This window comes from Cyrtonyx montezumae, unplaced genomic scaffold (assembly GCF_038088225.1).
Source record: "Cyrtonyx montezumae isolate F1298 unplaced genomic scaffold, pur_monq_1.0 scaffold_3, whole genome shotgun sequence".
NCBI classification, from domain to species: Eukaryota; Metazoa; Chordata; class Aves; order Galliformes; family Odontophoridae; genus Cyrtonyx; species Cyrtonyx montezumae.
Window position 1 is genome coordinate 157,547,898 of NW_027072034.1, and position 144,179 is coordinate 157,692,076.

The 144,179-nt window shown below is 41.7% G+C and overlaps 1 protein-coding gene across 2 annotated transcripts; it reads left to right on the top strand.

Moving 5' to 3' along the window:
* Positions 1–9,047: 9,047 nt before the first annotated feature.
* Positions 9,048–102,472, top strand: SFMBT2 (Scm like with four mbt domains 2). 2 transcript variants are annotated; one of them, XM_065743777.1, is made up of 20 exons: positions 9,049–9,354; positions 15,080–15,174; positions 18,470–18,710; positions 44,675–44,763; positions 47,421–47,667; positions 54,318–54,415; positions 66,431–66,532; positions 67,105–67,252; positions 72,164–72,246; positions 74,967–75,093; positions 80,730–80,843; positions 82,097–82,139; positions 82,291–82,361; positions 83,376–83,515; positions 88,886–88,995; positions 96,279–96,454; positions 97,571–97,743; positions 99,953–100,201; positions 100,336–100,464; positions 102,255–102,472. In XM_065743777.1, the coding sequence occupies exons 1-20, from the start codon at positions 9,249–9,251 to the stop codon at positions 102,393–102,395; spliced, it is 2,682 nt and encodes an 893-aa protein (XP_065599849.1). In that variant the 5' UTR covers positions 9,049–9,248; the 3' UTR covers positions 102,396–102,472. The 2 variants fall into 2 exon arrangements, with proteins under 2 accessions (XP_065599850.1, XP_065599849.1); XM_065743778.1 differs by lacking the exon at positions 66,431–66,532 and having other exon boundaries at positions 9,048–9,354.
* The last annotated feature ends 41,707 nt before the right edge of the window (positions 102,473–144,179 follow it).

The following is a 144,179-nucleotide window of genomic DNA, read 5'->3' on the forward strand; positions in this document are numbered from 1 at the left end:
ATCTAAAAGCTATTTAAATAGATACAGCAAAGAGCCATCAGGCAACTAGTAGATTGTAAGCCACGAGGAAATACATCTTTACTGATTTTAGGGTAACAGGATAATAGATGCATTGGAAGCAAGCTGGTATAGTTTTGTTTATATATTGAGAAAATACAGATATTCAACAGATGTTCTAAAGGTTTTCGCAGAGGTGGAGTGTAACACAGCTCTAAGACCATCTGTAGAAGACAGTGCATAGCTGTGATTATGAGTGATAATTGGCTGGACAGACAGCTGATGTTTTAATGAAACATTTATTGGAACTTTATGCTAGTGTTACTAGACATAGAATAAACATTGCAAGTGTCAACTCCTTAGTCTGAGGATACTTTTCCCAACCACGGCTTGGGCTACACCAAGTGTGCTGCTGATCCATTCCATACACATATGTATTTTGAGTTCCCTTTTCAGGCCTGTTTGCAGCCATCAAGATGCTAGTGCAGTAGGAGAGTGCAAGGGAGTGTGGTGGTACCTTGAAGAGGAACAGCCCATGGCAGAGAAGGTGCTGTCTTATCTCTTCAGGGGGTTTTTGCTTGCTAAATTAACGTTGATGTGGGAAGAGGGAGTCTCAAGGTGGTGGTGGCTGAAGGACTTGGCTGGTCCCTGCTTGTGTCCAGGTGGCAAAGGGTTTGAGAAAGCACTGGGAATTGAGTCACGTAGCCAAAATGTAGAGAAGGAGCTGGAAGCATGTTTCTGAAGCTGCGCAGAGAATCATAGAAGTATTAAGGCTGGAAAAGACCACTAGGATAAACTAGTCCTATAAACAAGCCATCATCACTATGTCCACTAAACCATGTCCCTCAATGCTACCTCTGTCCTCTTTGTGAGAAGGTTACATGGGAAGCAGAGGGTCTGTGTTTCAGGTGGCCTGAAAGTGATGGAGATGTTGGAATTTATTACTGTGTGTGTTGACAGTGCAGAAGGTGTCATTAATCTGTGCTGAAAATAGAGCATTGCTGCTGTTATTAACAGTAATGCTATTTGCGAAGTAGCAAAGAAAGAGTGGTCAGACCCTGGAACAGACTGCCCAGGGAGGTGGTGGAGTCACAGTCCCTGGAGGTGTCCAAGAAATGTTTACATGTAGTACTAAGGGACGTGGTTTAGGGAGGAAATATTTGGTGGTAGGTGGGTGAGTAGAATAGGTGATCTTGGAGGTCTTTTTCAACCTTGGTGGTGCTGTGATTTGATGAAACAGTGAGTTTGTTGTATTGCTGTAACGTGCAGGTCCTTGGAAGCAGTTATTTTAGGATGAGAGTGGCTTGTCAGTACCTTGTCAGTATTTAAATCTCATTGTTTCATACTGTTGATCTTTGCATGGTAGTCACCTCTGATGAAATCACTCAAATCCATCCTACGAGTTTTCTGCCAGAAGATTTATGTTTGATTTGTTTTCTGTATGTTACATATCACTCAGGGTTAAAAATGTTGGGGCTGTGGTGCGGGGGGTTGAGGAGATGCGAGCAGAAGATTTGCTGATGTTTAAAAACTCACAAAAAAAAAAGTTTATTTTGAGATTGGCCTCTCGCAAATAAAGCCTTCTAGAGAGGGTTTGGAAAGCATGTTCACAGTTACTCCACTTCTGTGAATCAGAAACGTTTGTTCTAAAATTAAATAGTAATAAAAAGGCATACAACAAACCCCAAACGAAGCGGTTCTTGACAACTGATCAAGAGAGATCTGAGTAGGTGTGAAGCTTAAAAAAGGCATGTGCAGAATCCTTGCTATTTTTACTTGCAGTCATGATTCTTGCCTTTGTGATTAATGCTCTTAACATCTCTGGGCAACTTGTGTGAGGAGCTTGTAATTGCTTGGGCAAAGTCCTGAGATCCAGTCTGAGTAAAAACTATGGGGAAGGTTTGTGTTTGTTCCTCTTTTTCTTAGAGAAGAGGGCTGCAGTTTGCCCTGTAAATGTGACTTGCAGGACTCCAGGTTATAATGTCTGGTGGAATTTGATTCTGGATAGATTTTGGCAGGGTCTGCTTTCTGCAGTTTTTCATACAAAGTGTTGGAGTCAGGTGGCAGATGTTTCTTGGATTCCAGTTTGTGTCTTGTTGTGGTTTTCTTTGGAAAATGGCTCTGACTTCAGCAAGGCACTGCAGTGTAAAAGGCAGAGCTCACTGCCCTCGGTGATGGGAGCTGGGGCTGGTAGGAGATTTCAGAGATGAGCCCTAAATTTAGTCCATGAAAATAGTGTGTTGTGTGACTTGGCTGATCCATCCCTTTGTGAAGGGCAGAGTTGTGCCAAATGAGAAATATTGTGATGGTAAACAGCTGTGAGCATTCAAGTTGCTCATCTAAAAGGCTTCCTTGTTTCAGGCAAGCTACTAAAAGGGACAGAAAGATAGCTGACTGTCTTCTTCCCTACACTTGTTTTTTTTTTTTTACCTGTTGTAAAGGATGTTGGGAATATCAGTTGTCTTTTTCAGGGCACTTATTCAGCTTAATCTGAAACAAGCCATGTTCCCAAGGACCCACTGAACACCACTGGCTTTAAGAATGTGTGGAATTGCACACCATGGGGGGGGAATAAATTAGTGAGTCAGGGAGAAGATGACAACTCCCCAGCAGGTGACAGAGCACCTCCAAGTGACAAAGGTGAATGCATGGCAGCCAGCCTCTCCCTGTACTGGCACCTTACGCTGACATTAGGATCCATACAAAGAGGGTGTAAAATATTGGTGCTGTGGCAGGAGGGGATTTTGTGGCTGCTTGGAATGAGCATAAATAATGCAAGCACAGTGCAGGGAGAGGCAGATGCACAACTTTCTGGCTGTTGATGGCAGAGCAGTGGGATAGTTTGAGGACAGACCCTGTTGTCAACACCTTAAGTTGGGATGCTCCCCGCTAGAGTCTTAAGTGGAAAAATTTAATCTCAGGAATGGGGTGAGGCGTTGGCACAGGCTGCCCAGGGAAGTGGTGAAGCCAGTGTCCCTGCAGGTGTTCAAGAACAGGGTGGATGTAAGGCTGAGGAATGTGGTTAGGGGGCATGGTGGGGATGGGTTGGACTAGGCAGTCTTAATGGTTTTACCCAACTTTAATGATTCTGTGATCATTTTACAGGTTTGATCTATGGTGCAGTCCATGGCAGGGGTTTGCTTTAAGTCTTCTCTGTATCCTTAGTCTGCACTTGAGTGTAGGACAGCGAAGAGTAGGATGAGTATGTAAGCCAGACATTTGTGTGCTTGTCTGTCATCCTTTTTTTTTTCTCTTTTCTTTCTTGCCTAATACTGCAGGGCTTTTCACTGTAAACAACTTACTCGCTCTAATTAGGTTTATTTTACTTTCTGTTGCCTTATCTCACTGCTGTTTATCTTCGTGTGTATCCTGGACTCGGTGTAGTGCTGGGTGGAGAGGATGAGAAAATTGCTTTGTGAAACAGGTCTGTCTCTGTTGGCTTAAAAGTGTTGAGGTATTTGGCACCAGGGCAAGCAGAAAGGAGTGCAGCAACCTGCTGAGTTACAGAAGGCAGTCACCTCCTCACCTAATCCCTTTTCACAGGGGCAGGTTTTCCTCTGTACTGGGATGTTCTTCTGGACAGGTCAGCATCGTGACCTCTCCAGACAGGGACATTTTATGTCCTTCCCACATTCATTAGATTCATTACAAGTGGTTTTCTTCCTTGTACTCAAATCAGATGTCCCTTCCTGCAGTTTAATGGAAACCTTCCTGTTCTATCTGAAAAAAAACCCCAACCATGGAAAACAGGTTATTTTCATTCTCATTTCAGCTGTTTTTTTTAAATGTATTTGAATACTGTGAACTCTGGGTTAGTTGGGATTTGTTTCTTCTACTCCAGAGTACAAATGCACTGTCACAGCACTGTTCAACACAGTGAGTTGCCCCTAATAAAATCCTGTGGGGTATTCAATATGAAGGAGAAATTGTCACTTGGTATAAATGGAAATATTTGGTGAGGGAACCCCTCAAATAAATCAATAAAGGGACAGGAATTGGGCAGAAATGATCCTTAAAAGGATTCCAACTGATACTTTGTCTGAGAAGGGAGACAGGCTCTTTCTCTAGGAGGTGAAAGCTGTTGCTTGATGTGCTCAATAGCCTTTCTGCACAAGCCTCCGTTTGCATTGTGCAGATGCTCAGGGGGTGTAAATATTGTGGCAGGCTGCCACTATCCGTCCTTCATGAAGTATGGTTTTATTTAGGAACCTCTGCCTGAAGGAGCAGCCTTTCATCTCAGCCACAGCTTCAGTTCTGAGCATCCTCACGTTAAATAAGATGGGTGATGTGCAGCACTGCCTGCCAGCTAGCTTTTTGGGGAAGCTGAAGACTGCATTTACTGCCTCGTGTCACCTGCGTGCTCTTGGGATGGTCTCGGTGTGTTGAAAAATGTCCCCTGCATTTTTTAAAGTGAAGGCTGGAGATTTGGACTGCTAGACCTGAGAGAAAAGTGCTGTTGACTTGACCTGAGTTGTGAAAAGTAGAGGTTGTGTGTTGTGGTTTCCAGAGGGGTTACTGGAAGTCTAGCATTTACTGGGGCTGCAATCCACTGGAACGTGCACATCCCCACACTAAAGGCAATGAGGGCAACCAGAAGGGCCACAGGAGTGTTCGAACAGATACCCAGCGAGGAGTGAATCCCAAAGAAGAAGATGCTTTGGAGAGGAATCTTTTAGGGCAGGAGATAAAATTGCTTCCCGTACCTGTGACTGTTCAGTGATGACTGGTTGTGTATTGTGATGAGAAGATGCCTTGTTGGGTCACCTGAGTGGGGCGAGCCCAATTCAAGGTCAGTTTTGAAATGTCTGAACTGAGAGGCTCTGCATCAAATGCTGCAGGTTTCCTAATGGTTCATGCCAGTGGATCTGGTCTCAGTTCTTATTCAAACTAGTTTTCTTGATTGCTTTGCAGTGGATTTTTCACTTGTAGCCTGCAAAAAGCTTGAAGGAAAAAGCAAAGGCTGCATGAAATTATAGAATTGTTTGGAGTTGGAAGGGACCCTTAAAGGTCATCTAGTCCAACTCCCCTGCAATGAACAAGAGCATCTACAACTCTGTCAGTTTGTTCAGAGCCCTGTCCAGCCTGACTTTGAATGTCTCCAGGAACAGGGCATCCACCGTCTCTCTGGGCAGCCTGTTCCATTGCTTCATTGCCCTGTTGTAGAAAAACCTTCTTCCTTATATCCAATCTAAATCCTTATATCCAATCTCAATCTCCTGTGTTAGTTTGAAATTGCATCCCATTGTCCAATCATGACTGGTGCTGCTAAAATGTCTGAAATGACACGTGATGGTGCCTAGCTTTGAGGGGTCGTTCACTAGCAGTTATTTTGGATCTACCCTATATTCCACTTTCACCAACATGACTGGGAAAGGAGATGCAGATTCCTTAAATTCTCATGTACCTAGGGGTGAAGTCAGTATTACTTAATATTGGAGGCAGGAGCCAGATCCTTGGGTAAACAGTGGCATTTTTACTTTTCCACCATTCAGGCCTCAGCAGTACTTTGACATAACTGATGTACATAAATCATCCAGGTAAGGAGTTTTAGGGATATGGGATCCTTTTGGCATCCTTTGTTCTAATAGCCTGCCTTTTTAGCATGTCAGTCCCTAGTAATTAACCTTACTTTGAAAGAAGTTCAGTTTTTAAGGAGTCACGCCAAGGAGTCACCCTAGGGTGCTGGATTTTTGTGTGCGTGAAGTATTTCTCCCTGCAGGGGCTTCTTCCAAGGGAATAAAAAAGAGGGAGGAGCATACAGGAGATAAGTTTAGAATGGTGTGACAAAGCCAAAGCAGTCAGTTACTCAAAGAGCCAATATTGGTAGAGATGACAAGGCAGCATGCTTGAGATAATGATGCAGCTAAGACTGACAGCCATGGGAAGAAGCAAATAAAAAGAGATTCTTTTTTTTTATATTGGCTGTCTTTTTCTGCCTGTGAATTAGAAGTCTGGATGTGAATTAAGTACCAGGGGAATGGGAGCTGCATGAGGGAAGCATCAGACTGGTTTGAACCACCAAATGAACAAGGGATCTGAAAGCAGGGAATTTTTTTCTTCTCTCTTTCAATTGCATTTCATAATCCATTTCTTTTTGTTGCTGCTCAATGTAGTGTCACCTTCAGCGTTTTTTGCTGCTTTTTCCCTTTCCCTGGTTGACAGGCTGGCCACGTGGCTTGTGATCCTTAATTTGAGATGCACATTTCTTTCAGGCATACAGAAATGGGGGAATGGCACGGTATGTTGTTTAGAGTTGTTGTTGCAGGCCAGTCTGCATGCTGCTGTTAACAGTATGCCTGGGGACTTTGAAGTGTCACGTAGCAGCAATTAATGGGGTATTAGTTTTTCTCATATCATCTTTCTTTGCTAGTTAGTTATATCAACAGGAAGCTTAGTTATCTGGGTGCATATGTTTACGTAGGAGTTTGGTTGTCTTGTTGCACTGTATTGGGAAGATACATGAATGCTTTCCTACCATAAAGTGTGAACTGGATATTCCCAATATAAGAATACACGTAGCTCAAAACAGAGTTGTCCACAGATAAAACAGAAAATCTGAAGTAGAATTAAACAACAAAAAATCGATGGTGACGTTGCCAGATCTGGCTAGGAGATCACAGAGTCATAGAATCACCGAGGATGAAAGAGACCTACAAGATCATCCAGTCCAACCATCCACCTGTCACCAATAGTTCTCACTAAGCCTTGTCCCTCAACACAATTTCTAAATGTTCCTTCAACACCTCAGGGGTTGGTGACTCCACCACCTCCCTGAGGCCTTCTAGTCCTGTTGCTGGTTACACAAGATAAGAGGCCAACCCCCAACTCACTACAGCCTCCAGATGGTTTCTCCCTTTCAGTCTAAGTGGACTTGAACTCAGTCTCAGGTATGGCTGAGGAGGATTGATCTCAGCCAAGTGGCAACCACTTGGGCAGGTTCCTGCTGATTTTCCCATCTATTTTGCATTTCTGATAGGAAATTCCCAGACTCAGGGGAATGAGCCCTTCATGTAGATCTGGTGGCAGATTTGGGTCTCAGCTGCACAAGAAATAGCAAATACTATCACTGTTTGAATAGACGTACTCAAGTTTCTATCAATTTATGACTTTACCCCATCAGCGTCATGGGAACGTTACAAGGTTTAACTAAGATATCAAGTAGCTTATCTTTCCTCTCAGCATTTGTATTGTTACCCCTGAATTTTGTTTAAGACGATAGATTGTTGTGCTTAAACTGATTTCTCTCCCTCCTTTAAAATTCTTTTTCAATAGACCCATATTTCATTGCTGTTTGGACCTAGATAGAAATGAAAACAGCTGAATATACCCAAAACTTAGCTTCAGCTGTCACCTTTCTTGCATTTAAAAAGCTTGATGTAAAATTATGATACTTAACCGATTTAATATTAATGATGTTTATTGAAGTATTCTCTACTGAGGGATAAGTGGTTTTTTTGACTTACAAGAGACTGATTGCTTCTGGTTTCACAGTTAATTGAAAGTTAATATACACTGAAGATGAGTGATATATATGTTATTAGGTTAGCTGCACTCAGAGTACTCATAGTATATAATACACTTATGAGCAAGTCTCACGTGTGCAAAGGATAAAGATGAAGTGGTGTAGTGTCCATTGCAGTGGGGAAGTGATCATTATTTATTGTTTGTTCCCAGTATACTGAGCACTTTGCAAATATACTGCACTGAATCATTTTACAATCTCTTATTTGAAAAAAAAAATATATATAAATATATATATGAATATAAATATATATACATTTACTTTATTAGAAGGTACTTTGGGAGTGAGGAACACAAACCACCAATGGATGTCTAACTTTGCTCAAACCATCTTCTGTTGAGTGTTGTACTGCGTGGTTTTAGCACAGATTAATTGCTATTACAGCAGTGCTGTTGTGATCATTTCAGCAGACTGTTCTGTCGTGACCCAGTGTATGGAAATCACTCTTACACTTTTTATGTTTTTTACCTATTTCAGTTCCTTCTGTAAGTTCTCATGCGTCTGTTTTCCCCTCACATTTTTCATTGGAACAACCTTAACTGAGGAAGAAAAATCTGTGACAAAGCACTCTCCCTCTTTCTATTTAATGACCACCATATTTGGTCTTCCTGAATATCTTCCAGAGTAGTAAAAGTTGAAAAAAATCCTATAATATTTTTACATTCTTATTACCTCCTGCTTTGCATGGACTCTGGCAGTAAGCTGCTTTCCTACTTTTAATCATGCTTCTCTTAGTTTCTCTTTTTCAGTCCTACCTTGACACCTTTAATTCATCATCACCTCAGTGAGTTTTACCAAAAAGTTCACTTTTATTTTTTTAATCTACTTTAAATTTGTATCTCTGAGTAGTGCTTGTCTGATGGTTTACTCTTGCTAGAAATACAGTTCTCAGTTTGGTGTCTGATTCAAGATCAAATCAGTCTTGTATTCCCTCTCACATTTTTTTTATCTTCATGGTTTTATTATACTGTTTTTTAAACAGTCATTTCTTTTACAAGAATCTCCTCTGCCATTATAACCTGATCTACACTTGAGTTAATATTTTCTACCCTAGATGGCACTAAATGGTGTAGTTCCCTTAAATTTGCCTTCAAAAAGCAGTTGCCTGCATCATTTTATTTCAGGATCTGTGTTATGAATTCTGCACTTCATTTTCTAGAGTTTTTCCAGTCTGTCCCAAGTATTCTCCTTTAGAAACCTGGAAAATATTTCTGAAATGAGGTATTTTGGTTGCTAACACTGTGAGCTATGTTGGAAGGTGACTGAGTTGGCCTTTCTTAGATGCCTTTTTTGTCAAGGATTGTGCAGCTTTATCAGCTTGTCCTTATCTCTCAGCTGGCAACACAGGGCTCTGCTCTGAACGTGGGGATGTGGATCCTTTGTGCTGAATATTGTGGATGTTATTACCGCATTGTCTTCTCTCTGTTGTTATTATTGTGATATAATGTAGTATGAAATAATACTGATACAATGCGTGATGTCTTAAGATAGTATTGCCACTAACAGGCAATATCCTCTGTTGTGGTCTTTCATCCAACTGTGGCTTCACTTTGGAAGAGAGAGCAAGATTGAGGAGCTGTGATCAAATATAATCTGAAACCTACTAGGAGTGACTGAGTGTTGGTGTGAGTAGAACAAATCACTCATTGTTTCTTTTTCATTTAGTTTGTGCCCTAGGAACTCTCTGCTGCAGGATGAATTAGGAAGGGAAGGACTCTTTCTCTGAACCATGGACACAAGAGCATCTTTCATCACGACCATGCAAGAGACCCAGCATCTATCCCCAGAGAAGGGGCAGGGCCTGGCCAATGGTGATGGGGAGCAGTTTGATTCAGGTGAGCTCTCTTTTGCTCTTGTAGGTTTCTTGTATGGTCACAGCATTCCAGCTGACTGCTTCAGGGAAGGTGACAGCTGCTTACTGGGTGGCATTAGAGTTGGATGGCTTGATGGCCATTTTTTTGAGCCTTGTAGATTGGACAAGGCTGTGTGTCCCATATTGTAGAGTGCTCAGGTGGACCACGTTAGTTGAGTTGGGGAAACTGACTTTACTGTGGAGCTTTACTATGGTATGTGGTAGCTACTTCAAATAAAATGCAGTGGAAAACCTTTTTCAAGACATGATATTGTATTCTTCCTGTCTGCTCACGCACTCTCTATTTTATTTTACTCTCTTTTGATTATAGAAAGGAAATGAATGTGCAGAATTTACAGTATTTCTTCTTCATCTTGATCTTCACCCTTGTTCCTGGAGATTATTTTTTTTTTTATTATTCCAAATGAGAGGGCATCACAGATGTTATCCCAGCCAGCAGAGCGCTGGTTGCATGTTGTCCTTGTGTACATGAATATGTGCACTTGTCTGCAGTGCTCTGGCATGGGCACTGAAAGATAAGGATGTGCTGGGTAAAATTGGCTTAATAACTTCCCCCTTGTTCTGTGTTAACACAGGAAAGCTCAGCTGAGGAATTTATGAAGCGCAAATCTCAGCCCCCTGTCAGTTAATCCATACAAAACATTTCATTTTTGTGTTGTGGTAATGATGATGTTCCTCACGTGGCTTGAATGCTTTTCCAGAAATCTTGTGCATTTATGTAAGAGTAGTTTTCCACAAAAGGATCCTGAGATGTAATAGCAAATGAAAGTCTACTTTTGCATTGAAGCATCCTAAAGGGCTGTCTGAAGTCTGCTTCCATAGAAATAGGTCCTCTTACCGGGGATAACTCTGTAAATGCAATGGTAACTGTGTTGGGGTGAATGCTTTAAAACTGTATGCATTGGCTTCAGTGTCCTTTGCAGTTGATCTCTCAGGTGGTGCTGCGTTGTGCTGGAAGATGTCCTTGATCATGCCAGGAGGTTGGAAATAGATGATCCTTAAGATGCCTTCCAACCCAAACAATCCTTTGATTCCATGTTATGTTCAAGTCATTCGCAAAGTTTCGTCTTTGGTCTGCTTCTCACTGTTTCTCACTGAGCACCCTAGAAATTTTGTTTAAGAAACCTTGATTCATCCCACCTGAAAGAAGCGGAGCACTCTTATGTTACTTTAGTTAAGAACACAATAGTTATCCTATAGACGTGAATGAGTTTCCCTTCCAGAGGGTTACACACAGAGAGCTGAGGAACATCTAGAGTTAAACAACCGATTGTGGAACTGCAGTGCCTTATGATGCTTTAAAAAAACAAAGCAAAAACATCATAGAATATCTAAAGTTGGAAGAGACCCATGGTGATCGTAGAGTCCAGCTCCTGGCTCCAATTCAAGTCCTACATCTGAAAACACTGTCCAGACGTTTCTGGAACTTGTGGCCATGCCTGATGCCCTGGGGAGCCTGTTCCAGAGCTCAACCACTGTGTCAGTGAAGAGCCTTTCTCAAACAACCAGCCTTACCCTCCCATCACACAGCTCCATGCTGTTATCACCATTAAAGAGACAGTCGTAGCTCTACAAAACGAGTAATCCCATCTTAACATCAGTGCTGGGTTGTCTTTGGTTTGAGAAATCACCTGGCTGGAGCAGAAAGGAGCATCTGGATCCTGGCTGACTGTACAGGCTGAGGTGCAGGTGATCCGTTGTAGGCATTGGGTTTGAAACAACGAAAACTGGAATGTGGACCCTAAATGTCTTTGAGAATATGAGCCTTGGTGACTCTCCAAAGGCCATGCAGGATTTCCCCCTTACCTCAAACCTTCACCTGGTGTGTTAATCCTAAATCATTTTGACTTTCAGTTCTTTGTGAGTGAACAAAACCATGAATATATTTATGTGCCTGTAAATAAGGTAGCTGAGCAATTTCAACAAATACTGTAATTTCCAAAGATGTTCTACTTCAGGTAAGCCTGGGAAAAATCTAAGCTTCTGTAGCCACAGGTTTTGGGTCTTTTATCTCATCCTGCGAGGCTGATAACAGCTGGAATAGTTGCATTTTTATAGTGTCAATGCATGAAGGACTGCAGAGCACTTTAAAGCCATTCAGAGGCTCAGAGATAATGACTTGTTGATTTTATTTGCCATCCTAGGCTTGTTTATACATCACCATATTGTAGGCTAGCCAGCCTTGACTCTTTCATTAAAAAAGAGCACTGAGCCTAAGCACCAATAATTGGAAAGGGAGCTGATATGTAAAATAGGCCTAATGCCAAATTTGTCATCTCACAGGGAGCGCTGTGAAATGCTGGCACCTGGGGCTTTGTGTCTCTCCAGCAAAGCCAGGACTTTGTTGTAGGAGTGTGTGGCTTGAGGCCTGATAAACAGATTGCCTTTGGGATCATTGCTTCCCGAGTGGGTGCAGTTGTCTTAGTACGTTAAGAGACTTTGTCTTTAATTGGGGATCTTCAGATACTTGAGGGAGGCTGGCAAAGGGTGTCCTGTGTTCCTCATCAGTAGGGCTTCTGCAATGGGCAAAAAGATCTGTGTGCAGTCCCACTACTGTATGTGTGTATGTAAGTAGGAGTGTACCCCCAAGTACCTTGGGCTGGTCTGACTCTGGGCCACACTGTGTCTGCTCAGGATATCCCCCTGCCAAGTTCCTAGAAGGACACCGAGTCCGTTTAAAAACAGATTTGGAAGCTCACATTCACTTCACAATCTTTGGTGATGAAGCGACGCAAAATAAAACACTGATGTGTGATAAATGAGTACTCCAACGTTATTTTTACGGACCTTGTAAAAGTAATTTCCTGATAAAGTCTGCAGATAAAACACTGTAGAGGAGTCAGACTGCTGATGTGTCAGAGCAAAATGAATTGATGGGGGCGAAGGCTGTAGCTCTCATTGTTGTTGAAGGAATACTCATAATGCTTCCCTCTGGCATCCTGAACCTCCCTGTCTGGCTTGAGAAAAGAGATCAGGGTGATTATTAAAAAATGTCCTTTTGGGGGTTTGATTGGATTGCATGTGAATGAACCTGTTGGTAAGGCTGTGGGAACAGTGGGGCTGGTTGGCACATTACAGAGTAGGTCGTGGGCAATAACATTAGGAAGGACAGGAAGACTTGTTGCATCCATGACTAGCTTGTTTATTGCTAACGTAATGAACCTAGTGTTGCTGAATCCTGTCTCCCTGGAGATGCTGCTCCTTGCATGGATGTTATATATTGAACTGCCTAAAAGTCCTTCTGCCACCTCGTGGAAATTAGGTTGCCCAGAGAGATGATAGATTCCCCATCCTTGGTCTCATCCAAGGTCAGGCTGGATGAGGCTGTGAGCACCCTGATTGAGCTGTAGGTGTCCCTGTTGATTTTGGGGGACTTGAACTAGATGGCCTTAAGTAGTGCCTTCCAACTTAGATGATTCTATAGAATTACTCCTTCCCATAAGATTGCTGAGGAAGGGTGGAGGGAAGGAGAAATGTGCATGGACTAACCACAGAAGTTGGAGCGAGAGGATGGAATGACACGTGTGGGCATACAGAGAGCATTGTGGGCTAAGAGAAGTGTCTCATGCCTTGACACTGGAATAGCTGAGCAGAGGGGTAAGACATGGGGGATATGTTCAGCTGGAGGTTGTTGAGCAGCCCGTCCCAGCTCCAGAAGCACAAACAGATGAGAGAACAGGGAACAACCAGGCGGAGGGGATGTGCTTTTAGCTTTTTGCCTTTTGCTTTTCACATCAGAAGTTATTGGCTTACAGTAGCACTGGGATTGCTGGTGTCCAGGTTAGAAAGTTACTTAAACATAGGAGTAATTCTAAACCTCTGATGGTATCTGCCCATATGTTCATGGACTCATACATTTAAAAAAAATTCTTAACCTTTGAAATCTCTGAACCTGGCTCTTCTCTAAAACATTAACTCCACAGGGTTGTAGGTTTTGAGGCTGACATTTTCCCTGATCATCAAAGTTACTTGCCTGTGTGGTATAGTAAAGCCTTAGTTTCTACTTCTGTCTAAGCTGTTCTTGTCTTTCAGCCAAGAATGAACAACCCCCTCATTTTTGGGTCTAGGGTCTCAAATAGGCGGTTTTTGTGCCTGGAGTCCATTTTATTTTGCAAAGGATGACCTAAACAAAGCAGACATAGTCTGTGCTGAATTTGCGTGTTTTCAGATTGTTACTGTGGGCTTGGGTTATTGTCTGGTTGAGTGAGCATGGCCATTGCATCCCTGTGGTAGCAGAGAGGCAGCCGTCTGCTAGCCACCTTACAGGAAGTGAGAGTTGATTTAAATCTCTGTATTTAAGCAGGTTAATTGAGTTGGTGGTAAGGAGCCAGACCTTAGTCGTGGTGCAGCGGTTTGCAGTGTTTAACAGTGATGACAGCTCAGTGCTCCTCTTTGAACTCTCAGACAAATCTTCACCCTCTTCCAACTCTGTCTCAGAAACCTTTCTCTGAGACATTTATTTTCCCCTTCGCATACACGCGTCTGCAAATAAAGCCTATTTCTTCCCCTTTTAATGATGAGTTTCCCATTACACAGTATAATTTTATAGTCTCGAAAACTGGAGACCTGTAGCAACAATTGCAATATATTAATCCTGATGTTTTCTTCATAAAACTATCTGGGGAGATCCCTTAATTCAGTTTGTCATGAGTCACTTTAATTACATCATGACCACGCTGATAAATGTTTGGGCAGGTAAGGGTCTGGTATAGTTTTCCTTGATAAATGCTTATTGCAAAGAGCTCATTGCTAGACTGTAAATATTTTTGCTCTGGGGACAACTGAGTTTGCAAGATTGCCTGGGAACAAAATGAAAACAATAAGATGTGACTGATTTTTCTGTAAGAAAAAGACAGTTTATTTTTAATTATTGCTGTGTGTTTCAGCAATGGTTTCAGGCCTCAACTCTGCTCTGCTCAGTGGGGATATATTAAAAAAAGAAAGAGTAGTAATGTCACCTCTTTCCCTGTGGGGAAGGAAGGATTGTGAGGGGGATTTGGTATGGGTGGGAAGGCATGAATGCAGAGACCCAAATCTGAAACTAGGCAAGGATAAGTGCAGGCAGCACGAATGCAGCAGTGGCCTGGGAATTTGGGGAGAATTTGGAAAAGCAGCTTCAGTGTTGGTAGAAGGATCCCATTTGGAGTTCTTGGCTGTTGGAGGCAGAGGAGGGCTGAGCAGGGAGGAACAGAGTGGCAGAGCTGAAACTGCTGCTCCTCAGCTCCAAGGGCTGGGTTGCTTGTTCTGCATGCTGCTCAGCCAATAAGAGCAACACCTGTTGTTATTACCAGTACACCACTGCAATTTCTGTCTGGGGGAACCCAAACCTGGGGCATGGGGATGGCCGCTGCATCGCTGTGATAGCGACTGACAGCCAGCTCCTGTAGCAGTCCCTGCTGCTGTATGATGAGTTTGTTTCCCTATTGTGATGATTGCAGGGTCAGTTCTGGTCTTACAATGTTGACTGCTAAAGTTCCAGAATCTGCTGAAAGTGTTTTAAGAGCCAGTCAAGCTGGATAAGGACTTCGAGGATCTTCAGGGAAGCTTTCTGTTTTCTCCCATGTTGATGTTTGTATCAGTTGCTATTTTTTCCCTGAACTTTTTGACACAACTTTTGCCTTCGTTGGCTGTATTTTGGTCTGTTTTCCTTTCTTTCTGCTACTTTTTTTTTTTTTCCTATTGAACAGATGAGGGCTCCAGCATTGAGGATGCAGACTTCAACTGGGATGAGTTCCTGGAGGAAACAGGAGCCTGTGCTGCTCCCCACACCTCCTTCAAACATGTATGTATCTTATCTGCTTTGCTTTCCTCTTCTGGTTTTCCTGACCAGCTGAAATAGAATCTGACCATTCTGTAAAGGATTTGATTTTCTGTGACAGCCTGCATGAGAATAAGGCTGAGTAGTGCCTGTTGTCCATGCAGCTTCTCTTGCTGCTGTTAGGTGACACTGGGCACTCAGAGCACTGTGTCTATGCCACTGAGCTCAAATATCATTCATGAGGTTTCATTCTGCTCTCCTTTTGTTTATAACATACTCATCTTCTTTTTTCTTCTCCTTCTTTATTTTTTGCTATCCTTCTTGACTCATAGAGATGAATCTCGCCAGAGTATCTTACTTCTCTGAAGGTGCCTTCTCAGTGCATGATTTGAGGACTAGCAGGGTTGCTCACCACTAGAGCCCAGCATGGCCTGTAGGAATCCCATCTCTCAGCCTCCTTCCTGAAGATGCTGCCTCAGGAATGTGGGCACCAAACAGTGGGATTGGTGATAACTTTCTTGGGTGCATATGTTTTATGAAAATGTTAAGAGTCCTGTCATGGTACTTACAACATGGCAGCTCCAGCTCATGTCAGCAGAAGTAGTATACAGAGCCTCTGAAATTTTGAATGATGGAGAAGATTGGAGCATGCTTTGAAGAAGGAGCCTGTCAAGGTGTGGAGCCCATCAAGGACGTTGCTGTATGGACCAGTTTTTCCATCTGCAAACAGTTGTTTAACGTCTTCTGTTTGGCCTGTGTGTGTGCTGTCCAGTCTACCTTTACATGAGGACTTGAAGCTGAACTTAATTAGTGGTGTTGGTTCTTCATTGTCATCAAAGGCAAGCACGTGTGGTACAGTCAGTATGTTTGTCCAGGGCCTTATTTTCAGTCAGCTAAAGGACTGTTCTTTCAGATGTTATGATGCTTTTACCTGTATCAAGTCATGCCCTGTTGTAGTGCTTCTCTGTCCTCAGCTGTTGTGTGCAAATGGTGCTGTTCATCCTCCAACCTGACCCATTAGCTCCAGGTAGCATCTACATCTGGTAATACAATTCACCATCTCCTTTTCTCTCAGCTTCATTTGCCTGACCTGAATGCTCCTGGAGGATGTGGGTATCTCAATCAGGAAGAGAAATGTTTTAGCTGTGATGCTTTCACCTGCCTTGCATTGAGTCTGGTTGCTGGCAGGAATCTTTGGGGACTGTATAGTTGTGCTGCAGTGAAGAGAAAGTTTCCTGAAGAGTTTGTTCCTGCTTTGAGATAAGTCTCTGTTTGGATGGCTGCCTTCATGCCTTGCCTCCAGATGGTTTCTTGGTTTGTCTTGAGGAGGTAAAGACCAGCAGTGATGACAAACCTGTCTCTGCAACTGAAAAATAAGAAAAAAAAAAATTGTACCAGCCTCCGTTACCTATTTTACGTATGTAGACAGAGTATTGCAAGATGAATGATCCTAATTTTCTGTACTGGAGAATTGCAGGACAGTGGGGAAGTTTTATTGTAGTTTATCCTTGGCCTGGTAGCTGTCTGGAAAGAGCATCTTGTCCCAGGGTGTTAACTCTGGTTCTTGACTCAGGGGATCCAGGTGGGAGCTGTGTGCTTTATGAAGTCCTTCCATTCCCCTTCTTTGTGTGATTTTCAGTTACAAGTCTTTTGCTTCTAGTGTTCCACTTTGGTCTTTATTCACGGTGAGAGCAAGGAGAAAAACTACAGATGACCTGGGTTATTCTTGAGGACCCTTAGCATCACAAGAGCCAAGATCCAATTTTAGGACTAAAGTAGTAAATGTCACAGTTCTTCCTCCATCTTAGATGACCTCCATAGCTCTCTTCCAACTTCTGCTACTCACAATTCAAGCACTGATGCTGATGGAAGTGCCCACCCAACTGGGAGTATGAAAAGTGTTGTTATCTGTGAATAATGTATGGCTTTGGCTGGACACCACTCACTTTGTAAGCTGGGGTAAGGGAGAACTGGGCCTACCCAAGGAGTGGTGTTTTTTCTCTGCAACTTGGCATCCTGAAGTTGGCCGTGTAGACAATAATACATCTCTGTGAGCAGAAGAGGCGTTTTATTGCCTCTCCGTAAGCAAGAACTAAATCAGAGATAAGCTTAAACCAGATTTAAAAATCTCTCTGGTTTCAATAGGACAGAAAGAGCTTGGGAACCAGTAAGAATCTGTCCTTAAAATTAATAGGCAGTCACAGCTACGTTTTGGGTGGACTTCTGAGGACAAAAGCTGCATTCTGAACTAATGGACTAGCATTCACCTCTTGTGTATTAACAGTAGCTAGAGACATCCTGCCAGCTCATGGGAGATTCATTACGATATGTCTGCAGCAGTCCCTGCAGTGTCCCAGAAGAGATCCACTGGCATCTCCAGTAACCTTGAGCAAGTTACTTATGACCTTCTGAAATAAAAAAGAAGTGACTTCTCCATCCGATAACAGAACAGTGTCCCAAGGCCTTTATCTCTCTCAGCCATGGATCCTACCATCTTTATGAGAATTTGAGGAGAGCAAATTGGGTATGCCTTGAAATTGTGGGTGTGGATTTAGTGGAAATACTCTCCTTGGTCTGCTTGGCACAATATTCAGCCTTTGGTGCTTGCCAAGCCTCAAGAGGTGTTCAGGTGTTGTTATGTGACTAATTGTAATAGCTGGGCCTAACTCCCAGAGGTGCTTGGTGCCTGCCTGTTCTACCTTGCGTGTGTCCTGGGATTTGCCTGATCAAGTTGTGCAAAGTAAGGTGTAAGTTCCCTGCATTAGACCACCTTTTCTCCTGGGTGTTGAGATTTATGATACTCAGATGGCTGCAGTCCCTCTCAAGTTTAGTTCATCTGAGCTTATCACTGCTGATGGAGCCTTTTGGAGTATGGGGGACCTTGTATGATGGGGTATGTACTAGTTGTGAAGGAGGTGGTTGTATTAATAATAGAGTGGTTTGGGTTGGAAGGGAAATTAACTGTCATCTAGTTTCAGTCTCTGCCATGGGCTGGTTGCCACCCACCAGATTAAGATGTGTTGTACCCCATCCATCCTGGTCTTGATCATCTCCAGGGATGGGGCATCCAGAGCTTCTCTAGGGAACCTGTTCCAGTGCCTCACCACCCTCAAAGTAAAGAATTAATTCCTAAAATCTAAACTACATCTCCCTTCTTTCAGTTTTAAACTGTTCCTCCTTGTGCTATGCTATTCTGTAAAGGAGTACAATCAATTCTTGAGCCAGATCTGCTCTTTAATGGTAATGTTGGCTTGCTTAGCTAGATAGGGAGCTCCTGTAAAGAAGGGAAAGTAACGCTGTGCCTTTCTCATTTTGTAAGGTTGAAATCAGCCTCCAAAGCAGTTTTCAGCCAGGGATGAAACTGGAAGTGGCCAACAAGAGTAATCCAGACACATACTGGGTGGCTACAATCATCACAACCTGTGGACAGCTCTTACTGCTTCGTTACTGTGGCTATGGGGATGATCGGAGGGCGGATTTTTGGTGTGATGTAATGACAGCAGACCTCCACCCTGTTGGCTGGTGTACACAGAACAACAAGGTCCTGATGCCTCCAGATGGTAAGTTATATGTGTTTTGTTGGAGTTGTCAGTGGTTAATCTCTAGGCTTCCAGTTGCTATGGAACAAGTACTCCAGATACTCAGCTGATGTTGGGTGGTGCAATTTCACTGCAGTTGTTGTATAACAGCTTGGAGTCAGGTCTCTGTAGATCAGTGGGTTATTCAATTTGCCAGACAGTCTCCAGGAAAGGTGTTTTGACTGAGGTGGTAAGAACAGAAGCTTATGGATGAGGCAGTCTTTAGGAAATGTAATTGCCAAGCCATTACTTCCAGTGAGGGGAAGGAAGTTGTCTCATATTTTTAGAAAGAAAGGACCAAATTTAGAATGAAAATAAAATAAACAAGATCTGATTTTGGTAACACCCAAATTTAAGTTGGCTGTGCATTCAGGTGTTTTGCTCTGAAAGTTTGAGACTTTTAATTGCCAGACTTCTGCCACTTTTAGTTCCAAAAGTAGACCCAGATTAGTAAGGGTGGCAATTCTAAACATGATAGGTTGGGATATGTCTCAGCTCTTGGGTATGCAAAAGCTGCATGCAAGAACTGTTATGGCACCTGGAGTAGTTTTTAATAATATGTTCCTCAACTGATTCTCAGTTTTTAAGAAAAATGTTTTATTTTATTTTTTTTTCTGACTGTATACAGGAACAGAACAGCGTGTCACTGTTGCTCATGTGTATTCCCTCCATATATTCAGTTTCTTTGGGGTCAGGGGAAGAAGAGGTGGATGGTTAGCCTCCAGCATGTGAATGTGTTTGAGAAAAGTCATTTAAGAACTCTGCTTCTGAAGTTATTCTTTCTGTTCACATGACTGTTGAAGAAGAGGATGTGCTATTTGTGTCATGCATGACTTCTGCTGTAGATGTTGCCTTGCTTCCCACTAAACTGGATTGTAGATAACGATCTTTGAAACAGAGCAGAAATGGTCTAATTCCTGCCTTGTGTATGCTGAACACTGAGCTAAATGGTTATCTTTTTGTTCTGGTCTGATTGTCTTTGGAACAAATGGAGGATTGATTGCTTAAAATAGTCTTAAAGACAAATATCACTGAGAAATCTGTGGGCTTAGGAATAATATATCAAGCTGATGTGAGAAGGGTTATTTTTTTTCTTATTTTATTGGTCTCTTAAACTACCTTTCATTATGTGGATTATAATCAGTGTTACTGAAAAAGGTGTACAGTGCCATAAACTAAATCTCAAAATGCCAGGTTCAAGGGGTGAAAGATTTTGTCAACTGGTGTAATAGAAAATAACGATTGTTTTATAGCTGGAGGCAACTACTTTTCATGAAAGTGTTGGACTCTGCTCCTTGGTTTGTGGTTACTTCATGTAAGCTGTCTTGCTTGAGTGAATGCAAATGTGCAATGCTTTCTTTCTTCTCTGTCCAGTTGATATAACTGTGTGCCAGACTCTTAGGTCTGGGCAGCTATAGGTACTACTTTAACCTGTGGTTGTTTTTTGTTTGTTTGGTTTTTAATTCACTTTCTCTACCATAAGGTTTAAGCATTTAAAAGATGGAGCTGTATTTCGGAATGAGACATCTAAAATGCCTGGGAGCATTTGAGCCTTTGGGACTTCTCTTGGTTTGAAAAGAGAGAGGTCCTTAAATACATTCATAAACCACGAAGCTCCTTTGGGTGTTCATCTGTGAGGCATTCAACCCCTGGTCAAAGGTGGGATTTTGAGAGAGAGTTGCTCCCATGAGAGCACTACAAAGAAGAGGTTGGATTTTCAGGAGTGCTGTAGGAAGAACTTGTCTCTAACAAGCTTTTGAAAGCATTACTGCCCTCATTGTATGCAAATGTCTGAAGTTCATCCTGTGTTTAATTGTTTTGTCAGTCAATGAACAGGTTATGATGAGCTGAACTTCACCGCAGTCCTGAGAGTTTAATCTGGTGAAACCTACAGAATCAGACCTTGTATTGGCACAAAATAAACTGTCGTTCTCTGTGAACTCTACGGAGGTTTTTTGCCACTTAGCTTTGCACACTGTTTTGTTGTCAAGTGTTTTGAAGAAAGGAAAGCCAGCTCCATGTTGTGTGGACTCGTTTTCTAAGGGCCCAGTTCTGCACATACTGATCTCAGTGAGGGTATCTGTTGGCAAGAACTGTTGGCAGACAGCATGGCCAGTTGTCTGTCATCAAGTTTTGTTAGGAACTGAGGGCTCTGGTTTAAAAAGCAGATCTGTAAGGACTGACCTAGTGGGCAGAATACCAGCCTTGGGACAATGCTTTGTTTCTGCTTAGTAATCAAATAGGTCTGATTGGCACTACTCTTGTAAATGGGACTCCAGACAACTCTGTACGGAGTGATAGGATGAAGAATTTCATTAAATGAAAGAGAGATGAAAAACAGGACTGGTTCAGTTTACCAAATCAATAGAGCTTGATTTAATGTTCAGCGCGCACAGAGATTTTAAGGGACAGCTGCCAAATAATTGTTGTTTATGTTCCCAATAGAAGGAAATCATTTAGTTTACAGACTGTTACATTATTATTTATTGGGTGACGTTAGTTCTGCATCGTGGTGCCTGCAAGTATAATGTCAAGTCATGTGATGTCCTCTGCTGACATTATGGTGCAATGCATTGGACCGAGGGCCAAACACTTCGTTTGCAGTAAACTGTATTGACGTATGAAAGGATGGTGTGAGTGTATGCATGCCCGTGAGCTTTGCCCTCCACCACCCTCTTCCCAAAAGGAAATCAGAGGAGTAAAATTGTAGTTACTTCAAGCTTTGCCATTAATTATATTTTTCTCATTACAAATCGGTGTGTAATTTGAATTGCAAACTCAAATATCCTGGCAGAATAGATCTGTTTATCATTCAAAGCAAAATGAAAATTATTTAAATTAGTTAATATAGAACTCATTTGAATGAATAGAATGTTTATTCATGAACTAGCTGAGGCAAGTGTGAAGCTGTCCGTATGGTCTGTAGCTTTGGCTCTGATCAGCTCTAGAGTCACGTCCTGGGACAGAGATTTCTTTTTTATTGCATATTAGCTGTGGTGTAGACCAGTGTGTAGCTTCTGCCTGATGGAACTGAGTATGAAATATATGTCTTTTTTGTCAGGATCCCTCAGCAGCTGTAAAATTCATATGAGGAAGTAGTTTATAAGAGGAGGTGCTTCAGAGTTCATTGACAGTGGCTGGGATGGAGCAACAGAATGTCATTTGGCTTCTGCACTGTAGTTGTGGGATGTAACATAGGCCTTCCACTCTTTGGTTAACTTTACTCTTATTATATGGCCCTGCATAGAAGCAGAGATAGCTTTCATCACTTCATAAGCCTTACCAGATGCCATCCTCCTCAGCACAGAGCTGTGGTGGTGGTTCTTCAGCATCTTCATCCCATAAGATCTCTTACCCCTTGAGCATTAAAAATTTAAGTTGAGCTAAACTCTGCCACTGTGGTTCCCTTAACTGTGAAAGGAAAATAGGTCTCTCACCTCCTTTAGCCTGTTTTTTCCATGTGCTGTTTTCCTTTGTTGATGACAGTTGGGTTCATGAACACATTTACCATCGTGTAGAAGAGCAGCGTGGAGAACCTGACAAACATAGCAGCTAAATTATGCATTGTGAAACACGCACAGAACAGGCACGTCTTTTGATTGGCACTTGGGTGGTTTTGTGCAGATTGCAGGTTTACAGCTGAGCCAACAGAGCTGAATCTGTCCTGGCACTATCTTAATGCATTCTGTGGTGCGTTAGAGATGCTGGACAACAAGATTATTGTGTACGCTTGTGATTGTGGCAGTGATTTTTGCTTCAGTGTTATTGACAGATGGAAATTCAGATAGAAGATTTCTGTGTGGATCCGCATGGTGATCTCAAGCCTGCTCACAGTGTAATCCAAGGGGTGGAAGAGACTGGGGATGTAAGGGAATACAGGAATGCAGTGGGGAGGGAACCGGGTCTATGTTCTGCTTTTACCATGAGCTTGTACAGATGGGGAAACCTCAAAACACTTGCTGGCCATGGATTTGGTGATCGCAGTGATCGTTGTACTGTGAGTATGTGTAGGAAAACAGCCTTCATAGAATCATTAAGGTTGGAAAAGACTGCTAAGATATCTAGTCCAACCACTGACTTACCACCACAATGCTCACTAAGCCATGTCCCTCAGTGCTGCATCTCCACATTCCTTGAATGCCTCCAGGGATGGTCATCTCTCTGGCAGTCTCTGTTCAAATGCCTCACCACTCCTTCTGAAAAGAAATTTCTCCTAATATCTAACCTGAACCTCCTCTCGTGCAACTTAAGGCCATTCCCTTTCATCCTGTCACTGTTAACTAGGAGAAGAGGCTGACCCCCACCTCACCACAACCTCCTTTCAAGTAGTTAAGGTAGGCTTAACTCCTCCACTAACTCTTACACTCCATGTAAGCAGAGTTAAAATTCAGAAGCCTGATTCTGGGATGCAGTGAATCCTTCTTGCGAGGTGCTGAGCTTTACCAGGTAAAGTATGCCATTAAGAATGCTCAGTATAAAGCACTTTGCCTGCCAGGCTTTCTATGAAGGCAACTGTCACGACATTATTCACTCAGATTCCGAAGTTGTGGGTAGAGTGTGGATTAAAACCTGTCCCATGGAAAACTAGGCTGCCCTTCAAATGTCTTAGTTTGGAAGGGACCCTAAAGATCATCCTGTTTCAACGCCCCTTCTATCAGCAGGGTTAATAACAATCATATTCCCATCTAGGTTGGCGTTTCTCACTCTGACATGTTGTCTACCTTAGTCTTGCCATAGAGTCCAACTAATTAAGGATTCCAGGTTTCAAATGGAAATCTTAATTTTGTCCAGGGGGTTCTTCGGGTGCCACTGAGATAACGTTCCTGAAAATAGGTGAAGGCCTCCGGATTTGCTCTCCAAGAAAAGGTGATCATGGCTTTTGTGGTGTTCTTTTTTAGCAGAAGCCAAATTTCCCCTGGTAATCTCAGAGGAAATAAACTGTGCCTGCAGCCCAGTGCTTGTAGTGAAGGTAGGAGGATCAGATGGGCAGGATGGACTTCTTTTATTTTTATGAAGAGTTGGCTCACCTCCTCCGAATTATCTGAGATGAATTTGCTTTTCAACTGGTATAACTGAGTGCAGATCTGGCCCTGCTTCAGTTCTTTCACTGAAGGCTCACCTGAAATATTATTTCCTAAGAGCTTGAGGCTGAGGAAAATCAGTAGGCATTCACTGAGCTTTTGCTATTTTACATTGGCTAAGAACTGGGCCCTTGAGCCAAGTAAAATGAAACTTGGAAATCTTCTTTGGCAGGTTGTTCTGTGAGGGACTGCAGATATTTCTAAAGTAGTGTACAGATTTAAAAAAAAAAATCCTTAATCCTTATCCTCTTATTCCATCAAAACCAAATTCAGACTAACCTAATGTAAACAGATTGCAGGGTTTCTTTATTTTAAACATTGCAAATGACTCTTAGTGCAGTGTTTTATGTATGCTTTTCAAGTCAACTTCAGCAGAGTATTAATTATGCAGGGGTGATGCTAGCATAAATAACTAGTCAGCAAATAAATGTCAATTAAATATTCTATTAGCAGAGTAGGTAGCTTTATGCACTGCCATAGAACATTTAGCAGATTATGCATAACGAGCATATAAAAAATAGCATTAATTTTTTTTCTTTGCTCTCCTAATGATGACAAAATGGAATAGGGAAGGAAAGGTAAATATAATGCTAGCCCTGGCTGAAGATTAGGGTTGAAATTTGCCCTAGTGGGAGTGCATCAGTTGGCTCTCTAGTGCGGCAGTTGACACCATTGCCTTTTGGGTCTTTGAGCGGCTGGGGATCACTGGAGCAAATCCTGGCTTGGCATCTTCCCACTGACCCCGTGGGGTCCCTTCGTTCTCGCACATAAGAAGAAAATATTACGTTACAGCACCCATGGGAGTTTTTCCTTCCTCCCCTTGATGTGACTCAGATGGCTCAGTCTGAGGTTTGAAAATTGAAAAGTAGCCCATTTCATGCACTCTGTCACGATGGTGTTTTCTCGGTCACGGAAATGACCTTTTTGCACATAGCATTGGCTTTTGTTACTTTCAGAAGACTTGATATTGTCAAATGAGGCTCTTCTGGGGTAAACTGAGAGTAGTAGTCCCCCATGTGTCTTTTGGAAACACAAGCAAACACTGAGCTACTGTGCAAATATGGTGCAGCATGGCCAGTGGGAAAGGCCTTGCAAATGGTTTTGAGTTATAGATTTCATTAAATGTGTTGCTTTTGAGCATCTGCAGCTCCACTGGGCTCAAAGCATATTTTTTTTCCCCATTTAATTTGATTTTAATAAAACTTTTTGGGTCTAGAGTTGTAGCTGAAGAGAATCTTGCAGGGATGACCTTGTATGGACAAGATTCTAGTTGGCTTGCAAGGTGGTCTTGAGGGTAAATGCTTTATCCTGGTGTTACTGTTATGAGAGTCTGACAGAGGAGCACTGAAGGGAACTGAGGTTGGTGCTGTTCTGGCCTTAGTTTTGGGTTGTGGCGATGTTTAGTGTTGGGGAGTGTAGTAGAAGAGGTCCTCAAGGAAAGTATTTACCATGAGGCTCCCAGCCCTGCTCTGCTGTGACCCTGTGGTTTAGGTATGTGTAGGTGGGAACTCAGGCCCTGCTGATGATCAGGTGCTTGAAAGACTCAAGCCTTAGGGAGTGGTTTAGGGTTGTAGCCAAAAAGCCAAAGTTGGTACGTGAAGGAGGGCCTGTTGCATTGAAGGCAGGAAAAGGACATGTTACAATCAAAACGTAATTTTCCAACAGGAAGCTTTTCCAGCAGAAATATTTCTCACTAACCTGGCTTCCAATGACATCATCAGTTTACGTTGTATCTTACTTTATTTTCACAGACAAATAGAGTTAGGGAAATGGGAGCAGCCCTGACTGGGCAGCCTGTGGGTCCAATGGGATGGGGATGCACATTGTGGCTGTGGCCACCAGAACTACACAGGCCCACAGTGCCTTCTCCACATCTGTTTTGGAGTGCTTTTTTTTTATTGTTTGGGATTATAATGGGGAGAATAGACTTGGCCTGTGCCTGTACTAAGTATCAGTGCAATTTCTTACGTGATAGACTCATTGATTGTAATCATCCCTTCGCAGTCGTAATGCAAACTCTATAAAGTACTTCCATTTGTAGTTCTAAATATACCCTATCCTTATTCCTGGACTGTACTGAGCTGTACAGTCAGTGAAACTGTAGCAAAATGATATCACACAGTTTGACAGCTTAAGTTGAGGATACTGCAGTGCTGTTTACTCTGTGTTATGAGCCCACCTTTGAGCATGGATTTCATCTGCAGGTTGACTGGCATCCAAGGAGGGGTTCAAGAAAAGGTTGCATTAATGGAGTGAGATTTTGTAACAAGGGGCTTAGACATGCTGAAAAATGAATGTACTTTGATGTCTGTTCCCTTGCTTGGGTGGACCGTCTGTCCTGGGACAGTCAGGGTCTGGGAGAAGGAAAGGAAATACCCTTTTCAGTTTCCTTGTGCTTGTTCGAAAATAAATGGTGTTTTTTTGTCAGTACATTCTGCCTGACACTAGTGGGTTTGTCAGGCAATTCCTGCACAGATTTGTCCCTTTTCTTGGTAATTTCCTACTCAACCTGTCACCAGCCTGATGCTGAGCTGGGCAAGCTTCACCCCTCCTTGCATCTCAAACTGTACATGCCTCACCTAGGAGTGGAGTCTACATGCACATCTCCTAGCTGTCCTGGCTTCTATTTCCACTTACTGCTATGAGTTAGAATTATAGAACTGAGTTAAAAGCAATCCTTAAAGATCATCTGATCCAACTGCACTGCACTGAACAGGAATATCTATAGCTTGTTCAGGTGCTCAGAGTGCTGTCCATCCTGACCTTGAGCATCTCCAGGAACGGGACATCCACCACTTCTCTGGGCAGTGTGTCCCAGTGCCTCACTGCTCTTATGGTAAAAAAACTTCTTCCTTACATCCAGTCTAAATCTCTCCTGTTTTAGTTTGAAACCACTTCCTCTTGTCCTATCACGGCGGACCCTACTGAAGACTCTGTCCCCTTCTTTCACAAGCCCCTTTTAGGTACTTCATAGTGCCTGTATTCATAAGTGAATGGCATTGAAGTTTTCATAGCAGGAACGTGGTAAAGCAGCAGTGTGGTTTGCAGCATATATGCAGTGATCCCTTTTGGATGGCACGAGAAAGGCTGAATTCTTTAACTGCAACTATCCAGTTATAATTAAAGAATCAGCACCTTGTGTATAAGCAACAGCGGAGCTGAGGATCACACTTAACTGCAATGAAAACTGAAAGCCTAATCTTTTTATAAACAGTCTGGAGGGGGATGGACGTGGAAGGGAAAGAAAACCAGTGATTTTCGTGGACTTTGACAAGTTATAAATGTATTCTGAGTGAAACTGATAGTGTGAAGCTTTATGAAAGATTTAATGAATAAATATTTCATACCCACATGGTCCTTCTTCGGTAACTCATGCTGCTGGTAAAAAGCAATAAACAAAGAACCTCCTTCAGGGGTTGTTTGGGCTTTCAAATTAAACTAATTTAATCAACTTTTTCAGTCAAGCTTGATATTAGTTCATTTCTGTACATGGATCTGCTTGTTTTCTCCTGATACCCCTTTTCCTATTTGGATGGTGTTTGTATCTCAAAGAATGTCTCCTTTCATTCTGCCGTGTGTGTTTGGGTTTTCAAGGCAGAGAGCACAGCTTGACTTTGTCCTCCAGACTGAAGAGTCAGCCAATGATCAGGGGCATCCATAGCTGGATCAGGTTGCTCAGAGTCTGGTCCAGCCTGAGGTCCCCTCATGAAGTTTTTGTTATCCAGCAGGGAGATCACCAGAACACGGTGGTCAGTTCTGAATGCAAGTGGGCATCATTTGGGTTTTGGAAGCGATCAGTATCCAGTTTGCTACTTGTGCTAGACAAAAATGCTTTGGAGCCTGACCCCGTGTGCTCAGCAATGCTTGCATGCATCTGCACTGGATTTACTGCTGGGCAGATTTATGTAGGGAGGTTGAAGTGCTTCTCTAGCTCCAGTTATTGGCAAAACTGAGACATGGGAATGCTGGAGCCGTTCCTTAATGGTTAACTGTCACAACAGGTCACCAGGAAGAGGGCAAGTTGCATGTTAGCACAGCGTTCCATGTCTTTGCAGTACTTTTTACTGCATTCAGGCCTGATTTTTCATTGAGAAGAGCAAGACTGTAGTTGACAGTCATCCAAAATTTGCTTATGCAAATAAGACACAGTAGGGAGGTAAGAGCAGATGTGGTTGGAGTAGCAGAGTTGACTTTGGGAAAGCATCTATGGACAGTGCTGCTCAGCTGAGGATCTGCTCAAGCTTGGACACCCATGCACTTTCACGTGGGGTGATGGTTTTATTCATTTTGTAATGTACAGGTGCGTGGAGTGAGATACTTCTCTGCTCTTTTTCCCATAGAAAGGAATGCAAACGCATTTTGTTGTCCACTTCCATGAATCTGGAATCACATTTATTTTTAGTGGACAGTGTCAAAAACTGGAGTTTCCTCATTGGAAGTAGATGGAGTAGATTCCCATGAAGTTTGTGCCGTGCTGTGGGTATTACAGGATCATAGGATGCTTTGAGTTGGAAGGGACTTTAAAGATCACCAGTTTCAAACCCCATGTTTTGGACAGGGTTTCTGTCCACTAGACTGGGTTGCTCAGGGCCTTGAATGCCTGCAGGGATGGGACATCCACAACTTCTCTGGGCACCCTGTTCCAGTGATCAGTGATAGTGCCAAAAAAAGCAACAAACCAAACCCATGCTGAGTTGTATTTTTTTTTCAATATTATTCAGAGAATGTGTTGCCTTAAATTTATCTATATCAAAACCAGAGCCCTTTGCACAGCAGAAAGCTTCAGCTTTTGCTAAGACTGATGACTTCTTGTAGTAGTGCCGCAGTAATTGACTGATTTATCTGCAAGTGTTGGCAGAACCAAATTCTGTTGTGGCTTCTGACATCTTGCAAGGAAAGCAGATTTCTGTGGGACTCAAACTCCATTCAGGATGCTCAGAGAGAGATTAAGATGAGTAGCTGAGATCCTGTGTTTTTTCCTCTGCTGCTCACAATTCTGATCACAGTCTGTGAGGTAAAGCTGCAGACAGTGCTGTGACAAAGCCATTGGTTCTGGACCTGATATTTAATGCAAGTTGTGCTGGAGGAGCAAAGACAGGGGAAGAAGAGAGTAATTGCAGAATGAAGCAGGGGCTGTGAATGAGAAGTTATATTTCCAAGAAAGTATGTTGAAGGGAAGGTTTGTGAGCTGACATCAGACTTCTGTGTGAATACTGATTTCCTGGGTGACCTTGCTTTTTATCAGCAGGTAAAATAAGGTGGATATTTGGAAAGTACTTTTGAGAGGTTTCAGGGAAGATCTCCTATTGATTAGTTAAAAAAAGAAACCTAAACAGGCAACAATAAAACAGTCAAAAGCTTCCATGCATTGCACAGAACAGCAAAGTCCTCTTCCCATGACGTTTAAGTGCTGAGGGATTGAAGGATGTAATTTGTTTTATGATTAAGGTCCTGATGAGGCTCCTAAATAAGAATGTGGTTGAGTCAATTTTAGAAGCACTGGGCCTTTATGTTGGAGCCATCATTTGACATCGTCCAACTGTTTGGTGCAAACTACACAACTTCAGAAGAAAATGTAGAATAGCTGGGAACCTGCTGCCAGACAGCACTGTTAGTGGATGTGAGGAATTGTCATTGAAGGAACTGGAATGCCTAAACTGAAGAAAAGCCCTCTGAGGTGTATGCCTCACCTGTGACGTAGCTGTGCATGCCTTGAGTATCCATTAGTGCTTATTTTGGGTTGTCTTCCACTGTCACACATCTTTCTGCATGGGCTGTCAGACTGTGGAGCTAGAAAGCCCCAAAACCATTAAAAAAAAATAAAGGAGATTCACCTGGAAAAAATAACACTGGATGCAAAGCACATGGTACAGTCAACAGAATGTCCAGCTGAAAGCATTTTTATGAAGTCTTCTTTAAAAATAGTAACTGAAAGATTTTTAAATGGCTATTCCAGGTAATTGCACCTAATTTCCTTTCCCCAGTATCCTGTAATTTCCCCCAGAGGAATTACAGAGTGGAAATGTCATCTCAATTGGAATACTAAACCTAGGTAGTTAATATGGTGATGTAATATGTAAAATGACAACAGGCTTAAATAGCTGGCCGTGGAGGTGTCTGTGAAGTCTTAAAAGTGAACAAATAAACCAAAACAGACAAATGAAAAGCTGTATCTTATAATCCCAAGCGTGGCACAACTTTTTGTCCTTTGTATCCAAGAAGGAGATGACACATTCCTGTAAGAGCAGGGAAGGGTAAACAGGACAAAGGATTTGAGCCATAGCACACTTAAGTGAGCATACACGCTCCTTTAGTGGATCTTTTTGATCAGGATGAAGGTTAAATTATGTCTACTAGAGCCGAGAAGACTTCAGGGATTTTCTGTATGATCATTAAGGGCAAGGACAAACCAACATGTCCAGTGTCACGTCTTCAGCAGAGCATCCCTTCAGATGCTCCACTAATGCCATCCTCAAGTTTGCTTATGCGGAGCATGCATATAGCAAGCTTGGGAAGCTACTAGGAGCAGATGCAAGCACCAGCATGATCCCAAACCAGCTGTGACTTCCATGTCATTTTTCTCTCGTTGCACGTGATAATGTGGGCTCCCAGTCACCCTGGAAGGGGCTTTCTTTGTGAAGCAGACCATATGCTTCTGGATCCTGTGCAGGTAGCTGTTAAGTGATGCAGAGATGTAAGTGATAAAGCATTTTTCTGTTCAGAATTTAAGAGCATTTTGTCCAACCCGGAATCCAGTTTCTGGGTTGGTTCCATTCCCGTTACATGACATTGGAAAGCTCTTTTTTCAGAATTCCCAGGGCTTTTTTTTTTTTTTCTGTCTCTCTGTATTCTCATTCCTGCTTCATTTTGATCACAGTAGAATAATAATAAAAACAAACAAACCACAAAAAATGGAACAAGCAAGCAAATTGGCCTCAGGATGTGCTAAAACACTTTCTGATTGATGGTTTATATTGTGATGTGAAGCAGAGAATTTGTCTCCTGTGTTTGTACTGAAAAAATAAAAAGTTTTTTTCCCCACACTGTTACTTTTGAGAATGTATGAAAAAATGTGGGAAATACGGCGTTTTAGGGTTATGGCATAAAAATCCCAGTGCTTCCCAACATGCTGGAATTGATAAGAAAATAGATCTACAGGAAGCTTTGCCAAACTCAGGAAGCCATTCTGTTACGTGCTATGTATTGTGTTAGGAGATGTTCAGTAGGAAGGATCTCTTCTCTGAAAGTGATGAGGCTTTGGGGCAGGCTGCCCAGGGAGGTGGTGGAGTCACCATTCCTCGAGGTTTTCAAGGAACGTGGAGATGTGGCACTGAGGGACATGGTCAGTGGGCATGGAGGGGATGGGTTGACAATTGGACAAGATGATCTTAGTGGTCTTTTCCAGCCTTAATGATCGTATGATTTGTAGAGAGCTACAAGCAAATCCTTAAATTCATCCTAGTGCCTCCTGGTTTTCTGTTTGTACCTTGTAGCACTATTCCTCACTGAGTTGAACACATCACCAGCCTCCAGCTTGAGCCCAGACAATTGTATCCGAGGTTTTGCTCTGCCTTTTGTCTCTGCTATCTTCATGCCATTCAGTTGCAATTCAGGCTGCAAACAGTCATCATGAAAAGGTACAATTCAAAGACTGCTGGCGTGGCCATCCAGTCAGGGATGTGTTTCATCTTCCTATAGCCTCAGCACCTAATAACCTCAGGTAACGTGAGGCTAAATATTTGAATTTCAGATAGATTTTGTACATTTTTTTTGTATCTAAGGATACCTGTAGGGTGAGACAGATTCAGTTTTGTAACATCTAAAGGCAGAAAGGCAAGGAAGAAACAGGCATTTGTCTTTTTTACTGGTCTTACACATTTCTTGTGAATTTGGTGATCGAGAAGTAAATTGAACAGTGTCCTCTTAATGCTGTATCCAGTAAACATAACCGCTTTTTTCTTTTTTTTTTTTCTTCTAATGATATTTCTAACTTAACTTATCTCTTTTTTCTGTTTTAAACAATAAAATCACTGAATCACAGGGGTTGGAAAGGACCTCGGGAGATCATCAAATCCAACCCCTCTGCTAAAGCAGGTTCCCTACGTTAGGTGGCACAAGTAGATGTCCAGATGGATCTTGAATGTCTCCAGAGAAGGAGATTCACAATCTCTGTGGGCAACAATACATATAATGAAGTACAAACATTATCTCCATTAATTCCCATATTTCTGTAACAAATTGGAAATAAAAAAAATAAAATGCGTAGATGTTTTGGACATCGGGTCTCTCTGTATATATGTTTTTGTGTTCTTTGATGCCTTCAGTCACAGTGGATGTTTGCTATAAGCTGTTGGTATTGCCAGAGAATAAGAGGTAATTGTGCACCACACTGGTTTGTTCTTTACGTGAGAGCATTGTACTGCTGTAAATTTGTTTCATTTTACAGAGCTGTCTCCAAAGAATAGCCTTCAGGAAGTGACTGCAGGAGTAGGAAGTGAGAAAAGGCATTTAGTACGTGAGATAATTGGACAGAGTTTGAAGGCAGAAGGTCAGAGCCTTGGGCACAATATAAATATTGCAATGACATCCACTTACAGAATGGCCCATAACTTCGAGGTGTTGTGGTGCAGAATGCATTTGAGGCTGGAGTATGAGATCCCAAAGGAACAGGGCAGGATGTAAAAGTGCCTCTTGTGTTCACTTGCAAAGACAAGCCAAGGAGTTCACATCTAGAACAAGTGGCCTCCAAATCTCCCTTCCTCCACAGGCTTTGCTTTCTAACATTAGAGGGAGCTTGTGCAATGCAGTGTTATGTGAGAGTCCCATTAGTAGCTGTTGACGTGGTCCACTGTGTACCTGATGGTGGACAGAGATATTAACTCAGGGTACAAAGCCAGCTGATGACTTTATGGCTATTGGTTCTGGAGCAAACTTGGGTGGGGATGGATCCAAAAGCTACTACAGTTTGCTTTGTGGATGAGCATTTCTTCTCCTTCATTGTTCTTCTGGAATGAATGCACAGAAAGCATATGAAGTGCTGTATGTAGGCTTTATCAAAGTGTTGATGTGCAAACAGCTGGCATACATCCTCCCCAGTGGCTGCTGGAACTTAGAAATCTGGACTTTATTACAAGGTATCTGCAAAGATGACTTCACATCTTAATTTTCACCCAGATAAAGCTTGGAAAAAACTAACAGCTGAGCATCTGCTTGGACCACTTCTGTGCACCTTCTGTGCTAAGGTAATGATTTTACCTGGAAAACAGAATCCTTATCTATTTTTTTAATCTCTGTGGGATGAAAATGGATTTCAAAATTACAATCAACTTACCAGGTTCCCCACTTCCCTGAATGCTCCCCAACTCCTGATTTGACAAAGTGTTCATTAAGACTCTTAGATCTGAAGACTGGGAGTTGGAGGTCTCATCTTGCATGAAACATCTCTTCTGTGCATTGAGCACAGCACTTAATGCAAGTGGAGGAAAAAGTAATCAAGGAATGCATGTGGAGGCGTGGGGTTAAAGTGGCAAGAATCGTGGAGTTTGGATGCTTATTTTCACAGTGAGCCGTCACCCTAATGGACATTGATACTAATGATGAGGAACCCCCATGGTTATATGGTTTATTCAGAGCTTTCGGATACTGGGCTTTGCCTGGCTTTCAGAAATGCCTCCCAGCAGCTCTGTCTGTGTGTGTACGTGTGTGAGACCATTTAAGCGAGCCATTCCTGGTTAATTTCTAAATGAGATTTAGTTACCTTCTACCTGGAATTGAATTGGGCAGAGAGCAGTGTTATTGCTGTACATAAAAAGGATGCAATCTCTGTTTAGGTAAAAGCAAAGGCAAGAAATTCTGCAGGCCTGATAGAACCTTTGTGGTTATAAGGCAGGTTCCCTCCTAATGATTACATGGGTATTCAAAAGATAAAACACTTCTCTTTTACCATATTGGATGCTATAGCAAAATCAGAATAATCAGCCTTTGTGCCTGCAGATATGGGAGAACAGATAAGTGGCCCAAATTAAAATGTTCCTCTGGAGAAACTTTGGTATTCCCAAGTAAGTTGCCAGGCAGCTACCATTCCCAGTTGGTGGCAGTGTAATGGAGCTGTTTCTCATGTTTGGTACCTAACCTAGATGACAAGGTTTCACAACAGCATTCCAGATGAAGTTAATGTAAAAACATTTTAAAAATAGGTTTACTCACTGCAAATGATTGAAAAAGCTGAATCCTTGAATAGCATCCCATTGAGTCTGGGTGGCAGTAGGTGACTTTTATAGGTGTTGAGGACTAGGTGAATTAATTGGTTGCTTTCCCACAAACCTGAAAGATGGAAAGAGGTGAATTTCCCTGTCCTCTGTAACACTCTCTGGTTCTCCCTCTTGCACAGTTCCCATTTTCCCAAAGGAGAGCTGTGCTGCATCCCAGTGGTCCTCAGTAGTAGTGCATTGCTACTTAATGTGAAGACATCTCACAACGAAGGGATGTTCAATGCAGGGGAGCTGGACTACTTGACTGTTAGTGTTCCTATGATTTTAGTACAAACAGAATTGATAAATTTACTTCTGTATTTACTTCTGTCCTTTATGTACTTAGCCTGATTGCAGTTGATAGATAATGCCACATGGATAGAGCAGAGCTGCTTCTCATTATCATGCCTTTCCTTTTTTTATTTTCTTTTAAGCAGTGCAGTGCAAGGAGATTATTGACTTTTTAACTAGGGGAGAGTAATTAATCACTGTACTTATGAGTAGATCGTTTACTGCAGCTTGCATGCAGGATGGGTACCTGAGACCACTGACTCAATCAGTCAAGGTAAGCTGTGCAGATTAATGACACAAGGGTTACCATGCTGTTGTTGGGATTTATTAGGCAAATTTTTCTTCTGATCTTGGACATTGTAAGTAGAAAGCCATAGCAGTGGGCTCTGAAGAAGAGCGTTTGTTTCCATAATGTTATGTTTGAAGCTAAGACAGCTGAGCCTACAGCATGGAAATGCCTCAGCAGTAACTGGTGGCAACCCTCCTGCAATGTGTTTCTTAAAATCATGGAATATTTAAGGTTGGAAAAGACCACTAAGACCATCTAGTCCAACCATCAGCCCATCTCCACCACGTCCACTAACCCATGTCCCTCAGTGCCATATCTAACGTTTTTTTTAACATCTCCAGGGATATTCTCCACCATCTCTTGCTAGGTAAAAACACAGTGTGCTGAACAGCACGTTTCTGAGGCTGCAGTGAGTAAATGGAATTATTTCCTTAAGATCTTGGCATCATTCAGAGAAATAACTCCAGTGTGATAGCATCCACTTGCCCCATCTGCACGTGCGCACTGTTCTCCCATAACATCCCACATCCACTTCTTTTTCTTCTCCCTCTGTTAATTCCTACAACTGAATTGGGTGTGTAGCATGGACCAGAGCAAACTTCAAAAATAAAAAGCAACTCCCAAGCCACCCACTACTTTTTTTTTCTTATTTAATTATTGTTATAAAGGGAGCAGTTAATTAAGGAATAGAGAAACCCAAGGGGAATAATATGTCTGCGAAGGACTAAGGGATGTTAGGAAGTAAAGTCTTCTGTGAACAGTGAGATGGTTTTTTTCCATGATTTTGCTTGTTTTAAGAGAATGCAAGTGGATCATTTCTGAATGCCTTGAATCATCACCAGATAGCCATGACAGTATACTGAAATTCAATATAACTGCACAGTAAGGGGATTTTTAAGGTGAGAATGTAAAGCACATGAAATGTTTGTGCCTTTCTTTGTTTTTACTACTTTTTCTAATTGAAGAATGCTCTTGCATGCAAATTTGTGTAAACAAAAGGTTAAAGTCTGCACATTGACCTTTTCTTGGGTCAAAATCATAATAAGTGCAGCATGGATATTACTTAGGAATGGGATTGTGTAGTTTTCAGTAGCCTGAAAAATGGAGCATGCCAGAGATTTTGAAGGCAATTAGAAAGTTCATACAGAATATTTTTGTCCCATTGAGTAGCTTTTGCAGTCTAAACAAAGAAGATTAATAAGAAGTTCACATTTTCAGATATATTTTTAAAGAGGAAGATAACTTAGAGCTATAAGAGCTAGGAGATCAATCAGTAGCTTAAATCATCGTCCTTCAGCAGGATACAGGAGTGACCCATTCCATCATGCTTTCATCCATGAACCTGCTATAAATGCATATGGATGGGACCATGATGTACTGCTGACTCCAGGAATGTATTTTGAATCACAGAATTGTAGGGGTTGGAGGGCACCTCTAGAGATCGAGTCCACCCCCCCTGCTAAAGCAGCTCCCTAGCCCAGGTTGCACAGGTAGGTGTCCAGGTGGGTCTTGAACATCTCCAGAGAAGGAAACTCCACCACCTCTCTGTGCAGCTGTGCCAGTGCTCCGTCACTGCACTGTGAAGAAGTTGCTACACACATTTGTGCAGAACTTCCTATGCTTCAGTGTGTGACCATTTCCCCTCGTCCTGTCACCACGCGTTGCAGAGAGGAGTCCAGCCTCGTCCCTTTGCCTCCCACTCTTTAGGTATTCATAGATGTGGATCAGATCCCCTCTGAGTCTTCTTTTCTCAAGGCTGAACAGCCCCAGGTCTCTCTGCCTCTTCTCAGAAGAGAGGCATTCCATGCCCTTTATCATCTCTGTATGCCTCCGCTGCATACTCCCCGAGTAGAGGGGAACACGTGTGTATTGTTTGATACACAGTCGTTTATATCTTCCATTTTTTCATGAAAATCCCTTGTGTAATATTTTCTTTGAAGGCTTTCAGTTTTTGAGACAGATGTCTAGAAGGTGGTATCTCAGCTCTGAATTTTATATCCTTGAAATATAAGGCTGCATCATTAGAAGCGAGATCAACAGCTTTTCATCTATGGTTTCTTTTTTCCTTTTTTGGGGGACCCAAATTTCAATTTCATCATTTTGTGATCTGATTCAAATCACAAAACTCTGCTGGCGGGGGAGCAGTAGATGGTTTTAAGTTTTAAATAAAAAAGGTTGTTTGAAGGCATCTCCAGCCACATCTGGATTTTTCCAGGGTATTCCACAAAAGAACCGAAAGCAAACAGTCATCTCCATGGAAAATGTCATGAAACCTCTACGTAGCTTTTAAAATTTTACTGCATTTTGGAAATGCCCAACAGGGGTTGTGCTGGGCTTTGCAGGGTACGTAGCAGAGGATGCTGCTTTCCATGAAGGAGCAGTGCCTGCATCCCTGCTCCATTTCCACCAGCAGTTTGGTGCACAGGGATATGTAGTTCAGCTTGCTGACTGAAAATGTTAGGATCCAACTGTTTTCTGTCAAAATGCTGTTTCATCAAAATGGTAATATTTTGTAGGAACATGTCAGTTTTGACAAACTGTTTTGATGGGTGAAGCCTAAAGAAAATTTTTTCAGCGTTCTATGTTGTTTTGATATAATGACATCTCATTTTGACTCCATCGTTTAGACCTTTGTAACATACTTAGACCTTGTGTTTAGATGTTGATTAAAATGTGTCATCAAATATATTACAACAATTTTAAAAATATTGAGGTTTTTTTTTTCTTTTCTTGTGCAGCGTGTTCTTTTTTGAAAACTGCATTTCTGTATTATTTACACATAAACTTTTGAACATCCTGAAATACTTGAGAAGTGTATTGTTCATGAAACGCTGATGTTTTAGCTTGCTTTGTACTGCAGTGATAAGAATTGCCTGGATCTTGTCTGATTGTAGTTCCTCTTGTTAACCAGTTTTTTTTTCATTCTATTCCTAGAAAGGAAGTAAATTTTTAATAGTGGTAGTTACCACAATGACAGTGGTATTATTTAACAGATTTATCCCAAAGATTTAAAACCATTCTATAAAGCTATTTAAGACTGTGTTCCTTGTTCATGTACAAGAAAATTGAAACTGATGTTTAGATGTCAGTGGGGACTCTCTAAGGGAAATACTGGCAGACTGCTGGGTAATGAAGGGAACATTCTAAGGGAAATACTGGTAAGATCCTGGGTAATGAAAATAAAAATAATGCAAAATCTTTTTTGTATAATGATTCTTTTCTTACTTAGAAGAAAACATAAGCATAATTTGATGCTATTACTTGCTTTGTATCACCTTACTGGTGGCACGTGCCTGCTCAGCATGTAGGTTTGGCATAAGTAGTTATTTTGTTCCTTAATACGTAGAATTCCTGATTCAGCTTTTAGCATGTCTTTGGCCCTTTATTCTGGCATCATTCACAGTGCTGTGGGTCCTCTACCATTTACTGGACACCGTGTTTGTAGGAATGAGTGGTTAAGGTGCAGGTATACAACTGAATGCAATTAATTATTTTGAAGTAACGACATTCTGTATGCTCAGTGATCCCTGTTTGGTGGAAGCACAGTCTTGGCTCTCTCCTCCTTATGCTTCTTTTCTCTTCCCTTGGAGCTCAGGAGAGTATAAATATCCATGGGATGTATAAAGGTTGTTGGAGAAGTAGCTTATCTTGGTGTTGTAACTCAGTGAGGTATTTGTTCAACAGTTTCTTTCTTTCTGAACGTGTCAGTTCAAATTCTTGCTCCTGCCAGTCTTTCAGATTTCAGGTGGTTTTTTTTCCCCCCTTGTGTTTTGCAGTGCACTCCCGTGTTCTTGGAGGGAAAAAATACGAGGATTTTGTATGGTCCCATGACTCTGGGAGAAGTGGCTTTATGAAAAAGAGCAACTATTAAAGACTAGATAAAATCCCAAGAGTTGGTAATGGGATAATAGTGTCTCATACGCATTGAATGGAGTGCCTATGGCTCAGTGCTTTCATGGGACTGTAAATGTTCTTTTAATCTCTTATTTCTCTAGAGAGGCAGATAAATCTGAACCCATTATACGCTGTGGCTAAAGCAGGGCACAGACATTATGTGGTTGAATGAGCAGAGGGTGGAAGCGGCCGTTCTCAGGTGCATGGTTAGCACAATTATGGGGAAGGTGGTGATGCAGGGTTTGCAGTGCTGTGCACTTTTTTGCCCTCTGTTTGCATGGATTTTGAGGTCAGCATGCACAGCACAAGGGGAAGGGGCCATGTTTGAGCTGGTAATAGTGAAAAATAGGGAGAACCCAGTGCATGGCACATGGTCCTGAAGGTCCTTTCCACATTAAGCACCGGGCATGTTGAAGCAGCACTGAGGTTGGCTTTGGGGTTAGCAACCCATAGTCATTTGGTCAGGAAAATGAGATGAATGAGTGAAAGTGAGAAAATGGCAGGGAGCTGAAAGGTGGCAAGAGGAATGGACGTAAGAATTGAGGTTGGGGACAAGATGAATCAAATAGGGAACAAAGTGGGAAGAATCATTGCTATTTGTTGGATATTGCGTGCAGTCCTTTTTTTTATGGAGTTCAGCCCTGTGGAAGGGAGCTCAGTTTTATAACCTGTGCCATTGCTTCTGCAGAAATAAATAGAATCTTAATGTAGAAGGATCCTTTTTCTTTCTAATTTAAGTATCTTCTGTAATACCAAACAGACTAGAAGATGCTCTCTTAAATGAGTGTTTTTCACTGGGGGAGGCAGGATGACTTTGTATTTGTTTCTGATATGCTACAGAGACTGTAGCTGAGCAGAGATATGCCTCAGCCAAGCAGTGCACAGATCTGGCCTCAATTTTGGGCTGCCTTGCTCTAAGGCAAGTGGCTCTGTACCATTTTTATGGCAGGAAGATGTTCTTTAAAGTCTTTGGCCTTGGAACCACAGAGGTGTGAAAACATCTACCCACTCACTCACTCTGGATCCAAGATGAACTGGACTCAGCCCAGAGGGAGCAGGCACATCTGCGTGCTCAAGCTGCTATTCCAAACATGTTTGTGATGCCACTTCCTAAACCTGGAATGAAAAGTATCACAGAATTATAGGGGTTGGAAGGGACCTCTAGAGATCATTGAGTATAACCCCCTGCCAGAGCAGCTCCCTAGCCCAGGTTGCACAGGTAGGCATCCAGGTGGGTCTTGAGCATCCCCAGAGAAAGAGGCTCCAACACATCTCTGGGCTAGAGTTGTTAGGAGAGCACTGGCATTTTGGAATGTCACTTGGGATCATACATGCCTGGTGTTGGGGCTATACTGGTGTCTGATATCATGCAAGCTCTTAAGCTTTTCCTACGATGAGGGCATTACTAATGCCTGGCTCCTCTCTGGATTATTTCTTGTTTAATTGTTCAGTTCAGTCCATGCTGTGGCCTTTGCATCAGTGGGGACACTAAGTCAAGTCTTTTTTCTGCTATCCTCTCACTGCTTCTTTCGAATAATTTCCCCAGTGATACATTTGAAGGCACTTGTCCCCCAGGGTCTCAGACCATTGCATGACTTCACCTTCCTCACTTTTCTGCTCAAGCAACCCTACACAGGACCATGGGACTGGCACTAAGATGGGTCTGTTTTTCGTAGTATTGTTGAGACTTACAGTCATGTTCTGTCCTCATAGAGCACCAAAGCGTCATGCTCTGTGGGACTAGTCAGTGTGACTATTACTTCTGCCTTGGTCAAGGAAGCCTATACTGCTTAGGATACAACTTCCAAAGTTACCCCAGTGTAATTAAGATGCCTCAGATGTCATTGGGCCTATTAGGTCCTGTGTTGTGATGCAGACAGAGTCTCTTTCCAAGATGCCATTATCACAAACAAGCTGCTCTTTGTGAGGGAGAGGTGGATGTGCAACGAGTATTCATCTCTGCTTGGAAAAAGGATTTAATTCGCTGATAAAATTCGTCCAGGTGCATGGGCTTCTCTGGTTGCAAAAATGTTTAAACCCATATCATCCACATAAAAGTACCGAAGACTTAAAACAGCTGTGAAGATTTCTGGTCATCTTTTGAGTCTGTGTAGTTCTGTAAGAGCCAGAGTGGAATGAAATAGTGTGAGAACAACTGTGCAGTTATAAATCGCTGCAGTTTCAGTGACCACGTTGTTCTTTGTGGGTTTTGGTATTTGTACAACAGCTTGACTCTCTGCATGAAATGAGTCCCTTTGAAGGTATTTAATGATGAGGTTTCTTTTGCTCTATTTCATTTGTGTTTCCTTCTCCTTAGAAAGTCCTCTGAAGCGGTCTTCTTGGAAGATGGATCCACTGAAAGGGAGAAAAAACATGGATGTCTGAGCCCAGTGGACCACTCCTGGTTCATTTTTATAAAAAAATATAAAAGTTATTCTTGCCTTGGGCAGACTGATCTAGTGGTTGGTAACCCTGCCCACGGCAGGGAGCTGGAGCTCAGTGATCTTCAAGATCCATTCCAACCTAAGTTATTCTATGATCCCTCGTCCTATCCAACAACTGGCTGAAGATAGGCTCTAAAAACAGAGTTTATCCAGCATATCTGCAGTAGGAGAAGTCTCGTTGGGTATTTTTCCTATAGCTAATGATCCAAAATGTGAATTAGCAATTTAAAATCAGTGCTTCAGTTGACAGACACTGGGTCAGATGCAGCAGAGGTGCACCATTGTTTCCTGAGGTGGATGCTCAGGGTGGGCACCCGTGCATTACACTGCCAGCTATTCTCATTTACCCTGTAGATTACCTTTTGTTTAAATACTCTTGTTTAACATTTTGCTTGGTCCTCAAAGGCTTTCTCATGATGATTCAGACTCACTTCATTACTACTGGAAATTAATATTTGCATTGTTGTGATTTGCACTGCAGTACTGAGTATCCTGATCGTGCTCTACAGGCACAGAAAATATATTGCAAAATCCTGTTCCTAAAACTTCCAGTGCATTCTCTTCCAGAGGTTTCCAGAGTCCCTTTATCTGCATTGCAAAAGAAGATGAAAATGAAGCAAAGCACTGCATACTGGTTTTGTTTCGGGAGGATGGTTCTGAAACCGCTTAGAGATTGGGGTAGTATGTCTTCCAGCTATTTTGTCTGAAAACTGAGATCATCTTGTCTCTATTGGAGTTCAGAAGCCTGTAATCCAGACTTAAATGTTGTCAGGGTTCCCATTCTATTTAGTTGTCCAAAGGCTCTGCAGTTCAGGTCTTAGAGAGGACAAAGTATTTCTCTGAGAGGTATTGGCAGACAGCAAGATCTGTGAATCTGGCATTGCTGAGACATCTCAAATTGGGCATCTGGAAATGAAGGTTTCTGAAATCTGCTGTCAACTTTGAAAATCCTATTTTTCATCCCTCCTGCCAGCTTTGAAAGTTTGAACCAGAGTTGCAGGGTTTTTGTTTTGTTTTGGTTTGGTTTGGTTTTGGTCATTCCTTAGTAATGAAGCTCTGGCATTAAAATCTAGGCTGACAACTTAGTGGGCAGGAGCCAGAATGAAGTTTGGTTTGCACCCTTCTCTGATGCACCCGGTGTGTTTTGCAAAAGTCTGAATGAAAGACTCCAGTCCCATTCATTATGGCCATTACTGTCTTCTCACTGATGCCAACATTAAACTTGTTTATTGTTGTAATGTAGGTGAACAGAACTGATGAGGTGTGTACATTGTGAGTGTCGAGAGTGAAAGCACCGTGTAAAAACCATTTATTCTCATCCTGTTCCTTCATCTTAAGTAATATAAAGATGAAAAATCTCCTGGAAATCATATGAAATTGGTGCTGCAAAAGATTTAGAGCAGTTCCAGACTAGCTTAAATGTTATTTTATAGATGCTCACGGCCAGCAGTTTAAAGTTTGCTGACTTTAAGTACATCAAAATGCACTTGCAAGGTCATTTAGATGTATGAATGTGTGGTTTGAGTGACATGGGGAGAACTGTCTTTTGGAGAAGAGGCACAATTCAGGAAGTAAGATCTGCTGGGCATGTGTTTTACCATTTGCCATGGCCAACGGCATGGATTGCATAAGGTATTTAGGCTATAATTCAAATCTGAGTCAAAGTTCAAGTGTGTCAAGCACCCAGACAGGAAGAGAGCTCAAGCATGAGCATTTTTCCTGGTTTTGAGGCAATATCGTGTAAGTGGAGATGAGGTCTGCAGGAGCCTTGCCAAGGATCAGTGTGAGTATTGCCAGCCCTGACTTGTGCTGGACTTTGATTTCTTTAGTTGAAACTCCTTCTCATTTCAGTGTCTCTGGAATGTGTTTGTGGAAATAAATAGCAACTTTGGGGGGGATAGTTGCTGCTAGTCAGCTCAGGATTGTGTTTTACTTTTCCCCTAAAGGCAGCGAGTGTTTGCTAGGCACTCATATTGGCCACTGCTGATGAACACCTGTGTGCTGGGTGCACATATACAGAACACTTCATCATCTCAATATCAAATCTGTGCTCAGCCTGCGTGCTCCTCTGTAGCACTGGTAAAAGCTATCCCTAGTTGTGGGGTGTGTAGCACCTGTAAGCCCTGTAATTGTAGGAATGTTTACCCATTTCTGCATCCATCCATTTGAGCCTGGCCGTCTAACTTTTCCTGGACTTCATGTTCATGTCCAGGCTGTGATCCACCTTCTGTGTGTGGACACTGAACCTAACCACCCACCAACCTAACATCCCCGTAATTGGAGGAAGCAAGTTGCAGGTGTTCAAAGAGGACAATAAATTGCCTTTTTCTTTGAAGTAGTCAGTGCAGGAGAATGAGCTACCTTGGGTTGATCTGCTCACTGTGAGTTGGGTCAAATTTTTGTGGGAGTATTGGGGCTTCCTGAGGAGTTGAGTTACTTGGAGCACTTCTGGATGTGCTTGTGCTTCAGGTGGAGTCCCTGACCTCAGATTTTGTATTGCTGGAACATTGCCATCTTTGGGAAGAGCTCGTAAGTCTAGTCGGTGCATTTCTAAACTGTTTAGGAATCTTGTCCTGATTTGTGTGCAGAGTGCTTTGATTTGGGTTGCTCATGGTTGATTAATACAGCATTTCTCTAAACTGTTAAGCAAGGACTCAGATTCTTCTGATAAAACACCAGGGCTGCTGTAATGTAATTCTTTTGGAGCTATGTAGGTTTATTTACAGCCCTTCCTCGACTCCTCTGTGGAGTAGTAGTCTTTAAACCAGTTGTTTGTTCGGAAGTAATGTCATAATTTTCAAATGATTGTGATTTTTCCCTGCTGTAGGTGTAGGTGCAATTAATTTATCTATATCACTGTTGATTGTATAAGCATGCAAATAAGTTTTTTGGGGGGAGGTCAAAACGTTAATTCTCATTTTCAGACAGGTGGAATTGAAGTCTGACTTCTGGGTTTGCAGAGGTACAGTGCGTCCAGAAACATGTCTGAATTTCTGCAGCTGAGATTTGTGGAATTGCTTTTGAGTGCCCGGTATTCCACTAATTTCAACAGTAATTGATCCAAAATTTGAACTCTAGAGGCAGTACTTATACTTTTTAGTTAAATCCTATGTAACTTTGTTGACAAAAGATCCTAAAGTTTCACAGACGTAAAACGTTTAGCTCAAAAATTAATGAAAATATTTATAACATGAAGTAGAAGTTTCTGGGCAATAATTTAAGACTTCTTTATAAGTGTATTGACTCGGTGACTCATGTACAATAATCTCAGGCTTGAATTTTCTGCTTTTAGGGGGAAAGAGTCAATAGCTGCCCTGTCAAGGAACTGAAAAGTTTGAACAGATTTTTTTCTTTCTCAGATCACCATTAAAAATAGAAAGAGACTTTATAAAGCATTTCTAAGCCTATGTGGGAAGCAGGAAACTAGTATACAAGCTATAGCCAGTATGGAATGGGTAGTAAATCCCTGTCACTGCAGCAGGGTGTGACCTTCCTGTGTTTTAGAGGTATAGCATGGCTGTGTCTGGGTTGCTCAAGCAACTTGGACAACGAACCATCTTTTCTTCTGATCAGGATTGCAACTGTACCTGAAACTTCTGAGCTGAGAAGTCCTCAGGAGCTCTCTCTAAAACGCACACAAAAAGTCCATTGCAGTCTGCTGCTCTGAGCATTTCTTTTCTTCCCTCATCCTCTGCAGCAATCAAAGAGAAATATGTGGACTGGACAGAGTTTCTTATCCACGATTTGACTGGAGCCCGGACTGCACCTGCAAATTTACTGGAAGGCGTATGTATTAGATTGCAGTTTCTATCTGATAGTGTCTCGTGGTGTGCATGCTGCAGCAGTGCTTGTGCTCCCCAGGGCTTGAAATATCTGTGTGTCCACAGCTGGGCAAAAGTTAGGAGCAACATTACCTTGATTCTGCTGGCTCCGTTTATGACTGAGCCTTGGGGTATTTTATTTGCTTCTAGGCTGGAAGGTACTTAGAAATTTGGGTATTCATATGCCAGGAGGTGAAGGAGACCGCCCACAGATTGGAGATGGGTGTAGGTAGGTTGATGGGAAGCACTGTCAGATTTATGTGTGTATAGAATTGTAGAATCACCGAGGTTGGAAGAGACTTCCAAGATCATCTAGTCCCATTTTCCATATAGAGATAGCTCCCTAATGACAGCAGTCATGTTTAGAAGGGAAGCTGGGTAAGGTGACCTCGTACATTGGTGGCTAAATAAGAAGAGGCTGCTTTTGCAGATGCATCCATATAGCAGAGAACCTGGCTTGTGTAGTATGCTTGCAGGGAGACTTGCACCTGGGGCACACTTGAGATTTTAGTGTTTCACAGTTTCAAGTTCAAATGGAGGATGCAGGGCTCGTCCTCCTTTCCATGGGGAAGGCACCCATTTCTGGTGTATACCAATGCCATTAGGAACCTCTCCGTTCCCATTCAAGGTCAGACTGGAGGGGGCTTTGAGCAACCTGATCGAGCTGTAGGTGATCCTGCTCATTGCAGGGGAGGTAGAATAGATGGCCCTTCCAACTCAAACAATTCTGTGGTTCTGCAGGTAGCGAAATAGGAGATTCCAGGCAGAAATGCAGAGAAAGAGCTCACTGCCTTGGCTTCTAACAGTTTCTCACCCTCTTCTGATGTTGTATGTGATATATGTGCTTAGTGCTGTCTGTGTCGTGCAATGTATGTTACCCCCCTGTCGACAGATTTGCTGTTCCTGAGTGCTGTAGATTGTTCTTATACTGTTAAATCAATATGCAGTGATACATATTTTTTAACATGCTAGCTCTGAATATAAAGAGTTCTTGAATTATGGTAAATGTTAATATTTCAAGCAAGCCAATTATTAATCTTAACCATTGAGTTCTCAGGAGTAAGTGACAACCCTTTGGCTTAGAATTTAGCACACAAATCAGAGAAGCAGTATTGCATTTTTTTGGTCAGGGTTTTGTGTTAATAAGGTAAATCATTACACCACCACTTGACGTTAAAGAATGTTTTGTTGGAATGAAGCAGTGTATGAGAGGAAAAAAAAAACACAGAATTTAGGTAGATTTCTATTATGTTACAACATTTTAAGAGTGCATTTTGCCATGAAATAGCATTTGAAGAGATTGTGCAGTAGAGGAGTAGCTCATAATGGCAGATATATTATTTTGAGAAATATCTGTTAATCATAGGTCTGGTTAAAAGTGTACATGTGATAAAGTTTTAGTTAATTTAAGTCTTTTTTTTTTTCTTACCAAATTCTCATTTTGTATTTTTGACTTAAAAGGGATGTAGTTAAATTTGGGTACACTTCAAAATTTGACTATTTTAAAAAGTCAGTATGAGAGAGCTTTTTTGAAAAAGGAAAATAAGGCTTCCTATTCCTTTTAGTTTTTGGCTTTTTTCCTGGCCACCCAGAGAAGGAAGTGACCTGGGCTGACACTGATTTGCAGAGTTAACATTAAAAACAAAAACAAAAATCCAAATGTGAGAGGTATATATTGTTGAATTAAATAGAAGCAGAAGAACCTCACACACAAGAAGAAGGACTGTGCTGATTTTTTTCATACGTTTTGCCTGTGCTTAACATCTCCTTTGAGAAGCAGTGCTTTCAACTTTCGGAGTGATTGTTAGTGCTGTTCTTGAAACCCTGGAAGTAAGAAATTGAGTAAGAATTGGAACTTGCTTTAAAAAAGGAAAAAAAGGAAAGAAAAATAAAAAGCTCTAATCCCTGCATTAGCAAGGAGAAGCCTGACAATGCAGCTGCTCACAGTCACGGAAGAAAATCACTGAGCTCCATAGGTATTGCTCTGAAAAATACCACATATTTGTTTTAATGTCTGCGGTCGGCAACTTTGAAGGTGTAAAGTTAAACACATGCAAATGGTTGCAAAGCCACTGTAAGACAAATTCCATCATGACAGTGGGAACATTTTGCTCCACATTCTGGTAGGAGCAAGGTCAATTGTTGTGGTGGGAAAGATCAGTGCCCAGAGGGTGATTTCAGTGTCATGCCCAAAGTAGTTACCTTTCAGGTATACAGCAGGGTCCGATCCTCTGGTTGGTTCTTATCATCTGCAATCATTGAGAATTTGGTTCATGAGAATCAAAGATCATGAGAATTTGGTTCGAAATCTTTCAGCTGAGCTTTGCATGGTTCAGGAGCATCCTAAGTGGATGTGCCTTATGGGCTGTTCCACCTCTGACTATTCTTTTTTTGTTGTTGTTGTTGATGATGTCGGTTGAGAAATTAGCACAACTGTTGTTTTCTGTTTTACTTCTGAATTTGCACTTGGAAGACATTGGGTAAAATAGAAGAAGAACAGACTGTTTGCTGATCGCTTGGATGATGGTGTGAAAAACAAAAATAATCTTCTGCTGTCATCTGTTTCCTTGAGAAGTCTTCAAATAAAGTTTAAAATAAGGAGTTTTGCTTCTATTCAAACAGCCTCTGCGAGGAAAAAACCCTGTAGACCTCATTACAGTTGATTCCTTAATAGAGCTGCAGGATTCCCAGAATCCCTTTCAGTACTGGATAGTTAGTGTGGTTGAAAATGTTGGAGGAAGATTACGCCTTCGCTATGTGGGATTGGAGGAGACTGAATCCTATGACCAGTGGTTGTTTTACTTGGATTGCAGACTTCGACCAGTCGGTTGGTGTCAAGAGAATAAATACAGAATGGACCCACCTGCAGGTAAAAATAAATTAAAAAAACCCTTCTAAAAATACTGTTTTATTTTGTGATTTTTTTTATGATTGTGATATGTTTTAAGATTCTTCTGACCCACATTTATTTTTCGGCATTCACATTGCTTTGTCAGCAGTTTTTAACTGGAACATAAATTGCATGCAAGAGTTGTCTGATTTGGGTTTGAAGTAGTGGGTCAAGTAAACTGTATTAAATGTATTTAATGAACTGAGGTTGGTGTTGCTCACTCCTGGAAGGAAATAGTGTGCAGTAAGAGTAGCTTTGTGCGCCAAGAGGTAGAGCTGATGGAGATGGTCTGAGGATGTGGTTGCTTGCCCAGGCCCTTGCAGTGGTGTTTTGGTGTCCAGATCTTCTTGATCTTTCTGTAGGTTCACTAGAATTCCATTTTCTGTTCTCCAAGATTTAGGTGACATCTCTCAGCATAGTTTACGCTCTTTGCTTTCCCTTCACCCAAAGACATCTTGCCAGTCTGTTTTCTATGGCCATGCACATTTCTCTTGGATAGCACTGTACTTCCATGGAATTTTCTGGGGCTGGAGAAAGTGTTTTGGGGTATTTACGGTCCCTTCAGTGTAGGTCTTTCACATCCAGATGTGACATGGTTGTACTGATGCTGAGACCTGCCTTGAGTGTAACCAACTCAGAAGATGTCTGCCTGAATATGGTGACTTGCTAAAGAAATATTCCTTTGAGTAAGTGGTAGATGGGTCTTGAAGATTTAAAAGACCACTGTTTTTGTTCTGAGTTATTTCCAAGGGAGGAAGATTTTTGCAAGTATGAGGGTTGTACTAGGTTGTCTCTAGAGGTCCCCTCCAAACCCTACCATTCCCTGAAATAGCAGGAGATTGCAACTTGGACAAGAACGTCTTTGGAGTTGAATTTAGTCTTAAAACAAGCTTGGAAGGAGTGAGATAGGTACTCCAGCTGAGCAGTCTGAAGTCAGCAAATGGAACCCTCAAACCCAAGGGCAGGAGAAGTTCAAGGGACACTCAGGCACAAGCAGGCTAGACTATGAGGTGGCCAGTGGTAGAGTTTGGGGGTCAAATGAAATCAGCAAAGGGAACATAATCAAACTGGTGATGCAAGAAGTGCAAGACTGTAGGTGTAGGAGAAAAATGAGGATTGTTAAAATTGGTAATCAGCATAAGGCTCTGGGATCAGAGCAGAGCAGGGGCTCAGGATTGTTTGCAGCCTTCTGGAGAAATGATTGCAGAGGTATTTACTAGGTATGGAGGTGCGATTCCATGCAGGCAGTACCCTATTACACTGGGGGAAGGCTGGAATGGTGTTTTTTCTCCACCACACTAATATTATTGTTCAAAACGTTGTGAAAACTTCTAAAAACTGAGTTTCTCTCTGCACAGGGCGTGTGACTTCAAATTAGTTTGTCTTGAGTTGGCTGAGTTGGTTGACTTGAGATCTCTTTATTATCTGGTTAAACATAACAAGTCTAGATAATGTGGGATGTGTGTTCTGCTTTGGGACTGGAAGTATGCAGTCCCAGTATTTTTCTTAAAGCTGCTGCTTATGCTTAGGGACCACAGAGCTGTTCAGCAGTTCTTGTGAAGTAATGCCCACATTTGCTAGCTGTCTGCACCTCTAAGCTGAGTTTGCAAGAGCCACTATTTCACTTGAGGTATGTGCATTCTGGGTTAATGCATTCATTCTGGCACAGCAGGCCTGCTCCACTTTTTCCCATATGGATGGGCAAATTGTCTGTGCTTCATTCCTCTTGTGCCATAGATGAAGTGTTTTCAAGGGAATTAATGATGGAAGGAAGGTAGCTGTCCTTTGGATGAATGTTCTTGAGGTGACTTTTATACCTTGCACTTTATTCAGAGTAGTTAAGACCTTGATACGTGCTGTTTACAAATCTGAATGGGTCTTGTATCTAACTTGGGATCTTGAATGCTTTTTGGAAGTGTGTGTTTTTCTTCTAAGAGGAGTGGGAATCAATGTTCTCCATCACTTCTAAATTAGATGTGAATGCTGGAGAGCATGAATATCACTCTCAGTTACTTCACAAAGCATCTGTGTTACAGAGAAGCACCCTTTCATTGACCATCTCTGAAACCTCTTGGCCTGTATAGGTTTGGTTAATCAATACAGAAATGGCCTAAACTACATTTGTACTTCTTTGTCTATTCCATTCTCCTTTTCCTTTTATCCATTTGTTTCCTTCTGTACTGATTTCTCTCTCTTTTCTGTTTTTTCTTCTTCGCAGTTGTCTCATCTTTAAAACTTACTGGACTCTATTTGATGAAATTGTGTATTTTTCTCCTTCTCTCTCCTTGATTTAACTACTTTCTACATTTCTTTTCATGTCTTCATTTAGAATCTGTTTCCTCTCCTTGCCATTTCTCTTATCCATTCCCCTTTTAGTGAGCATTGTTATTGTTGAGTTCAGTGACACATCTTCTTGCTGACATTGACTTAATGTCCTAGGATTTTTTGTCTTGCTGGAGTTTGCTGAGAAGACTCTTCAGATGTGAGCCTTTCCATTTTATCTAGAGTCCTGTCCTGAAGTCTTCCCCCAGGGATCTTTCAGCAACCCATTCCTGCTGTTCTGGGCTATCCAGTTGTCAGGCTCTGGATTTCAGGGAGTAACCAGTCAGAAATAGGAACTGGATGCATCTCAAGAGGCAGGAATGCTGATAGTTCAACTTGTGACCTAGTGGATAGTATTGACCTTTTGATGCCCACCTAACATCAGCATACTCATAAAGCACAGTGGATAAATAAAGCTTATTACAAGACTGTGGTATAACAAACAGATATAACAAGCAGACAGAAAGCAGCAGTGAGTTGGCAGGATGAGGTGCTGGGCAGCAGAGAGCTTTAAGAAACTTTGAGTTGAAGATACTAAATGATAGTCTGTTACAGAATGTGGTTTCCTAAGGCTGCCAGACCAGGACATTTTGCCAGGGACACATTCCTACCTGCTTCCTTTTTTTCTGCTGACTTCTGTGGTTATTGAGATTTGGTTTGGGAAGATCTTTGGTGTCACCAGTGTAGACTTTCTTAGGAAAGAGTGACAATTTGTGGGTAATGTTTTTTTTTTTTACATTAGATTCAATTCGCTTGGCATTGTTAGAGGCACTGAAATGATGCTTTGACATGATCAGTTGCTTTTTCTTTATGATCAGTGGAGAGAAGAGGATGTCTTAAGTCATTCTGTTATAGGTCAGATGAAATGACATCTTCATAAGCTTGCTTTTTCCCACTCAGAGGGTTGAGGGGAATGAGCACAGAGCTGGTTGTTTAACTTTTGAACTTCTGAAACTGTTGAGACTGCTTGACTGATAAAATGAGCACACTTAGACTCCTTATAAAAGCTACTAGAAATATCCTATGAAGAGATCCTGAGGACACAGAACTTCCAAACTAGACTGTATGCCTAATTGGTATCAAATGAGGATGTTCAGTTACACATCTTCTCTGCAGGTTATTACAGTGCTTTACCAACCCCTGACTTGGAAATGGTGTATGCACCATTAGCTTTATTTCCCAGTGTGTCTGGGTTGTGGTGTTGCTGTGCTGATCTGCCTCTAGCACCTGGCAAGCTGACTATTGTGTTGCACAGCAGTCTGGGGTCACTCTTTCAAGATGCAGGACATCCTCCTCTAGAGGAGATCCCATTGTTCTGAACGTCTATGGAGTCTTGGGTGGAGAGGTTTCTTTTCTGAAGCTAACTGCATCCTGGCATCAACTTAAGGTATAAGAATATACAGAGAGTTTTAGGAAATGACATCCCTGCTGTGTTCTCAGCTGGGTACTTTTCATCAGCCTTATATGTCCTGTAGGCTCTTTAACTGTGGTAAAGAGATGGTAGCACTTTTTTGTTTTTTTTCACTTGGATCTGAATCCAAGATAAGCCTCCTTGCTACCCCAAATTGGCAGAGGCAGCTTGACACAGAGCCACTGATAGTTTTTGCCTCAACTATTTATGCAGTCTCGTTTTATGTTACTTTCTATTTAAAGACAAATTGGCAGTCATTTTAATTGCTTACTCCTTGTTAACCTAAATACAGATTGACACAGTACACTTTGTTCAATTACCTGCAACACTATCACTTAAACAAAATACTTTATGCTCTTTTAACCGTGCGATTTAGTGTCCATAAACTTGCCAGCATAAGTTAACTGCCACTGTCTAATGAAATGTGCATGTAATACTGCTTGCTGGTTATTGAAACTGTTGAGGTTGTATTAATCTTTCAAAGCTTGTTGACACCAAGGAAGTTGCTGCTTGTTTCCACTGCTGTTGCACAGAGTCACTTCCAAAGGCCACATTAGAATCGTACAGTCACAGAATCGTTAAGGTTGGAAAAGACCACTAAGGTCATCTCGTCCAACCACTGACCCAGCCCCACCATGCCCACTAAACCATGTCCCTCAGTGCCACATCTTCCCTTTTCTTGAACACCTCAGGGATGGTGACCCCAATCATCTCCCCAGGCAGCCTATTCCAGGGCCTCACCACTCTTCCTGAGAAGAAATTTTTCCAGATGTCCGACCTAAACTTCTCCTGGTGCAATTTCTCATTTTCCATTCCCTCTTTTCCTATCACTGTTACCTGGGAGCAGAAGGCAACCCCCTCCTTGCCATGACATCCTTTTAGGGAGTTGCAAGAGCAATAAAGCCTCCCCTGACCCTCCTCTTCTCCAGACTGAACAATCCCAGTTCCCTCAACTGCTCACTGTCAGACTTGTGCTCCTGACCCTTCACAGCATTGTTGCCCTTTTCTTCTTTCTCTCCTGTGTTCCATTGCCATCATGATGGAAGATAAATTTCTGTTTTCAGTCTGCTCTGTTTGGCAGGCATCCATCTGGGTTTTCTGAAACTCAAAACTCACACTGGTAGGAGCAACAGGCTGGGGTGAAGTCATGACTTACTGACTACTTCTGTTTTTGGCATCATTTCAGCCCAAAAGGGAGAAACAAAGTGGGTCCTTTCCCTTCCTGTATTTCAGCCATTTAAGACTTCTGCAAATAGGTGAGGTATTGGCACAGCCTGCCCAGGGAGGTTGTGGAGTCACCGTCCCTGGAGATTTACCACAGAAGAATAGACGTGGCACTGAGTTGGCATGGTCTACAATGGTCACAGACATGGGTTGATGGTTGGACTAGATGATCTTAGTGGTCTTTCCAGCCTCAACAATTATGATTCTAAGTAAGAGGAAAACTGGTGAAGTAGGCACTACAAAATAATGAACAATTTGATGAAGAGGTAATTTCTTAACACTTGTGACCTCTGTACGTGGCTGTAAACAAAGGCTGGAAATGTAGGTTCCCATTAATAACCAGACAGTTGAGGAATTCACAATACAGCCCTGAAAGGTTAATGATTCCCTTTAAGTGTGTTTAAATTCATACGCATACCCGTGATGTCTGTCTGAAGTAGCAGAATTTGATACAGTGGAAGTATAAATACATCCACTTCCAGTGAGTGATTCTGCAAGTCTTGTTTTGATAAGGTCTTAAATCTATTGAAATCAGAGCATAAAATTCTCTTGTACTGTCAGTGCTAGGTGACAGTGCTTGCCAATTCCTTTTTTATATATGTTTCTTTTATTTCCTCCTTTAGAATTGTAAGATACCACAGTAAATCTTTGGTAGCCTGCAAATATATATGGTTCCTAGATGCACGGAATTTAAATGCAAATTAGACAGACTTGAACTGTGTTAGAAGTGAGTGAAGCCCCACTGACAAAAGCAAAGCTTTGCACTGTTCAGTCTTTATTGAGGTTCAAGTTTATTATTAAGTAAGTGTTCATTTCCATTTTGATAGTTGTTAAAATCTTTCTACCTATCTTGTCTCTTGAAGACCTTGGTATGAATGCTTGGTAATATCTTGTTACATACAGGATCGCTATATGTTTTCTAGGGTAGAAGTAAATCCAGTATAATGTTCTTCATCTTAGTATTGTTTTCTACATTTCTTTCCCTTGGTCATAGCCATTTCACTGCTCTGAAACATAAAAGCCTTGCTAATATAATGATTTAATAATGTTAAACCTGTGTAAAGAAACTCACTGAAAGCAGTGTGAATCTGTGGAGACATTACCTAAAAATGTAATGATTGGAATTCAGGAAGAGTAAGTCTCTGAATTGATGTGATGCTCAGTCAGATAGCAAGGATGGGTTTGTGTAGATACCTAGCTGAAATGTTCCATCCCACACCTACCCTCCTGCAAAAAACTCGTGCAGTAGTGAATTTTCAATGAACAGAAGCATTGTTAAGGGTATTTCTGCTTTTGTTCAAATATAAATAATATTAACTCCAAACCTGAGGCTCTTCAAACAGGAAAACATTTGGTATTTTTGTTATTTTCAAATAATGAGATAATATGGTTCTTTTTTCTTCAACAGAAAATGAATAATGTGTATGTTCCTGGGTTTTACTTCAACCTACAGAACACAATCTTCCTTAAGTGTGCCATTGCTCCTTGCTTTCGCATTGAATTTATCCACATTGTACAGCTTGGGTGTATATACGTGCTGTTCGTTTCAATTGAACCGTCCATTTTTATGTCATAGTAACTTTAGGCTGTTGGAAATCTTTGATTCCCAAACATTTACCTTTTGGTCTAGTATTTTTTTAATTATTATTATTTTTTTTAATGATTGCTTTAGATATCTATTCTCTGAAGACGATATCTGAGTGGAAATGCGCTCTGGAAAAATCCCTTAATGATGCAGCAAACTTTCCTCTTCCAATGGAAGTATTCAAGGTAAAAAGTGTACTTTTTTCAGTTACGTAGAATGCTTTAAAAATAATGCCTCCTATTTATTTCCGTGAAAACTACAACAGATGCAAAGAGCACAGTGACACTATTTGACAGAGCAAATTCTCTAATATTTTTCAGCATAATCACCATTAGCTGTGAGTTTTTTCCAGTGATGAGCAGCAGCCTGCATGCCACTTGTATAAAATTTGCACCAATGGAGATGACTGTTTCACAGTGTTTCATCACCTACCACCTCACAGTGTACATATTCACTGTTTGGTCTCCATAAATGTCCAGCAAGGGTTGATGAATGTCAGTGGGTGCAATTTTGTCTGCATAGAAGAGTTCAGTTCCAGCCCTTTGCTTCATATGCAGTTCCGTGTCAGATGTCATTTTGTCAGACCTCCCCTCTGCTGCCATTTGTCATATGGCAACAAAATGTCATGGAATACTGGTTGGAAGGTTCAACTTCTACTGCTCTGCCAACAACATCTGCCTCTGATGTCATGAGACGACATAATAAAATAGGAGGCATTACTTTTGTAGCTGCCCTAATACATTGCTACCTAGGATCACAAATGAGATGGTTGCATAAAATGCAGTTTTGTGTGAACTCTGCTCTCAGACACGATTTCTTGCCTTCTCCATTTAATAGATAGTGGAGGGGTGTGATCAACACGATTTCTCAAACATCAGCATTTCTCCAACACCATTTTTAATGTGTTTAGTTATGCAGACCTGAGTTTTCACAACCTGACAGCACAGAGCTATGATTATGAAAGTACTTGTAAACTCAGCTTTCTGTGAGCCCCTATGCTCAAATTTTCATCTGATTCTAAGCCACACAGCAGAGAAACCTCCTCCAGGGACCTGTAGTGGAAGCAGAAGATAATTTTCTCCCGTGTCATTTTTTCTGCACTCAATCTGATTTTTAATAGTTGGAGATGCGCTTCAGCCCTGAGGCACTGGCTTTAATATCCTATCCAAATCCACACTGAAATTAATCATGGCTGCTCCAGATAATCCAGATTTCTAGCTGTGCCCAAACTTCTTAATGTTGCAACCTTGATGTGGTGTGCTGGAGGGGTATGTGGGGAGGTGTGCTGTAGTACAGTGCTGCTCTGCTGTCTCCAGTAAAGTGAATCAGATCATAGAATAATTGAATCATTAAGATCTGAAAAGACTACTAAGAGCATCTAGTCTGTTCATCAACCCGTCCTCACCATGATCACTAACCACGACCCTCAGTGCTACATCTGCCCTTTTCCTGAACACCTTTAGGGGCAGTGACTCCACCACCTCCCTGGGCAGTTTGTTCCAATGCCTCATCGCTCTTTCTGAGAAGAATTTTTTCCTAATACCAAAATTCACTTCATAACCAACTGATCCTCCTCGTCAGCCACAATAGTCACCAGTGCTCCTGGCTTATCCAGTGTAGATACCTTTTGGGTTCCCTCCCATAAGCATTGTGACATTGGGGCAACCCAAAACACCCGTATGATTGGGAGAAGGCACCCAGCATGCCCCATTCTGGTACATCACAGCAACCTGGTGCCACCTTGTGAAAGCCCTGCTTAGGCTGAGATGAATGGGGAAAATTTGTTTATCAGCTTTTCATACAGAGAAGCATTTGAGATGTCCCATGTTGTTGCAGAAGTGGTTTTGATTCTTTGCCGCTGTTTTTCATACAGTGCTTCTGTCCAGAAACTATTAAACTTTGCAATTTCAAGATGAAATTGTATGGGGCAAGTATTAAATAGGGAATGCCTAATGTGTAAATTTTGTTCTTGTCTGTATGAAAGACTGAAGAATCTTTCTGATGAGGCTCGTAAAACATCCTTTTTTTCTTTTTTTTTTTCTGTCTTTATAAGTAACAGCTGTTTTACAGCCTCTTCTCAGCATGCTAAACTTATACCCACTTATTTTAATTATTGCATGAAGGTCATAAATCTAAACTCAGCAGATCCCCAGTGGCTGAGCTTCGTGGTTGGAGCTTGCAAGGGTGTTCCTCTTGGGCAATTCAGTGCCTTGGGATGCTTGAATGGTCCAAAAGGATATATGCTTGCAGCCATACATGACAAAAAGGCAGAGATAGGGCAGTATAGCTTCTTTATTTGTGCTGTGGAAGCCATTCACAAGGAAAGCTGAGTTCAGCGTTTGGTGTTGTTTGGGTCCCTGATTTCTGTGCTGGGCAGGCTGGAGGCTGAATGAATGGGTATTGTTTTGTTCTCCCCATTTAGAATGAGTCAACCCCATCTACTACCTGTTGATCAAGGAGTAAAATACATAAGATTATCTATGCTTGTGAGCATGTCTTCCTCTAGCAATGATTTAAACGTAAGTTAAGAAAAGTCTTTCTGAATGAGAATATTGTTGTCTTATCTTTCAAGGCAAGCCAAAATTCACACTTGAAAACTTTAGTAAGAACCCCGGAAGAGCCCAGCAAAAAATGTTGAATCCAAATACTTTTTCTTTCTTCCTAGTACCAGCACAGAAGTAATGTCTCTACATGGTGCCAGGGGACTCAGTGCTACTATAATTGTCATGTGTTAGATGAGGTATAAAACACAGAGTTTGACAGCTTGCAAATGTTAAAGATCTTGCTCCTCTGGAAAGCTGGAGATGTTTACTTTGTCTGACATGATAAACTGCCCAATTGATAAACGGAGCAATTACATTCCACGTTCCCTACAGAAATCCATCAGCAAAGTGTATATATGCCATGCAGACATGAACAGTCCCTGGAGTGAACACACACGTATTTGTTTGGCTGGATTGCAACTTAAATTGCTGTTGTTTGAGATGTACTTGGTGGTGGGCAGTGTCAGGAACACAGCATCAAACTGGTCCCAGGTGGTGGTGCTGGAAAGTCAGGTCTCTATTTGTTGAATCATAGAATGGTTAAGGTTGGAAAAGACCACCTGGGTCATCTAGTCCAACCATAACCATTTGTAGTGGGAAAAGTGGCTTCTCTTAGGAATTTGTGAGCACAACATTACTGTTAGTGGTGAAGCAGTTTGTTTTTCATGCCGTAAAGTTGGGTTCTGCCTGGGATCATATGCCATGGATTTGAGCTTGTATTATCACTGCTCAGCAACATAGCAGAACTGAGCTTGTGTGTAATGGTCTTCAGCAGGAAAACCCAAAAATCTCTTGTGAAAACACAGTCCTGATGGTAGAATGGGTTGGGTTAGAAGGAACCTTGAAGATCATGTAGTTCCAATCACCTGTCGCTGCAGGCAGAGTTGCCTACCACTAAATCAGGCACTATATGAAGTTGCCCTATCCAGCCTGGCCCAATCACCCCCCTCTTTGCATCCAAGGAATCATAGAATCATTCAGGTTGGGAAAGATGACTAAGATCATCTTGTCCAACTGTCAGCCCGTCACTACCATGCCCACTAAATCAGGGCACCAGAAATGAGATGTTATGAGCTGGCTATGAAAATCAGAGGGAAGGATGCAAGCAAGATCTTCCTTTTTTTCTGGTGCTGTTTTACACTTGGCCATATGTTGAAAGCATTTGTAAAACACTTCAGGATCCTTTGAGAAGGAACGTGATATTCAACTGCTAGAAAATGTCACTATTATATCGCTACTAAACATAGTGTTTTGCAAACTACACCTCCTGGAGAAAGTTTTTTTCTTTAAAAAGCTTATATTGTCATTCTGTTCTTCTTAGGAAACAAGTTGATTCTCAAAAAAAAAAAAAAAGTAAATGCAGACTGTTTTTTCAAGTGTGTTTAAATAGTTTAGGAACTTAAATTCTTCTAAAAAGCCACAACCCAAGGAAGCATGTCCCTTACTGTTTCTGTCCTGATTTTGGGATGCTTTAGGGATGCTAACTTTGGCGGAATGCCTGGGATAATTGGTGGCTCAGAGCACACCTGAGAAAATGTCCAAATATTTGGATATAAATAAAGGTGGTTATGCTGTTAGCAAGACCAGCTTAAAGCTGTGTAACATCAGTGGTTCAGCAGTGCCATGGTGCTTTCTAAGAGGAAGCCTGGCATCAGGAAGCAAAACTCAAAACACAGAAACTTTTAGCCCAAATATTTATTTCCCTCTGAACACACATTTTAATTTTTTTCTCAAGTGAAAGAACAGCTGTTTCTCTACACTGGCACCAGCCCAGTGAGATCCTATTTCTAGATCATAGAGTTATTTAGGTTAGAAAAGACCTTCCAAGATCGTCAGGTCCAACCACCAACCTGACCAAGTCTTATCACTGGACCTCGGCCCTTAATGCTGTGTCACACATCTCTTAAATACCTCTAGGGATGGGTTACCATCACCTCCCTTGGCAAACAGTGCCTAACCACCCTCTCTGTAAAGTGATTCTTAATTGGTGTCTGATCTAAATCTCCCCTAGTACTACTTGTGGCTGTGCTGGCTTGGAGCATTTAGGTGTTTCCCATGATTGTTAATAATAGCATTAAATGATGTTCAGACAAAAGGGATGATAGGAATCTCCTGTGGAAAATGATGGAGGGACAAGGTGAAAGCAGCCTCCTATAATTCAGGGCTGGGTGTGTTCCACAGTCAAAAACATGAGGATAAATATTAAAAAGAGCTTCTTCCTCTTCCAAATATGTTATTTTTTTTTTGTTTTGTTTTGTTTTGAAGTATTTCTTTATAATGTATTTGTATAAAGAAGAAGATGACATCTCTCAAGTTAATGCATTCTTCAGGTGTTCTAGTATGTTTGCTTCCATTATTTGGTCATCTGGAGGAGTTTCAGTTTAAGGAAGAGGATCTCAAGGGCTGCTTTTCTGCTCTTAAGTATCTAACCCAGACAATTCTGACTTGAATAGATGCACAGCCTTGAAATCTAACAGGGTTTTTCAGTCTTTATCCCTATAGTGGATAAGGACATGCTGATACAGCAGGTTAAAGCATCCATGCTTTTAATTTTGCATGGAAGCCAAATGCGAATGTTAGCAATCCCTAGCCTGTTCATGCACTGATGGCTTGGCTGGCCCTTGCTGTGCATGCTGTGCTTTAATAACCCATGAGTCGCCACTCAGTTAGCTGGCTGCCAGATTATTTATACTCCATCTGTTCTTCCTCATCCGTAGCACTTGCCAGCCCTTCTCCTTGGCTGCTTTTTCACCTGGCTGGACAACCTGCGTGGCCTCCTGTCCCCTCCGCTCTTCATATGGCTTTTGACCCACTCCTGTCTCAGCTCATTAAAGCCATTTATCTTTGTAAAACCTAATAACCATCATTAAGACTATCCTGAAAAGGTCTTTACTTACTGAACTGCCTTTCCAGCCCTTGAAAGCAAGGTTGTTTATCCAGTAGTAAAGATGGAATCTGATGGAAAGACTATCTTTGAAAAATCTTCAATTCTCTACAGCTTCCTCATGATTTTGGACTTTGCAAAAGAGTGCGTGAGGAAGAGTGATCCAAGAGGGTAAATGAAGTTAAGCACTGAGATGCCTAAGTGTCTGTTTGGCCTCACTGTATGAAAGTTAGGTTGGGAAGAGAAATGCTAGAGGGAGTTCAAGTAAAGCAGATGGGCTGAGTAGGAACCAGCTCCTTCACCCTGCTGTATTGCGTATCCTTCTGGTTGCACATTTAGCATATGTGCTTTTCTTTCTCCATTACATACTGCTGGTCCCTCAGGATGGTGTGAGGTTAGAAAAAGGACCCGATCCAATTCATATATGGCATCCTAGTTCTGTATGAGATAGTTTGTACCTGAAGTATCACAGAATCATAGAATGGCTTGGATTGGAAGGGATCCTTATCTACTTCTGCCCCATATGTAGTAGTCAAGGTTGCCTCCCAACAGACAGCTTGCCCAAGGCTCCATCCAGTCTGGTCTTGAATGCCACATCTCCTTGTCCATGGCAGTGTTTTCTACTGAAAGGGGTCAGTGTGGAGGCCAGGCTCTGAGCTCCTTGATCTAGCTATAAGTGTCTCTGTTCATTACAGGGGAGTTGGAGTAGATGACGTTTCAAGATCCATTGTAGCTCAAACAATTCTGTGATTCTTGGAGCACAGGTACTCCCATTTAGGGGATGGGTGATGCCCAAAAGTTGTCTGTCCAAAAATAGATTTTTTTTTTCTTTCTCAAGGGGAAACAATAGTCAGCTGTGGTCTCTTTTCTGGAAGGCTGCAATCCACAGTGTACATAGAATTTTTTCAAATCTTCTCTCTTCTAACAAATTTACATGGATTTTTTAATAGTGAGATGTTAGTGAGGGCAGAATCTATCCAGGCCTGTCTCTGTGAAGACTTGGTCCCTCATCACAACTAAGGCAGTTATTTAGAGGTGTGAGAAGAGGCACTGATGGCTTCATTTTGAGCGCTTGGATTAGCGTTCCCACTTGTGAAATGAAAGCAGAGTGTGTGGCACAGCAAGGATTCACTAGCAAACTCTTGTGAAATGGTGTGGCAATCCCAGATACTGAAATTCTCCTGTGAGATACTAAAAAAAAAATCTGTTTTGCCTCAGCCACGCGTGCTTCCACCACCCAGGCAAACCAAAGCCTGTGCTGTGTAGGAGGAGATCTTTGCCCTGGTGCCATCTGCAGCGGGCCGAGCTGTACGAAGAAGGTGTATTCAGTTAGACCGGCTACTCCGCAATGTTGCTGTTTCTATGGTAACTATTTTTATTCAACAAGAGGAGCTTAAAATCTGTAGGGCTAAATTTGATCCTAGGCAGAAGTGTCTGCAGTGTTTAAGGCGGCTCTTCGGTAGGTGTGGCTGATAGCTGGCTGCCATGCTCATGGCTTCAGGATCTCAGGACTTTCCAAAGCCTCCTTCCCGTCACGTTTTCATCCCACCCCACATCTCTGTGTTTTGGTCTCCTCGTGTGACTGCACTCACATTTTGCTCACAGGTCTGCTCACGTTACGTCTTTCGGGGGGATTTCTGCGTCCCTGCAGTGTGTCTTCAGAAAAATTGCTCAGTGCTTAGCAAAAAAAGTTGATGAATCACTGATTCATCACTGATTCATCACAAGACTGATTCACCTGCAAATAATGCGAAGGATTGCAGCTGGGAGGGTTTATTTATTTATTGCTTAATTAAAAAACAAATACCAGATTCCTGTAGAGGCAGTTTAACCACCGCTATTACTGTGCTTGTGACTGGTTACCACATAAGAGCTTTGTGATTAAAATTAGGCTATCAGAAGCAGACAGTGTCTTGAAGAATTAGGGAAAACATTGGAGGAAGCAATTTCTTTCAAAACAAATACTGAGTTAAATAATTTGTTTCTAGCCATACAAGATGGAGCCTACTTCTCTGTCTTTAGTAGGTTAAGTCGGCAGAGATGTGATTGAAGGCAAGAGCATTGCACAGAGTTGCATCTGGTGGGGATTAAATGAGGCTCAGGTCACTCACTGATTAATTGCTGTTAACAATCAGCCTCTCAACTTTGCAACTTCTCAGTGTTCAGGCTTAGCTCTGAATTTTGTACTAAGTCCAAGTGGTATAAGTGGTGTGAGTGAACAAAAGAACTGAGTTTTGGGGTATTTGAAAATCGGGGTTCAAATTAGAGCTTTTCTTCTTATCTGTACACTATGCATGCTTTTTAGTTTAAAATGAAATGGCTCCAGTTTAGTATGTTGAGGAGGGTGGGCTAAGAGTGAGCATTTCAGAACCTGTAGGAGATGCCCTTCTTTGGATTTGTGGACGCAGCTAGAGCAAGCAGTCCATCGCACAGCTGCCCTAAATGTCACAGGCAAAAACCATTTAGTTTAACTTAGATCCCAGTACTGTCTGCATTGCCCAGTTCAGTGTAAAAAGACTTGAGCAAAAGGGCAGGTGATTAAGATGATTTTGCAGTATATCTTTCTGAGTTCAATATCAGTGCTTAATGGAAGTTGGTGACTTTTTAAAGCTTTAACAGTGTCGCCCACACCTGTGCATTCATGAAGCCTGGCTACATCCTTAAGTCTAAATACTTCAGTAAATCTATTTGTGGATCCTGTTTGGAATGAAATTTAGGCTCTCAAATTACCCGGATACTTTTGAAACCTGCATTGGTACTAGCTCATTAGCTATGAAGGAGAAAATGAGACAGGTATCTCAGCACCTAAAAAAGAGGGTTGGGAATTAAGAGCCAAGTTTTTCTCCCAGCCCCATTGCTAGTTCTTGTTTCAGCTTTTCTAACATTCAGTCCTGCAGCAGGATGCAGTGAGGTGTTGCTGGTCGCACAGAGCTGTTGCAAAGCCATTGAGTATTTACAGAATGGTTGCAGAAAGATGTGCTGAAAGAAGATGCAGATAATAATGCAGATGAATATTGAAGTGGAGTTGTCTTTCAGTCTGTGCACTGACAAATTTGCAAGCGCATGATACTCTAAGAGGGAGGCTGAGTTTAATTGCTTCTTGGGATTTGTAGTGAGAGTTGTGACAGCCTTGGCTTTGCCAGTGGGTTTGGGCTGTAAGTGGCAGACGTTCATTCAGTGGAGGGTTCTGCAATTTTCCATTCATTACTTGTAAGTGCCCTTCTGGGCTGTAATCCATCATGTTAGAGATTGTGACCCTTTGAATGAATGAGCGTGGTTCTTGTACCACGTTAATTCAGTGTACGTTCCTCAGTATGATTTTCACTTTGCTCTAAGCGATTTCTCAGCATCAGGCTGGTTTTCTTGACTGCTTTCCAGCAGCAAGGGCTGGAAGGTTATTTCCATTGCCCACACAGGGCTTGTGAACCCTGAGACAGGCTTGCTGCTGGTGTAAATGTGTGACGGTGGAGCTGCTCCTGGGAAGCACTGAATCGTAGAGTCATTCAGGTTGGAAGAGACCGCAAAGATCACCCAGTTCAACTGTCAACCCATTCCCACATACCAACTAATCAAGTCCCTCGGTGCCACATCTCCACAGTTCTTGAGCACCTTCAGCAGTGGTGACTCTACCACCCCCCTTAGCAGCCTGCTCCAATGCCTTACCACTCTTTCTGAGGAGAAATTCTTCCTAATATCCAACCTGAACCTCCCCTAATGGAAATTGAGGCCATTCCCTCTTGTCCTGTCACTCTTACATGGGAGCAGAGGCCAACCCCCATCTCTCTACAGCTTCCTTTTATTTTACTGTAGAGAGCAATAAGGTCTCCCCTGAGCCTCCTTTTCTCCAAACTGAACAATCCCAGTTCCCTCAGCCTCTCCTCATAAGCCCTGTGTTCCAGACCCTCACAGCTTCATTGCCTTTCTCTGGACGTGCCAATGGGCCTCAATATCCTTCTCGTATTGAGAGGCCCAAAACTGAACACACTACTCAAGGCATGGCCTCACCAGAAGCCAGCCAGCAGGAGCTGAGGTCCACCACACACCAAGCTATGAAATGCTCCAGTTGACTGTGCAACTGCATTTGAAAGCAAATTAAAACTCACTTGGAATGGTGGCTGGGAATAAATGGCTGATAACATCTTCTTAGGTGGCTTTGAACACTACGTGCAGTGGGGAAGGGTTGGTTTCTGCCACCCAGCAGCATTTCAGGTGTTGCTTTTGCCATGCTGTAGATTCTGGAGGGAGCAAAGGGAAAGTCTTACCCCTTCAGTCCTCATCTTGCAGCTGCTTTTATTTAACAGGCATCTTTCCTGTCAATGTGAATAACGGGAGCTGAGTGCAGTTCATTATCCAGTGTTTCGCTTTGAGTCTAATACTAATTAAAAGCTTTGCCTTCACTTCTGTAGAACCTATTCTTAGGAATTATGTAAATTAATTAGAATTTTGAAGAGGAGCATATGCCAAATCCTCAGCAATTCCCTGCTGCCTGAAGAGAACGGCATTGGGATCTTTTTTTCTTTTTGCAGCTGCAAAAATCTAAGGCTCTTAAAGCAAATTTTAATGCTTCTCTTTTACAAATATGTGAAAGAGATCAAATATGCAGACCCTGACCATTTGCCATGGCGGTACAATATCAAGGCTTTTTCACCATGAAAGCTTTTCCATCTCAAAAATGACATTTAACACAGACAAGCTTTTTACTTCCACAGCCCTTCTCCAAACAAAAGTATGTTCCTGACTCAAAGAGAATTTTCTTCCTCAAAAGGGAGAGATGCCTAAGATCCCATGAGTTCCCCACGGGAGTTTACTCTTGCTATTAATTTAACGAGAAAGATGTTTACGTGCTATGCTGAATGAGAAGGGAGATTTGATCCTGAGATACATAGCACATGGACAAAAGGTGATAGGCTTTTCAAGTAAAATAAATAGCGTTAAATGTTGTTTGTGTTACGATTTTTCCCACTTGATTATTTTTTCCCCTTTGAAAAAGGCCATAGTTAAAAAAAAGGAGCACAGCCAAAGAAAATAAATAAAAATGAAAAGTAATATTGTTTTAAGTATTTTGATCTCAGTCAAGAAATCACTTGCAAAGTTGATGAAACCACTTGCATGTTTAAGGATAAACATGATTAAGCACTTTGGTAGATCTGGGCTTATTATGTATTGAAGCCGGATGCGAGCGTGAATTGAATCCTGGATCTTTTGATGGGAAGATGCTGCAGTGTAAACTTGCTTCCAGATGTACAATTTGCAATGCTGCCTCATATTTGCAATCTCATCATCTGAGAGATGCTGGATGTGGATCTTTGTGTAGGAAAGGAGGCATCCCTACAGTCCAGATGCTGTCTGCCTTTGGAGGTTGGAAGTTAAATGCCAGTGAGTTCTGATTTTTGCAGCCATCATCTTTTCCTAGTGGTAAAGATGGCAATTTTGATAACCTTTCTCTCCAATGCAGTACTTACACTAAGCAGCTTCAGTATACAAGGAGCCAGGTTCTTTTCCCTGAATCAGCCTCTTACTCAACAAAGCATTGTGAATCTGACAGAAATTGGTCTCCTGGCTTGCTGGGACTTTGGTAATGTGGAAGTAATTGCCAGAGATTGGACGTACATCTGATGCTACACTGCAGGACACCCAGACTCCTGAATGTCTGTTCCAACCTCAGCCATTAGCTCATCGTGGTGTTTTGGCCTGTTATTGCTAAGTCTTCCTCAGTTTCCCCATTGGAATATGCTTTCCCTGCTGTGAAACTAAAGTCATTATGAAATTTTTCTGACTGCTTTTTGGTTCTCACATGAAAGGCACCGTAATGTTGCAAAGATAGGTAAGATGAAAATAACTGTTCCTTCAGCCTTGATTGGAGCTTGTAAAAATCCTTATCTCTAATGGCACCAGGAATGTAAGATCCCAAAATAGAAGTCATTAAATCTACAAGCGAGAACAGTTCTTAGGAAAGAAAGTGCAATGACATACAACTTCAGATCAATAGGAAATCATTTTAGAACAAGAATACAATATGTAGCAATGAATGTTGATGGCAACTACATTGCTAGCCACTTATTAGATACTGAGCTTTCTGCATATGCTTTGGAGTTCAGCGTGTGTGTGCTTTAAATACAACAGCTTTTCTCTTTATGCTTGTGTTGGCAAATGCATGGATCGTTCAGACAACCTACGTTGGTTCAACGTAAAATATAACAGTTATTGGAATTTGGTTGCTAGCCTGAATGCTTATTAGTCATGGACATGAAGATGGAGTCATTTGACAGATGTAACACAATTACGGCAAATGAGTGAGTTGAACCTGTTTTGTTTTGGAGGCTAGGGGCTGCATCCTGCTGATACCCCAAAGCTGTTGTGTGTAGACAGGTTTGATCCTGGATGAAGGTGTTGTGGCAGGCATGCACCTGTGTATTTTTCCACCAACAGTTTCTCTCATTGCTCACGTTTTGGGTTCATGTTCAGTGCTCTGGGTCTTATTCCACCTTTGTTCTCCCAGAGAGAAGACCTTTCCATGTTATGGTACATGAAAACCATCCGTTTTTATTTGATGTCCTACAGCAACCCAACATCCCATCAGGACAAATCAGGGGCAGTTAGGTCTGCTTCCACCCACAGGAGGTACAGGAGCACCCTGAAGGAGACAGCAGTCAATCTGCTGGTCAGCTGAGTGACTAAATCCAACTGAACACCTTTCAGATAGATTTTCCAGTGTGTTGAGCCTTCCTTGGTGGCTGGAGCTGACACACCACCTGTCCCTCTTCTTTCCCCAGGACCATGCTGATTTGAGAAACCACTTCTTCACTGTGGGGATGAAGCTGGAGGCAGTGAATATGAGGGAGCCGTTCCATATCTGTCCTGCATCAGTGACTAAGGTAGGCTCCCAAAAAAGAATGAGGGCTGAAAATATGTTTATGAATCTCCTGAGTGATTTCCACCATGTTTAGGAACATATCCATGAACATTCCCTTCCTCATCAACTGTTGTATGAGCATCACTAGATGACTATACATGCACTCATCCTATGAAGAGGAACACATCAATCTAACACTTCCATGCAGATAAAGGGAATCTCTTTTATCCCTGTCTTCTCTCCATGCCTACATACTTCCTGTGATTCTGTGTGGAATAAAACTGGTTGGAGGGGATTCTTGTGTATGTTACCCACAACCTCAAAAGCAGAAGAAAGGAAAGCCATAGGGTCTCCAGCATTGTGTCCAGCCCCTGCTTAGCTGTGGGCACACTGGGTGAGCAGTGCTGCTTTCCCTTGCCTCAGTTTACCCATCTGCATGTCTTGATATCTTTGGTAGAAACACAGGTTTAAAGCATTAGGTAAGAGTGGGTTGTTTCAGGGGTGCTTTGATTCCAATTTGTTTCAGCTTTATATGTTCCCAGGTGTTACAGCAAATTTAACATCAAATTTTATTTCTACTTTTTCATCCCTTAGGTTTTTAACAATCATTATTTACAAGTGACCATTGATGACTTGAGACCTGAACCCAGCAAAATCTCAATGCTTTGCCATGCGGATTCCTTAGGGATCTTGCCAATACAGTGGTGCCTTAAAAATGGAGTCAATCTCACGCCGCCCAAGGGTTTGTATTACTTCTCAATGGTTTGCAGCTTTTGTACGGCCTTTAAAACCATGCTGCTCTTTGCTGCAGAGCATCACGCTAAGCATCGCTTTCCAGAGCATCTTTGTTGAGCCACTGAGGCTCATAACAGCCTGTGAACATCTCTGCAAATGCATTGCTGATGGATTAATGTCTGTCTGAAGCAAACTGCACTGAAGCCTAGGAATTTCCTGTAAAACACATCTTGGTGATGCTTTGTGTGTGTAGACTGCTAAAGAGCATTAAGAGCCATATTATGTTTGAGACAAACCAGGCAGCTTCACTATAGCATCCCCTGCTATACAGCACTGAGCTGCAAAGCATGTGGAAATCTAAACGTCTCCTGGATTCAAATTGTGCCTCACCAGTTAGCTCACAGCTGCCTGCCCAGAAGCACATAGGCATTTTTACTTACCTGTCCCAAAAAAATCCCAGACGAGTGCAAATTGAGAGCAGTGCTCAGGTCAGAGCCAGGAGGAACAGGCTCCGACCGTGCTATTTCCCATCTCTGTAGTGGTGCAGTTAATTAACTGCAATTTCAGACATCCACCTGTGGTGCCTTAGCAATGTTTCTTCACTTGCAGAATGTGTCGGCTCTCTGGATTGTTAGATGTTTTTTTTTTTAATCTGGTCAGGGTGTCGAACTTTTGCCAAGAAAATGACATTGCTTGAGAGAGGAAATGCTTTGCAAAACTGTCCTGTGAAGTGGTGTACATGCATATTCATTGTCATTTTGGAAAAAAAAAAATGCTGTTGACAGTCCCAAGGAAGTGAAAGGCTATTCCCTGCCAGATTTAAAGACCTCTTATATATATATCCAGCATGTGTGGTTTGAAATTCCCACCAAAGTCTGGGAGCACTGTGTGTGCAGCTGCATGTAGTACCTCTGTGATTAATCTGTTGCTTTTACTGAAAGAGGCATACTCTGTGGATGCTTTATCTTCCTCTTGCTTAAATACAAGTGTAAAGATTGTGCCTATGTAAGTGCTCTGTGGTCAGCATTTTGTTTTTTCCACCCTGAGTTCACAAGCAGCTTCCCCCAGGCCACCTTATTAACTCAAACAGACCATAGACCAGACATTTCTCTTTAAAGGGTCATAGCTTAATAGTTTCCACTCCATGCTGGTACAAAGCCTGTTTTATGGGCCAAGTGCATGCAAGCTCTCTTTAAATGCCTGCATATTTAGAAGTATCTGTAGCATCCTTCCACCTGTTGTTATGGATGTTTTCAACTTGACCAAGAAAGTCTAAGCAGCAAATAGATATCTGGTGTGATGTCGAGTGCCTGGGGTCTACCTTGGCTGCTAGGAGCGTACAGAAAGCTTTTGTTTTCTGCTGTCAGATCAGAAATGATGAAGAGAAGCTATAAAAAGAGGTATAAATCAGGTAGCAGATAGATGCACAAAAAGGACTGCATTTCTTCCAGAGTATATGAGGACTGCATGCCCAGGCTACATCTTAGAATCTTTGGGGTCAAAAATCTCCAGCAGCAAAAATGCACTTTGAATTGTTAAACTGTTGTTAGACATTGGAATGCTTTCTGAAAAAAAAAAAAAAATACCAGCCAGCAAAAAACCAAACACACAAAAGAAAAAATGCAGATGGAAAAAGAAATGCATCCAGAACCACACGGAGGTCTTCTCTGAAAAGAGTAACATCAGCTTGGGATCAAGAAGCAATCAGGACTGATAAGAAGGGTCTGCAACACATCTGTGAGTGGGTCCAGGAGGTAGGAGGGAATTCCCCCGTTTCCAATCAGAACTGCCCTGAGATGTCCAGATTTGCTCCTTTTTAAAGTGCAGATTTGGCTTTTCTCCTCCATGACTGTACTGATAATAGTTAGTGCTGCAAACAAAGCTTTCTCTTTTGAAACGCAAGAAATTCCCATGGAGAATCAGATGCCAAGGGAAAAACATAGAAGTCCTTTTATCTTTGTGAATAGAGTCTTCCTTTTTTTCTAGCTTGTTTTTACAGGTTAAATAGTGGTTGATAGGGAGGTTGTCTGATTCTACAATTAATTGATTTTATTTCATCTGAAAAGTGTTGCAGATTGGGATAGTTAGGTTCAGAGGCCTTTATTTCTTTAATATCTGTTCTTTTGCCTGTTTGCCCATCAAGCCTTTGTTGAAGCCAAACATGCAGTAAATGAGTCATGAACAGGAGGTGCAAGCATTTGCTGCTAGAAACAGAGAGCAGCATTTTCCTGCATGGTGCCAGAAATGAATACCCATTTATTGCTGCTGTATAAACATTGAACAAGTACTGTTAATATTTATTGGGGTTGAGTTTATAGACCTCTTCCCTTTAGAGTAGTAGCTGTTGTTCCTTTTCATGAACTATTAAGAGAGGGGAAAAACATAGCAGTATCACTCTTAAATACAAGGCTTACTATGGAAATGCTATTTCTAAAACCTCCAATACGTTGATGTTGCTATATTTGCTTCTGATTAAACTGTTTGTTTCTTCAGTGCCAGGAGTCAAGACAGCAGAAACAATGAGGTTCTATGTGTGTGAGGAGTAGTAGGTGATTTGTGCAGGCTTTGACCATTATTCCTAGGGCTGAGCTTTAGAGGAAAATAGTATGTGAATGGCATGTGCTAATGAGGGCATCCGTTTAGCTCTCATCGTGATGCTCCATGATACATACAGAGCAACCCTGTTCTTTGAGCAACCCTTGTTGGGCTGCTGAAGTTCTGGTAAACTGCACTGCTGGCTTCCCAGGCTTTGTTCCCCCTGAAGGATATTGCACCTTGAATGGTGCAGGCCAAGCCAGCAGCTGGTTTTGTGGTGACACGTGAGTCAGATTTTCATGCCTCGTTGAAATGTTCCTTTTCCGTCCACTCTGCCAAGATTTTGCATAGCTCTCAAGTAAGATGGAGGAGCTGTCCACGAGGGGTTTACATCAGAGACCTGAGGACGTGCAAGATGTGGGCAGGGCTTAGGGTCCCTGCGAGCAGTGTGCTCTGGCAGCTGGGGTGTGCCCTGGTTTGTTTAATACAGACAACTGTACTGTGGCTGTCTCTGTCTGGATCTGTTACCATAGCTGCCTCTAGAGTCAGTGGGGAGCAAGTGGGACTTTTGGAGAGATTCTGCTCCTTCTGAAGGAGGACATGCAAATCACCTTTAGATCTTCCTCCTTCTCCATCGACTCTTCAGGGAGGCCACCTCAAGGCATCTACACTGCAAACATCTGTGTGTGATCAGATGGATCCCCTTCTGGTACAGTGTGCACTTCTCCCATTTTCCATTTCATTTCCCCAAGCTTCGAAGTGTCTGGCAAGCAAATAACTAGAGAGAAAAAAAAGAGATGGAGAAGAAACAAGAGGACAATACTGCCGCAAAAATTAGTTGTTAATTTCTGTAAAACAATTCAAGGTATTTTTCATGTGCACGAATGAAGATTCTCTAAGTTATGGCCCTTTGTCACTTCTCTGTAAATGTTTACTGCTAGCTTTCCAAATAGTGCTGTGTTTTGTAACTGCATGTTTGTGCCCCCCAGAGATGTCTTAGGACCTTCTCTGTCTCACTCATATGTGTGTCAGGTAGCAGTTGTTAAGAGTAGAAGCTTGTTTTATCCCAGATACTTGCATCTTTGCAGGATGCTTGGGACTTCATACGTTTATCCCCTTTTTTGGATCTGGGTGATGGATAGGTGATTCCATTCAGTGCTTATGTCCTTTCTTACCTACAGAAAAAACTCACAGTTTTCACTGTCACAAATGATTAATTCCCATCTGATCTTGAGTGTCCCTTTTTGACTGACAATGAAAAAGACATTAAGGGATGTTCTGTAAGATTGAGTCCAGTCTGAGATATCAGGCAGGGAGATTAAGGGGAGAATTCGTCCTTCACATGACTCCTGAAACTTTCCAGTGAGAGTAGTTCTGCAGTAATGTTATTACAGCATCATCCCACAGCTCTGGACAGGGAATAGCACTCATTGGTATGAAACACTGTGAAATGGTAAGCTAAAAACCAGATTAAAATCAATCAAGCAATAAAACCAACCAACTGCCCCAAGAGTTTATTGCTAGGTAAGAAGCATAGACGAGTAGAGATTCGGATTACTGTGATAGGACTGTTTGAGAGCCCCTTCTATCAATCACTGCCTCTTACATTTTTCCTACAAACAAGGGGCTGAAAGGATTATCTGGTTGAATCATAGAATCATTGAATCATTAAGGTTGGAAAAGGCCTCTGAGGTCATCTGGTCCAGCTGTCCTCCTACTGCCAATATTGCCCTCTAAACCATGTTCTTAAGCAACACATCTGTTGTTGAGCCTAGAGGAGCTGGGAATTCTGTGTTCATTTTCCTGGGTTCTAGGTGACCTCGTGTAACACGCTCACTGTGGTGGCATTCAGCATGTAGATTCTCTGAGCCATTGGAAAGTCGTTCATGCAGAGTATATATGTATCAATGAAAAGAGAGAGGAATTTATCTCATGGTACAAGAGAAAGGGTGGATCAGCTTCTGACTGTGCCAATTCTCTTCCTGTTGACTACTGAGGAACCGTTGATGTCTGCAGTCCCAACTTCTGGGTACTTCAAGAATAGAGAAAGAGGTGCATGAAACCACGTGGAAAATGGGGATGGTGGCATTCCTTGGTAATTAAAGGTTTATTAAAGCCTTGAGAGATGCTCACTGGAAAGGAAAAATGAGGAAAATATGTGTTTTATTACTTTATAATGAAGATCAGGAGATTTCAAAGGGAAGTGCAGAAATTGTGTGACTGAGTGCTGGAGAAGTGTCAGGAGTGGTGACCTTTCATGCTGGCACTGCACATAGCACTCAGATGGGATGGGATGCTGAGGTGTCAATGATTGTCTGCTTGGGGTCCATTTACACTCTCCCTGTGATGATGGCTGATGGCACTTCGTTTTGTTGTCCTGCAGGTTACTCTGGCCAGGACTTTGACTGGGCGGATTACCAGAAGCAGTGTGGAGCGGAGGCAGCACCTCACCTGTGCTTTAGAAACGTAAGCTCTCTTTTTGCCTTTGCATTGCTCTTGTCAGACCTGATAGTTGGCACAGAAAAGCTGCAGCAAGCCTTTGGGAGCTTCTCCCAGACCAGCAAAGAGTTTGTTCTAGGAAGGAAGCCAGAAAAGTGTTTCAGTTTTTTTGTACTTCAGAGACAAAAAATGTTATCTTACTCTTTTCCTTATCAAAATCAGTTGGGTTTTCTTGCTCTCCATCCCTCTCTCCCTGTTTTTTTACAGCTCTTAGCACAGGAGGGATCTGTGCTGACCATAAAAAATAATTGTAATGCTATTAAAAAAAACCCCAGTAAACTGGGTTAAAAAAAATCATGTGATGTTCTGCCTTGCCAGTAACCTGGTGCTCATCTTCATGCTCCTATCAGCTGATGCAAGTTGAGATAGAATCATCGTTTTCAACCGTAAAGGTTGGAAATGACCTCTAAGATCAGTCCAACTGTCTGCTTACCACCAATATTGCCCACTTAACCACTTCCCTAGGAACCCCATCACATCATTCCTTGAATGCCTCCAGGGACAGTGATTCCCCCACCTCTCTGCCAGCTTGTTCCAGTGCTCAACCACTGTTTTGGAGAGGAAATTCTTCCTAATATCCAAAGTGAGATCTCATTGAAAATTCAGTAGCATCTGAAGTGAGCACAGATTTGCAGAATAGTGTTGTGAGCTGTGGGCAGATGGTTCCTTGGAGAGCTGCATACCTTTTCACTACTACTCAGCAGTCATGAGACTGAATCAGACAGTGTATTTACAAGAAGCAGAGTGAAGACAGTCCAACAAGGCACCAGCTGTGTTGCTGCATGGTTTTTTGGATGTGACAAGTGGCCTTCCTCTTCCATGGCAGCCCAAGGGCAGCCTAGTCTGGAATAAACCATTGATGCTGAGTGATGGATTTGAACACTTCTTGCAGATGAATTCAGAAGACTGGTACCATTGGCAGAGTTTTGCCCAAATCAAAGTTCTTATTTCTTTACCCCATTTATTATGCCTTTCTGTCCAAAACCCTCTGAAGTTCAAGCTGAGATTGCTGAAAGTGCAGAAGGAAGCTGAGCAGTGCTGCATTATGCCTATGCAGTGGAACAGCTGCTGCATTTCCTCCCTAGTGCAAGCACTCTTTATTTCCTTCCTTTTTGTCAAGTAATGGATCTCAGGTCTGGCAGCCTTGAAAACAGAGTCTGTGTAATATTCTCCAAAGATTAAATCAGGTCTGAGCACTGTTTATTTTTTTTAAGGAAACATTAATCAGATGAATACGTGTCTGTTATTTTGTCAGTGTTGATAACACAGTTCTTTGTAGAGAGCTGTAATCTTACTGTTGTCCCTGGCAGGTTAGTCTATTTGTTTCATGCCTGTGAGCAGCTCTTCAAATAGAAGCCTCTTTCCAGGCACATCTTCCACCTACTGCAGCCAGATGTGGTGCTGGAAGTGGATATGCTGTAGCATTCCCTTGGGGGAATGTTTAACAAGGAGAGTCAGTTATGAAATGGATTGACACGAACAAATGCTTAGTAAAATAAACTCCCAGCTAACTGTTTTGTCATTGATTCTGTATAAATTAGCCTCCAGCACTGAACTGCACTGAAAGGAGCCTGTGTGATGATAAATGATGTTTCTTTGTTAGGCAGTGTAGCAAGCATTTAAACCAACTCACCCTGCTTTTCTGTAGTGCTGGCCAGTTGCAGTTTTTACAGGATGAGGACTGTGACAGTCCGAGCAATGCTTGAGCTTAAGGGAGGGGAGAGGAGGCACTGGAAGAGACAGAGAGTAAGGATGGAAGTTAGTGAAGAGTAGCTCAGGGGACCTCAGACTGAAGCAGGCTTCCAGGGCATTTTGTCTTACAGCAGTAGTACTGAAATGGTTGGAACTGCAGTTTCTCTGGCTGCTGAAGTCTTCATTCAGTGATGGCTGTTGCATTCTTGCAAGCTCACGACTTCACCTTTTAATCATTTTGTTTCATATTTGGAGAGGTGACTGCTCATTTGGGGACAGTTGCAGCAACATCTAACCTGATTTTGCCTTTGCTGATGAAGAGGGGAGGACAGTGGGAACCTCAGACAACCTGAGGAAGACTTTCTTTGGTGTATTATATTTAAGCATACGTCTTAAGCTGTGGTAGTAAGCTTGACTGGCACCATTTACACCCACCAACCTCCTGCAGCTGATGGAACATGTACCCATAGTCTTCAGAGAAACATGTGGTACACTGAGCTTGAAGTCCCCCTTGAAGAAAACTGTACTCAAATAGGTTACTCAAACTTGACCATCCTTAGCAAGCTTGAGTGATTTACTGTGTAAAGGAGTTTCTCTAGTCTAGGGCAAGATGGGTTGTTTGTTTTTGAAGGTTTCTTCTAGCAAGGTGAGAGTTCCTCAGGGACAGATCAGAGCCCTCTATGTCATATCTCATCACCAGCAGTGTCCAGCAAATGCATCATAGCATTTGCAACTAGCAAACATAGGAGATAGATATAGCTGGTGTGAAGTAACTAACTGAGCATTAGGAATTGGTGTAAACCATGAATTACATTGCTTCCTGATTTGTCACCATCCCTGAATTTTCCATGTTTATGATCAGGACGTCTCCATTTTTAACCTGGGTGCCTTTGGCTTCTTCAGTTACAGTGAAAAGCAAACCATGCTGAAATTACTCTTCCCAGCAGACAGTCTGTATAAAACAGTGTTTCAGTGTTGGCCCTTGGCTCTTTCAGACATCCTTCAGTCGTGGTTTTACAAAGAACATGAAGCTGGAGGCAGTGAACCCTAGGAACCCTGCAGAGATATGTGTTGCTTCTATCACCTCAGTTAAAGGACGGTTAATGTGGCTTCACCTCGAAGGTATGTGCTATGAAGGCTGATTGTGTTTTTTGTAGTTCACTCAAGCCCTCTCAACTTTGTCCTTCATCCTCTGTCAAATGTTACTTCCTCTGGCCTTATCCTTTCATATGTATTGACTAATAATTGTTTTTGAGAATTGACATCCCCTGATCCCGCTGGGAGAGAATCCACCCTCCCCATCCACCTCGATGTTCTCAGGGATTTCTGTTGATTGTATAAATCTAATTGCTGTAATGATGGATCTCTGTCCTGCTTTGTTTATGTGGCTGAGACTTCCACTCACATTTCCCATACACTCTTGTGGGATCGTAGAATCCAAAGTTGGAAGTGACCCATAAGATTCCTGAGTCCAACTCCCAGCTCCATACACAGGGTCACCCAAACATCTGGCCACGAGGAAATCTCCTCTTTAGCAGCCTCCTTCCTTTCAGCTCATTTTACTCATTTTCATCACCTAGATCCCTAAAACTTCAGCAACATGTGCAGCTCCTTACCACAGCCATTTCCTGCTCACATCCTTTCACCTTCTCTCATCTGTGCCTGCAGAGAGTAACTCTATAGTATGGAGTTGAGAAAGCACGCAGGAGTCTTTCTTATTATTGTTTGAAAAACACTGTTATTTCTAAAAAAAACAGAAAGCCATGGTAATTTAAGTGTTCAGATGAGTGCTGTGATAAGCCATAAAGCTGCTGTATCCTTGACACAACATATTTTTAATTTTAATCATCAAATTAACACAGTGTTGGTAGAAGCTTCTGGCTTCATCTGCAGTCAATATAAGAGCTTCATTTTCCATATGAAATCAATGATTATTGGGTCAACATCAGCTACAAATGCCATGTTTTTCTTTTCTTCTGAAGAACCATGAAAATATGAAAGGCAGTTCAGGTGGTCTATAGCCCATCACCAAGCTCTCAGATCTGTGCTTCTGAACGAATGCACAAGGAAGACAGGCTTCCTTATGCTGCGAGCCAAGAACATCTTGCTGTAACCCTCAATGCAAGTTTATTTTGGCTCTTCCAGGGCAAAACAGCTAGGAAATTGTTCATGGAGTTACAAACCATAGTCAAGCACATGCTATCAGGAAAGGAAGGCTCTACAGGGGTTGGGACAAGGAGTTCTTGCAGAAATCCCATGAGAGGTGAGGTCTCATGCCTGTTCTGCACACAAAAAAATGTCTCCTTTCCTATGCGAGATGCTGAACTCCTGCTGTTTTGGGACTGGGAAGATACTGGAAGCCAGACTGACCAGAACAGCTTAATCTTTGCCTGATACTACTTATTCTTTCAGTTTGTTCACTGTAATAACCCAGAAGTATTTTAGTGTCTGACAAGGTGCAGTGCAGTTTGTGTGAGAGGAATGGTCTCTGATCAAAGCCTGTAAAGTTGGTAGTAACACTGACAAGTAACTCAAAGTGCCTCATTTGTGCTAGGAGCTTGCTCTAAAATATAACAAAGGCAGATGTTTTGTGGCCTTTAGCTCTGTAGAAGTAGCATTATATGGTAGACAAGGCTCTCTTGGCACCTCTGTGATAAATCTCAGAGATTTATAACTCAGTTACTACCTAAAGAGAGGCTCTCCCCATCTAAAGCTTGGCAGACAAAATCGTTGGTGCTTCTTGTGTCTTTCCTAAACCCCATAGTATGGGCTGTCTGAAATCTGAGGAGATCTTCCTTTAGTATTTCCAGCGTGTAGCTTTGTCTCCTCTGCATTTATCTCCAGTGTATAGTGCAGGTACAGCTTTGCACCTCTGCTTTTGATAGAACTTTGTGCAGTGGCAGTTGTGTTTTTGGTTTTAGTTTTTTAAATCTGTAATAACTGGAACCAGTTGCCCAGAGCAGTTGTGGATCTCCCATCCCTGGAGATATTCAAGGCCAGATCGGATGCGGCCCTGGGCAGCCTGATCTGAGTGTCAGCCCTCAACCCAGTGTGTGTGGCTGGAAGTAGGAACAGGATGATCTTTAAGGTCTCTTCCAACCTAAGCCATTCTGTGATTCTGTGTTTCTGTGACAACCAACTGCCCTTAGACACAAGGTGGCTAAAGCTTTTCCGTAGCCCGGTCTGGACACTTGGCAAATATTTTAGTTAAAGAGCTGGAATTGATGCATGTGTGAAATTCATGTATCACTGATACTGTTGTGGAATTTACACCCATCCAGTCCAGGGACCTGCCTCAATTTCACAACACCTGTTCTTAAATCACGGAGTCATAGAATGCCTCATATTGGAAAGGACCTTAAAGATCATCCTGTTCCCACCTCCTGCCACCCACCAGATCAGACTGCCCAGGGCCCCATACAATCTGGTCTTGACCACCTCCAAGGATAGGACAAAATGGAGAAGTGCCTTTATTTTTGGGGTTTCGGGGTTCCACTGTATTTTTTTTTCAAGCTATAATACTTTCAGATGTACTCAGCATTCACTTAACTTGCCCAGTGTAGTAAACAAGGAGCACTGTTTCTTGTGTCTTCAAATCAAACTGTCCCCCAAGACCAGGGAGAAAGCCACATGTGTCACATCACTCCATTCCCTTGTCTCTTCCTCTCTTCTACTCTTTTAATTTCTTAAAGGATGTTTCTTTCACAACTTGTAATAAAAAACCAGGGTGCATCTCCTTGCCTTACGGATGTTCTTACAGAGAGATGGTTTACGCTTCTTTTATATCTCAGTGGCAGGAGTGGAATGATCTGTAGTAAAAGGAAAAGATGCAGAGGGCTGCAAAAATAAAAAGAAGGCTTTGCTGCTGTTCACATTCCTGACTACACAGTGTTAGGCTAAAACCAGGCATTAAAAACCCCACAGAACGCTGCTTGCAGAGTTGTAAAGTAAATGTGGCTTGGACGATGGCATCCTTTTTTCAGCTCTGTTAATGCACTATTGTTTCTAACTGATTATTTATATTCTGGTAGCAGCAAGACTCCCAACTGCCATGGGAGCCCATTGCTGGAGACCTCGGGTCCCACCGTTTATCACGGGCACATCTGAAGCTTTCATTGTTGCCCTCGGAGTTTTGCCATTTGACAGCCCAAACTGCAGCCATAAAACAGGACGCAGTAGTTAAGCAGTGTCGAGTTAGGCGTGAGGGAACATTGCTTAATAAATCATGCTTTGTACAGTAGCAAAACTGTAAACTTCAGGGCAAGCATTTAATGAGCAGCAGTATAGTTCCCCTGCAGGCAAGAAGTGCAGGGCTGATTCGAGGCTGTGCACATCCCATCACTTTCTGCTACTTTATTGCTCATCATCTGCATTGTTAATTTTTACGGGTTCATTTTAGATTTTAAAGCTGAAACTTTCTGGTGTGAATTTATACAAGTAATAATGTATGCTCTCTGCACAGAGCAGGGATTTAAGGAAAATTCTTGTGTTAACCACTTCTCCAGAGAGGACTTCCATAACTTGCCCTCTGAGTTTTCCAGAGTTGCTGCCCCATCCTTTAAGATTTGTATTGGAAGATGGAAATTCTCACTCTTGTTTCCCATCTCCCTGTTCACTGCTTTTCCATTTAACCTCTCCAGTCTTGCGGACATCTCTTGGTGTTGGAAGATGGCAGCATAAAACACAGCAAATGAAACTAATGAGTTTCAAACAAGCTGGTTTCTGTTTACATGAATGAGTCCAAATGAAGCAGTAAGATGTTGGAAGTGAAAGGCGGGATTACTGATTGCCAGAGGGAAGAGGCAGTGTGAATGTCTTGCAAGAAGAATAGTGGAGCTGCAGGAGGACAGACATTATGGTGCTTTCTTGTTCGTCGGGCACTGCAGCTGTTGATCTGTTTATTGGGCCAGAATAACATGATAGGAGGTTGAAGTGAATAAAATACTGAATTTTCCCATATTTGGTGAAATTTTAGTGGGAACCACTGATTTCTTGCTCTGTTTAGGGCTCAATCCGTTGCTTACTCACTTTGTCAGGATTAAACTGAGCTGTGATCATTTATTGTTTCCTGATGGAGGTAAATGGTTGTCCAGGGAATACCAGCCGCTGAGGCCTCACGCTGGGGCTTAGTTGCTCATGGAAGCAAGTTCATCCTGTATGACATGATTTCATCTTTTCATCTTCCCTTCCTCCTGTTCTTGGTGAAATAGAGATCTCATCTTCAGGGTGTCGTGTATGAACAGAATACAATAGTCAGAGGAATACCGTGAAGGTCATAAAATGATTACAGTTGGATAAGATCACTAAGACCATCTGGTTAAGTCATCAGCCCATCTCCACCGTGCCCACTAACCGTGTTCCTCACTGCCACATCTACTTTTTTCTTGAACATCTCCTGGGACAGTGGCTTTATCATCTTCCTCAGCTACCTGTTCAACACCTCACTGCTCTCTCTGAGATGTAATTTTTCTTAATATTGAACTTGCCCCTAGAAGATAACCATGCATCTGTGCAGACAGTGTGGATTTTTAGTTATTTATGTACTTATTCAAATGTTGTTCTTTATTTTTTATTTTCAATTACAAGCACTGTTTTCCTGCTTTCTTTGGGCTTTCAACCTCACACGCTCAAGTGCTGCAGCTCAGTCTTAATGCTGTTCCCGTCACAAAGTTCAATTACTGTTTCAATTACACTACAGGCCCTTGATGAACTTTCATAAGTGGGAAGTTCCCTGCAGTCATCTAGCTGAGCTCAGTCAAACACTGCTGCTTCAAGCAGAAGGCAGAGATACTTCAACAGATGTGAAGATGGGGATGCTTGCAGGAGAAGCTGCTGATCCTTTGGTCTCTTTTATTAAGAGATTGCCTCATGCTGGCACTGGAGCTGTAGGTCCTAGTATGTTAGAGGGATAGCAGGAGGAATTTACTGATGAAACTGTGCTAGTGCAGATGGACTTGAATTGAAATAATTAAATGCTCTCGTGACTCAGGACCCAAAGTCGTGTCCTGAGGCTTCAAAAGTTGGTGAGAATATTTCCAGTTGTCTTTGAATGAGATCCGTTCAAACTGTTTTAGGTTTTAGGTAAAAATTTTCATTGGGAACTTTGGAGTCAGTGTTATGCCAGAGATCTTAGTGCACTGCTTAGGGTATTACTAAGGGTAATTAATTAGGGTATTAATACTGCTTACTATTGCCTGTCCCCTATTGGGTGATCGGCTCAAGGTTCATGTGCTGTGAGGAGCAGTAGGAGAATTCATGGTGTCTTTCACCTTTAAAAATGGTGGCTCGAGGGCAGAACTACACAGAAAAGCTTCAGAGGAGCAATAGGACATCAAGGCTGATCACTTCTACCTACGGTTGTAGTTATAGCCAGTGTACATGCTCTTAACAATGAGAGCACATATCAAACTGACCTGCTGTGTTGCTTGTGCAACTCTACGTGAGAACCAGTGGGTCTATCAGGCAGTCTTGTTGGAGGGAGTCATGCATGTTTGACCTTACAGGCTTTTGTCTGCTTCACTGTGTGTGCTTAGTGTGCTCTTAATGTTGGGGTTTTGCTGGAATCACATTGCACTGCAAATGGCAGCAGCCGAATCATTCCTGTCTTTGCAAAATTGAAGATGAAATGATTCCTGATTTTGATGCAGGTAAGCAGATTTATTTTTACATGTTTCATCATTTGCTTCCCTCAGTTCGTGATGAATGCTTGAGTGGCTCTGAGCGTGTGTCTAAATGGTGTTATAAATTTGTGTTTATAGGTTTACAGATGCCTTCTCCAGAGTACATAGTTGATGTGGAGTCTATGGACATTTTCCCAGTTGGTTGGTGTGAAGCAAATGCTTATAACCTTACTCCACCACACAAAGCTGTTTGTAAGTGCATGGAAACCTCAAGCAGAACATATGCTATATCCTATTTTATCAGCAGATTTATCAGGGAGTTTCTCTGACATCTGTAATCCAGTTCTTAAAATTACCAACCTAACTAGCAGACCAGTATACAGGCTGTGAGCATACTGTAATAAATAGTAATTAATCTAATTAGTGACCAGATGCTGCAGCACTGTTGTTACATAGTTTGCACTTGCCTGTGTGATCAATCTCTCTAAAAATGGGATTGTTTGCACTGGGAAAAGCCCTTAGTGGTTTGGGATTGCACAGAGTGACTTGTGGGTTTTAAGTGGGGTTCTCAGAGTGAAACAGCTGAGTTCAGTGAGGTAGTAGAATGAATTAGGGACATGGTAACTTCAGTCAGGAGTAAAATACACCTGTAAAATACAGAACCTGGAGAGACAGAAAGAGGCCATGTCTCTTCTAAGCCAGATTTAACTGATCTAATGTGAGGAGTGTTTGTTGGCCTCATACTACTGAGTTTCTGCACCTTCACAGCGTAATATCAGTCCTGTTATTTCACTTCTGTTATCAGCTTAGGGGTTTTCCTAGCATCTACCTTAAGTCCCTCTTGGCACAGTTAAGTCTTGCCCTATGTCCAGTGGATATTAAGGTTTCTTCCTTTTCCGTTCTCATCTGGAGGTAGTTCAGCACTCATTGTTGTTCTGCTCCTTTCAGCAACTGTTCAACTCTGATCTCAAGCCACGAGATGAAAAATTAGCCTCACTATTTATATTGATTAACATCTGAAAGGAAAATTCTAAAACGTGTCATTCTTTTGAAGAGTTAAATATGCTTAAGTTAAAAATCAAGCAGCCAGGGCCTAATTTAGGAGAACACTGCTATGGCAACATTATGCAGCCTTGTCGCAATTTATGGCTAGGGATAAATTATGCTGGAGGTAATCATGCTTGTAAAATGTAATCTTATCCATATGTGTTTCTGTACGGAAAAATATTTGTGTTTTTATTAATTTTTTTTATGTTGATCCCATAAACCACAGTATTAGCATTCCAGAGGAAAGATTAAATGTATTATTACATCTTTAAAGCAGGTTTTAATGATGTAGTGACTTACTTAAAAATACCAAGAAAAGATGGCGAGAGTAATTAAGTACCATTTCATTGTGTTAGGAGTCATTTTATAGTCATTGCATTTTTAGAGCTTTTTATGCATTATGGATGTATTTTATAGGACAAAAGAGTACAAAATTGTTTCTTTCTTTATTTTTGCAGTGCGAAGGAAGAGAAGAATTGCAGTCGTGCAGCCAGAAAAGAAGTAAGTTGTTCTTTAAGGAGATATTTTTACAGTGATACATCAGGTCTTCCAGGGGAAATAATACACAGCAGCTGAGCAACTTTGCCAGCTTCTGGTACTGGCCTCTGCCCCATTTGACATTGTTAAATACTACAGATTTCTCTGTTAACAGGTTACCATCCACGGTGCCTGTTAAGAAAATACCTCATGAACTCTGCCCAGTTCCTCAGCCAGACACAACAGGTAAGGCTGCCTCACACCAGAGGGAACCGATCTTAAGGGTTCATTGCCTGTATGGAGGGAGATAGCCCCACAAAGGGAGAAAATATGTCATGTGGATGGGGAGACTAGAGTCACACCCTCAGAGGGTGTAAGACCCACAGAGTTGGGAGTCTTATGTAAGGGTTTGTTCTCTGCATGGAAATGCAGTATTTTTTGGGGTTCACCTGAAGCTTTCTCATTTCAGCCACTGATGCCAGGGCCAGATGAATGAATTTGTGGTGGAGATGGATGTGACTTCTTAACTGGCATCAATTAAATTACTTATACCATGGCATAATGCATCCATCCTTGTGTCCCTCTGCAGGACACATGTCAGCATCTGAGGCAGCAAGCCAGGGCACCATTACACTCACACTGGGAGAAATGGGTTCTTCTTGGGAATGATACCTGAGCTACTGTGGGCAGTTGGATGGCATCTGGAAGTGTTTGCTTCTCTCCATGTGCTGTAAGAGAGCACAGAATGATTAACCAGATGCAGAAAACTTGTTCTATAGACCTGTGTTATTTCAGGGAAACAATACCCCAGTCCCCACTGAGTTGGAGGGTAAGAGAACAGCCCTTCTCCTGAATTTTATCCCTGAGCTGATGCCACACCTAGTAGGAAGCAGCTAACATGTTCCCTTTCTGGCAAGTCATAATGACATCACTCACGTCCATCTGTGACATGAGTTATGAAAGAGCCTCAGGTCATGTTATAAATGAAGTCCTTTCTCAGTTCTCCATTCAGTAGAGTGTGCAACCATACTGATTGCTATTAACAGTGTCGTTTTTCCCATGTTGGACAAATTTGAGTAACATAGGCTTCTCTTACCTTCTGTCTTAGGGAAAACTTTTTATAGAATGGGTTTGGTTGGAAGGGAGATCAGATATCATCATTTACTCTTCTCCCATCCTTCCCCTTCTAGGAGAAAGAAAGACCCTTGATTTATTGCACAGAATTGCAGCACTCACATCATAGCTACTTTCTCTTTGCAGGCACCATCAATGGGAGATACTGCTGCCCTCAGCTCTACATCAACCACCGCTGCTTCTCAGGTCCATATTTAAACAAAGGCAGAATAGCAGAGCTACCTCAGTCTGTCGGGCCTGGCAAGTGCGTGCTGGTCCTTAAAGAGGTATGAGCCAGCTGTTTTTGAGGGGAATTTGAGTAGGAAACGTGGATCTCTTCTGAAAATGTGCTTCTGTTGTACTGTAGAGTGATTCCTGTGTCCCTTGTTCCTTAATAACCCGTGCATACATTGGTACTGCCAGTTGTCTTGCATGGTGAAAAGCTAGGCCATGAAGAGAACCCCATAATTCAGCTGTCTGTGCAGGTGGACGCTTGGATTTGAAAGAAGCAAATCAAAAATAGCCATCAGCAGAAAGCAGGATAAAGTGGTTGCGGTGCAAAAGTTGGCAGCTGCCAAATTTGAAAGCCAGTCTGCAGTGGCTTGCTGCTGGGGAACATTAGCAATCTGCTGCTGCTTGAAAAACAGGCAGTGAAAAAGCAACATGGGGGCAACATGAGGCATCCACAGCCAACGGTTAAGCTAACATTTCTTCTTCCTTCCTGGAATTTGGGTTTTTAAAACGTACGTAGTGCAAAGCTTCTGGAAAGTCCTCCCCTCGTGTCTTGTGCTTTGTTTGCCTGTGTATTGTTGCATTGGCTAACATGAGCTTCTCCAGATTCCTCAAGAATGGGACCTGTTATTGACTGTGCAAACCAGCTGAAGTTTCCTGCAGGAATCCAATTTTCTCTTGCTCTGACTCCTTGCAGAATTCTGTTATGAAGGAGCAAATAGCAGTGTCAGCAAGACATGGGCATCTTGCCTTTGGAGCCACGAGCAGTTTCCCAAGGAGCAGAACCATGGCAATGGCCCAGTGTTTTGTAGTGGTGTTTTGAAAATAAATCCAGGCTCACACATCCATGGGGGGACCAGTTTTAAATTCTGGAAGGGTTGAAGAGTACACATTTGGGTAAACTGTGGAGGAAACATGTTTCCTATCAGCTGCTGCCAAGATGAAAGACGTTTATGCAGCTCGGAGAACCATGGGCAGTGGTAAGGATGGGTCCCCATTCCTCCAGCCCATACTCAGTAGTACCAGGCTTTGATGGCTCTGTCTCACATTGTACCCACTGATGATGTGGCCCAGAGAACACGAATTGCAAGCTGTTGTAAATTACACATCAGAATAACTTGTCTGGAAGGAATAAATTATACATGGGCTTTACTTTGGCGACACACAGGGGAGTGTGGGAAAGACAACCTGAAACAACAGTTAGGAAGGAACAACAGATTCAGCAGTAGTCTGCTGAGAGCCTTTTAAATCACCTTGGTCTCTAGCTTATAGCTCTCTGCCTTCGGAGTAGCTCTAGTTAAAATTTAAACCTGTGCCAGTAGTGAGCAACTCCAGTGGGCAGCAGTCTCTATGATGGAGATGTTGCCATGTTTGGCACTGAAGGCTTCATGCTGCTCCTCAGCCATCTTTTACCCCAAGTCTTGTCCCTTCCCTATGTCTGTCTCTGATGCAGTGATACATCATTCTGGATGCAGCTCCACACAAATGTGTGGTACCAGCCTGAATGCTATAGCAAGGTAGCTGATGGTCAGTACCACCTGGCTCTGGACTAAAGAAGGCTGGGAGGTAATCTTGTAAAGTTGAGTAGTATCATCTCCTTCCAGATGAGTAGTCTAGGCCATTCTCAAATAGTTTTGGGGAGATAAATAACATGAATATGCTTGTTTTTGTGCAGCACCTCTTCTCCAGCAGAACAAGCATCCCCTGATTTCTGTCCAGTTGCTTTGCTCCAGTGTGTCAGATGAAAAGGTTGTGAACTGTGCAGGGAGGAAACTGAGGTACCTCCCAGAATGGCCCCCCTTGAGCAAGATGTCTGTGTAAAATTGTGAGAGCATTTACAGCTCATTTGGTAGTGTGATCAGAAATACTGGCTACAGTTCTGTGTTTGCTTCTGCATATGCATCCTTCCGTCCATGCAGAGTGTTAGGTGAAAGACAAGGAACTATTCAGGTTCTCGGTGCCAGACTTACTCTTAAACCCTGGAGGTTCATTGTTCCTGGTGCCAGCACAAGTCCTTGGTTTATTGTGGCTTCTTTCACCCCAAGGGGCGAGTGAGGATGGTAACAACTGTTGTTTAACATCAGCTTCAGAGTTTATCTCATTCCTGAGATGCTTGTTTGGAAAAGAAGTTGAGATTTGGAGCCAAGAGACAGCGTAGATATCAACTACTGCCATGCAATAGCTGCAGCTGGGCTGCAAATTAGTGGCTGTATAGTAGCTAAGATATCTAAGAAACACTAGCTTAAAGTTAGATTAAAATAAACACATTGTCACATGAAAGCTTCGTTCTTGGGTCAGAATATCAAAAAACAGCAGTTCTGTCTATGCCAACAACTTAACCACTACAACATTATACAGTGAAGTTTTTTTGTAAGATATGAGATGATATATAACTGACCTTATCTTAAGGAAATATAATGTGAAGATTAATTAGACTCTTTGTTTACTGCTATTACTATTTTAAGACATTTTGCTGTTTTTCTATTTAGAGGAAAATGGACTTAAAGATGTAATGACTGTTACTGTTAGCAGCTGATGCAGGCAGGAAATAATGAACTGCTATTTGTGAAGTAAGGCTATTGCATTCTGCAGCTTGATTTTTTTTGCAGCACAGCATGACTTCTTAGGAGAAATTTGCATAATTAAATCAAAGTGCTCTGAAAGTGATGTAACTTGTACTGAGCCTTAGCCCTTTGATTGAGCCATGCTGATGGTGTTGTCATTAACGATCAGATACTGTGTTAGGACAGCAGAAATCTCTCACACTCTGGAAAGATACAAACTGAATTTCTACAAGAGGGTTCGTTAACATTGTCCTTAAGAGGACAGTAATGGATCTTCCAACTTGGATCTGGCTGTGTGTATTTTTGAAATTTCATAGGCTGTCGTAAGCACATCAACACTTAGATGCTACTATCTTGTCTGTGGCAGAAGTGCAGTTTTAGGTGCTTGATCATTTAACTTAAGAATCCCAGATAGCTCTTCTTTCCTTCTTTCTCTGCCACACAGCTACATCTTTATTCCAAATAAAATAAAACAATTTTAGCTATTCTGAGGTTAGTCTGGGAGTTAGCATCTGTTAGTTAGGAGAAGCGGGATCACGTCTCAAATAGAGGAATGAAATGGAGTTTCTCCTCATAAAGGTGATGATCACTGAGCTCTTGAACAGGAGAAGAGGCTTCATGCTGATTTGTGGTATCACCTCATGGTGCTGTTTCCTGAGAAAGCTTTATCCAGGATTGGGATCATCAATGAGGAAGGATTGAGTGATGGGTATGTGCAAATCCCAATGACCTATGATGCAAAGACAGGTGCTGAGTACCCAGTGGCAGCAGGCACTTCTAGACATCCCAGAAAAGGCTCATGTGCTCTTGAAAATCTGTGATGTGGGAAAGCTGATAACTAAGATTCAGGTACTTAAAACGTTTGGCAGAGACTTGTGATGTTGCTGTGTGATCGTGGTCACTAGTGTGTCTTCAGTCTGTTTGACTCTAAAAATCCAAAGAAAATTCAGCAGTAACAAAATAAAACTTGTTAGATGCACAACAACAAATCTGGTGTTGTCTCATCCACCCTATGCTCCAAGGCACTGCTGGCTCTATCCAAACCATTCCTGATGGAGAGGGCTAAAATTAAATACAAAAATCTGCTGCACTGTGAAATGCCAGACTCAGTGACTTATTTGAGATACAAGAAGAGTAAAAGATAAAGCTTTAAAAAAAAAAAAAACAACAACTTTTTTTCTTCTCTTAAAGGGAAATGTCTGCTCTTATAAACACTCTTTGAAGAACTAAAAGAAGTTTACTAAGGGTTCTGTTGATGACAAGCCAACCTCAAGCAAAGTACTGGCATTGTGGGTGTCTTTGCAGGGCAGTTGATAGTGCTCAAGCAGTGCCATGCAGTTATTTACAACCTTGGTTCTTCCTGGGTTTGCAAATCAGGAGAGGAATGCATCTGATGAGTTATATATGAGCATGGGAGCCACCCAAGGACTTTGTGGCTTCTGTGCATTGGATGTATGCGTTGGATGTCAGTGCTGTATCTGTGTGGTCAGTAGCAGACTAGAAAAGATGTGAATGAGCAACTGGATGGAGTCACTCAGAAGCTTTCATTTGTTCTCTTGGGAATTCTGGGTCGTGGACAAGAACCAGCTTGGGAGCTGTGGGTAAATCTGTGTTTTAGATTCCCCTTGTGTGAGATAAGGAGTGTGCTTTGAGATGTACAGGTGATCAGGGCTGCATAAGGCATTGGATGCTGTCATTATTGGCTTTGCTTTCAATATCTCTAATTACACTTTTTTGCTAGTTTTTCCAAGTATCTCTCCAGTATATATCAATTTTTTTCTAGTAAATAATCTAGCCAGGCTACTCAAAACACTTCCATTTCATCTGGTACTATGTGACATCAAGCGAAACCTTCGTTGATAAATGTCCCATCCTGCAAAATTCTCAAAAAGCCATCAAATCATCATGGATGCTGCATTTTTTTAATACAAAGGTGAACTGGTAGCTCTTTGTAACATGATGTACTCAGATTTTCACTTCTGATGAAGCATGTTCTTGGCTCCTCTGGGGAAACTTAATGTTCATCATACTGAAATCATTTGAAGTCATCTGCAGGCCCTCAAGGAGTCAAGAGCAGACATTAGGTAAAGAGCTAAATTATAGCAAAAGCAATCCAGACTCACCGTGGGATCATTCGTTGACATACAGTGCAGAGTGTTCAAACACATGGTCTGGTGCTATTAAGAGAGTTGTTTGTCTTGTATTTATCTCCTTAGGCCACGTGTAGGCCATTAAAGTTTAGATTATCTGAGAGAAGAGTAGGAATTATTTTTATGCTCAAAAACTTTGGATTAAATGGATTAGCACATGTGTTTTATTGTACAGAGTGGACACACGCTGGCTTTTAGGCACACCTCCTGCAAACTCTTTCTGTGTAGACTTTATTAATATTCTGTTAATACCATCAGGGCATGCAACACTCAGATTCTTAAGCATATTGCCAACCTTAAGTGCATGAATTTTCCCTTTAGTGTTCATTGTATAACAACACATGTGACTTTGTCCTTGGCTGAGCCATCAGAGGTATTTTCATTTTTGAACAAATTGAGCCACTGTGACTGCAGGGAATGGAATCTGCTTTGGGTAAGAAGGTCTGTCTCAAGGCACAACACAGGTTTTCCTTTAATGGGAGATGCATTTAAAGCAGTTGTGGTATCATACTGAGGCATTGTCCACAATATACTTTACATATTGATTGAATCTGGGGCTTCTTCTTGTTGCATCTAGCACTTGTCTTGTGTATCCTTTTACCTAATAGGCATCTGTAAGCTTCTCCTGCTTATACAGCACCAAGGATCGTGTTTGTTGTCGATGAGGACTGCTTTTAAATCCATCAGTGCTGTTGATTTTATCTCTCTGTAGGTTCTGAGCATGGTGATCAATGCAGCTTACAAGCCAGGGAGTGTTTTACGAGAACTGCAGCTAGTGGAAGATCCTCAGTGGAATTTCCAAGAGGAAACACTCAAAGCAAAGTAAGTCTTCAGTATGTGCCCTTCTGTATGGGAGGCTTTAGAAACAGAGCTGGCTGGGAAAAGAAGTAAGTGTATTGTGAGAGTGTTTTTAATGATCATTTTGCTTCACAGAGTTACTTGACTTGTTCTAAAGCAACTTAAGTGAAATTTTCACCTGAACGGTTAATTTCTATTTGTCTTTCTCCAAGCAGCCATCCAAATTTTGCAGAAAAATGGCGTGTTTATTCTGCAGAGGTCTTGACTTCTGCGATAAGGGGCTCCTTATAAGCTCAGCTATTACTAATTCCACAAAAACCCTAGCTTTTAAATATAGCAGCATTACTGCTTGTAATATAGTCTGCCACTCAAATGCAGAAAAACCTGGCAAGAATCAATGGCACCAAAAAGGAACTTATTTTTAAGCAGGAGGGTGACTGGGACAAAATATTAGCAGGTCTGAGATTCAGATTATGGATTAATGTCTTTCTAGAATATATGCTTCAGTTTTTGTCTAAACCATATTTGGGAAAACTTTGTATCTAGAAAATACTTTGTTTTCCCTTCCTACTTTAAAATGTACCCACTAAGGTATAAAAACAATTTTCTTTTTCTTATTTATAGTGTTTGGCATCGAATATGGAATATTTGATGGCTGTTATATTTGTTCTTTGGCCTTGCAGACACTGGAGAAATCTCACGTGTGCTTTTACTGGGGGAGAGAATTGAGAACCTTTTATTCTCCCTAATCAGGAACTTTTTCTGAAGGAGAATTGCAATTATAAATGAAAAGCTATTAGGAAGCACTGTTTTCATTTGCTTTTCTCACTCATGTGGAAGGTTGTGCTTTTGTGTTTATCAAGCAAAACTTTGTGGATTGGAATGCAGAGGTCATACTTGTGCCTGCAGATTTCCATTAAAAACAAAAGGAAGTCACGGGCAATGATGTCAGTGCTTTTAGGCTCCTATGCATTGTCCTGTCAAATGACAGATAATGCACTGCAACAGACACTAAGCAGCTGTGAAGTCATTTTTAGTGCCCAAGCTTTATGTTCTGTCCTGTAAAGACTCAAGCTTATGGCCAGTTTTCCTATTAGCAGTGTTCAGACCCCACATTGCTGGGGTCTCTTATTTGAATTGGAGTATCTGCTGTGTGCAAAAGCACATCAAGTTTTGGTGTCACTTCTGAGTGCTGGAAGATATTCTCATTCAGTATTGCCTTGTTCTCTGGCTGCTGGGCTCTAATGGGACTGCAGAGAACCATAAGCATCTGTCTGGCTTCTGGAGTGGTGCTGGCTGATGAAACCAGCTTGCCTGCAGGTAGCTGGGGTACTTTCTACTGACTGCCAGAGGACAGACATATCCTTCCTGAATACCCTTGGACTTCTCTTTTCCTTCCGGAGTTTGCTTGAGCTGCTTCATCAAGAAGCCTGCAGGGACTTTAATTGCATCTTCTTGTGCAGAAGTGGGAAAGAAAACATGCTCGTGAAATCAGGTACCCTGGGATGTGCAAACAGCACATGACATGCTACATCAGGTATGACAGTTAGTTGTGCTCCAGAATCTTAAACAGAGCCCTATAACGAGCAAATGCCAGTCTACACAGACTTCCAGCTATGCTGGCTCCCAATGGTGCCTTGCTGCTAATGATGACAGCTCTACAGCCAGCTGCAGCATCTGTGCTGTAATGTGACATGTCATGTCACCTCCTTCCTTCTGATACAAACTGACAACTCCTTTGATCTTGACAACGTTGTTGTTTGTTTGCAGTGATGGTTGCAGTAGGGTAGAGAGATGGTGAGGGAGGAGGATGGTGAGAAGGCAGCATTTTTTTCAACTGACCCGAAAGCCAAATTATTCACTGCTGGGGAGGCATTATCTCAGTCCTGGTGCAAGGTGCGTTTAGTTTACTGTGCTGTCACAAGTGACCAGCACAGAATCAATTATGCTAGCCTTACAAAGATGGTGAGCAATTTAGATTGTCCAGAGAGATGTGTCTGCAATGTGTCATGGCATTCACTTCCCATCAGCACTGCTGGCTTTCTGTGAAAATAGTCAAACTTAATTTATTGGTGATGATGAGTTAGAAATGTCAGGCCTAATCCCCTGAATTCCCATGAGGAACAGACAGATGCATGGACATGCAGCCCTTATGGTTTTGATGCTTTGATTTCAGTGTTCTCATCTAAATTTGCCTTCCCAATCTTCCCGAGGCTTGAGGGCCCTTCTGCTTTCTAAGAGCCTTCATTTCTAAGAGCTGTGAGTGGGGTTGATTGGGTTTACCCGTTCTTTTAGGACCTAGTACATAAACAATTCCAGTGTTTGTAAATTGTCTGGGGTCTTGTTTGAAGCCTGGTTGATCAAGATAAGAAAGACATGTTCTTATTAAATGAAATTCTGAGACGTGCTCAAATCCAGTAGCTGTAGTCTAGAAGTATTGACCCCAAATCACAGATATGATGACTTATTTATGAAGCTCTATTTCCAATAAAGTCTTCTCACTGTGAATGCTTTACAAAACTGCCTTTCATTTGTGTTGAGGTGTTTGATGTCTTCTTCGCCTTGCTTTTGCCTTAACAGCTGCTAGGTGTTGCTTTCAAGCCTCCCAGGTCCCCATCACTCTTTGAAGGAGCATATTTATTAACCATGGTAGACAGGAATAACCTAGAGATGACATAAGCAAACTGAATGTACCGAATTGCACGCAGCCAGATGGGATGCATCCAGTTCTGCTTGAGGGAACTAGCTGATGTCATTGCAAGGCCACTCTGTCATGATTGAAATTTCATGTGATTATGGAAATTTCCTCAGTTCTGGAAAAAGAGATAAAGATCAGATCCTTCCTCAAGGAGGGCAAGGAGGAGAATTCAGGTAACTTCAGGCAGGTCAGCACAACCTCAGTCTCTGGAAAGGCAAAATCCATCTGGAAGCCATTTCCAAGAATACGCAGGACCAGCAACTGACTGGGAAGAGCCAGTGTGGACTTCAAAAAGGACAAGTGGCACCTCATTGTGATGGGATAACTGCTTTGGTGATTGTGGAAAAAGCAGTGGAATTGATTTATGTTGATTTTAGCAAGGCTTTTGACAGTCTCCTATAGTGGCCTTTTAGCCAAGCTGTGGGGATGTGAATTGGACGTGTGCCTGCTGGGTGGAAAACTGACTGGACAACTGAACTCAAAGGATCATGATCAGTGTGATACGAAGTCCAAGTGGCAGCCAATGATTGATGGTTGTCCTCAAATGTCAGTACGAAGCTACAACTCATATGATGTGATTTGTCTTCTGCGTCAGTTCTGCCATATACTTCTTGAGGCGTTGCAAGGGTGAATTAGTGTAATCATTTGGCCTTTTGTGCCAAACACTGGAGACAGAAGACACTACCAGCAACGGAATGACTTAAGCCCTTTCTTTTCATAATGAAGAAACTTAGCAAGACATGTATTTTCAAGAATAATTTCAATACCCTTTCCAAATCATATTTTCAATAATCCAGAATATCACAAGGTGATCAGGTTGCGTTGGAAGAAGAAAACTACCACATTTCTGTTGATTTTACCCAGATTTGTAGAATTTGTGGAGTTTTGATGAAAACTTTGGAGTTTTTTCTCTTTGGAAGTTGCAGTGATCCCTACAGGCAAGGTCTCATTCAAACATCATGAAATTGGTGTTAGACAGGTTCTGCTGCCATCATGGTAAGTTGCTTCAAGTAGATTAAATGGAGAGAGACTTTGGTTGTTTGCTGTGGGTAGCCAGTGTTCCCTGGGAATTTCTTATTTTTGGTGGACTTTGGTTTATTAAAGCAAAATGGAAATTTCATGTAAAAGAAAAGATAGGAGTTTTTGATCCTCTGAAAGAAAGTTTTTAGCCCCTGAGTTATTCAGAATAGTCTCAAAGACTGTGAGAACTGTGGGCTGCATCCTTGTGATGAAACCTTTGAAAATCAGTGCGTCTCAACGCTCTTTCTGTTTGATGTGTCTTCAGCATGAGGCTTTTCACATCATCACACAATGGATCCCAGCTGGAGCTCTTAGAAGATATTTTATTCTCATGAATCTCAAATTCCAGCAGAAGAATAAGTATGACACAGCTAGCAAATTGCTATTAGCTCACTATTGTTGCTTATGGATCAACAAATATCCTGAGTACATTTTTCCCGGAAATAACTTCAGCCAAAAGGCTTTCTCTTAAGTTTTGGGATCTGAAGGCAGACAGGGAGGGAGAGGAAAGGAAGATTTATTTGGCTGCAGCTGAAAAATCTTTTTAAAATAACAGTGACTTCCAAGAAAACTAAAAATGTTATGCTTGACACAGCTGTTTTCCATACCTCCAGTGCTGCCTTGCTGTGCTTGCAGGTCACTTACTGAGTAGAAGTGTTAAAGGAGTCCTTGTGTGAAAGCATTGACAGGAGTATCAGCAGTAGGTGATTTCTTGAATGATACTAATGGAAAAGAATTTTCTGCTATCCAGAGGTGCTCTTTCCACGTGGCTGTCCTAAACCACATTTGGTGGTGTTTGTGTTAGAAATCTTTTGTATGAGGAATACTGAAAATATTAGCAGAACCTGTTTTATGGTTGAAAGAGGTGCTGCCAAGGCCAAAGTATTGTAAAAAATATTACTGCCGGCACTGATATCTTGAATTACTGAGACCAGTGGGTACAGTTACATTAATCTGCATTTTGCCATCCCTTCTATTAATTGCTGCACGCGCTGCATTCAGACCAGACTGTGAAATCAGTCAGCTGTCCATTTGCCTAGTTTCATCTTTTCTTTCACCAGACACTGTAGTACAATGAGTCCTTTCTGGGTAGTCAAACACAATAGGAAGTACATGGTTAGAAGAAGTCAGCCATCCTTGAATAATACTCATCAGGCAGCTCTCTTAGCTTGCAAGAAAGAAGATCAAGAAGCAATTTGATTACAGTGCTTTTGCAGGGAAACAAAACCAGATGCAGTCTTCTCATCTAGTGGTGAAAGTCAGAGCAAGGACAAATTAAACGTAAGTTAAATCCACACACTTCCATACACAAAATGAAACACAGGCATATAGGTACAGATGGTGCTGCTGCTGGGATCCTTCCAGCATGAAGGGGAAGCTGGTGCTTGGATGGAAGTGATGTTTTAGTTCAACCAAAGTTGTTGAGGGTTCAGGTGAATGTAACTGTGAAATTCTTAAGCCTGTCACAGGCTCAGACATACCAACCTAACGATCTAGGCTGTCATTAAACTTAATGGCTCCTGGAGAAGTAATAAGGGCAGCAGTCTTTTCAATCATGTTGAAAAGAAATATAAAACGTTTATAAGTAGATGTATTTAAAAGCCTCTGGAATTTGTTATTTTTATATTAGGTGTTGCCTTTAGATAGCTAGTTGTTTCACAGGGAAGCTGGGATAGCAGTGCTCTCTATCTGGAAGAAGCACTTTTTTTCAGTTTATATCATCTGTCTGCTAAGGACTGTCAGGGTGCATGAAGGGTTGGCTAATAAAATATATTATCCATGCATTCATTCAGGAGAATGAATGGACCCAGCATGGTCTCCATATCATGGGGCCCTTGTTTGGGCACCAAATAGGGTGTCAGAGCTTGGTTCTTTGTAGAGATGCTGTTTTAGGTTCTGGAGGAGTGTTGTGTTGAGGTGATGGTTTGGATCAAGTCTTCTGCGACATGGAGATGGCTGAGTTGGGCTGTTTTCAGGCCCCAGTTCTATTTGATATGGTTTAGGTAGCATGGTGGTGATGGGTTGATGGTTGGACTAGGTGATTTCAGTGGTCTTTTCCAACCTTTATGAATCTGTGATTGAGTACCCTTTATATTGCTTCGTATGCCATGGGGTTGAATCCTCTTTCCCATGTATCATTGCTTCCTGAAAGAGTTTTTTGGAGGTAAAGCTGGAAAAGTTTGCACAACTCAGTAAAACTTGCAGAGAGAGAGAATTAGGTCTGGATATATGCTGTGTATTTTGATTCTCCAGCCACATCTCCTTTGTTTCTCCTTCTGCTCCTCTTCCATATTTGACTGTGAGGAGCTGCTTCCCTACTGGTGATCTTAGTACATTCACAGATGCTTTGTCTTGTTTTTTCCTGATGTATCTCTGTCTTCCATTGCTTCCAAACCAGTAATCTCTGTCTTCCACTCTCTCTCCCTCTTTCTCTTTCGTGTGTGTTACTTCTCTCTCTTTAAAGCACATTTATAATGCCTAAGCACCAGGCATTTGCATGCTTCTCTCTTGTGTTGCACTCCTCAGTATGTGTAAGAGATGTTTTAAAAACCTTATCTCACTGTTTACAATAACTCGGTGCTGCTGTTTAATAAATTATGGGGATAATTGGTTTTTCAGAGTTCACGTTTACAGTGTATTACATCGGGGATGTAACTGTATCTTTCTTAGCCATTTATCGCTCAGAAACACTTCATATACAACACTGAAATAAATGTTTGAGTAGCACATGGATAACAAATTTCAGGCAAATTATTTCCTTGCATATTTCTGCTCTAAGCATTCCCTGTAGGAATCAGTGGTTTTAGGGCCTGTTCTCGTAGGCTCATTAAACCACTCAGGAGACTCCATTTCAGTTCCTCAGGTTTTCTGCTACCCAGATCTCATAGCAGTGAAGTCAACTGGTCTCCATATGGCAGGCAATCCAGTTTCACTCAGATACTTTTACTCTGTGTGTTGTTGGCACAACAAAAATGTGGGTATGTCGTGGTATAGGACGTGAGGTGAGAACTGCTTTGAGAAAGATAGCAATGGAGTCTTCTCCATTGCTAAATCTCTAACTGCAAAAGGTGGAGTGGAGGCTAACAGGCTGTAGTCTTCACTACAGCCTAAAGACAAGGTGGTGACTAGGAAGTTCTGCAAGGCATATTAGCTTCTCTCAGGTCCATATGTGAAGAGAGACTACACCTGTCTCTTCAATACATTGCGTCAGTTCAAAGGATTAGTAAGATATCCTATATAATGTCCACACCAAGTCACAATGAACTTTTTCAGTCTTTGGCCATATCTCCAGTTTCCACATGCATTCCTTTCCAAACCGTGGCCTTGCCTCAGCTTCTAGGTTTGTTTCTACCTTTCTTTTCTATTTTCAAGTCTTTCACGACCATTCTGCCCTACTTCTCTTTTTCAAGTCAATCTGAAATAGTGTCATGTAGGCAAGCAGACCTATTCTGCCTGCCTGCCCAAGAGACACACTCTCCCAAGAGCCGTTAAGGAAGGTATCTCCCTAAAAAGAGGGCTTAGCCTGTTGTGTAGCTTCAAAGAACATCACTTGTTTTGTAACACTGGATCTCCTTGTACTCATTTCTAGATACAGAGGGAAGACATACAGGGCGACTGTTAAGATTGTGCGAACGTCGGATCAGGTAGCGGATTTCTGCAGAAGAGTCTGTGCAAAGTTGGAGTGCTGTCCCAATTTGTTCAGTCCTGTTCTGGTGGCCGAAGTCTGCCCAGAGAACTGCTCCATTCATACTAAAACCAAGTACAGTGAGTATTGACTGCAAGGCTTGTTGCTAGCCAGGACTCAGAGCAGTGGGATCTATGTGTGAGCAAGTTATGAAGAAAACGAGTTGTGTAATACATTACTGTCGAGTAGGATTCCTCTCTTGTAGGCAGAGTAGGTATACTTCTTGTATTTGATCCTGATGAAATCACTGTGGGCTTCTTTGTACAGATAAATAGGCATCTCCAGGAAACAGTCCATTTCACTCCATCCTAATACATCTCTTAGAAACTCACTGCTCTTTGGAAGTATTGACTTTTCTTTGTATGTAAAGTTAATATAAGGATCATAAAGGGAACCTGCAGGGGCCAGCTGAGATTTAAACTGTTAGATCTGAGACGTTTTCCTTAGGTTAGATGATTCCTGTCTTGATGGTTGAAGAGTTTCCAGCATACACACCAGCACAGTATCATGGTACTGATATAGAATCAACTCTCTGTGCTCAGGGTGTGTAAAATTGTTCCTACCTGTTCAGGAAGGCTGACGTTAAGCATGTGCTGGGTGCTTTTTGATGTCAATGTTATTTTTATTACTGGCCAGTATGACTGCTATAATTGGACCTTACATCAGGAAAATGGAAGTGGGCACTGTCTTTCTATCACAAAAGTTGCATAAATATCAGTATCATTGATTCAAATTGATTTGCTTCTGTTTGGTGCCAGGATAGAAAGACAGACATGCTCAGGGAGGTTCAGACATACGTACTTCAGGTTACCTGACTCTTTCTACCCTCTTATGACACCAGTTGCAGCTGGAAGTGTGTCTTAACCCATGCAAAAGGGCATTGGATCCAATCTGAAACATGCTGGCCTCTCATTTCAAGTTGTAGCTTTGTCTAAGTACGGAGTGTGGGGTTAAATTCTGAACTCATCACTCATCACCAATAAAAATGTATACATAAAAGTTGTAACACCTTGCAGTAGTCCACAGTGATATCTTGTATTTATACTGGGCATTTTTTTTCCAAATCAAGGTATTTTAGAGTTCCTCATGAAAGTTCACCTAGAGTGTAATACCAAATCAGTAGCAAAAAGGAAGCTGAAGTTCCCTTCTCTTGGTGGTTCAAGTTTTTAATGGGCGTTTTGCTTTGTTTTCTCCAGCTTATTATTATGGAAAGAGGAAAAAAATCATTAAGCCACCAATTGGGGAAAACAATAACATGAAAAGTGGACATGTCAAGCCAGCCAGACGCAGAAAGAGGCGGAGATCCATCTTTGTGCAGAAGAAAAGAAGGTCATCAGCTGTTGATTTGAATGCTGCAGGCTCTGCAGAGGTATGCACTGCACTGGGAAAAATCACCAGATGCTCTCAGTGCTTCGCCCTCTGACTTTCTGAGGGACTTCTCAGCAAACACCAACCCTTCTGTCTCTCATTTTTAATCCCTCCTTACTACTTTCTGCTTCTAACATTGAATTAATTACATAGGGACATTTGAGGGATTTTCACCCTTGACCATTCTAGAATTGGAAGGCACTGTTTTTCTTTCTACCGTCATACAGTTTGCTAGCTAACGTACTGTCACACATACTCTGTCTTTGTTTCCTTTTGCTTCCTTATAGCCCTGCGGGCAGACAGATGAGCCTGTTTGATGCTTTGTGCAGCATCTAAGATCTCAAAATATTCTAGTAAATAATAACTCTTGGGCATTATGGTTTCAAGGGCTTTTAATTTTTCATTAACCCTCTGTAGTATTTTTGGTTCGCCTCTGTTAACAGTTTCTACTGTGTTAGGAGCCTTAGAACTCAAGTAAATGGTTTGTGTCCCAAATATGTGATATCTGAGGCCACGCTCTTTTCAGAATGCACTGTGATTTGCAGTGATTTGTGTCCAACTAAAACCTGTAGCTAACGTGGTTAAATACCTTCTGTGTGAACCCTTTTCCAGGTGGTTTTCTTGTGATAGTAATGACAAAACTTCTGTGTTGTTTTCTTACCTCAGCTGAGCATCATTGTTGCTTCATGCAGTGAGAAAGCAAACTGATTTGGTTAAATTCCCTCTAATTCATCCAGAGGGGAGCAACTTCTTAAGCCACTTCACTTGAAGGCTTGTGTCTTCATGACTCAGTCCTCATTTAGGTTCAGCTTTATTTCCTTAAATTACTGCCTGAAAGGAATTTAAACTGAAATAAATCCATTTTGAGCTGAAATCAACCATTAGCCAATGTTTTTTTTTAGCCTTTAAACCAGTATAACTGATCTGGGCTAAAGTGGCTCATTCAGCTCAGACCTGTTCATATGCCTTGGATGTGTGCTCACGCCTCAGTCAAAGCTAAGACGTCAAAGCCATTTTGGCTGCTTATGTATAAAGTTCAAAATGCACAGTTTCTATCAGTTGGTTTATATTTGCAAGCTCTTTGTTACAGAAATCCCATGAATTTAGTGTAGTTCCCTTTACCTGAAAATTTGCACTGCTTTGTCAGTACTGAAGTGTTGAGCTGAAAGCAGGAAATCTGAGTGAGGTCCTTCGTACTGAATTTTACAGAAATGCCAGCAGAGCAGTGCCTCCTGTGCACTGCTCCATGTGGATATTTTAAAAAGACACCAGATTTCCTGCCATTTAGACCAGTGACACCCATGGCCATTTGAAATAAGGTGAAATGTCGAAGTAAGGTGCATTTTTCAACTCCCTTGTTCATTCCAGGTTTTGGAGTAGATTTACTTTAAGGGCCCCTTCGAACTCAAATGATTCTAGGATTCCTTGATTTTTTGAAAGCCTATTTAAGATTTTACTTTGTCTTAAGCAACCTTTGCTTTGTTTTATGCTTTAAGTATTTTCCATTTCTCCTTCTCATGTGCATCTGCAGTGCCATAAGGTTTGAGATGCTAACACAACAGAGGAATGTTTCGTGCCAGATGAGTTATTACCATTGACCTTTTGTTAGAAACAAAAGAACTTGTTCACCAGCTATTTTTCAATTCCACATTTTGTTATGAATCTAAATTGAGGTTTAATCGACTTGGCACTGTAAAGAAAATGAGATCTTTGGTTAAAATAAATGTTACTCTAGGCCACTGTGGAGCACAAGTCTTATGGGCAGCAGCTGAGGGAACTGGGATTGTTCAGTCTGGAGAAGGCTCAGGGGAGACAGTACTGTTCTCTACAACTGCCTGAGAGTAGGTTGTAGAAAGGAGGTTGTAGCAAGGTGGAGCTTGGCCTCTTCTCACATGTACTGATAGGATGAGAGGAAATTGCCTAAAATTGCAACAGAAGAGGTTCAGTTGGATATTAGGAAAAAGTAGTGAGGTAGTGGAACAGGCTGCCCAGGGAGGTGTTAAAGAAAAAAGTAGATGTGGCACTGAGGGGCATGGTTTGGTGTCCTGATGGTGACGGACTGATAGGTGGACGAGATGACCTTAGAGTTCTTTCCAACCTTAATGGTTCTATGACTCTATGACATGGGCCTGCAGTTTGGCCTGGTGTCTCTTGGTCTGCTGTATCCATCCCTGAGCCCAGGTGCCATTTTCCTTGTGCTCTTTGTGCAGGAGAGTGAAGATGACGAGCCAGACGCAGTTGAGGATGAGACAGGAAGTGAGGAGACGAGCTCAGAGCTCCGTGATGATCAGACAGACACCTCCTCTGCTGAAGTCCCCACTGCTAGGCCCCGGCGAGCAGTCACCTTGCGCAGCAGCACTGAGTCAGACAGACCTCCTCCTATGGAGAGGGCCCGGCGGAGCCGCCGGCCACAGCCCGCCTCTGGCAATGAGGTAGAGAAGTCACCACAGGTCAAGGAAGTGAGTATGACCCCAAGCTCTCAGCGCTCTCCCTCCACTGCCCAGCCTTCCTCATCTGAGGAGGGCATCCCTACTGTGCAGCTGCATGGTTTTTTGCACCATGTGGCTTTCTTTAAGATAATTATTTTTTGTAGGAAGCGAAGCATGAAGAAGAAGAGAAGCTCGTCCTGGACAGTAATCCATTGGAGTGGACTGTGACTGATGTTGTGAGGTTTATTAAACTGACTGACTGCGCACCCCTTGCCAAAATATTTCAGGAGCAGGTAGAGAACTTCATGTAACTCTCTGTTTTGTGTCTGTGGTGCTTATTCGCATTAAACAATAAAATAAAAATAAAGAAAAAGCAGCACATGTTGCTAGCCCTGGGCCCAGGGCTTTCATGAAGTGCTTGTAAGCAAATTTCAGATCCCCTGAGGCCAAGCTATGACAAACAGCTGGATGAGGCCTGAGTACCCTCCAGATTCAAGTCTCTCCTATCCCTTTGAGTTCCACCTTCTTTTAAAATATTGGTCTGAGGAGAAGAAAGCTGCCAAATGAATCCCAAGTGGGCTGCACAAATTTTTGTGCCAACACTTAGATACTCCAAGTGGGTAGACACTATCTTCCTGTCTATATCCCTTGGAAGATCTGGCAGTCAGGCAGGCCCTTTGGTGACCTAATTTTAGGAGATGCCAAACATCTCCAATTAAATAGATAAGTATGCAAGAGTAGAAGCCAATGTCCTTCACCTCAAGTTAGTGAACACGTAAAATTCATATAGAAGCAGACATTCCATGACTAATAAGTAACAGCCACTACTGTAAAGTGTAGCTCTAGGACATCATAGTTAGAAAGAAGCAAGTGTGGTTAATTAATCTGTAGCCCTTGGTTGTATGGCCAACTGCATATTTTATTATCTCTTATTCTTCACCATGAATAGCTCTGTTCCAGATTACAATAGGTTTGATGGGGAGAAATTCAAGTGTGTGTAGGGCAAGGCTGAAACACTCTCATACCAAGATGCTGTCGTTGCTGCACTGCAGCATGCTACAACCATTTGTTAATCAGCCTGGAATAACTCCAAGGTTTGAAAGCTAACAATGTCCCTCCTGTGCCATAGTTTTATGGGAACCGTAATCAAACACAGATGACTGCACATTTTCCTTGCTATTTGCAGTACCATTAAATTATACCATCAAGCTTTGGTGTAGGAAGGACCTGACCAATGGTCAGTCCTGATCAAAGCAGTCTATAAGGTGTCCAAATCCTCCCTGTGTTTAACACTACCTAATCAGGATTTTCCTGGGGAGTTTATGTTGCCTGTGAGTTACTGTACTTTTTCTGCATTTCCAATCTGATCTTCCCTGAGGGGTAAAAAGCAGTTTTGTAGCCCAGTCATCTGCTTCTCAGTCCATTAAAGAATAAAGAGGACTTGAGCACTTAATTAAAGAAAAATCATAAAGCTAACAGAAATCCCTAATAAAATGACTTCAGTCTGGAGTGCTAGTTTGGAGACTTTGGTGCATGAATATGCCTGAAGGAGGGACGTGACCTCCAGAGGACCCTTCATTCTGTGATTCTGTGATGACAGAGTTGGCAAGAGCTCCTGGAAATATAGATCCATTCTTCTTGGTTGTTCAGCAGATTATGTTGAACAGGACAGATCCTGGGTGATCCAGGGGACTTAGCATCGGATAGGGCAGACATGAACCTGCGTGCTGAACAAAAGAGAAGAAGAAAAGGTCTTCACTGACCCTTTCTGCTGACTCAGTTTTTCTATTCAGCTCTGCAGTCTTGTCCTTGCTTTAGTTCTGCACAGAATGGAGTTTGTCTGACCTCTGCAGTCCTCTTCAGAGTTTCTTTAGAAGGTGGTCCACTAGACTTTTCTTATATGATGGGTGAGAGCCTATGAGGTCACAGTAGATAACTTCCAAAGAAGCTTCAGAGTGTGAGAACAGGGCAGAGAACAAAACTGTCTTCAGTTCTGAGGGCAGACTTTCTTTCTTGTTTCTCAAAACCTCTCTGCTCACGAGTCCATTAACAAACCCATTATCACTGTGTTTTTCTTCCTCAGGACATTGATGGCCAGGCCCTTCTGTTGCTGACGCTTCCCACAGTGCAAGAATGCATGGAGCTGAAGCTTGGTCCAGCCATCAAGCTGTGCCATCAAATTGAGCGAGTAAAAGTTGCATTCTATGCACAATATGCCAACTGACTGCACTTCTCCATTTCTTTCTGTTCTCTCTGTTTTTTAACATTGCAACTTGTTCAAGTTTCTTTTTCCTCTCCTTTTCTTTTCAAAAAAAAAAAAATCCACAGAATTGGAAGCACTGGGAATTGATCTATAGGGGGAAAAACAACAACAAAAAATCCAGCAACAAATTGAACTAACTGTTCAGTAAAGCACAGTGAAAGATTGCTGGCATCTCTCCTCATGAGCCTCCCCAGCATGTTTTGCTGCAGTGCAAGGCCAGCATGGATCAGGATTGCCATTCATTGAAGAAAAGCTACTGATGGCAGACACATCCCCAAGGTGAATAGTAGGACATTTTCAGTAATTATAGTTCATCCTCATCAATTTCTGGATGTGAACAGTCCTTTCAGCCAACTCTGACATGCTTCTTTCATATTGAAATGGAAGAGAGAATTTGTGTCATTAGCTGAGCTTTACTGTAAATATGATCTTAGTGGTCACTGGGCTTCTTTCACCTCCTCTCCAGTCATACAGGAGGAGGAAGTGTTATACCAGTTATATGCTGTTTGTTATTACTGAGTGAGTTACAAAGCAGGACTCAATGCAGCATCTCTGAATGGTATCACAGAAAGCTGCAGCAAATTGACAGGGCTGCATCAAGACCTAATGCACTGTTGCTTTCTGAGCCACAGTGGCTGTGTGCAGTGAGCTGAATGTCTTACTGATGGGATCTGTGCAGTTCTGCAGTCATGGGAAGGACTGTACGTGAAATCCTCCAAAGTCAAGCCCATCCAGTTATATTTGGGTCAAAAAATAGAAACCAGACTTTGGAACCCAAGGGATAAAAAAAATAGGGGGGGTTCATATTTAATGGCAAGACTGTTTAGTACATGCTGATTTCACTTGCACCTCTGTCAGTCTGGTTGCTAGGTGGGAATAAAACTCATAATATTCTCAGGCTGTGTACACCATGGTGTTTTAGTCCAACTGAACAGTGCAATCCAGTCCACCTTCTGTCACCTGTTTTTCTAAAGCCCCTATGTTGTCCCAGTGGCACCCAGGCCAGTGAAACTGGGGGCTTGCTTTGTGCCAAGTGGGATGAGCACCAGAGGGAGTAAAGGAGTGAGTCAGACGTCTTGGGTATGCCTCAATTGTACATACAGTATGAGTATTTTCCATTTATATTACATGGATATATGGCCCTGTGTGTGCCACATGTTGACCTCAGCAGTGTTTGGTGGCGTCACATTGGTGTAAAATTCTCCTGAAAGCAAGAACCAAACTGGTTCTTCAGACCAAGTGTGTATTTTACTCGGACTTAAGATGCAAGTGAAAAGTGAATTGGATAGTTTGTACTGATTTCATAGGAAACCACTGAGTTCAGCAGACCTTTTTCTGTAGACTGGAAACAGACCCCAGTTCCTTCATCTCAGGGAACTCGGTATAGAAATTTAGTACAACCACATCACAGTGGTGTGATGCCACAGCCCACTCAGCTAAGACTGCTTCAAAAATAAAACTCATTTCTAACTTCAAATCTGAAGACATTCCTTAGGGCCAGATAACCCCTATCTAGTTAACATATGGTGACAGCAAACTTGGATCACATAGTCCTGCAGGCCTCAGTGTGCTCAGAAGAACCTACTGACCAGGCTATAGCTGCTGCTTTCTCCTTCATCGGTTTCCTCCTTAAAATCTTTGGTTTAAAGGTGGAAAGTTTGAGAAATAGAGCTTCTGAACTATGTCCAGATTTGCTGTAGGGCATGGATTAGGTAAAAAGTATATCCATGCATCATGACAATGTTCTAGTCCATCTTTAAGGTACATTCCTGATTTGCCACTGAGGAGTGCGATGGGTGCGAGCTGGACCAAGTCCTGCCAGCTCCTGAGACTTGATAGAAAATCTTCTACTGGAGATCTTGTTGTTGAAGTTTTAATCAGAAGAAGGGAAAAGTAGTCATTGCTGTGCCAAAATGTTTCTTTTTGTTTCTAAGAAATTTAGGAATAGGTTTCAGTACTATTAGAGACGTTCAAAACCTTGGCTTTAGACCAGATTTCCTTCTGACAGCAGCAGTGAACTCTGTCCATGCAGCTGGTTTGATGACTGCTTTGGATTCCTCTAAATACGCCCTAAAAAAATCATGTCTTTTCATCTCTGAAGACAAAAGGATTCTGCTCAGCAGCTCAGCAAGAAGAGAGTAGAATCATAGAATCGTTAAGGTTGGAAAAGACCTCTAAGATCATCCAGTCCAACCATGTAGCTGCCACCAACATTGTGTCCACTAAACAGCGTCCATAAGTGCAGCATCTCTGTGTTTCTTGAGCACCTCCAGGGACAGTGACTCCACCACCTCCCTGGGCAGTCTGTCCCAGAGCCTGAACAGGCTTTGGGAGATGAAAATTTTCGTGTTATCCAACCTGAATGCTTCTCCCATCTCCACGCTGCCTCATCCCAGTCACAGATCTGCCAGCAGAGGAAAACCTCCAAACATTTGCTGTCAGAAGAATGAGAATACGAGGATATTTCAAAGAAAGAGAGTTCACTAAACAACATCCTAGCACCAGTCCTTTACTTACCATGCCCGCCTTCTGAGCATCCTTTGCTGCTCAGTGTTCCTTGGACTTTGTGGCCACAGGGTCTTGTCAAAGACATTTAATTCTTGCTGAGATACATTGCAAAAAAAAAAAAAAAAAAGAAATCAGGCTTTTCCAACAACTTTGTAACTGTAGATATTTCAATGGCAGATAACTATGGTAGAGGCTTGGCCAGGGAGCAGCCAGCCCTGGTGTTAGCCAGGCTGGGGATGAGTGGAGCATTGAGCCCACTGCATAGGAGTCTTTACTAACTTTTCAGGGATGTTATATCATATTTTAAACTCACCTATTGAGCAAAAGCAACAAAAAAAGTGAAATTTTAGCTCACACCAACTCTTCTGTTTCCTCAGGATTTTCACTTCTCCCCATTGGTCTTTCAGTGTAACAATCCCCGGTGTCCTCTCATCCCTGTCTGTCCTGTTGGAGAAGATGATAACTTGAAATCTCTAGCCTGAAATTACTTTGCATTGAATGGGTGGTAGATGCTTTATTGTGGGGTTTTGTTGTTGTTTTTGGTTTGTTTTTGGTTTGTTTTCGGGTTTTTTTAAGCGTTCAGAATGGAAAGAAAAAGAGAATTGGGCTCCTGTTGTCTGTTGTACTGACTGCCTCCCAGAGAAGCTGGAGCCAGACCTCTTAGTTTCTTACACAAGTGGGAAATGGGCTCCTCACACTTTAGTTGGATGTTATACTCAGACTGTCACTTGAAGCTTGAGCAGAGGTCAAAGAGGACTGCTTGCTCTTTCCTGCACTTCATTGCAATTCCTGAAAATGAGCAAGGGTTTGGAGTAATTTACTTCAAAATAGCTATCTTCTTAAGGTAAAACGACACTTAACTTTGCTATGGAGAAGCACTTCTGCGTGACAGTTACCAGGAATCCACGTGCTTTGACTGACTGACCACCTGTGGATCAAGCCTTTCTATATCCAGTCAGGTGATTTTAAATCTCACATAGCTAATTCCAGATACACTGAAGACATGTGACACAGAGTTTGTTGTATTTATGTCTCCTCCCTCTTTTTTTTTTTTTTTAATTTTGTTCAGACCAATTTCCACATAACTCTTTTTGATTTCCAAGTGACATTTTTAACTGAAATAGTCTTGTAATTTGGTGACTTAGATTTTCTTTTTTTTTTTCACATTAAAAGTGCTTTTGGTCCTGCATGAGCTCTGATTCAGAGCTGGTGCAGCTTTGTAGGTATAGTAGTGACATTGATGAAGACACATCTTCTCATTCTGAATTTGACACACAGGGCTGAAGTTTACTGTGTTACCAAAGTGGTGAATTCATGGTTATCCAAGGCCATTACCAAGGGCTGAGGAGCAACCCTGCAGTAGCTTTGGGCTGTCGGATACTGAACTTCAGCACATTCACACTGACCACCTTTCTCTTATAAGAGTGGTGTGCAGGCACCTGTGGTTGATCTCTCTTCAGGCATAAGACCAAGGGTGGACATCCCTGGAGCTTTGTGGTCTGGGACACAAGTAGAGAGTAGAAGGGTGTGGAACTTGCCCATCTCCATTTGGCTTCTTTTGAGCTTGAGCTGGATCAAGTTACAGGGTCCCTGCTCCCTTTCCAACCTCATCAGCATCTACTTTGGGTAGAATCCAACCAGTATTGGGATCCACAGGGGTCTCTGAGGTTGGATTAAAACAGTAACTTACAGGAATGTCCATGACTCCAGCTGGTTGATGTTCTTACCTCCTGCTGTCATGGATGCTCCTCTCTTACCTGATGATCTGATTTTAGAGCTCTTCTTCCCTTTCCAGATTGAAAGCACGGCTCCATCCACACTTCCTGTTCTTTTTTCATTGCTAGGATGACTGAACCCCGGCTGTTTCTGCCTCTCCAGATGTATGTTGGTGTCAGCTCTGAGAAGGATTTCAGGGTCTCCAGCTCCATCATGTTAGCCATATGCAATGGATCTCAAGAGTTCAGTTTTGCAGGGTGCAGAAACCTAGAAATGCAGGGTTGACTTCTAAGATCAAGGCAAATGCTTACACGCCTTGTCCTTGGTGAAACACCAAGCAGGTGCATGTCCTGGTGGAAAAGGCCCGATCCACACTTTCAGAGGTATTTGAATGTCTGATAGGATGTACAAAGTTTCCAAGTAAAAGATTGATAATGCTCATTTAGATTTCATTCTGGCTGGACAGCTGATTGGCCTTAAACTGAAATGTTGCCATTCCTAGGCTTTAACTTGCAAGCTTTTGCAGTCCTCAGATGTGGACTGGTGCAAACACCATCTCAGCTCTCCAGAGGCCAGCCAGACACCATTGGGTTGCCATAACCAATCGCTGGTTCACCTGTGCCCTGATTGTGTTGGGGCACAAAATGGATTTTTATGGAGCTGCAGTATAACTGCAGTGCTTCAGAAGCTCAGTACCATCAAAGTATTTAAACGCTTTTTGTTGTCCTGGTGCTGTGTCTGAAAGATCAACTCGGCTCGTACTGTTCCTCCTATTCCAAAATTCAAGTGCCAAAAGAGAGGAACATGGTGCAACTGAACACCATTAAAACCAGCTTTATGACTTGTGGATAATTATAGTCTCAAGGGCTCCATTTTGGTGCTAGAATATGCCATTCTGTATTTTCCATCGCTTGGAATGACAAAGCTGATTCCCCTCTTCAGGAAATATTTTCTGTCATCAGAAACATCTTAAACATGAGGATTGTGTGGTTGTTGTTTTCTTCTTTAATTCAGATACATTCAACAAGTGAATTCCCCTCAGTCATGTGAGTTTTTGACAACTTTTGTACAGTATATATATATATGTATGTATGTATTTTAAAACTCTCTACAAATTTCAGTGCATGCCTGTTTTTTCCATTGATAATATTTTTTCATATCAGCTGACCTACCGTTAAGGAAATCTGTTACTCAGGATTTGATCCAGAAATGTCTGAGGTTAGTGGAGGTGTCCTCACATGTGTGGGCTTTGGGACAGGGTCATCATCAAATTCTTTCACTTAGAAGTCAAAAAGTGCAGTTAATTAACACAAAACTTAAAACCCTCCCTCTCCCAGCACGCAGATATCCTGCTGAAGTCTGACAGACTTAATGAGAAGAGGGCTCATGTTAGGTACTCGTGAGCTCTAAAGAAAGGAGCAGAAGCATTTAATGTTCTCATCTGTTATTTGGTACGATACTCCAGCAACAAGTGCAAATGATCTTAATGTCTGCATTTAGAATATGAGTCAGTCATCAAAGAATGAGAGTTTTACAGCCCAGTAGTCCTTTAAATGTCATCCGTCCTGGAGGAGAAGAATGATTTTACAATGATTTGGTGCCATGCACTGGAATTCTCTTGCAGAAGACAGATGAACTGCACAGACACACATTGGGTCATGGTTTTATGTACTCGTGCCCTTTTAATTGCTTTAGTCTTTCATGGGAAAAAGATTTAAATGTTGCTGGTTCAAAACTCCCACTGCTGTATTGTCTCATGGCACAGCATACTAGCGAAATACACTTGTATCTATTGTCACACTGTGTGTGAGTGTGGAGGTGTTTGTGGACAAGCAGATACTTCAGATAGGACGGGGAGATCTCACTTCAGTACCGTGTTAAAGGAGTCCTCTGTGGAGCCTGTGGGGCGTGAGCTCCCATCATGAGGGATGTATTTCCAGCAATGCTGTTCCTGCACGGTCATGTTGCCCGAATAGCTTAATGAAGCAAGACAGTTGAAACCTACCCACAGATATTCCTGACCTTGGTATCTACGCAGAGGTAGATGTAGGAGTGGGCAGGGAAGGTTTTCAGAGGAGAAGAGGAGGTTGGACTTCTGGGTTTGAGGGTCTTCTCATGTGAGGGAAGGGCATCTGCAGTCCTTCTGCTTAATTCCTCAGTTCGTCTCTGTCTTGCTCAAATAGTAAATAAAGATGCTCTGAGCCCTTGCAGGGGCCAGGCGAGAGGGAGGAAAGAAGCAGGCAGTATATTCACAGCTACAAGGCTGGAAGTTTTCGTTTTGCTGATGGAGATGTAGAGATTTGGCCCTGATGGGTGGATAAAGGGGCAATGTTCCTTGTACTTAGCTCTTAGACATCTTGTTTCTGGAGGCAGCTTTCAGACTTGGGAAATGTCAGGGACCAAAACTTGAACTCTCTCCCATAGAACTAGGTGATATTGCCTTGAGTTCAGGTTGTGGATCTATAAAATGCTGTTGTGTGTTATGATGGGAGAAGACAAAAATCAGTGTTTCCAAGCCACTAATCTGCTTGTTGCTGCTCCAGTCTCACTGAAGTTTATGACCATCATATCTGCTTGTAAATGTATGCAGGGATATAAAGTAAAGCCAAGTACTGACTGTGATATGGTCCAGAAGAGGTGAAGGATCTCAGCTGCAGGCTTTGAAAGGAGTTGAGTCCTCTCATGTGCCAGGGTGAGGCAAGGCCACTCAGACCCACCTGACACTGATGGAACAACAGAAATGAGCTCAACAACCAGCAGTCACGGTCCATTCGTGGTGATGCACGTTGGAAATCTTTAAATTGTTTTGCATTCCAGTTTGTATGGACAATTTGATTCAAACAGTGTATAATATAATCCCTTTGGTGTGTTACAAATATGTGTGTGTGTGTGTATATATATGTATATATGTGTGTGCGTGTGTATATATGTATGTGTATATATATACATATACTTCAATCAATGCTGGTGTTTTTAAAGTTCATGGGGCAAAGGGCATGTTGTTAGTTTGCTGTAAGATTCTCTTCTGTATATATGTTTTCATGTAAATAAGTGAAAATCTATATTCAGAGTTATATTTTAATTTTTATTCAAAATGAAATAAATCCCCTTTTTACTTGAGCAATTGTAAGCTGCGTTGTTAATAAAGTAATAATAAATCCCATTTCTCTCAAGGTTGGTATTTTTTTTCACTGGACTGTAAGGGTTGTGTTTTGATCTATTTGATGTATTTGTTCTGCCTGAGAAGGAGGAAACCATCTCTTGGCTTTGCTGTTAGTAGCTTTGTTCTGAGTGACCCCATGCACTTTGCAGGAAGGGACAGTCGAGATTTGTCCTTTGCAGAGTTTTGACACTTTTGGGGTTCCCTTTGTGATCTCTAGAAAGAAGCACCAGCAGTGAGATTTTTACTGGCCAAATTGAGTTGCCCTAAGGACATGCCTTTTGTCATTGCCTTCGGAGGGCATCTAGGAAAGACACTTTTCAGAGCACAGAGGGTTGTCGTTGGCGGTGTAGAGTCCGGTTGGAGACCTGTGACCAACGGTGTCCCCCAGGGGTCCGTGCTGGGTCCAGTCTTGTTCAACATCTTCATCAATGACCTTGATGAGGGGATAGTGGTCACCCTCAGCAAGTTTGATGATGATACGAAGTTGGGAGGATTGGCTGACACGCCTGAAGGCTGTGCTGCCATTCAGCGAGACCTGGACAGGCTGGAGAGCTGGGCAGTCAGAAACCGGATTAAATTTAACAAAAGCAAGTGTAGAGTCTTGCACCTAGGGAGGAATATTTGCATGCACCAGTACAGGCTGGGGAATGAGCTGCTGGAGAGGAGCTCTGTAGAGAGGGACCTGGGTGTCCTGGTGGACGGCAGGTTGACCATGAGCCAGCAGTGTGCTCTCATGGCCAAGAAGGCCAATGGCATTCTGGGGTGCATTGAAAAGGGTGTGGCCAGCAGGTCAAGGGAGGTGATCCTCCCCCTCTACTCTGCCCTGGTGAGGCCTCATCTGGAGTACTGTGTCCAGGTCTGGGCTCCCCAGTATAAAAAAGACAGGTCTAGAAGGAGTGCAGCGCAGGGCCACAAAGATGGTGAAGGGCCTGGAGGATCTCCCCTGTGAAGAAAGGCTAAGTGAACTGGGTCTGTTTAGCCTTGAGAAAAGAAGACTGAGAGGGGACCTGATCCAGGTTTACAGATATCTGAGGTGTAGGGGACAAAGTGGCGAGGCCAGACTCTTTTCAGCAGTGTGTGCAGACAGGACAAGGGGGAACGGCCCAGGGGGGTTGTGGAATTTCCTTCTCTGGAGATATTCAAGACCTGCCTGGACGCCTACCTGTGCGACCTGGTGTAGGGAACCTGCTTTGGCAGGGGGGTGGACTCAATGATCTCTTGAGGTCCCTTCCAACACCTATGATTCTATGAATCTATGATTCTATGATTCTATGAGTTTGGGTTTCATGTACCTGCGAATTCTCCCCAGTAGCAGGAAAACATGAACCAAGAACAACGGTAGGTAGGTGAGTTAACACCAGAGCGGCCTTTAAAGATGCTTTAGGAGAGCAACAGGGAGAAGGGTGGAATAAAAGAGTAATAATACTGTGAGCAACCGTCAAAGGAGGATGGAGAAGTGCAAGATTGTCAGGCCACAGCCCATAATGCAGAAATGCAGTAAACACAACTTCAGCTGCACAGCAGTTCTTGAAACATGGGAATAACCATTCTGTAGCTCTGGAAGAAAGCTATGCGATGGTCAAAAAGAATTAGAGCATCATAGAATCATTAAGGTTGCAGGAGACCCTAATGTCATCCAGTCCAACCATCAACTCATCCCCATCATGCTCACTGACCATACCCTCAGTGCCACACCTATACAGTTCTTGAACACCTCCAGGGACGGTGACTCCACCACCTCCAAGAGCAGCCTGTGCCAATACCTCACTACTCTTTCTGAGAAGAAATTTTTCCTAATATCCAACTTGAAGTTGGCACGCACTGCAATATAAAATGTATTTCTACATTGCTGTATGCCTGGGAGGAAGTAAGCACAGAATCTATAAAATTAACTAACAGGGATTCAGATGGCCCTCATTTTGATGTTGCTCAGTCAATCCCATTCAGATGTCTCTCATGGATACAGCAACAGGAGAGGAACAAAATGTCTCTGCCCATGGGCCTCTGTTTCTCATAGCTCGCCAGAAATGGTCGTTCTTTTTCAAGCAAAAATAAACATGGATAAGCAAGTGGGTTTGGGGTGAATTAGAAAGCAGTGAAACCACAGGAAATTTTTTTATGATGTCACAAATTCTTGAAATGAAAATCTCTCTGTGCAACTCATTATGATGCTGCAGTCACAGTCAATTCTTAGAGAAGTACACCGCCACAGATAGTCAGAGAAGTGACCTGTCCAAAGAGTCTTAAAGTATTGGGCCAGTGGATACTGATTATGTTTTGACTCATGACCTGCTAGATCACAAATGTCCTCACCAAAAGGTGAGGATGGGAAGGATTTATACAAGGAAATAATTATGAGCCAAAGCAGACAGTGACATAAAGCTAAAAGATCAGAATGATGGATGTTATACGATATTCTTCAGAATCCAGGGGTGAAAATAAATCCATATATCTCCCTGCAGCTTATTATGCAGTCATTCAGAAGTAATGCAAAGATCAGACATCGGTTTTTAAGTTTCTGCCCCATCCTAGGGAAGACGTGCTCAGAGCTCTGCAAAGAGCTAATTTTTGAGAAATATAAGGCAAAGTGATTTTAGTAAAACACTGGCAGTATATTCCAACTGAGTTCCTGAAATTAATTTCCAACACATGAAACACAGTTGTCATATGTGGTTCCCTCAGGGGAAAAATATCTACCAGCCTTGTTTCTGACCTCATAGGCCAAGATGTTGAAGGCTGGCCTCCATTTTTAGTGTTGCAGTTTTTCATGCACAATTAATTCGGGAAAGATCCTTCCCCTGATTTGTGGACAAGATGAAGCATTCAAGTAAGCAGCAGTGTGAACACCACCACATAGTTACCTACCCCATAAGAAAGACCCAGAAAATTAAAGTTGGATTTCCAGGTCTCTGAGGAAATACCTCAAATTATTTCTTTTATTTCTTTATATTATTTCTTTGCATTATATATTCGGAATACAGAGTGAATACAAAAATGTAGATAATTCTGTTTAATTCACAGGATTTTCAGACAGGTTTCCAAGACTAATAATAATAATTAATACTAACCCTATTGTTGCTGCTACTGCTAATGTTGTTAGTATCATTATTGCTTTTTTTTAATTTCAAGATTCATGCCTTTCAATGAAATTTAATGATGATTCTCCCTCCCTCTGCTGCTACAATATTTACCTAAGCATGATACACCTCTTGCTACAGTCTGTACTCAATTATCATAAGTTGATTTTATAACTGCATCTCAGCTGAAGATGTAATTACACTGTCTTCCCTAATAAGTCATAAAATCTTAGAAGTAGAGGAAATAGTGATGCAAGACACCTTGAGGTGTCAGCTTGACTGTTTCCCCTTCGCAAGGCAGGAGCAATTAGAGAAATCTTACTTGTATCTGGCATTTGTTTAACTTGACCTCTGGATGGGTGTCAAAATAAGACCTCCAGCAACAAGCTATTCGCCAGCATTTCTACAACATAAAAAAGAAGTGATGGCATTTGGATGATGAGGTGTAATATTCCCCGGCACAGCTACCACGCTGACGTTGGCACTGAACAGCCATCTCGTTTTGAAAAGCTTAATAAGACTGGAGATTAATGTAGCAATTAATAAATGTAAAAGTGGAAAATTCACAGTGAAGAGTGATTAAATTTCAAGCAAACAGCTATGATAATAATTTTCTTCATGAGTCCTTAGCTGGGGACATAGAGCATATGATCTGGCGGTTACAACAGATGATGTTACTGCTGGCAGCTTCCCTGTAGCATCTAGTGATGCCATCGTTGTGCTTGTCTCTGAATAAGTATATTTTAGAATAAAGCTTTGTAGTGTAAAGCTCCCAGTTTGCACCTTTGCACCTCAGTGGCTCTCTACTCCAATTTGTGCTCCATGACACAGAAGGGCAGATCTGAAATTGTAAAGGCAACTGCAAATAGTAGGGTACGTCCAGGCATGCCTAAAGTTAAGTCAAGCAAGAGCTTCTAGCAATAAAAAGTTATGAAGGATCCTGATCAGCTGTGAATCTCCAATATTTCTGGATCAACTGGACACTGCCATATCACTTCAGGGATTGCAACATCTGTGATGGACGTGGGACTGGGAATGCTTGAGTATGCATTTGCTCCAGAAATAATAATACACTCTCACTCTGTACACAACTCCCAGTAGCTAAAGAGAGAGATGGGAAGGGCCCTTAGCTCCTGCAAAAGCTGCTAGCACTTCGTAAGCTTGCTCTGGATGCCAGAGTAATGGTCATTAATTCTGAGGAGAAAAAGACATCAGCTTCTTACCTGGCTCAGCCTAGGATGAACAGCAGTCTTTTGTTCTCTTTTATAATACCCTAAAACAGCTTAAAAGTCCCTTTTTGTTAACATATGTAAACCAAATAGATCTTCATAACAATCATGTGAAGTTTTTCTTGTACAAGTGGGATCTGCACATAGCAATAGAAAGAGGAGAAGAAAAGAAGATAGCAATCAGGTTCAAATTCAACAGCAGGAACTTTGATTCCACTCACCACTCACCACAAAATGTAATACATATATATATTTATCCTAGTTTTACTCCTATGAGGTAGTGAATCTGTGTAGGTATCACTTGAATTAATTTCCCCAAATGCCTTTTTTTTCTTTTTTTTTTTCCCCACTTTCTAGGCTCTTGCTCTCACACTTAAAAGCGATACACCTAACAGCTTTATTTTATTGGGGTACTATTAAGGTTCTGCTGTTTCAGATGCAGAATGCTCTCTTATGTACAACTGTACTTCCCCCCCACACAAGGCTGAAGGACCTCATTGTGGTCCTTTTGCTGACAGCATATCAGAGAGTCCATAGGATCTTCTCATGTGTATCAGCAGGTTGCATAGGAAGTGCAAACTTCCCCAGGCAAGAGCATACAAAGAGAGAGATGCTCAGGAGATATTCTCTCCAGGGCAATTTGCATTGTCTCCAGCAATAGATGAGAACATTTTCAGGAGGTGAAGGTGTTACTATCACCCCCACAGATTCACCATTGAGATGTGGAGAGCTTGCAAAAGTCAGAAACTGTTTCCACTGCTGCAGGGTGAAATCACACATATTGCTAGGGAAGAGTGTGTTGGATGAGATCCCCACAAAATGCAACGCTCATCTCAGGTTGCAGGCAACATTACGTTTTAGTTAACAGTTGGAATGACCATCAAATATCTGAACTGTGGCACTGAGGGACATGGTTTAGTGAGTATGGTGGTGATGGGTTGATGTTTGACTAGATGGTCTTAGAGGTCTTTTCCAGCCGTACTGATTCTGTGATTCTGGGTTAATCTCCAAGTTTTCACAGGAACTCGATGAGCGCTGCTGGACTCCTGGGTGTATTATTGGCCCGAAGTGTACTTTACCAACACAACTTTCTGTTTCACAGCCTCCACAGCTGGAATTTTTCTAGCCAAAGAGGATTTGAGCACAGCACAGACACAACTGCAATCACTCAATGGCCTGCTCCTGATTACCATACATTTCACTTTGTTTTCATGCTCTGTTATGAAGAGAATAGAGCCAAGCATAAAAGGAGAAAAGAGTTGGAAACCTGGACATCATCAGAGGACTGTCCTATCTGTAGTATTAATGCCTCAAAGGACCTACATTAGGCTGAATTAGTCCTCAACTATTGAGTTGGACTAGATGACCTTTAAGGATCCCTTCCAACACAAACAATACAACAGTTCTATGACCTCACTGGGGAAGATCCCTCATTTGTTTTCCTGTGCTACTTTAGAATCCACAAGAGCTGGTGCAATAGAGCTTGACTTCCCTTTTTAGCCCAAGTTGTCACAGGTGAGAGAATATGAGAACATCTTCCACAATAGTACCTGAAATAAATTCATACACACTTTTCCATTAGGAAAGACCTGTTGTCTTCTCTTCTCAGATTAATCACTGAGGCAGCCCATGATGTTCCTGTTTATCAAACAGCACTGAAATGCAAAACTGAGAATACTTTTCTCCATTTCTATAGCTCAAGGATCTCTAATGCACCTCAGAAGCCAGTAGAAGACCTTCCCTCTCCTTCAGTTTGCTAGGAAGAATGCATCCCTATGAGAGCAGTGATGACAGCAACAGTAGGTCACCTCTGACAGTGCAAATTTTTACAAGAGGGGCATGCAGGCTCTTTTTGTTGCTGTCAGAAATGCGTGGCTAATGGTGCTATGCATCTTTTTAAATGCTTGACAAATACTGTTTTGTATCTGATATTTTTTTCTACCAAATATTGTTATTGTGCTCTTTGTACACTGTACGCTGTACTGCTGCAGTTTCCATGAAAATAAATAGGAGGCATTACTTTCAGAGCAAGCTTTTTATTTATTGACAGTGATGTAAGTGAAAGAAAAGATTGTGCCCACAGATCTCAAGTTTTAAAGAGGGTCCTTACCAAGAAGTAGAAATACACTGATGACCAAATCCTCTGGTGGAAGAATCTGGCCCACGTGCACAGAAGGCAGTCTTTGACTTCATGAAGAAATTCTTTACTCAGAGGGTGGGGAGGCACTGTCACAGTCTGCCCAGAGAAGCTATGGATGCCCCATTCTTGGAAGCATTTAAGGCCAGGTTGGATGAGGCCCTGGGCAGCCTGAGGTGGTGGGTGGGAAGCCTGCTCATGAGTGGAGGTTGGAACTAGATGATCTTTGAGGTCCCTTCTAACCTACATCATTCTGTGATTCTATGACTTAGAAGGAGCTTGGAGCCAGTCAGGCTGTCTAATCCCTCATGGGATAAGCAACTGGAGGGGAAGGAGAGGCACGGAAAGTGAAGAAGAATCTGGAAATTTAACTGCAATCTGTGCAATACTGCACCCATTGTTAGGGGATAACATTTTCTGTTGTGATTCCTCTGAAACCCAATATAGCAAGTTTCAAAGCTTTATGTCTCTTCTGGGAATGGAGTTGCTATTGCACAGGCATCTTGTAATTGTTCTGGGTGAGCTTTTTTTCCTTTTCTTGTTTTCTTCTTTCTTCTTTAACTTTAATGAGAAACAGCTTTCTGTTTCAATTTACAATTGTTAAGTTTTTGCATCTACGTGTGCGTGCATGTCTCTGTATGAGATTCTCCAGTCCATTGTGAAACACAAAGCAGAATATCAAGTCTTTGCATTTTCTTAGTTCATTTTTATCTGATATTGAATTAAGTAAAGGGCTTAATGTTCCAAGTGGTGTTTGGGGAGTTACTCGCACGAATTCTGTCATTGGTGTTAATGGGATTTGTGCAGATTGCTTAGAAGACAAGTCCTTTAATGTACAATAGGAAAAGGCATTCTTAATTGTAACTTATTTCAAACAAACATGTCTTTAATTTTTACTGATAGAGCACTGTAGATGTGAAGACAAAGAAGCCTCTGCTGAATTTTTTTGTATGTTAGTGTTATTGACAGGCATGTGAAGACTACTTTGGTTCAGATAATCCGATAGACACTTGCTGAATTTTTATAAGTTGAAGAGAGAGTTTTAAGTTTGTAATAATTATGAAATTTAATGGTATTTCAGAAGATACAGAGCTGGAAAGAAAAGCTTATAAACCATTTTCTAGACACTATCTTACACTGTAGACCCAGTGCTAATGGAAATCTTGGTTGTGAATAGGTCATCTCAGCCTGCAACTTCACAGTATTCCCTCAGTAATCTCACACGGTGATGACCACCCTGGATTTGAGATGTGATTAGGATCAGAAAAGAGCAGTCAAACAGAAGCCAGGCTAATGGTTTTTAAATAATAGAATGACTGATCCAGTGGAAAACCATGTCCTCTTGGAGATAAAGGTGTCATTTTAGGGTCTTTCATAGAGTGGTAGACATCCATATTGAGGCAACAGGTTCCAGTACATATGGATATCCGCTTACACAACTTTACTAACTGTACCAGGTGCAATCATAGACATAAACATGCTTGTAAAAAGATCATGGCTCCCAATAACCTTAATAGGACATTCAAGCACCACACCTCTTCTGTTGCATCTCTGAAACAATGTGTGGGGTGATTACCACACTGCTCTGCACAGCTCCCCTAAGACTAATGAGTAGTTTAATGTTAGTTTTCTCACTCCTGAGCTTGCAGTGAATATCTGTGGGCTGTTCCTTCTTAGAACTTTTTAATTCCTACCTTTTATCCTCTGAGCTGGATGATAAAATTGACATAAGCTATATAAAATATAGTCTTCAGAGTATTAACATTCTAGAAACAGGAAATTAATTAGACAACAACTCTTACACTCATAGATCAGTTAGTGGGACATAATATCAGTACCTCTTCCTGAGTCACTCAGTCTGTGCTGGATGTAGACAGGTGGTAGTTTCTGAGCACAGAAATGCAGAAAAGTTCAACTAGATCAGAGTTAGAATGAACTTTGGTCAATTACTTACTTCTCATAACTTCCTGCACATAGGTTCATGATCAGTAGTGAACACAGGACAACTGAACTTGCTTAATCTGCTAATAAAGTTCACACTGTCACCTCAGTGTTAGCACAATCTGCTATAACAAGAGGTCCTCTGTGTCACAGAATCATAGAATCTTTACGGTTGAAAAAGATTGCTAAACTCATGTAGCCCAACCATCATGCCCACTGAACCACATCCCTCAGTACCACGTCTCCATGGTTCTTCAACAATTTCAGGGATGGTGACTCCACCACCTCCTCAGGCAGCCTGTTCCAATATCCCACCACTCTTTCAGAGAATAAATCTTTCCTAATATCCAATCGCTGTCATTTCTGCTTTCTCACCTGTGCAGCCATCAGTATTTTGGCAGCTGGAAAGTTCATATGGCTGGAGACTATCCCGCATTAAAAAATCCATCTTATCTTTCAGGGGACTCACTTTCCAGGCTAACTATTTGCCTAGATGTGTGAACATCAGCAAAGTGATTTTTGCTTCATCCTTTCCAAAAGTGTTAGGAAATTCCTCAGCTCAGCCCTGTAACCAGCAAGTCACATAACAAGCAGGTAGTTAAATCTGAGCAGCCAAATAGTTCAGAACTCAGGAATTTTGGAGGGGGCTTTCTGCAGGGCAGTATGAAGTGTCTTTAGATGCATCTGGCACTACCAATTGTATCAAGAAGCTGCTTTACTAGAGACTGCTGTTTCTGGTGATATCTATGTATATTCAGGTGTGCGTATACACATTACAAATGGTTCTGAAATTGCCACCTGAGATATAATCATTCTTATTTTATTACAAATGTCAGTAACCTTGAGATGTTGTTTTCTTCGGTAAATGACTATTTATCTCCTCATCCCCACCCACCTTCGCAGGGTCTCAATTTCCTTTCAAAAGGATCTATCAACATCACTTAATTTTATCTTTTTAGAAATACTTACCACGTGTAAATTATTTCCCTAGTAAGGAGGCAAGCACCTCCAGAGGGCAGTTTATCCCACCTATTTAAGACATTTACACAGGACAGGATCAATTGTCTTCTTTAACAGGGAGAGACAGATGTCTCCAGAGGACAACTAACATAATCAATGTATCTAAATTTCAGAAAGCTGAAGTCAGAAGTCTCACCACAAGGGTGCTCTGGGGATAAAAATTGATTTAGTTCCCTAGTCTGACTTATCTATGTATTTTCACTGCGTTTCCATTCCAAGTAGTTTTCACATAAATGTCCAACCTTGAGCCCTTTGAAATCAAGAACTGCCATGGCAGACCAGTTTTGATGTACCCCTCTGCTTAATTCAGACTTCTTTTAACCTCAGACTCTTCTAAAATTTGCTCATCATTCATAGACAGCCTCATTGCTTTCAGTCCAAGTGACCATTGCATCAAAGATTCCTCAGAACAACACTGAAAAGCAGCATTTTATTTCCAAGATTGCAAGTAGGATGTTTAAGTCTTCCAGGTTAAAAAGGAGTATATGTATTTTTTTGCTTTAGCATGAGCTCCTGCTCAAATGCAAGTCCAGACAAAGAGATACATCACAGCCTCAGCACCACCTCCAGACAACTTATCTCACTACCCAGTCCTGAAGGACTTCAGTTAACATCAGTTCTCTGCCAGTCATGCCACATTATCTTAATTCTTCTCCTTAAATTCCAAATGTGTAACTCTCTCTTCAGCATTCAGCCCCTTGTCAGACAGATGTTGATTTCTCTGTTTGCATCACAGGCTTATGCCTAGCAGAAACAGGTTTCCTTTATTCTCCTATTAGAATTCTGCTGTCCTGTTTTACCCATTCAGTTCCTCAGACTCCTAACACTAAGCCCTATAATTTGTTTTCTTAGCTTAAGTCTACGTGATCAAGATTCACATATCCCAGATCTACTGCAGGAACTGCTCAGGTAATTGCTGTATTAGGGAAACACTCAGTAAACCTCAGAAGCCCACCTGCAAAATCAGATTCATCTCATAGAGCACTTCATTACTTCATAAACAACACAAAGAACAGACTCATATCCCAGGCACAGTATCTGTGAGTTCCACCTGTAAGAGACTGAATGGATTTAAGCTTGACAGGCAACCCTAGCTCCATGCTCTCACTGGGTGAATTTACTCCTTCCCTTACCCCTTTGTCTACCCTTGTTAACTGCTTTCCCTATGGCACGACTTAACAGATTTCTGTGTCCCAGTTTCCTTGTTCCTCCTTATCTCATGCATCAATAGCAATTATATGCATATTTATATCATGCAGAAAAATACCTTACGAGTTTTAAGAAGGAAGTGCTCAGCTGTGTCTTCAGGCATCTCCAAATACCTATCCCTAAGGCAGTAGGCATTTACTGCAAGTAAAGGCAGATACTTAGCTAAATGAAAGAATACCCTGATAATATAATTCCCAAGATAGAAAGGGAAGCAGGGCAGGGACAGGGAAAGAGATTTTAATTGCATCCCTTTTCCAGCAGGAAGAAACAGAAGGAATAGTTAATTGTTGCTAATTGTTAATTGCTGGCTACACTCTCTGCTAAGCTTTCATTAGGAGCCTAATGGAAGCTTAGGAGAACTTGAATGGGTGTACTGCTGTCTGGCTCTGTAAATTCTCTTCTTCCCTTTATCATAAAAGGAGAAAGTTCTCTATTGACTTTTGTTTGAAAAGATGCTTGGAGTCTCTAGCAAGAAGAATTACTGTGATCATTTCAATGGTTTCCAAAACACAGTGAGTGTTTTGCTATTGCTTTGTCTCTTATTTGTGCTGTTTCACTTGTGAGATAGATATTTGTCCTCCAGAAGTGCATAATTAGCGGTGTGTTCCTCTGGAGTCAGTGCTGAGTCTGGTCCTGTTCAACACTTTCATCCATTACCTTGATGAGGGGATAGAGTCCACCCTCAGCAAGTTGGCCACAGAAATTAGAAAGAGCATGGAACACCTCCCTTACGAGGAAAGGCTGAGAGACCTGAGGCTGTTCAGCCTTGAAAAAAGAAGACTCAGAGGGGATGTGATCCACGTCTATAAATATCTAAGGAGCGGGAGGCAAAGCGAAGAGGCCGGACTCTTCTCAGTGGTGCCTGGTCATAGGATGAGGGGAAATGATCACAAACTGATGCATAGGAAGTTCCGCATAAATATGTGTAAGAACTTCTTCACAGTGAGAGTGCTGGAGCACTGGCACAGGCTGCCCAGTGAGGTGGTGGAGTCTCCTTCTCTGAAGTTATTCAAGACCCACCTGGACGCCTACATGTGCAACCTGGTCTAGAGAGCTGCATTGGCACGGGGGTTGGATTAGATGATCTCTAGAGGTCCCTTCCATCCCCTAAAATTCTGTGATTCAGTGATAATTCATGGTTTTCATCAAAGAAAAGTCTTTTGGTGGCAGCTATAGGAAGCACTCAAGAAGCATGGCTTGACCTGTTAGAAGAATCCCACTTCCAAGCCATGAGAAAAGTGCACTTGCCAGGTTATCCAGGCATTATCTGATCTGCAGAAAGCCCCTAGCTAATTTGCAAATGATAACAAAAGTAGCTGGTTTTGTTGACCCTCAACAGCCAAACCCACACTGGATACTCTTGATCAGATAAATTTCAGGCTTGCAATGAGTTGCAGGGTGAAGTGCAATGGGTAAAAGCCACTGTATCAGGTGGTTCAGGATGACTATTGCCACTGCTCTGTCCCTACAGTACCAGGTAGTTGTGTAAATAAATCTAAGACCACTGTTTGGATCAAGTATTAATGCCAAGTCTTGGAAAAAATAACTGACAAATTCACTTTAATTTCCCACCACTAATTATTGCAGAAAAACATTCAGACGTCTCTCTGACAGCAAGATTTGTGTCTTCTCTTACCAAGCTTTCTACCTCATCCAGGCCTAGTTAGTTCATTCACCTTTTAATCAAATCTGGAGGCACTGAACTTCATATAGGATGGGAGGACAGTACACCTGAACTGTATTTCAGGAGCTGCCACTGTACATTTTTCAGGCATTTTCCAACTCCCTGTCTGTGAAACATGCAAATTACTACTTACTGCACTCCAAAAATCCTGCAAAGTACACAGTAATGGGTAATTAAATACTGGGACATACGAAAACACGGGCTTTACCTTAGACTTCATGCTTGTATTTCACACACTGAATTAATGTGGCACTTCATGGTGACATGATATTTACCAAAGACTTCCTTGGATCGGCTGTGAAACTATTTATTTTTTCAAGGCTGAAAACTGTTAAGCTCAGTGTTTACCTGCAATAAGAAGGAAAAGTGTTCAATGAATGGCAATGATAGGTTTCTAGTCATAAAAAATAGCCTTTCCTATGTTGAGCTAAAAAAAAAAGAAAAAGAGAGAGATATCCAGATTTTTCTTGCATTAAGGCAGTCCAATTGTCTTTTAAAATAGTGTGGAAGTTGACAGATCATAAACAATAGACAGGACAATCACTGAAGAGTGTACAATAGTCTGGCAATGTGGAAATCACAGATGTAATATTTCCCCCAGAGTCAATAAAATATGCAAAGGAACAACAGTATAATACTGTCGGCTCTGTGTAATCCTTAGGAAGCTTGAGTTAGTAAGATACTCCATCCCTGCTGTTTATTGCTTGGTTAATAAGAAATCCACTGAATTACTTTAATGGTGAAAGATGAAAAAACCCACTCTGAAGTTCAATTGTTACACAAAGCTGATCAATCTAATGACCAATATTGAATGATGCACTTGTAGTTTCTGATCAAGCTGAATTCTTATTGTAACATGGAAACTCAGTTGCCCTGAATTTGTACAGCTGCCATCAGCATTCATTTGCCATAATGGATTTTCTTGGTGATCCATCAAACCCAGTTTTTTTTCCTCCAACAGAAACTAGCAAGCCATCTGAAGCAGGGGAAATCTGCTCCCAGAGCCATGTTCACCACCTTGTTACTTGTCTCCTTTTTAAATCAAGACATGTTCTCTTGCAAATGTGGAAGAAACCAGAATGGATATTGAATCCAACATTCTTACCCCTTGGAGAATGGGAATAAAAGATAATTCCTTCTTTAAAGAGCACAAAATATTTTGTTAATTAATGTCAGTCGTAAAATGACAATGGTGTCATCTCTTTGCAGTAAGCAAGCCTGTGGTAGACAAACAGCAGCAGCAAACTCGCCAAGCAGACAGCTGTCTCTGAAACGTGACTGAATGAAGTGTGCCTTTTGTTTAACAGCTGCTTTTTCCAAGAGGTTGTGTTTGGTTTCAGTGCCCAAGCTGATCTCAGAATAATGGATTGTGGCAGCTTCCAAACACAGCAGAAAACTCACCCTGAACTTCCTGGGGCCTCCAATTGAGTGGAGCACTTCAGCATTTACTTAATTTGAGGGTCTAAAGGACTGAACAACACACTTCTGTTCCTCTAATTAGAGATTACTTGAACATGCTTCAAAACATCACTGACCCAGCTGATCCTCCCTTAATTCAATGCCAAAGGCAATTCCTATGGGTGGAGAAGAGAAGGCACTGATGAGACCCAAGAATGGCATTTCAGTATCCAAAGGGGGAACCAAATGAAAGAATGGGACAGCATCTTTAGGAAGACCTACTGTGAGAGGATAACAGGAAATGGTTTCAACCTAAAAGAGGGGAGATTCAGACTGGATGTAAGGAAAAAGTATTTCATGATATGGATGGTGATGCGCTAGAACAGGTTGACCAGAGATGTGGTGGATGCCTCATCCTTGGAGACATTCAAGGTCAGGCTGGACAGGGCTCCGAGCAACCTGACTGAGCTGTAGCTCTGTAGTTGTCCCAGTTTGGTGACTAGAGGTCCCTTCCAACTCAAGAGATTCTATGAAAAACTACCAATAACTGAGTCAAGGGGTTTGTCTATGCTTAGAACTACACATGTATATTCTGGGCTAAATTTGACAGGAAGGCACTGGCAGGATTGAAAGAGGAAGTAATACTGCATGCAGACAATGTTGAAATCACACCTGGGAAAGGAACTGAATAAAGTGGCAGCATGGAATGAAGTTGTGATGTGAAATAACACTTGTGTTGCAGGAAGAGATGATGTTGGCAGATCAGGACTGACCCACCTGAAACTGAAATATATGTAGGGATTTTACAGCGGAGCAGGGACTGGGCTGTGCTCCACATATTGCAGAAGGAAGGCAGGCTCCAGGCAGCAGCATAGGCAGATGGGCTCTGCAGCAATGGAGAGTAGCTAAGTTTCAATGAGGTTTTCAGTGAGAGGATCTGATTCATTTAGTTCTAATATAGGTTTGCTAGTCTCAAGGGAACTTGTAAGGAGATTTAGACATTTTCAACAAATACAGGGTTCAAGAGTACTTGTTAGACTTGGTTCTTCAAAGTTTCATTGAAATATTTTTTCCTCAGTAGCTCTGCCTACAGCTCTCCCAAATACAGATGCTTCACATGGAAAATCCTCTTTGCATGTGTTCCTTTTTAACAGTGAGACCTTGCATTGCTTGGGCTTAGAAGCTCTCAGTAATGGCTTTGAAGCAAGTTTATCATCTTTCTTTCTCTTCTCTACAAGCTGTACTTCCTTGTTAAACATGACAGAGTTACCATCAGATCAACAAGCTAGAACAAATATAACCCCAGTGACAAGAGAGCAGTCCTTTCAGGGAGAGCTATCAATCCTTTGTGGTGGCATGTGCCTAATGGATATGTCTCCTTCGTTAGCTCTAGGCTCTTAATAACCACCCTCTTTGCCAAATGAGGGATGTGTTACCTCGGCCTCTCTCCCTTTTTCTCCTCCCTCCTCTGCCTTGTCAACGGCATGCTAATTTATGTAATCAATTCATAGTGCTGCTTAATGAATAGCTTTGAAGTCGTTAGATTTGTCTGCTGGGAAAGGGGCTGATTGGTCAGCCTCTGAATTGCTTCTATTTTCTGAAGCTTGACGGTGTCAGCCAACATAATTGCTTTAGAAACACCCCTGGGAGACACTTAGGAAGTAGCTGCATACTCCCCCTTTATATTTGAATGGAAGACAAAGTAGAACAATAATAATACTTGGCATTTTTGCCACATTTTACATCATTAAAGCACTCCTTAAGCATTAACTAACTTTTGCAGTGTGCTAGAAAGGTGAATTGTTATCTCCGTTATACTGATGAGAGTTAGTAATACATACAACAGGTTTCAGCTTCCCTAGGTCTTACAGGTGATAGATACCTTTATACCAATGGAAAAGCCAGGTCCAAAATGACCCTGCAATACTGAGCTCCTAAGGAAACCCCTGGGGAATGTGAGCTCTAGGGCACTGAATTTTAGACAAAAAAAAAAAAAAAAAAAGAAATACCCATAGGCTGGTAAATAACAGAAACACATTCTAAAACATGATGAACAGTCTTTTTTGAGGATCATGGTCCTGACAACCCTTAATTCTGCACTGTTAAGGCTTTACCTGGAGTACTACGTCCAGATGTGGAGTACTCAGCACAGTGTGTCCAGAGGCCACAAAAATGATGCGAGGGATGGAGCTCCTTTCTTACAAAGGCAGGCTGAAAGAGCTGGGGCTGTGCAGCCTGGAGAAGAGAAGGCTGCAAGGTGACCTGAGAGCGGCCTTTCAGTATATGAAGGGCAGCTACAAGAATGATGTGGACAGACTCTTTAGCAATGTCCGTGATGACAGAAAAGGGAAAATGGCTTCAAGCTCAGGGAGGCTAGATTTAGGTTGGATATAAGGAAAAAAACTTCCATAGTGAGAGAGGTGAGGCACTGTAACAGGCTGCCTCGAGGGCATCAATCCAGGGTTGATGCCCCATCCCTGGAGACTTTCAAGGTGAGGCTGCATCAGGCCCTGGGCAACCTGATCTAGCTGTGGATGTCCCTGTTTCACTGCAGGGGAATTGGACTAAATGACCTTTAAACGTCCCTTCCAACTCTAAGGACTCTATGATTCTATGGAGGGAAGATCACACAGGCAATCACTGACCAGTCACATTCTGTTTTGGGGCAGTGTGATTTTTCATCTTGGCTGACAGCTCTGTGTATGCCTCTCTTCTCATCATTCAAACACATCTTCTGTCTTCACATCTGAGTCCTGACTTCCTGACCATGGGCAGGGTGTTGTACAGCAAAGCTTAGCTTTCCGAAAGATGTGCAGCTGACATCACGAAAGGAGAGTGCTCTCAGGTCCCTGCAGAACTGTCCTACCAAAGCACATGCAGATGCAGCCCGGACAACAACCACAGCACAGCTGAGAGCTGGTAAGGAAAAGGTGAGCTTTTCCCTTCAGCTTCACTATCTGTTGCCAACAGAGACAAGTACTACTTTAATTACTCTAACATTCAAATGCAAACAGTTTTGCTGTACCTTATAATGTTTATTTAAGTGTTTCAGACTCTGCAGCAGGCTGTGATGCAGGGTGCCCTCTGGCCACACCATTTCAGTAACGACTCTGGCATTCCTGACAGTGACTAATAGCAGAAATTGTTATCAATGTATTTGGCAAAATACTGCAAGCTAGAAATTGGATTTCCCCCCCTCCTCCATCCTCCTTCACTCGTTAATGAGCTACTTCTTCATGGTGCCAGTGTAAAGCTGTAAAGTGAGATGGGCAATTTATTTTCTGGGCTTGAGGCCCTCAGACACAGTAATGTACAGTTATTTATTTTAATGCATCATTCACATAAAATTACATGATGCTTTACAGGTACAGCAAGAAGACAAGTTTCCTTATCCTGGGGAATGGTAAGATGAGATTCTGAAGCAACACAAACATGAGACTAAAATGGGGAGGATAGTGATGGCTGTTTTTTTCACACACCCATTTAGGCTTGAGGACGATGTTGGTGGAAGGGTATTTATTTTTAAAAAGAGGTATTTGAACTCCTGTAACAACACTGCAGTCTTTTCAATTGAGTGATTTGTCCTCCTCAAGTTCAGATCAGTTGCTGTGGTCTTCTGGATACTGTACACTGAAATGTGCCATCAGAAGGACTGCAACAAGGTCATGATTCTCTTCTCCATGTAGTCAGGGATGAAGACAAAGACGAACGTGTTCCATAGTGGGGCAACTCAGACACAGCCTATCAGCAGGCATGAACAGTGCTTCTAGGTGACTTTTCTCTTCTTTTTTTTTCCTTTAGCCCTTTCTTTTTATTTCCTGTAGATGTATAGTGACAATATCCCCATTTTTGATTCCAAGAGGATGGAGACCAAAAGGAGAATAGAATCATTAAGGTTGAAAAAGACCTCTGTGAGAGATCATCTAGTCCAACCATCATTCTACCACCAATACTGCCCACAAAACCATGTTCCTCAGTGCAACTTCTGCCTTTTTCTTGAGCATCTCCAGGGACGGTGACTCCTCCACTTCCCTCGGCAGCCTGTTCCAGAGCCCAACCACACTTTCTGAAAAGTTCTCCTGAATATCCAACCTGAACCTCTCCTGGCACATCTTGAGGCCACTACTTCTCATCCTATCTAGAAATGGAAATGTGACCCAGGTCACATAATGGCAATGTGGCTTGTGACTGATGACAGAAGGGCAGTCTGACAGAATGGTTCCTGACATGGAAGTGTGCATGAAGCAAAGATGTGCCACTGAATTCCTTCGTGTGAAAAAAAAATTGCACCTATTGACACGCATCAGTGCTTGCTGAATGTTTATGGAGACCAAACAGAGGGTGTGAGCACAGTGAGGCAGTGGGTGCATTTCAGCAATGGTGACACCAACAGTGAGTCACCTCCACTAGTTCAGGTTTTTATGAGCATGGCATGTGGGCTCCTTTTCATTGCTGATGAAGGTACATAGCTAATGGTGGAAACTATGTTGAAAAACAGTGCTTTCTAACTGTGAATTTGTTTTATCAAACAATGTTCTGTGCTCGCTGTATATCTGCTGTTGTTTCCATTGAAATAAATAGGAGACATTACTTTCAGAGAGACCCATATGTGGCCCAAATCAATTTCTCTTCACTCAGTGTGACCCAGGCAAGCCAAAAGGTTGAACATTCATGCTCTAGGCCCAGACTTTAGTTCTCTTGTGATCTCCAGCCCATGCTATCGCACTCAACATGAAGGCATTTTACTGTTCCTCCTACGTTTTTCATTCACCCCCAGTTTTAATGTTGAGAAGCTGGACTTGGCTCCGAGCCCTTGATCTAGCTGTAGATATCCCTGTTCACTGCACAAGAATTAGACAAGATGGCCCCTTCCAACTCAAAACAGTTCTACCATCCAACAAAATTTAAGCAAGAAAACCACCACCAGCAACTGAAAGGTTCTGTCTTCACCATGACAGCATTTAGATTTCTTGACTGAAGACCAAAGCAGTCCCTTTATTATCTCGTGTAATTATTGATGGTGTTGAGAGTAAAAAACTTGTGTTGACTGCTTTGCTCCATTTCTCAAGAAAACTCCAAGGGACCATAATGCACTGCTATCATTTTGCAAGAAGCTCTTTTTGTGCATTGTTTGACTTGATTTAGAAGGGGAAACGTAAGGTAATTGTCACCTCCTCTCCCCATGCAGACATCACCTATAAGCAGAGAGAAGAGGTGCATGGTTGTGAGTGACAGGTTATTGCCTAGGTTGAGATATAGAGCCTTTTTGTTTTATTCTCCATCTAAATTAGTTACTGCAAAGAGATTTCCCCAGTGGAAAATTAGTTTCAATATTTATTTTCTACCTGACACTTTATTATTCTTTTATTGAGTGGAATGTGAGCCTTTTCTTTTAGAGTAGGTTTTTATGCAGAGCTTGCTATAACCCACTTGCACAGTTTTGGTTTATGAATTCATGTGAGATGCCTGTTAGAATTGTCTGCACAGAATGGATGAGGAACTTTCTGGTGACTAACCTCTACCCTTTAAAAATAAATGAAATGTAAACATCCAGTTCACATTCCAGAATTTCCAGAAATGCTTAATTCAAAGTGTTCTATTTATGGTTTGGTCATTTATAGCTGAATAAAGCTTGGCTGAGGCATCTTTATAAACTGGGGAAGGGAACAGCTCAGTGAAACACACTCATGTGTTGAAGATGTAGTTCAGTGCTCTTCTGTTCCTGAGAGAACCTAAATCAAGGATGTCAAGCCTTTTGGCTTGTCTGGGCTGTGTAGAGTAAAGAAGTATCATCTTGGGCTGCGTATAAAACATATCTGATGTATATAAGTAACAAAACTTCTATCTCATATATCTCAGTAAAACAAACAAAAGAGGGCAATAAAAGCCTAAATCTAACAGGTTACACATGTGAGACCTAAATGCTCAGTAGTGTCCTGCAACTATTTCTTCAATTTCTTGTCCTTGCATCTCTCTGTTTTGTACGAAATATCCAAACATTACTCAGAGAAAGTGTGGATACACCACCTTGAGCGAGACTCCTGAGACACAACACCAAGGGATGGCACGTTCTCCAGGAACTCCCTCACACAGACTTTTCTACCATCGTGCTCTGCTCAGTATGGATACTCAATATCACTGAAGTGTCAGGCTTGTTTTCCATGGTGACTTGTAACTCAGCGTAATGGCTTAACAGCCCTATAATAGAATCATATAATAGAATAATTTGAGTTGGAAGGGACCCTTAAATGTCATCGAGTCCTTCTCCCTTGCAATAAACAGGGACACCTACAACTTGATTAAGTTGCTTAGAGCACTGTCCAGTCTGACCCTGAATTTCTTCAGGGACCAGATATCCATCACCTTTCTGGGCAAATCTGTGTCATTTTTACATTTGCTATTTTTGAACAAATTTAAAATTCACATGCATGGTAATGGAACCAAGAGGAGAGAGCAGCACCCTTTCCTTGTTTTATTTGTCAGCCTTTCCCATTAGAAGAGGGTGAATGCCATTTCAAACCCCTGCAGATGAATGTAACAGATTCCAGACCTACTAGATCTCTTCTGGATTACAAGAATATTGATGCCATCATGTTTGCTTTGCAAAGGATTCAAAAGTGAAATCGTCCTCCATTTAAAAATGGTTTAGCAAATTCCATAATCAGAAGCAGTTTTCAATTTGCAGCTCATATCTCATATTGCTTCTTCTTTATCTCTTGGAGGCTCTTGCAGGTAGTCCATCTTTCCTGGTGAACTGACTTCAGCTAACTTCAGAGTTCAGCTGACTTCCTGTTTACTTCCACTACTGTCCAGTTTCGGGCAAATCATTTCTTATTTATATGTTCATTTTTCCTACTTTTCATAGCATTAATATTGCCATAGAATACTTGAAAATCTAAGTAAAAAGGTAAGACTAACATTTTCTTAGTTTAACTGGTTTAAATAACATATAGTAGCTCAAACTCAACATTCCTAGCACTGTGGTTCCAGTAGTTCTTACAAATGTCAGTATTTAACCTACCTCCAGTTCTCTCACCTTCCTCTTTCCTTCTTTCTTTTTATTCTTTTTTTCCAAATAGAGGTGACCTTTAGGCATTTGCTACATTGAATATGGTAGAGGCTGAACAACCCTAACAGTACTTTTCCTCAAAATGCATCAGTGCTAATGAAAGATACACTGGGTTGCAAATAGATTTCAGACATTTATAGGCTTATAGGGAAGATTTAGCGAGGAAATATTTATAATGGAGTTATCTCACAAAATGACTGGATGCAGGCCAATATAGTATTACAGAGAATATCAGAGAGGGCTTTACATTAAGAATGTAATCTATTTTTGTAATGGAAATACAAGAGTTTCTGCTGATGTTTTCGAATGTGAAATGTATTTTCCTCCTCCATGAGCTGATTATTTTTTCTCACTTTGGTGTCTTACTTGCATCATTTCTACTTACATAATTTTATTGTGATATCTGGCTACAAAACAAAAATGTAGCCTACAGGAAAACCTTGAACTATGTTCCCTTCAGTCAGACAATAAAACAGTCATTTCTAGAAAACTATGTTTAAAATATATTTGTAAATAGAAAGTCTTATTTTGGTTTTACATCCAAATTAGTGTGCAGTGCCATTTTTTCACATGGCATAATCTGACATCAGGATTGCTCCACCAATTCTTTTGAGCTGGAGAACTGCTCAGGAGACATTTTCCTTCCTACCACTTGTTCTGGCAGCACATAATAATACATATCTACTGGGCACTGGTTGGTTGCAGGCAAGTTTTGTTGTTTTTCTTTGTTTCTTTTTGAGATGGTAGTGCAGCATCTTTCATTATGCTCATCCTGCTGCTTCTTTTCATTCAGTGATCACAGAATCACAGAATTGTGGGGGTTGGAAGGGACCTCTAGAGACCATCTAGTCCAACCCCCTGCTGAAGCACAGGTAGGCATCTAGGAAGGTCTTAAATATCTCCAGAGAAGGAGACTCCACAATCTCTCTGGGCAGCCTGTTCCAGTGCTCTGTCATCCTTACTGTGAAGAAGTTCCCATGCACATTTGTGTGGAACTTCCTATGCTTCAGTTTGTGACCATTTCCCCTCATCCTATTACCACACACTGCTGAGAAGTCGCCTTGTCCCTTTGCTTCCCGCTCCTTAGATATTTATAGATGTGGATCAGATGTACTCATCCAGATATAAGCAACCAGTTCTGAAAGTAGCATTATGAGTAATGCTACTAAGCGGCCAGTGGGAGAAAAAATAGTGTATTAGAAACAATTCCACAATTACAGTCACAAAGCATTAATATATTGATTTACTGTAGACTTAGGAAAGGCAATGAAAGTAATACAATTTATCTACTTACAGATTTGTTACCTCTGATTACTTCCATATAAACAGTACACAGGAAAACAGTTTGAGGAACAGTCTTGCTAAACAAGTCACTTTAGCAACCTGTAGTGAGAAAAAAGATGGAAAGATCTACACGGAGGCCCCACTGCATGAATAAGACTGGGGAAATAACTCTATAACTCAAGAGGAATTGGTTATGGTAGAGGTTGGTGGGAGATGATAACCCTGATTTTATTACCTGACCATGATGGAAAGTGGATTATATTATAATATTGCAATGAACTCAAATATAAAATGAACAAGCAGATGAAATGGTACCTACCTTGGAGACTTCAATTAATGTTAATGGAAGAAAACAAGTACTTCCCAGATGCAACCTTTTTTGAATGGTCAGTTAGGGTGAAATGAGGTGTGCACAACATATATACCTCCACTTACTCAGAAAAGAAGATAAGTGAACACTCCACATCTGCCAACATCATTCATCCAAATAGCGGAAATGATTCAAGTCCAGATTTCAAGAATGGGTGCCATTTTCAAGGAGAGAGGATTAGATGAGACAAAAAAAACCTAAACCTGTACATTAACTGACATGTTTTTCTGGTAGACATAGAGAAATGGTCCAGCTCTGTTACTTTAGCATCCTGTTGTAGAATTTGCATACCTTGAGGGAAAGGGGATGGGATTCCTACACATGAGGTTGGATTTCAGCAATACCATCCTGCTCCTTTGACTCAAAAGACAAATGTTGTCACTGGGCCTGCAGCTTATATGGCATTAACTGCTTGGGGAGACAGAGTGTTGGGATCTGAGTTAGATTTATATAAATAGAGATTAACCCAACATGTATTTTTATTGCACTCAAAGGTGTACTTCTATTTCTGCACTGGCATTGAAATGAGAAACTTGATGGGCTTACAATGATTTTGATGGCTCCAGAAGGAAGACGCAGGTTATCTGAAGTGCAAGATCTGGGCAAAAGCTCATTCCAACCAGAAGTTCATTCCAACCAATGTTGCAGACATCTGTAGCCCATCCCAGTTCATCTCATCCAGGTTATGTTATTTTGACTAATATCACACATTTATGATCATTGTGACCACAGTTCAAACAAATCCATATAATTGAACTTACTGCCAGTAATTATCTGCTAATTTGAGTCTGATTGTGTATATCAGGATTATAGGATCAATGTCATCAAAGTTACAAAAACAGAGTGTCTCTTGATCTGAGATAATGCGCAAAGGATGCGCTTCTTGATCTCTTTTACTCAGTTCACTCTTACACACAGCAGAGATGATGGGTCAGCTCTGCTAGGCTGGAGGCAAACAAACTGACATTAAAATGTCTTTTTCCTTCTAACTTTTGATGTTGTTACAGTCTGCGAGTATTTATAGGTTTTTAGAGAGGAAAATGAGTACAGGACCCAAGCAGTATTTGATGCAGAAGGAGCTGGAAACAAGAGATAGGAATGGCAGAAGCAAAGAGGCTACATTATTCTAGACATACATGGCATTGGGGAGTTATACATGCCTTTCTGGAAAGACCTGCATATTTTCCTCTAAGGTTTCAGATCAGCTGCTATGCGTAGGTATGTAGTGTCACTGAGATGCTGAGAATACCTTGCCTGGTGCTTCAACATCTGCTACAGAAGGATAGATAAAGTACTAGCAGACCAGTCTGGAAGTTTTTGATAACCAGATGCTTGGGTAATTATGTTTAGGTAACTGAATCAGACTTTTTGCGTCTGGAAAATCTAATACCATTGTCTGCAGATGCTGACCTTCTTAATAGATATAATATATGGCTGGATTCAATTCAGTGCTGTATCAAAATGATTTCACCTGAGATATCAACACTTTGAGGGAGATACATAATTTTGCCAGTTTTCTGCAGCATACCTAGCTCCCTCAGATCCTTATAACCTGCCAGCCTGCCCTAACTAACTGCTAGGGTTCATGCTCATAACTCCCTTCTTTATTGAAAGAACTTAGAGGTAGGGAAATGGGTTATTCATCAAGTTATCAGTCTGGAAACTAAGCATTAAACTCAAAGCAAACAGAAGAAGTCTTCGCATCAAGGGCTATTGTACTGACTGCATTTGTAAATCTGCAACACTTCCAGAAAACACTGCTAATAACCTGTAGAGCCAAGTGTTTTATTAGCTATTTATGTCCACAGCTATGGAATTGATCTAATCACAGAAAATCTTAAATAATATAAATAAATAGGCTTTCAGTTACCCACTTTCAACTATCCAGTTACTTGAGCTTATCTGCATCACTTACAAAGCCTTTGGTGGTTCTGTCAGTATGGATGCTGGCAGTAGTTGCATAAGGGCCAGAGTATGCCATTGAGGCTGACAGTAAGATAGCTCATGGCTTCCAGATCTAAGCCTCCAAGGCTGCAACCTTCAGTTGCATCAGAAGATGGTGACTTACTTGTCCACAGAATATAAAAATAAACTGTTTTCTATGGTTACATATGGTATGGAGCAATTTATATGATTAAATACGCAAGCCATATGTGTCAGATGAATTCCACCTATATAGGGTATCTTTCAGCACTTGAGCTGTTCACCCTTAGCTCCTGTTAAGGTCATTTAAGACAAATAGATATTTTTAGGACACCATTAATATGACTGATTTCAGACAATTATTTTACAAGGAGATTAATCATACGCTACAAGCATTGTTGTTTTTTTTTCCCTCCACTGATTATAAAACTATACAAAACTGGACAATTAGTTTGGATGTAGACAGAAGAAAAATCTTTATGTAAACTCCAGTCTGACTTCATATTCAGTGTACTAACCTGAACAATCTTTTCATATCAACACACTAATTCAAGAAATGTTTCAAATACATAAATAAATAGTATCAGGTTTTCAAATACAGCATTTTGAGAGCACACACTGATCATATACCTGTGCGATTGTTTTAGCCTATGTGTGCTTGAATGCAGCGGCCCCTATTTCAGCACCAACAATTGAATTGGTATCTATCTGCAAGATGAGATGTAGTTTAGCACAGCTTATTGAGCTAGCACTGTGATAGCAGCATAAAAATTGTATCTGCCTAAAGGTATATACATGTATGTACTTATAAATGATGCAGTCTCGCCTCTTCTATGGTGCAGCTACAGCATTTAATTCAAACGCTGGTACCAAAGGAAAACCTCCTCCTGCTGAGTTAAACTAATACTGTGTTATTTAATTAACCAGTAGATATAAATATAGAACAGTGTAGTCTTGGACTGTAGAATTTTTGATACTAGAAGAAATAAACTGGATTTTTCAGTGTCATATTTGCCAACGTTTTAATTAATAAGCTTATGAATAAAGCTCATTATCCTCTGAGACTGCTATGTTTAGTTTTAGTGTGTATTTGGATTTTTCCATTTAGTGCCATTTGAAATCCCAAGTGGCCTCCATCAAAGGGACTTTCACTTAGAAGTAAGTTGCTGTAGCTTCCTGAGCTCCCTTAGAAGACAACTTACCAAATCATAGCATTAAATAGGGCAATGATATTTAATTTCAGGATGTTAAGAAATATGACTATTTGATATCTTTGGTGTACGAAGTTTGCTGGTAATTCTAATTTTAAAAGTCATTTGGAATATATACAAAGCTCTTGAGATCACTGTGAAGGAATTCAATATATTTTTCTGCTGCTAACTGAAGTGCTTAAGAGTTTAAACATAAAGGGAAATCTTACCTCAGAATAGGTCAACAAGATTAATGATACATTAAGAATTCATCCAGCTTATCAACAAAGATTTGAGTAGATATGTAACAGTAGAAATCAGTGTTACAGACCACACTTCTCTTGTCTCTAAATCTGAAATAAGAAATTCACATCATTATTTTTTTTCCTGAAGAAGTATTAGGATTGCTTCACTGGATGGTAGAACTGAGAAACTGAATTTCCCAGAAGCTTGCAGTTAGATATTAAGATGTGAAAGTCATATGCCAAAGTCCTGAGTTCAAATCATGGGTAGTTTAGAAGTATTTCTGTTTGATTTTAGGGAAGTCAACTTTTAAAATGAGAACATTCCTTCTCTGTTGCTCTCATGTTCTGTTGGAAAACAACTCACCATCAATCCATTTAATTGTAGAGAAGACTTCTGTTACACGAAGACCACCACAGGTAACAATTTATCTTGTCACTTTTCTGGTGTTCCTGAACATTATTTTCTCTGATAATATTAAGGATTGACCACATCCCTTAGTGAAGAGCTGTGGGATGTGCACAAATGCAATACAAGCTGATGCTGAAGCTCAAGAACAACCAAGCAGTGCAGCAATATATAACTGCAAGAGTTCCTCACTCTACAAATTCCACATCCCTGCTCACCAATCTCAGACAAAACCCAGAAAACAATTATTCAGCTATTGCTACAGTTCACACAGTGCCTTTTGACAAGGAAGGAGTCTTTCTGACTTCATAGAGAAGAAATCAGCAGCTGAATGTCACACTTATTCATCCTCCTACCAGAAAACCCCGTGCTAGAATTCTCTTATATGGTAGAATCTACAGGACAGTAAATCAACTTACTCAGTTCTTACAAGAGTATAATAGCAAGCAAATAAATTAGAGAAATCATTCATGGTCTTACGAAAGGAGCTATAACCGAAGAGTTATCAATATATCTGTCCCCTGTGTATTTCCCCTTGTCTTCCTCTCCTGTCATTTCCCTCTCTCCCCCTGAAATACTATCCATCTCGGTAAGAGGAATGACAAATGCTCACTAAAGAAAAAAGAGATTGTATCCCTGCTGCTAACTGGCCATCCTGTAGATCACACTAACTGTAGCCTTCATGTCTTACAAACACAACACCGGGCACTACTCAGGACTAAGGGACTGTGTTGCTGTAGGATGCAGTGGGCTCATCTGCGTGTATTAATGATTCATGCTTTGCCAGCACATATGTATCATAATCATAGGGAACCAGCATGCAGCAATACTTGAGACATATTTGTCCAGCTAATAGTTTGACTTCATCTGAAATGTTTTCTTGGGTCACTGACCTATTAATTGTAAGCACAGCACGAGAGATAATATATATAGCTAATAGACTTTGAGTCAGACTCCCTTCTTTGCAGTTACCAGGCAACCTCTTCCAGCTCTGCTAATACTTCTCTCTTCCCACTGCAAACTTAGCCATGGGGAGCATGTGTTCCAGAGAGCATCGGATGATAAGAGGCGAGGCAGATCATATTTAAGTTAGATGGCTTTTTACAAGCATTAAGCAATGCACTCCTGCAATAAACAACTATGCCAGAGCTAATACTCAATAAACAGTGTGCTTTATAAGCAATTAGGGACTCACATTGTGGAACAGTCATTTCAGTGGAATGCACAATACTACCCTAACAATGCCTAGCAAGATAAGTGACTTGTTAAAAGCATCATATTTCTCCTTTAAAAATCAATTAACAGTTTGGTGCTTGTTTTTTTTTTTTTCCTCTTTTTGTCTATGAACTTCTGAGTGTCTTACTCAAATGTAAATGAAGTCTAGGAGCTTCTTCTATTCACTGGATGTTGTTTAACCCCCAAAAGTGCAACTGGAAAAATAACTTGTAAAATAAATACATAAAATTGCACAAGCAGAATCAAGTTCAGTTGTTTTTCAGCCTAAGAGACAGCTGAAGATGTTGAGATGAGTCAGATAAACACTCTGGGTGAAGGAGAATCTAGAGCACTTTGTAAAGGCCACTTCCTTTGCGTTTCTTGGTAATTTTAAAAACTAAATTCATTAATAATTGCTTCCCAAAATCATGAGAGGCATGATCGTTATTTCTACATGAGCAAGCAGTAAATAGTCCTTTTTCTGAAGTTACAGAATGTTTTCCTTCTCATTAATTAATGAGAGCTGCTTTATGGGACCCATGGGTGAAGTCACAGTAGAGGAACACCCTGGCCATGCCTCTGTCTCCCCTCCATCACTGGTGGGCAGAGCACAGAAGAACAAAATGCTCTCCTCACTACACTTCATAAAGCTGAAGATGTTTTCAGCCACTCTCACTTGTGAAGGAAAAAAAAACAGCCCTTTTCTCACTGAGACTGAGTACTTTCGTCACCTCTAAATATCCACAGGATTTTTTTTTTTAACTTGGCCCAATCTAATGCAAACTTCATTTCTTTGAATGAGCCACCCCTCCCAAATTCTGGTAATGACAATGAAGTGATGCGTAATTATGGAAACAAGATACATACTGTTACTGGAAATTGTATATAAAGATGTCACTTGGATGATTTAGGTTTAAAAAGTGAATAGCTATTCCTGAAATAGCTTGTTGATATCTTACAGAAAATAAGGTTTTTTTATATCTCATTGACATCTGGACCTGTCAGAAGAGAGATACCATGACACTGTTATGAATCACTGAATCATAGAATCCTTGGAGTTGGAAGGGACGTTTAAAGGTCATTTAGTCCAACTCCCCTGCAGTGAACAGGTACATCCACAGCTAGATCAGGTTGCCCAGGGCCTGATCAAACTTCACCTTCAAAGTCTCCAGGAACACAGCATCCACCACATCTCAAGGCAACATGTTCCAGTGCCTCACCACCCTCGCTGTAAAAGACTTTCTTCTTACATCTAACCTAAATCTACCCTCTTTGAGCTTGAATCCATTTCCCCTTGTTCTACCACCACAGACCCTGCTGTAGAGTCTGCCCACTTCTTTCCTGCAGCTCTCCTTTGGATCCTGAAACGCCTCTCTCGGGTAACCTCACAGCCTTCTCTTCTCCAGGCTGCACCACCCCCAGCTCTCTCAGCCTGTCCTTGTAGGAGAGGTGTTCCTTTCCATGGATCATTTTTGTGGCCCTTCTCTGGGCGAGTTCTGACAGGTTTATGTCTCTCCTGTACTAAGGTCTCTACACTGTATTCCAGGAGAGGCCTCACCAGCACAGAGTAGATGGGCAGGATCACCTCCTTTGCCCTGCTGGCCACACTTCTTTTGATGCTGTCCAGGATATGGTTGGCTTTCTGGGCTGTGAGGGCACATAGCTGGCTTATGTCTAGCTTCCCATCCTCCAGTATCCCCAGGTCTTATTTGTCAGAGCTGTACACAATCCTTTCATCCCCTAGTTTGTACTGGTAGTGGATGTTGCCTTGGCTCAGGTGCAAGACCTTGCATTTAGATTTCTTGAACCTCATAAGACCCTCCTGGCCTCACTGGTCAGTCCTGTCTAGGCCCCTCTGGATGGCATCCTGTCCCTCAGGTGTGCGAATGAATGACAATCTGCTATTCACATTCAGCTTTGTAAAACCATGTCCTAGATTTTGATAACAAAGGATGTTAATTCTAGGATGCATGTGGCTGGTCAGAGATAAGTACAGAGAAAGTTAGATGTTTTAATGCCATTCAGCTGAACTCAGTCCAATCTGACAGCCACTGTATAAATTAGACAAAACTTACGCTCTAATGCCAGGGTTCAAACTAATCTACTGTTTTTAGTGAGCTTACTTTTGAGAGTAATCAGCTCTGTATTTATCCCAGGTAACTCTACAGCATTTAACAGAAACAAAGATAATTAGCATAGTCTTCCTGTCTTGAGCTTGCCACCTGTAAGACTATTCAGTGTCCTCAAAACATAAGCCTAGAGTTAATTGATGGAAATGTGCTTATCAGATTCTTAGTGTGAAGGATTTAAATTGCCTGAAAACAGAAGAAGCATTTGAAACTCCTACTCTGAAATGGCTAGAGAGAAACACAGTCCCTGGATTTGGTTCGGACTCCAAGGGATTAAAGTGGCCTCCTTGGAGGCTCCTTTCTCCTATAGTGACACCAGGGGAGCAGACTGTAACTGTGTTTTTAATTTAATGCCTTTCCTATCTGTCCAAATAATCCAACTTCTTTGAGTCTAGGCTCTTACAAAGATTCAGCTTTCTTTTTAAATCACTAATTACTGGAGATGACAACAAAAGTGCTCCTTTCTGCATGTCTGGCACAATGTTTTCAACTCTGAGGAATATACTGCCATATCATAGCATGTGATGAACACCCAATAGTTGATATCATATCATCAGAATTACCTTCTCTTTCTCCCTTTCTTTCTCTCTCCCTTTTATTCCTTCTTACAAGAAAAATCTAACTCACAACATTTTACTAGAAAGAACGAAGTTTTTGTATTTCATTATTTTTAAAACACATTTTTTGAGCTCCTTGGTTTCCTTTCAGTAACTAATTGATAATTTTCAAGCTTCTAGTCTGGTAGAAGCCAACTCTGAGATAATTTCAGGCACAAGGTCTGAAAATCAGGTGCAAGCATTGTTAATGCACTTTATAACATGCTACATGGAGAATATATTGCACTGTTAGGTAGTTAGGAAGTACGCAAATAGGATTGTATCTTTTTCAGTCTGTGAACAATCACCACAACAGTAAAACACAGCAAACCTTGCTCTATAATACAGCTTGACAAAAAGCTTGCCATGTGCCTCCATTTTTGAGCCAGCAATATATATCAACCCCTCATGAAGTCTGTTATGATATCTGCAGAGCCTGCACTAAGCAAAGCTGAAATGAATGATAAACAAAACAGAGCTCATTTTTCTCCAGTTGTGTTTAAGTGTATGAGAGCTGTCAAGACAAGATGCACATTAGTACTTAACTGAGAATGACTTCAGAGAGCATTCGTAAACCTCCATTAATAACTCCCTGACAGCCTGGCAGTGCCTGTCTTGGTATTTATCTAATAGCAGGCCACTATTACACTGTGACAAGTTTTATTACTCCTGAGACCTCTAAAATACCTGTAGGACCTGGAAACACTCAAGAAGGGAAAAGTGCACCACTTCTTCCTTCTCCAGTCTAATTAGATTTATTATCATACTTAATCCAGCATGAATATTACCTTATTTATCATGACAGTTATAACTGCATATATGTAAGCTCACCTCCATGCTAGCTCCAGGCTGAAATTGTTTCCTGGTTGAAAACAAAGAGTGCAACCTAAAAAAACTCTTGATGTTGGATTCCACATCGTATATGCAGCTCTGTATACATGTTGCACAAGATGTTGCTTGCTCAGGCTATTGCTGCCTTCTGAGGCCATTCCAGCAGTCCTCAAGCTTCCCCCAGTGGATCAGGAGCAGCTGCATATTCTCTATGCATGGATAACATCAGGAAGAACTCCTGCTGGTACGTAATATGGACACACCTTTTGCTCCAAGGAGCACTGATACTTCAGCAGTATACATATAAAACAGCTTCTACCATATTCCTCAGGGACTACAGTCTGTTTCTTGGACAGATCCCAAACACAGTATAGATGGAACCTATGTAGTGTTGGCAACCACTTCTCTTCCTGGGGACAAAGACCCCATCTGCAAAATATACAGAAGAAGCACACTGGCTTTGCAAAGCTTTAATTCTGCTCACAGTTGCCACTCTCCTAGTAACGATGTATGACAGCTCTGCAAAAATGCTTTCAGTTGCCAAGACAAACATTAAAAAGGAGGAGAAAGAAACAAGGAAATTCTGATAATTCAATTTGACTTCAGCTTCCTTCCCAAAGCAGAACAAGCAAACTGTTATGCAATAGAGTGAACAAGCTCAGTATACATTGCATACATTGTGCTTTATCCAACAGCACGGACATGTCAGCCAGGGAATGGTCTGCAAGACAATAGAATTCATTCTCCTGTTTGTCCCAGATGGCATCCAGTGTCTGGTTTTGATATCACCCTTCAAGATAGTTGGGCCAATGGGAGGATAATCAGGGGGATGTAATTATAGCAGTCATCAGCGTGACATGCTGTCTAGAATAAAGACTAAAAGACCAGGACTTTCTTATGCAAAAAAGAGAATAAAAAGGCAAGCTTCAACAAAGCTGACACAAAGGAGAAACTAAGATGTTCTCTGTGCCCATGGTCAAGAAATGACAGACTTAAATTTCAGGAAGAAGTAATTAGTTGATCTGATTCTCCCACCAGTGTTTCAAGCATGGGAGAGAGAAGGATGAACAGCAAAGCTCATATCCTATCTTCTTTTAACAGAACCACAAGCTGCAACACAGGAATTAGTGGCTACTAGATATATCTGTGCAACCTCTGCCACAGCAACCAAAATTACACCACTCATCTTGGTGTAATCTGCAAACATGTTGAGGGTGCACCCAATTCTGCTATCTATATCATTAATGAAGATAATGAGTAGTATTAGTTCTAGTGCAGACCCTTGAGAGATAGCTCATGTTACTGATTTCCATTTGGATATTCAGCCATTGATTGCAAGCCTCTGAATTGTCCAACAAGCTTATTTTTTATATACCTAGTATGGTTCATCCATCAAATCCTTACCTCTCTGGTTATATACTGTACTAGATATTATATAATATTCTATAATATATATACTATATAGAATGTAACATACATTAATAGGAAATTTATACTATATATTTATTAGCTATATATTGTATTAGATAACCACATCAGTATTAAATAATCAAATGTTAGCTGTCTGTTCTTGCTCCTTCAAGTACTTTCAGGCTTTCTTCAATGCACATACACTATTTCTTACTTCAAATTTCCCTCAGTTGGGTTTTAAGTGTCATGTTTCTACACATCTTCAAACTACTGAAGTAGTCACCTCTGGTCACTCCTCTGATCACTAATGGTTTCTGAAACCACCAAACACATCTTCCAACAGAAATTTTTAAAGCATAGAAAAGAGTTTAGGTTCCTTAGCTAACCATAAGCAAAGTACTGATTATTTTCCGTTGCTTCCAAGGAAATGAAAATATAGAACATCAGTTGTATCAAAAATTACTTTTTATAGATCAGTGAAGGGGAAGGAGTCCTAGGCCCCAGAGATACAGCTTCAGAAGAAGGTCTGCTTGTATCAGGATTTGAGACACTCATTGCTGTTATCAGAATAAAAGAAAGAAATACATTCCTCGGGGAGCAAGAGAAGAAAATAAATCTAGTTTTCAGTTTGACTTGCTTTTGTATCACTTCTCCAGCTACTGTCTCCAGAATGCATTACAATAAGTAAATTCTCATACATCATTGGTTTAATATGACAACTGTGGTGCTTAATAAGGCTGGAAGAAGTATCACTGTGACTCTATCCGAGCTTCTTAAACAATCAGTTATTGCTCAGAAGGTTACACCAATTTTTATAGCTCAAGAGTTGATTTGCAGTTTGTATTCATCTTTCATTTTGACTAGACCAGTTGTGTGTTCTATCTGCATTATCAGCTCCATAAAAATTCATTCTTAACCATAAAAATATAAGATTTCTAATAACACCTCCCCTACATTGTGTAAGGGTATTTGTGTTTTTATTTAGAAGAGAAAGATAATTAGATTGGTAACTGGATTGCCTTTCTGTCTGGTTTCACTCAGGACTCAATCGATCTACTTTAAACCTCTCCAGTCAGATTTTAACCAAATTATTTCTATGACGAGATGGGAGAAATCCATCTTTGCACAATTTATGAGTTCTGAATAACTGAAATTATTGCATATCAAATGCCTCTCTGTACAGAGAAACTCCAGGCATGCAGGGCTCCTGACACACTTCACACTGCCTGAAAGATGGTAAAGAACCAAGCTATTATAATGTTTGCATCCTGATTGAGCAATGAGCATGCTACAAAGATAAGTGTGAGCCAAAGATATCAACCAAAAATCTAGAGCTTGGGAAGTCTCTATTAAAGTGGTGGATAAAAGGAGAAACAAACAAATGGATTTTTGTAGTGTAAAGTTCCTGTTGTTCTGCAGGGCTAGCTGGGGAAGCTGTCTTCCCCAAGGGGAGCAAGAAGGAGGCTCCATGGCAGCAATGAAAAATCCAGTGGCTGTACTTTGAAAGGATCTTCAACACCATAGAGAAACCTGGCAAAAAATTTGTCACTCAAAAGTGAGAAGGGGGAGCCTGGGGAACCTGTTGTGTCTGTATCTTCCAGGTGAGTCTAGCCTATATAAATTGCCATGGATTCCTGCACCCTGGATAGCTCATCTAGGCCAGAAGAAGGATAGGAAAATATGGACATGATGAAGTACAAATAGAGCAGCACACTGAATATCCAGCATAATGCAAAACACTTGAAACTAATTATGTACCATCATTGATGATCCTGGGTATTTGACTGACGTTCATGAAGAAAAGAGCATTGAAAGCATCAGCTCCTTCCAGACACTAGATTGTATTTTTCTTAGCACAGGTCACACCTGAGTAGCAGAGGCAGCTGGATGGAACATATGATTAAATCTTGGCAGCAGTTGTTCACTGTCCAGAGTCTTGAGACAAGCTTACCTTCATAGGTTCATAGGTTCATAAGGTTGGAAAGGACCTACAAG

Bases quoted from the DNA above. Each gene is read 5' to 3' on its own strand.
- SFMBT2 (XM_065743777.1), top strand. From the start codon at position 9,249: ATGGACACAAGAGCATCTTTCATCACGACCATGCAAGAGACCCAGCAT. The intron at 67,253-72,163 runs GTTTGTATTACT...GTTGTCCTGCAG, and splicing joins CAATCTCACGCCGCCCAAGG to GTTACTCTGGCCAGGACTTT. The intron at 72,247-74,966 runs GTAAGCTCTCTT...TGGCTCTTTCAG, and splicing joins CTCACCTGTGCTTTAGAAAC to ACATCCTTCAGTCGTGGTTT.